Source organism: Actinia tenebrosa, unplaced genomic scaffold (assembly GCF_029948245.1).
Source record: "Actinia tenebrosa isolate PJP-AT-01 unplaced genomic scaffold, QUT_ActTen_1.0 PGA_scaffold2__45_contigs__length_23673736, whole genome shotgun sequence".
Taxonomy (NCBI): Eukaryota; Metazoa; Cnidaria; class Anthozoa; order Actiniaria; family Actiniidae; genus Actinia; species Actinia tenebrosa.
In genome coordinates, this window is record NW_028292579.1 from 2,880,616 (window position 1) to 3,002,146 (window position 121,531).

Below are 121,531 nucleotides of genomic sequence, written 5' to 3' on the forward strand. Positions count from 1 at the left end.
ATAGTTTCAGTCCAAACCAAAGGGCATGGTTGGTCAGCGACGTTTTTCTCATAGATAAATAGAGGAGATTACCTAAGCGCGCGGAGACTACGACATTTAGTCTTCGAGTGTTGAAAGAATCTCTCACAACGTGAAGCGCAGCGAACGAGATGAGAGATTTTTCAACACGAGAAGAGAACTGTTCGTATCTCCAGCGCCCATGTACTATTCTGTTTATTATATAATTATCAATGACGTATGTGTATTTGGCTTTTCTGCAATTCTTTCCGTGTTTTTTTGAATAGCACATCGCAATGGTGGGTTATTTTCACACGTGAAAATAACAGTTAATGTTCACACGTGTGGAAGATATCATTTGTTCGAAATAGAGAAACAGATATTTCATTGTTTATTTATATAATAAATACATATACAATATCTACTAGCATGTGTAAGAAGTTTTTATGCTGTTCTTCAAAACTTTTTCCCCCTTGTTTAGGATCTTTATTTCGAATAAACGAGAATGTCCCACAATGCCCTTTGGTCTTTGAATGCACTAATTCAGAGTAATGCAGCACCTTTTTTGAAATAGCTGTAAATTACTGCAAAAAACCCTCCTCAGAACTCAGACAACTTGGCCCAAATGTTGCGAAATTTATCTCTATATAGACAGATTTTACTTCATACAGAGCAGTTAAATTTACTTGGCACAGATATGAAAAAATAGCATAAACTACATAAAATAGTGGGAAATCTGTAATTTCAAGGGGCGTGTTAGCAGTTCAAACCTTTCATATCACCCATTTCACTGTATCAATTTTTAAAGAAACAGGGTTATCATTATTAGCCTGCACTGGGGAGGATTTTGTTTTATGAATCATACCAGTAGGCTATTGGGCTGATACAAATGCTTCGTGTCTCGATATTGGCAAAAATCGCATGCATGCCAGATAGTTACTATTCTTAGATCTTACTCCGATCTAGTAGCTAACAAAATAGTTATAAATTGTTGGAGGTTGTGGGAAATTAGGACTGCAGATAAAGGAGAGTGGGAACTCATGTTATAACAATAATTATACACATCTTACACCAACCACTCCCCCGTGCCCCCAATGATATCCAATACAATAACAAATTCCTTATACCCCTGATATTTGTGCTTGGTGGAAAATCAGTAAACACCCCCCCTCTTCTTGATCACTTTTTTTGCCTAACCGCCTCTTTTTGTTTGTTAATCATAATGGCATGTCTGCCATCTCCCCCCCAATATGGAATGCTAAGGGCCTCCCTACTGAAATTTAAACTAGTAAGGTTAGTTTTAATGATTTTTATAATGGACCTAGAGTCCTTATTTAAATTGTGCATTATTGTATAATCTTTAGTTAATTTTTTTTTTCAATATGATTTAAAAACTGATTACAGAACAAAAAATGAATACAAAGAAATGAATACAAACAAAAAATGAATAAAAAAATAATGACTATAAATGTTAACGAATAGAAAACAAAACAAAGATGGATTACAAATTTGCTAATAGTATTAAACCAGACTGGGGGTGATCATATCAACCACCATATGTACCATGTTTTTCCTTTATGGTAAATGCGGGTCTTCTTGGTCTTGAGCCAACATACACAATAGGGTTTGGCCATCCTTGTCAGTTTTCAACTCACGTGTTGTGATTAGAGGTCATCTGCCAATCTTTGCAGCTTCCTCTGCATTGGCTTTGTATAAGAATACACTGTGAATAAGAGGGCAAGTTGGGTTAAATCAACAGTTTGGTTGTAGTAACGAAAAAATATTTGAAATCTTGATGTTGACGAGACAAGAAAGGAGTGTTTGATATCAGGTAAGGAGCTTTCGATGGTGTTTATTCGAGAACACAGGTAAACAACTGTAAGGGATTTTCACCTTCTTACATCGCGTTCACGGTAATTAATTTGTCATTCAACTAACTTCACTACATCAAGGAATGATGTAACTGTGTACCAAACTGCACCACGTTATATAGTTTACATACGTTCGCAGGACAATGTGTCCCAGAATGTCTTGAGTGCGAGACTGATCAGTTCCTGGTTGTTGATTGAAATCCCTACAGACAATACTTCCACTTTACACTTTCCAAGAGACTTTGGTTGTAATTTTGCTTACACTTGCACTGGTCGGCGCATCTCCGCAAGTTTGGCCTTGACTCTCCAACATCCTTACTGCTTTGAATGGACATCCGTCCTTAAAGGATGGACAGCCCTTCCCAAGACCTTTCAGCTCAGCCACATTGTAAGGACAAGCCTTGCCCTTGTCAAAGGCTGGGCAGTATCCTTTGACGTAATCCATGGTGATTACATCAGGAATCTGTCAACAAAAATATACTTAGTCCTTGCTCAGACTTACAGAATGTTTTGCAATAAAAAACTGCCCTTTTTCACGAGGGTGGCACTTAATAGCCAGTGGCTAACAAACCTGTGGCCCTCATTCCGTGGTTGAATTGGAATTTAGGAGTTGATTTTAGCGGAGGGAAGAAAACCGGAGAACCCGGAAAACCCTCGAACACAGGAGAGAACCAATAAACAGCTCTACTCATATACAACACTGAACCCGGGCGGCGGGACTCAAGCTTGGGTGCATTGTTGAGAGGCGAGCGCTCACACTGCTACGTTGCCTGTGCTGTCCCATAAAGGAAGGATCTAGGAGGACCTAATGCTCAGACATTGCCACATTCATGTTAATATGCAATAACAGATTACGTAGTTACGTATGTGATCAGTGCTCTGTTAAAGAGCATTCGTCAAAGAAGTTGAAAAAGACGTAGACTCCTGAGGTTCGATTTACCTTGGATCTCTACCACCGAAAGCCACAAACTAACCAACTGAGGCTAAGCCACTGAATGTCTTCAATTAGATGACATCACTGAAATATAAGCATGCTCTATGCATTACACACAGGGATGCAGTGTAATACTTACAATGAACCTTCCATTGGTGTCCGGTCTTGAGAAAGCAAACCACCCTTGAAGAAAGGACAATGACCTTGCTTTGCAAACTGCTTCACCATTAGCTGCGTATGCAAGCTGTAAGACAAAACAATTTAACATGAAGGCAAACTAAGGGCTTAAAAGGGGTGCAGATAATGAGTAGTATTGAATGAAGCTGGTTTAATTCATCACACAAACAGCTCTCAGCACAATCCTTACATCCATAGCCTTGGTGTAGTTCTCTTTGCCCTTGCAATTATCCCTCATTTCTCCCATTTTGGCTTGAACTCTCCACATCCTTGACATTCTTGAATGGACATCCATCCTTGATTCTGGGCAGCCTTTCCCGAGTCCTTTCAGTTCGGGGACATTGTAAGGACAAGCTTTGCCTTTGTTGAAGACTGGACAATGGTCTCCACGTATTGCATGGTGACCAGCTCAGGAACCTAAAACAGACAGTTTATAAAGGAAGGATAAATATCTTAGGGAAGTTACTTCATGTATTTTTTTCGTCATACAAAAAAAGTTTCAGTAGTTTTCTAGACTGGTAAACATATGATCCTGACTTACCGGTACATATTTATACCTCGTAGCACTGAAAGAATGATTATCGTACGAGCAGAAAAAATATGGTGATGTCTCAGGGACTGCACGTACACATAGCAACATAGAATAGTGTAATCAATCACTTTGCTTAATTGCGCCTTACTGTAAAAACTCTAAAATTACAGAAAAACAACAAAGTTGCCATATATTTTTCACCAAGATAATCACTATTTATATCTGTACTCACAATTGGCTTTCCCTCGCGGTCGGTCTTGATATGGACAGTCAAACTTGAAGAATGGGCAATGGCCAATCTTTGCAGCTTGCTGACCATTGACGCCATAGACAACCTAAATAGACATTTTGATAAAACCTTGATTAAATTATTTCTCTATGATTTATGGTTCCATCTCTAGAAAATCTACTCTCAACTTCCCTCCCACCGACCTGCAGTTTTCTCTTCAAAAGCGTTCAACAATTTGAATCTAAAAAACATTTCCAAGAGCAATAAGTTATTCATGATTCCATCCGTCTCTTTCCTCTTATTATTACACCCTTTTCCCCTCTCAGCCCCCTCTCAAAAGTATCGAAAAACGTCTTGAGCGTTTGGAATAAATACTAGAGTTAAAATTTGGACATGAATACCTTCAGGGCCTTCTCGTAGTTGGCCTTCCCTTTACACAGGTCCCTCATCTCCCCCAGCTTTCCCTCAAACTCGCCAACATCCTTGACTCCTTTGAAAGGACATCCATCTTTAAAGGCAGGGCAGCCTTTTGCAAGTCCTTTTAGTTCAGGCACATTGTACGGGCAGAACTTTCCTTTTTGGAATGCTGGGCAATGTTCTTTGATGTAGTCCATAGTGAACAACTCAGGCACCTATCATTGGAATTAATAAATATTGTTTATTGTTGAACTTTAGTCATCGTTGATTATGTCAAAGGAACTTTTCATTAGTATTCTTGACTCAAATTTCCTTGAATCAATTTTTCCCCTTTGAACTGCAAAAAGAAGGCTCATAAGAACTTTTTAAAAATTATCCACCCCCCCCCCCCCCCCACTTTTTAAATGCTGTATCCACCCCTGTGGTTGTGCTATGCACCCAAAGAAGAAGTCAAATGAAAATACCCCAATAATTGAGATTTGTGCTATACAAATTCAATAAATTATTATTATTATTAAGTCACCGAAAGAATCATTTTCCGATATGGAACAATTCATTTAAATTACCCCATCTAACCTCGACTAGAAATGAGAATTTAACCAAAAATGGATTTTTAAAAATAATCATTTTTCGACAATTTGTAGCATTCCAGTAATAGACCTCTTCGGCTCTGGCGTAATATTTTCCCATTTCAGATCTCATGTCATTCCCTAGGGTATCATTTCTTTGTTTAAGGTTTGCGCTAGGTTGCACACGAGAAGACACATGAATATAGATACAGCTCAAACAAAGAATCTTATTCTCAAGAGAATGACACGTGACACTCGACGAAATAATGGATTTGGTCATCATATGTCCACTTGGCAAATGTTGTGCAAATATGGTGCTCTATATTTGCCCATACATTTGCCTATGCAGGCAAAGGTCGGGGTAAATTTCTAATAAATTTGCCATTGCTTTGCCATACATCTGAACACATGGGTAAATATGTTATATATTTGCCCTTAGTTTAGACGCATTTACCCAGTGGGGATATATGATAACCGTTTTTGCCCTATATTTGCCCTATTGTCAAATGAAGGGCACATATGAAATCAACTTTGCACTAGGCTTTGCCCCATATTTACCTGGGGAGCAAATACAATACCCCAAACTGAGTATATCCGATGTGAGGTTTCCGTTTCAATTCATTGCAATCAAAACTTTTCAAAACAAATCAATAATTTTTCAACTGAATTATAATGGATGTTGGCTTGTTTTTACGACTTACGAGGGGGGAGTGCATGCAGGTCCATCTCAGTCATATGTGTCAATTTTTTCTCCTAACGCATGACATCAATGTTGCGACCACATTAATTCAATCATTGTTTTGCTTTGATGTCATGAAGGAGAGGTTATATGCGTTGATACACACAGGAAAATACGCGGACGATGTATTTATAATATGCGTAAGTCGTATATGCGTTTTTTCCAGTGACAATAAGAAAACTCATTAACCCATTAACCTCATGAGCTGCATTTCAAACCGCTAACATCTGTAATATTATTTGAAGCATCAATTTTGTTTAGTCTAAACATATGAATTCATCTTTTTTATTGGCAATATATGCAATTTCATTCATAATTATTTTAATTCATCTAATTTTAAAGTCATCAAATAATTCATTCAATTTTCATTTTGACTATCTAGTTACTGATGCACAGTTCAAACAGTTTATTTTTGATAGCTTTGAATATTTTTCCTGGATGATACTTTACTGTCATCTCCATCATCCGTACAATTTACGTTGTAAAGGACAAACAATTAATACTCTTTCTTTGTCAATAACATCGTAAGCAGCAACAAACTGGCTGTGTATCCTTTGTATGGGTATGAATGTAGAGGGCCCTTCCATTTCAAACAAGTTTCTGCACCAAATTTCATGTGGTCTGCCAATCCTGTGTCTTTCTGGATGTCGCTGATACCATCGAACCTTTGCCATACACAATGATTCCTGCTTGCCATCAATTATAATGGTTTGTTTAAGAAAGAAATCGACAACACCGGGGCGCAAGTCAAATGAATCGGTCTCAATACTGCCACTATATTGGCCACACCAACTTGCAAGAATGAAGGAAGAACGTTCCAGTCTAGAGTCAGAGGACCCTAGCTTTGTCCCCGAATATCCAATGGTACTAATTCTCTCAAACGTATCGGTAACACATTCAATGACCGAGTGTTGAGGTAAAATTGTTTCATAAGCTTTAAAGAGATATTCTGTATAGTCATCATCAAGAACATCAATGGATCGAGGTGAAAAACATGAGTATGCATTCATATTGCTCCACTCTAAGCAACGTAGTACTTGACCAACTGAAAGATTAAGTGTTGATGGTATTGATGGGATGCTTTCGCCAAGTGTTCCTACTTGTTGTGCCTCCTGAAGAAGTTGAAATACTGGTTGGAAAGTTTCTCGAAATCTCTCTGGTAAAGGGATATCTCTTAGTTCATGCTTTTGGAGAAATTTTCTCATGATTTGTATTTCAACAGATCTATTGTTAGTTCGAAACGCTCCTAAAATCCCATTGAAACGTTCGAAGCTGAAAAGCCAAAATGAATATACAGGCCCGTAATCTAAAATACATTGTTTGAGGTGCAGGTGTAGATGCATGTTTGGCGTAACACGTTCCTTTCCATATCTTTTTTCAAACGATTTACAAAATTCCACTAGGTAATCATGTCCTTCTTGTAGCTCTTCAGTTGTAATAAGTGGAGAGCAAAGGTGAAAGCAGGACAATACGAATAACCTCCACAGCTCCAAATCATCTGTTGGAACGATATTCCAAATGCAGAATACAGAATACAAGAGAGTCCATGTTTTCCACTGATCAGCAGTAAATCCTCCAAACGATGTTGATATCTTTTTCGGGAGACGCCCAATAAATGATGGTGCTTTGACGTCATCTACCTTTTCCTGGATTTTATTCAAATTTTCTTTAGAAACAATTGGCGTTTCAGCATTTAGCCATACATTTTTCATTAAATGTTTTGCCGTCCCTAAAAACAAATTGTGCATAGGATCAACAACATGGTAACGAGTACAATCGAAGTAAGGCAACTGTAAGAGTTCAGAATATCTTGTTCCAGTGGAAGTTTCAATTTGGTTTCGTTCATCAGCGGTTGTTGCATTGAGTATTTTCTGAGCCTCTCTTCGGTGCTCTTCATTTGTCCTTGGTGTATCGTCATCTTCGAAACCTGAAAAATTCATGCTACTAAAATCTCCGGGAAAAAATCTTGTGCACTTTGAGCACCCTCGGTGAGCAGTACATCCTAAGAAACCGCAAACTTTTCTTAGTGCAGGAATGTCACAAGCAATACAAAGGAGGGCAGCTCGAAAACATCTTGCTGTTCTACTCCCATGAGGCCGAACTTGGATGCCTTCGTGCCACAATAAGTTCAATTCGGCTACAAGTGGTTGTAAGTACGTATTGATATTCAATTTGGGCTCGTGTGGACCAGGTATTATCCCAACTATTATTACGTTTTCCTCTTTGTACCTTTCTTTTCTCGGAAGATTTAGGAGGACCATATATATGACTCCAACGCTATAGACACTGTGCTTAAAAGGCTGAAACCAGTCAACATTCAGCATAAAAGCATAATTATTAGGCTGGGCAAGGAAAGGAGTGCTGTTAAAATATTGCCAATCTTTCCACACTTGGCCATCGTAAATATCAACTAAAATATCATCCGGTACATTCCGATTTCTCCAAATCTCACATTTTTGTACAAAGTCTGGTCGCTTAATAAAGTGAGTTAGAGTCTCTCTGATGCTTTTATAACAATAAACTTTACGTGGGTACAATTTCGTCTGTCCATTTTTCAAACGAATTTCCTTAAGCAATTCCGCTCCACAAGGTGTGCGGCGAAACAATTGACGGTGATTCGGAAAAGCAATGTGAGAACATGGTTTAGCAATGACACGCCCGAATCTTGTTGTTATGCAGTCTTGAAAACGGTATAGGGTGTCGCATTTCGGACAAACAACATACTTTGAATGCTTATCTTTAAAAGAAAGATAATTTTTCAAGAGTTTGAAGGAGCTCGGGAAAACCAATACTGCGGTTGGGAAAATGATTGGCGAAAGCTCACACAAAACCTGAAAAATCGTTTTAAAAAAGGCGAGGAGAATATCAATGCCTCGGTCTGGTACAGAAAAGTATGCAGACCAAAAGCACACAAACAAGGCAATCTAGTTAATAAGGGTCACTCGGGAACTTGCTTCGACGGCAACGCTTATTTCTGCACTAGATTGTTCAAAATCTCTTTCTAGGTCTTCGATATCAATATCCCAAGTTTCAACCAATCTCCTTCTTTCATTTCCTCTTATCTCTTCATGGTCAGATTCACTGTCCGACTTGTCATCCCAAAACACTTGATCTTCTTCCTCAAAGTTATATATTCCGTCTCCTTTAAACATAAGCAAATACGATGTATTTTATTCATTCGGCATTGTATAACTGCAACATAGTATAAGATAAAGTCTGAAACCATTATAATACTAGAAAAAAAAATGTCAGTAAAAAAAACCTCATGGGCTAAGGGACCGGTCATTATTTAAGTTGGGGGGGGGGGGGGGGAGGGGGGAAAGAAAAAATTGGGGGGGGGGGGGCCTGAAATTTTTGCTAGTGAAAAATGGGGGGTCTTGAAATTTAAAAATGACTTTTAGGGAAAATTTTTAATTTTTTACTACAATCCATGGGGGGTTTTCAATAAACTTGGATGCCTTCAAAGGGGGGGCCTTGAAATTTTTTTGCCTCACTGACAATTTCTCCTCCACCCCCCCTCCCCCCCCCCCTCCAACTTAAATAATGACCGGTCCCTAAATGCATAATTTTGACCCAAATTTTGCTCTGAAAATAAATGATTTCCATTGAAAATAAAATATAAATTTCTAAGTCAGCAAAACAACAATTTATAATTCGTGAAAGAAAAATGATAAATCGAAAATAAAAAACCCAAGAGACATATTAAATAAATTACTTATAATTGTATTTCTCTAACTTGACAAACATGTTTTGCCGGATACCATGCTATCTCAGGATGACCACAGTCATGAATTGATTTGGAGACGAAAATGTACAGCAATATCCATTTGAACATAGTAAATTCTTTTTGGCGTTTTAAATGAGTTATCTCTAGCTATGATTTTATAAACTCTTTGAATGAACCTTTCTGAATGAACACTGAGGTTTTGATGGCAACCATAAGCCGATTACTTAATAATGCACCCTTCTTAAAAGTAACGGTGAAAACGAGGCTAAGATAGAAATAGAAAAGAATCATTTGTACCTTTAACTTAATCTCGCTTCAATAACACTAATGCTTGGTAGTAAATCCAATAGGGGAGCTATATCATGTGCAAATCAGCCGCTTGTTAAAGATTCAGTCTTTTATCTATATGCAGTTTGACTTTAACATTTAAAGATTATATAATCTAATCATCAAATAAACGTATAACATCAATACCTTTTTGTGAAGTAGCTGGTAAGAATTCGTCACTTGATGGTTGGTTTGTATTTGGCACATCAGAGGAGTCTTGATCAGTTTGTTCCAAAACGTTTATCTCGCTGTAGTCATTAGAAGAAGTATCGTTCTGGCCGTCAATCTCGTGAGTGAAAATACTATCATTTGAGTCTTCGTCGTCATTCCGCTGTAATTGCCATTGAATTGTTAAAGGATCATAAAATTCTTCTTTGTGACGGCAAAATACTCTGTAATGTAGATCTTCGTTACAATGAAAGCAATGATAACGCTTTGACATCGCAGAAGACATTTTGTTTTCCAGAACTATATAATTAAAAAGACGGTGTGTATCATTGGGATAATTACTCAAAATCCAAGCATTTTGAATGGCTAAAAGCCATATTCCAGCGTAATAAAGTTCCACGTCCATCAACCACATGCCATTGGACAAAAGCACGCCGGATCTTTATTACCGCACCCTTTTCCTTAGAGCTGTCACTGTTGGCGGCAGATAATGGTACGATGGTTTTAGAGCTAGAAGCTAATCAAGTTTATTGCAATGATATTTCGTGAATCTAGGCTTTAGAAAAAATTTCATAACTTTATAAAATGGAGCAAATAGCTTTAAGATAATAGATATATTACTTAACATGAATCCTGGATACAACTTCAGCATTTTTATAAGACAGTTATTCCTTTTTTTATTATTAGACTTCATTATATGAACGTATATGTCATCACAAGTCACGTGATACGCTGTGATAGATAGGGGGTAGATTTGTTCAGTGGGTGTACTTATTCGTTCATTCGCCTTTTGGTCACAAACAGGTAACAAACTCTGTCGGTCATCTAGTTTCCCGCACATTCTATGTCTTTGCTTATAAATTGCGTTCATTCGTCGCGATCAAAAAATGGGAAGAACATCTACACCTTTACCAGGACGCCCAATGCCAATCCATTCTGTTACTGCAACTACCAGTACAAGCAGTACGAGTAGACATACTGAAAATGGCGCCAATTCTCAAAGGCTTAATATACTTATTCCCTCTGTCCCTGGTGGTAACGAGGATGTGCTAAGAGAACACAGAAATCGCCTATTGCAAGCAACAAGCGAGAATGAGAACGTTGACCCCGACAGCGAAAAAGAAGAAATTTCTTCAAATTTCGAAACGATTGTAAAACAGTTTAAAGAACTGCAAGAACAAAACCGCCAAATACTAGCGGCCTTAAAAGAAAGCCAGCAGAACAAGGACAACAGCAAGACCAAGATTACTGTCTCAAAGGCTGTTGCAGTAAGTAAAGTGGCAATATTTAAAAAAGCAAGCTATTTTTATTGATAATTTTACTGGGAATTCTTGGCGCGAAGAGTAGTTGGTATAATTATGTAGCGGTATAATTTATGCAATACTAAAATTGGCGGGAAACCCGCCATGGCAGTGGTTAATGCTACCAAACTTTACTATTGATTTCCAATAACAAGACACTGAATGATAATGATAATTTCCTTTTTTGTAAAGGAATTGATTTGATTTCGATTTTTTCCCCAATATTATACAATCACAGCCATAAAAATAATGAAAACATTATTACTATGTCTAAGAATAACTTAAGGTACATCTTATGATCTTAATGAATTATATTATGTTATTACAGTCTGAAGTACGCTTGGTAGCAAAGAAATTACGGGACAGGGAAGAAAATCCTCTTATATGGGATTTTACTAAAGCGTAAGTATGAAAATTTAATAAAAATGATATTGTCTGAATCATCCATAGTTACTTTCCATATTAAGTTTCCACTTACCACTCAAATATGGTATTTCCTAATTAGTTTCAGAGATGACGTCAACGAACAGATTAATAACGCAATAAGGGATAGAGTTCTGAATGTTCATAAGGATGTCTCTGCCGTCGAGTTAGAAGGTATTTATGTATTTTATATTACGAAGTGCGAAAGGCCTTATGCACCTATCAAAGTTAACCCGGGGGGGAGGGGTGAGGACAAAGGGTGGGGGTGGTGGTCGGGGGGGGGAGGGGGTAACGAAATCCTTTTAGAAATATTCAAATGCCGAAGGGAGGGGAAGCAGTTTGAAATAAAATAACATGGGGAAAAAAAAACAAAAAAAAAAAACGAAACAAAACAAAACAAAGCAAAAAAATATGGATGCTAAAGGAGTAATTGTCGGCCAAATGCCAACATTTCTAACAAATTTTGTCTCAAGTTTTAATATATGGGTACTTGATATAATTTCAGCTGCCCTTAAAAGTCACTTTCTGACGAGGAGAAAGAGAAACAAAAGAGAGCGTTCAGGGGCCCTTGGAAGGCATCAAAAGATGCAGCGGAAAACACAAAGAAAACAAAATGTGAGTAAACTGAATTTGCAACGATTATGACTTTGTTTAATAAGAAACTTTGACTGACGGTGTTGTTTTTTTTCTTTTTTCTTTTAGCTCCTAAAATCCAGATCCAAGGCAGCGGACTTGTCAACCTCGCTATCACCAGGGGACAAAGAGAAAGTCAAGGCAATTATGAAACTGGAGTATATGTCATCAGAGGAGTCGATGTCAGAGGCGGATGACCAGGCTGATGACGATACAGCGGACAGTGGCTCTGATAACGAAGGGGGCCCTACTAAGCAGAGTAAAGTTTTAATAAAACACCCTCTGGCATGGAGAAGCCCCCTAGCTAACCAGTTCATGGAAAGCATGGACCGAAAAGCAAAAAGGAGGCTGTCAGAGCGCAGTCTCACCATGCTTTTGAAGTGGAAAATCGGAGAGCCGTCAAGACGCCCAAGGCCATCTGGAGGTCCCGAATGGGCATTGAGAGCCTAAAGGTTTTTATCAAATCAAGGGCACTGGGACACCGAACGTGGTTGGGGTTTCTACGAGTTTTATGAATTAAATCTTGTGTCACTGTTCCTCCGTTCCTTTGGCCTGATTTATAGGGTTTTCGTTCTTCTTTCGATTACTTGAACGTTATACTCGTTTACTTGAAGAAATCCAAAGGTCAAACGGTATAGCAGCGGCTATTTAAGCCTATTGACCTTTGGATTTCTTCAAGTAAACAAGTATAATGTTCAAATAATCGAAAGAAGAACGAAAACCCTAGAAATCAGGCCAAAGGAACGGAGGAACAGTGACACAAGATTTAATTCATAAAACTCGTAGAAACCCAACCACGTTCGGTGTCCTTAATTAAATTTTTGCAGTTATAAATGAAGTGTACTACTACAGAATATCTAAAAAGAATCGTACATAAGCCAAAGATCGATTGACAACTAAATATATTATGATCTTCTTTCACAAATTCTGTCACAAGATGAATCAAACACCTATAATTAATTTACAGAACTAGCATTTTCAATTAGTTGTAGTTAACAAATTGTTCATAGTTAATCAGTCGTCAAGAAAAGGAAATTCACAATAAAAATGTTTCAGTATGATTTATGTCTTTTTTCCTGCTTCTTAACATAGGTTAGCTATGTTTAAAGTATGAGGTGGTTGTCACGGCATATATCGTTTCTATTTTTTTTGGCCTGCCATAAGTGACAATAGCTGAAGACTGATAACATAGTTAAATTTAGCAAATATGATGAGCATAATTCAACTGAGCAAATATGGCTAAGACGCGCTGGTACATCTAAGGCATTAAGGGGGCATTAATCACATATACGGTCAGAGCATATCGCATGGTATATGTAAGGCATAAATCACATATACGGCCTGGAAAAATACAGGGTATATGTAAGGCATTAATCACATATACGACCTGGGCAAAGACAGGGTATACGTAAGGCATTAATCACATATACGGCCTGGGCAAACACAGGTTATATGTAAGGCATAAATCACATATACGACCTTGGAAAATACAGGGTATATGTAAGGCATAAATCACATATACGGCCTGGGGAAACACAGGGTATATGTAAGGCATAAATCACATATACGGCCTGGGCAAAGACAGGGTATATGTAAGGCATTAATCACATATACGGCCTGGGCAAACACAGGGTATATGTAAGGCATAAATCACATATACGGCCTGGGAAAATACAGGGTATATGTAAGGCATTAATCACATATACGGCCTGGGCAAAGACAGGGTATATGTAAGGCATTAATCACATATACGGCCTGGGCAAAGACAGGGTATATGTAAGGCATGAATCACATATACGGCCTGGGCAAAGACAGGGTATATGTAAGGCATGAATCACATATACGGCCTGGGAAAATACAGGGTATATGTAAGGCATGAATCACATATACGACCTGGGAAAATACAGGGTATATGTAAGGCATGAATCACATATACGGCCTGGGGAAACACAGGGTATACGTAAGGCATGAAACACATATACGGGCTGGGCAAATACGTGCACATATCAAATGAGCATTCACATTTACTACCGGGTAAATGTATGGATGATATGATATCTGCTATATATTTGCCGTTTGGGATTTTACTGGGCCATACGGACTTTGCCATCTGTGCCCATGGGATAAATGTGTAGGTACATATCATATACAGTCATTGGGCAAATATTGTCTACTATTAGTCAAATATGATATTTGCCCATATATTTGTCTATATGTTTGCCTACATGACAAATCCATTTTTTCGTCGAGTGTGATCTGAAATGGGAAAACATTACCCTAAGCCGAAGAGGTCTATTAGTCGTATTAATTATCATCTGAGAATTTTTTCCAGTCTGCTTAAAAAGTTACATGTATACGTTACTCACAATTGGCTTGCCGCTTGGGTCGGTCTTAAACATACATCCAAACTTGAAGAAAGGACAATGTCCAAATTTGGCCATTTGCACGCCATTGGCACCAGCAAACATCTGAATAAAAAAAGTTATAAAGAGAGTTAGAAGATGATCTAGATTTCATTTATTTTTGATTCTAGATAGATTTACCCTTCATTAAGACTGCTTGTGACCCTTGTTCTATAATCGAATTAGGATTAAAAAGTTGATTTTTGCGTAGTGAGAAAAACAGAAGAAAAACAGAAAAAAAACCCAAAGTCACAGGAGAAAAAACAAGCAACTTTCATGACTCACATAAGACACCAAGACCTGGGGATCGAACCCGAGTCACGACAATAAAGCTAGATCATCAAATTAAGTCGTTAAAAAGTCCTTTTTGAATCCTTAAGATCATGTGAAGCTAGCGCTTCCGACTTCCCGCCTTTTTAGTAAATCAAATTCAGTAATTCAAATGGCAGTTCGTTGCGTTCAAATTGAGAATTTACCAAGTACGACAGAACCTTTATAAAAATCTCTGACGTTACATTACTTAAATCAATGCTAATACCTAATTTTCATATACAATTGCTCAAATATAAATCAAACAAAAGCGAAGATTCTGACAATGGTTTTTTTATGCTGGAACTGACTATTAGACTTAGTAATTATACTTACATCAAGTGCCTTGTCGTAATTAGCCTTGCCTTTGCATTTATCTCTCATCTCCCCCAACTTTGCTTTGAATTCTCCAATGGTCTTGACATCCTTGAAGGGACAGCCATTCTTGAACTCAGGACAGCCTTTTCCCAACCCTTTCAAGCAAGGAAGGTTGTAGGGGCAAAAGCGACCGTTCTGAAAAAACTGGGCATTTGGTCTTGATTGTATCCATGTCAACAAAGTCATTGGTCTAAGACAGTGAAAAGTCTGGATTAAAAACCACGGTCGCCAGATTGAAAATTGAAAAAATGTTGAGCCCTTAACCAGAGTACGCAGGCTAGTTTGAAATAACTCATTGAGACGTGTACAATGATATGTATACAATTGTTCAAGTTTGAAAATTCCGCTTATTTTTAATTTATTTTTTTATCTCTTTTGCTTTCTAAATTGCAGTGAGAATCGAAAAACTGTGGGCACCTAGAAATATTTCAAGAATGTTTCCCTAATTAATCAGAAGCGTAATATTGTTATCTTTTCATTATCTTGCGGTTAGAAAGTCAAATTTTTTATTGGCTAAAAAACAATGAAACATCCTTTGAATATTTCGAGGTTCCCACGGTTTCTCGCTTAGCACTGCCCATGATAATTCATGTTCCTTTCGTGCTTATAAAAATTGTCCATGTTCCTTAATTTCGAATTTCCCCAAAATTGGTGACGTCATTTTACCGCAAAAAATCGTAACATTAGTAAAAACTAAAGGACGAATACTATTTACATGTAAAATTGGAAGTTGATCGGACGATATCATAAGTTGTTAAAATTCACGCTAAGAAACATGGGTATCAGTACTTTTCTGGCAAAGAAATGTGCTCATAATCTAATCAGATGACGGCATCCTAAAGGTACTGACACACGGTGCAACATTGCACGCAACATTGCAAGCAACAAATTCGAATCGGGGTGACACACATTGCAACAAAATCATGCAACATCGCATGGACAGAAGTTATAAATTTGGTGCAAGCTGATTGGCTGGAAATTTCACAATGTTGCAGGTTATGTTGAAGCCATGTTCATATGATGAAATTTGTTGCGCGCAATGTTGCAAGAGTAGAGCGCGATTCAACTTAAGATTTGTTGCGTGCAACGTTGCATGCAACAAGATTGGGGTAGACACACGGTGCAACAGTCCGCTTTCGTTCAATGTTGCACCGTGTGTCAGCACATTAATAGCATTTGCAATGAAACTTACAATTGGCTTGCCATTTAGGTCTTCACTGAGCTGGCAACCATTCTTGTGGAAGGGACAGTGACCTAGTTTAGCCACTTGCTCACCATTTGCCTTGTTGATGAGCTAAAAGAATGAAACAAAAACGCATTAGTGCTTGAAAATAATGCTTGATCGCAGTAAAAAGAAACACTGACAGGCGCGCTCTTTTTTTCTACTCAGGTGTAGATAGCGTAGCTTCATCAAAGCTTTTAATTCTGAATAAATTTGCGTTTCCGAGAAATGACAATATGTCAAAGTATATTTTCCTAAATAGGCCCTTTGAAGTTAACGGTCACGTGTTTGTGCTGGTGAGCAAAATTTTTTTATTGATTTTAAATTGGTGATTCTTTTTAGCTATTTGTAAAGAACTGAATGAAACGATGTGTAACCAGTGTGTCACAAAATGCAGTTTTATTAAGATCTCTCGAAAAAGGTTGTAGAAAGTTTGTTTGCTCACCAGTATATTTCACCCATGGGAATCAAGATGTTCATTCATTTGCTCTCAGTGAATTAATCAGCACGTGATTACTGAGCTGCAAAGGGCCTATTAGTTATTTTTTGATTCCTATCGATTTTCGATATGAATACCTCAAATGCTTTATCATAGTTTTCCTTTCCTTTGCAGTTGTCTCTCAACTCCCCTAGCTTTTGTTTGAACTCGCCTACATCTTTGACTCCTTTGAATGGACAACCATTTTTGAACTCTGGGCAGCCCTTGCCAAGTCCTTTCAGCTCAGGTACGTTGTAAGGGCAAGCTTTTCCCTTCTCGAAAGCTGGGCACTTGTCTTTGACGGTATCCATGGTGACTTTAACCGAATCCTGTTGAATCGAATCGTTAGAATGAATATTACAGTAAACCTTAATTATATTTTGTTTCGCATCTGCCTTACATTTACAATTGATTAAATCTAAGGCCGGAAGGCTAATAAGTAAATAATAATAATAATAATAATAATAATAATAATAATAATAATAATAATAGAGAGTTTTAGATTTACGTTCACGGCAAACGTGAAACGTCAGTTGACCAGTAAAAAATTCGTTTAAATTACTGAAAAAGAATCGCAAAAAAGTCCAAGTAGTAGAAAAACAAAAGAGTATTTGCGTATGGTGAGAAGGTTTGTAAAAGGTAAAGTAAAACAAAGGAAAACTATGAAAACGTGGTCACGTTTGCCGTTTGCGGGGAGAAAAAAAAGTCAATCTAAAACTCTCAAGTACCTCGAATAAGCGCCCCCTTAAGGGGCAAGGCACTTATTCGGGGGAGGCGCTTATACGAGTAAATACGGCAAGTCACAAGTTTTACATCAGGGCTGACATTGAAATCAATCTGTCGCTCGGATTTCAATCGGTTGTTAATTTGGTCGACGGAAGCCAAAACCCGTGCTTGGGCTGGCGCCAAATTTGTTGAGGTCGCGTTTATTACGCATGCTCGACAAAATAATGCAAGTAAGAAATAAGGGCTAATCCGGATTTATTTTCCTGTGTTATCAGGATGTTCCAGCATTCTTATCATTTTCGCTTTGAGAACGTTCATCAAATATCATCTTACAAATGCAGACTTCTGTCAAACCAGGCTGTCAACTATATCCTGCTATTATTGTCATGCGCCGTTCAGTAAGTAGTATCCCATAGGGACAAATAGAGCTATTACGGACTTTGCGAAAATCTAAAGGCATCGGTGACTTGAACACAAACGTGTTGAAAGTAGCAGATTTTTGAGGAGGGAGGTAATCCGGACGAGGAGACTAAAGGACAAAACTAATAAGCAACTCAACTTCTTGCATACGAAGCCGAGTCCGGGAATAGAACCAGGGTCGCCTTTTGTTTTAGGGCGCAAAGAATTCAAATAAGCATCAAAAAGCATAAAAGTTCTATGATAAAAATGATGTTACTGCACAAGAAAAACCAATAATTAAACTATACAAAGTCAAAAAATATATATATTTGCATGTATGAGGCTAAAGAATGGCATAAGGCTAAATATTTGTTTTAATAACCTGCGTAGCGGCCCCGGCTCAATACTCGTGGGATTTGGTCTCTCCATCCGAAACCCAACCTCACGAGTACTGAGGGCCGCTACGCAAGCTAATGAGCTATTACTTAAGTTCATTTTGATCGTCAAAAGTTAAAAATACTACTTAGGTTTCTGGTTAGGTTGAAAATATTAAGATAGTGTGAGCTATTGCATAATTATCATACAACATTTACACCTAGCACCTGATCGAAAAACGTGAATAGGAGGCTTCTGGATCGAGAGTGTGAGCAAACTATTATGTAACCTGCGAGCAAAGGTTTCTTTATTCTGACCCTCCGTGGGCTGGCTGGTCGGGGAGGGTCAGAAAAAAACTTGACTCGCAGGGTAGCTATTATGTAACACTGATTTGCATTTAGGTTTTGAACAACAAAAGTACATAATGAATTTAAGAATATAATACAAGATTTCTTGGTTGAAAAAAGAGTGCACGCCATATATCCGTGAAACAAAACCAAAACTGTATTGCCTATATTCAACTATTTTGGTGTTTTTTTTACTAAATACTACTTATACTAATGACTTGTCGAGCAGAACATTGGGAACGAAAGCAAATACCTCATACCTCAAAAAACAAGTGAACAACTGATCGTTCTATCTAGGTTTCCATTTCAAACATTTTAGTAAAATACTTACTTGAGCCATCTTCGCTATCAGTAGAAGTCGAGCAATCGCTGTTGCTGCAACTGAATGTTTGGAAATGATAAGCGCTACGTTGGTTTTATATGTGTCGATTGTATTACGTAATTATTTGTACATTGGTGCATTACATAATAATCGTAACTCAATACACACATATGCAAACGCGTAACTTAATACCGTAATAAATTCAAATTCAAATACGTACAAGCCTCTAACACTAAACATTGCTGAAGAGAGCGGGAAAAGTGGATTACTACAATCTGAAGTCCAGGTTTTCCGAAAAGTTCCAATTTGAATTACACATTCCAGTTCTTTATCTAACCGGATTTCCTGTGTTTTTTTGTTTTGTTTTTTGTTTGTTTGTTTGTTTGTTTGTTTTGTTTCCTGGTTAAATGAAAAGCGCCCTTTGACTCACAGGAAAAAAAATCGATTTATTTATTTTTAGCAGAAATAAATGTCAAGAACTGGCTTAAATACGACACCGGAAATAAGGCAAAGTTAAACTACTTAGCAAGATGGCTCAAGTTGTCCTACCAAATAAATGGGCCAATCACAGTGTTATTCTTGAAAGGTGGGCGTCGGATTAAAAAAACTCCAGGAATTTTACGCAATTTAAAATATCTAGTTAAAGCACACTTATCACTATGCCTGGTCTATACCAATCATTCGGACACTTCTAGCCCCTTACCCCTATGTATGTATATATCGCGGTGACCGTGTCGTTTACTCTCTTTTTCCTATAGACCCCTATAGAAATAACAACACTGATTTCCAATACTTATGAGATTAAAAATATTTTGTTTTGTCCTCATCCAAGTTGAGCTGCTTTGACGTCACATGCAATGGATTCTAATTTCACTTACAGTGATCTTTGCCCGGGGGGGTACTCGCTTGTTCCGGCTCAAAAGTCAATTACGTAACATAACTCCGTACCTTTTGGGATCATTTATTATGCGCGTTATCCATACTATGCCGCTGTTTACTTTACAATGATGCACTAAATATTTCTTTAATATGATCATCGTTATGATCTTATTATACGCTGTCCTGTTATTCGTTAACCCAGCGTTGATAGCCGGGGTTAATAGTAAATTAATGAAATAAAGCTGTACCTTTTAGGGTTTGAAATCAGGTTGTTTTTAAGAGACTTTTTAATTTATGCGTACCTTTTAGGGGCCATTTTAAAAATCGACCGCCGATCACCCCTACCACCTGAACAAATGGAGTACCCCCCCCCCCCGGATCTGTGCCTTGTCACTTCCTGGCACTGGTACTATTCTCACTGAATAAATTAGCGCGGTGCAGTATAAATTAACCCGAAACACGTGCTTCGTCGCATTACCTCGCAAGACATCGGAAGGGCAAGTTCGCCTACCCCCCTCCCCTGGTGACGGTGGCGCACCTCTTTCCCCTTGCTGTTTACCTCATCACGTCGCGGATCTTGCCCCATAACTTAATTACTGCGACGTGACAATGGTATTCAGTGAGGATATAGTACTAGACATTATCTTATTATTGAAAAAAAAAAGAAAAAAGAAAAAAAAAAAAAAAAAAAAAGATTTTTTTTCCGATTTTAATTTTATCTTCAACATTCATTCAAATTGGGATCCCTGTGACTTGCGTATCGGGAGCCCCGCTTTTAGGCAGTGCCTAAATATATTTAATAATTTACGAACATTATACAGCTTTTCTAAGAGTGTCTTACTTTTTTACGACAGGATTTGTTCAAAGATCTAGTTATTCTAGGTGGATAAATCATCGCATCACAGATTTTCGCTTATCTTACTAGTTTTTGTGCGCAGTAAGACCAGGAAATACGTCACAACTTGATCGCTCTATTATACAACAGCAGTATCAACATATTAACAATAACAGCAACCATAACAACAGCAACAATGATAAAGTCACCACAGGTAAACAACAATGGGACGGGCAGCACCAGCGATAGTGTTAACAATAATACCACCATACAAACAACAATGGGAAGGGCAGCACCAGCAGTAGTGTTAACAATAATGACAACAACACAAAAAACGAGAGGGCCAGCACCAGCAGTAGTGTTAACAATAATGACAACAACACAAACAACAATGGGAAGACCAGCACCAGCAGTAGTGTTAACAATAATGACAACAACACAAAAAACGAGAGGGCCAGCACCAGCAGTAGTGTTAACAATAATGACAACAACACAAACAACAATGGGAAGACCAGCACCAGCAGTAGTTTTAACAATAATGACAACAACACAAACAACGAGAGGGCCAGCACCAGCAGTAGTGTTAACAATAATGACAACAACACAAACAACAATGGGAAGCATAGCAGCAATATGATCAACAATTGATTTGCAAGAAAAAAGCTCTGCCAACCAGTATGCTCAAATTTTAAAAATTAGTTTAATTTTTCATTAAATAAGAGTTTAAAAAAAATCTTTTTTTTAAAATTTAAATTTCCATTAATATATTAATTTTACCTTGGATATAAATAACATTTTCAAAACGTTCTGTACACACTAGGGTTGAATTGGAGTAATACAGTGAAATGTTTTGGGTCTTTGTCCCAGTTTTTTGTTTATTTGATTTTCAGATTTGTACTCTTTCTCTTTGCGTCTTTTGTAGCTGTTGCCTTTTCGTGTTGACTGATTTTTTTATCATCAGAATTATATACAGTCTGTGTTTATCATCTGTTGGTTGGTTTTCTCTTACAGTGTTTATCATATCTTGGTTGTTGTCTATTGTTCTTGTTGTGTTGGTTGGTTTTCTCTTACAGTGTTTATCATATCTTGGTTGTTGTCTATTGTTCTTGTTGTGTTGGTTGGTTTTCTCTTACAGTGTTTATCATATCTTGGTTGTTGTCTATTGTTCTTGTTGTGTTGGTTGGTTTTCTCTTACAGTGTTTATCATATCTTGGTTGTTGTCTATTGTTCTTGTTGTGCTGGGTGGTTTTCTCTTACAGTGTTTATCATATCTTGGTTGTTGTCTATTGTTCTTGTTGTGCTGGTTGGTTTTCTCTTACAGTGTTTATCATATCTTGGTTGTTGTCTATTGTTCTTGTTGTGTTGGTTGGTTTTCTCTTACAGTGTTTATCATATCTTGGTTGTTGTCTATTGTTCTTGTTGTGCTGGGTGGTTTTCTCTTACAGTGTTTATCATATCTTGGTTGTTGTCTATTGTTCTTGTTGTGCTGGGTGGTTTTCTCTTACAGTGTTTATCATATCTTGGTTGTTGTCTATTGTTCTTGTTTCGTTGGGTGGTTTTCTCTTACAGTGTTTATCATATCTTGGTTGTTGTCTATTGTTGTTGTTGTGTTGGTTGGTTTTCTCTTACAGTGTTTATCATATCTTGGTTGTTTTCTATTGTTCTTGTTGTGTTGGTTGGTTTTCTCTTACAGTGTTTATCATCTGTTGGTTGTCCTGGTCGGCCTTCTTCCATACCATATCGAGTTGTTGGTCAAAAATCCTAGAAAATATTACAGCATTAACTCAATAAATGAAATTACAAATGCCCGATATTCCAGGGCCCTTCATCATTTATAGATCTATTCACTGTCAAATCAATATTCCTTAGCATCAATATGTAAAAAAAATTTTCGTTTGACAGTTAAAACTGGCGGCAAAATAATCATACAATCAAATCTATAGGATCTTATGGTAAGATTGACTGTTGGCATCGGTTTGGAGTTTTCCTAAGCAAAATCTTAGAGAACTTTTGATTTTTCTGTAACTTGGACAACTTCTAGATGCCTAGGTTTTAATCAGGCTACCCTAACCGGTCACATGACCCAACCCTCTTAAAATGAGCAGTTGTACCAAAATAAACACCAGAAATAAAAACAGTACCCCGTTGCTAGCGAGAGGGTGGAATGTAAGCTCATTATGTTGACTATGGGAGAAATTACTACCTAACCGGTCACATGACCCAACCCTCTTAAAATGAGCAGTTGTACCAAAATAAACACCAGAAATAAAAACAGTACCCCGTTGCTAGCGAGAGGGTGGAATGTAAGCTCATTATGTTGACTATGGGAGAAATTCTATTAAATATAAAATAAAATATCTTATAAGAATTTCTAAAAGGAAAATTGGATTGACAGCAGGAGGTATTAGCGACCATAAGCTTTTCAAAATCTATGACGGCGACGTCAACCGAAAGTGTAAATAACTTCACTTTAGAGTTTAGTGCCCTCAATGTCTGTTGTCCCTGTGGATGAGTTTAGTTTTGCTGACAATGTTTTGAATGAAATCTCGAATGAACAGAACCCCAAAGAGAAAATTATTTACACTTCCGGTTGACGTGGCCGTCGTAGATTTTGAAAAGCTTAAGGTCGCTATTACTAAACTTAGACCGTCGAAAGTTTTAATGAAAACAAGCCGACACGAGTGAACAAAAAACATGAAAAGTGCTCCATACAGACCTTCTTTCACCCATTATTGTCTCGATTCGACTTTGCTTCTCGCGAACCAAATGTCGAAGCCTATTAATTTCATGCTCGTAATCTTCTTTCATTTTGTTAACTTCTTTTTCCTTGTCATTCAACCTTTTTAAAAAGAAATAATAAGTGTGTTAGGAGGAAAAACCCCAGCCCATTGAAATAAGTGGGAAAAACTAAATAAGGCACTAAAAGACTAACAGCAGATGATTGAGGTGTCAACCAAAAGAATAGTTTTGTTATTTAAACTGTTACAATTTATTATGTAATATGGCTGTGTATATTTGTGTATGTGGTGTTTTTCCCTTCTTTTTCTTGCTGTAAAAATTGTTACATAGAGGATATTACATGGGCGCGCAGAGATACGAAATTTATCTTCGAGTGTTGAAAAGATCTCTCACGAGTGCAGCGAACGAGTGAGAGATTTTCAAGACGAGAAGAAAAAATTGTATCTCCAAGCGCCTATGTAATATTCTGTTTATTATATAATTATCCATAAAATCAACTTAACAAGCTTTTTATTATTAGAAAAAGTTTTTATTTATAAACTAATAGCTTAAATACACATGGAAACGATATTTTCACATTTCACATGTGAAAATATCAGTTTTTCGAAAAGGAGAAATATAGGTATTTTATGGATAATTATATGATAATATATTATATATCCAGAAAAATGTTAAATGCCTGTAATACTTAGTTTATTTTTCAATAACGATGTTTAAAAAAATAGAATGTATTAATCAACAATTTTGAATGGATCGAAGCGGCACCACTCACGTACCCAAAACTCCTTCGGTTTCGGTCCTCAACCTGTTCGGGGAAGAAACAAAACCGAGGAGCTCTGGCTATGAGAAAGAAGGCGCGACAATTTCCACTAAGAGAGCATAAATAAGAGAGGAAAATTTCTTAATATCGAGCGCGCCATGTTAATTCCCGATTGGGCTATTTTTAGAAACCTTATGCAGTTTAAATTTAACCCTACCCTTCTCCTATACCCCAACTAGCACGCGCGCGCTCTGTCCTTTTGTTGTTTTGATAACAGGAAGCGAGAAGTTTTTATCGTTTTTAGTGATCAAAGCGACAACGTAAAGAGCGTGCGTACGCTAGATGACGCACGGGATAAGCGTAAGGTGAAATGTTTTTAAAAATAGCCCAACCGGCAAATCACATGGAATTCTGGTGCAAAAAGAGGGATTGACTGAAAGTAGTTGAGATCGATAACCATCTACCTACCTCCCCGTCATGGATGCCACTTTGTGATTAAGTTTTTTCTTGTTGTGCTGAAGACGAAATTAAATATCTGAAAGTTACAGTCAAGCTATATGTCTGGAATGTTAAACATAGTATTCTATGTTCACATCCCCAGTGCTCTATTCCACCTGTAGAATCTTGCTTTTATTATAGAGGAAAACATATAAACATCACTATCACTGGCTATAGCCGAAACGTCATGTTCTCAAAAAATCTTACATTTAATCATAGTTAACTATGATTTAATACAAAAACACTTTGTTTCTATTTCTTCATTTTAGTTTATTCATTCTTGTAGGAGCATTGAGACTTTGTAGAATGCTCCTAATAAAGTATTTTATCATGATTATTATCAAGTATCATTATCATTAAAAAGGTCGAAGCAATAAAAGCTCGAGGCCGTAGGCTGAGTGCTTTCACCTGTTTCTCGGTGTTTGGATGCCCTGATCAAACACTCGCACTCGTTTTTTTGGCTACTGCCTCATAGAGACGCGAAGGCACTATGCTATCGAGTCGTGTAAGTAAGTCCGTCAGTAACACCACAGGAAGCCCAAACTGATGAATGGATAAACTTCGGAACCAATCATGAAACTTCGGAGCCAATCAGGGATAAGCGACTCACGTTCTTCAATATCGATAAACTACGGAACCAATCATAGCTTGAATAACAAAATCTCGGTATTTCCGAATTGTAACCGATGTAGGGATGACGCATTTTTAACTCGTGGATACGCGAAGAGTAGAAACGAGTTATTGTGAGGGGTCTGAATATGCAAATGTGTCACTCACTCACTCACTCACTAAGATGTTAGCAGATCGATAATTAAACGTTTGTCGATCGTCTTACGTCATCCGATTACGAATGTTACACGACACTAACAAGCACAAAGCTCTTATACCGTATAGATTACTTTGATATTTATATGAGGAAACGAGATGCTGATGTTCCATGTGGGATCAGTTTCTATCACTTGTAGACGCCGTGGGGGCCCACTGTGCATGCGCACACTCGCACATAGTTTTATCTTCGAATTATTCATATTAAAAGAATCAAAGAAAGATGCAAGTTGAAGTAAAATTATACAATTAACGCCTGAAATAAAATTTCAATGAGTTAGACCTTTTTTTCTGATGTATTTTAAAAAAGTAAACAAAAACGCTTATTAGGTACAGCGTCAACATTTCGATTTCAGACTGAGACTCGTAGATCGAGCCGGTTATCGAAAAAATTAATTAGAACTCAAGAAGAGAGTCTGATTTCAAGCTCTGGAGGACTTTATTCTCCATAGGGACATCTCTTCGGAGGATGATCGAGCCTCTTCGGAGGATAATTAACCCTCTTTTGAGCATAATTGTGCCCTATTGTGGGATTAGTCAGCCCGTTGAAGAAGTCCTTCGGGTAAATGAAAACTCAGCTGTTTTACAGAGATCACATGTTTGTTGTGACACTGAGTCTTTCTTTATCCAAGAAACTATTATGGAAGCTGTGGTAAATGACTATGGAAGTTGTCTTAAAACTATTCTCGGTCAGTGTGACTTACATCTCGATAATGTCAGTAGTCCAACGTACAACGTTAACCTTTATAGATTTTCTGTTAGAACTATTAAAATCAGGGTGTTTTCATCTAAGTGCCCCTTTAAACAATCCGTTTCTAAATTGGCAGTAGACACATGCGGTTTACGACCGCCTATTTTTGATCTATTACGTGAAAAGGATGGTTAAACACAAACGATTCACAAAAAAGTTTGGTAAATCCTACTTAACAATGAAATTATAGAAGTGACAAGTTCCTCATTTAGTTCCTTCAAATTTTCTGATTATATTACTATACATTTTAAAACTGAGAACAAGGGAGTAGCGAAGATGTGAGAGGAAGGGGGCGACCGCTCCCCTAAAAAAATTGACTGAGAATTGTAAGCATTCCTTTTTACGATATTATTATTGCTTTTAGAGCACGAGTCATCATTCTTTTGAGAATAAGTTGTATTACAAAGAAATGATATTCTACGGCATGTGGTCTGTAATGGGAAAACATCACATAGAATGCGGAACTGTAGAAATTATCTGTTATGGTATTTACCTTTAGTTTTTCCTGTAAGCCTAGGATATCGAGGTCTCCTTGATGGATCAGTGATTTGGACTTTTTTCGTTGGAGTTCTTGCGACTTGGCCTGAAATTTGAAAACAACTTAAAATATCTATATTTTATAACCCCTAACTCAATATTTTCAGTACTGATTGTACATGAAGTGAATAGTTGAATGGTGAAATATTTGTGTACATATTATTTGAGTGATGCATATTGGAGACTATCAAGGTTTATACTTTCAATACGTGAATGAGATTGATGTCATTATTGACATATAAAAATATTTTACCATTCAACTACAGTATTTACTTGATGAAGTAGAATCGATACTGAAAATATAGGGGTTGTAGGCACTTCAAATTATGATCCAGAATTCGGAATTCACACAAGCAAAACTGCTAAATGCTAGCCTCCTCTGCAGGCATCTCCTTGGCTCTTTTTGCTCTTGGGCTTCCTGGCAAGGACAAGAAAGACGAAGGGAGAGGGGAGGGGAGGGAGAAAGAAGAAGAGGAGATGCCTACTCCTCTCGCTTTTTCTCTCCCTCCCTCGTCCCCACCCGTCCTTCTCTCTCGTCCCTAGCTCTTCTCTGCCATAAAATTTAACACAGGGATCCCAATAGGCTAGCTAAATGCTTGTTGATTTGCCTTTTCATTTGCGGGGAGAAAATGTATCGGGTGATAGCATTTTTTTGCGAGTTGACCTTATCTCTGACAACTTTCTTCTGACATGCTTTTCTGTTCTCAATTAGTTTTGTTTTTCCCTACCTCGTCATGTCTATCGCAGTTTACCAACAAAAGGAGGAAACGAGATATTTTTATCGTAACCTTCAAACTCACAAGCGTTTTTAGCTGATTTTAAAACGATTTTTTTACTCTTAAAAATGAGTGGGACAATACTTTTTTCATCACCATCCCACCTTTGTCTTATTTTATTGTTATTATTATCATTATTATTATTAGTTGCTGTCAATAGATTGATACTTATTATTATTATTATTATTATCATTATTATTATTAGTTGCTGTCAATAGATTGATACTTATTATTGTTATTATTATCATTATTATTATGAGTTGCTGTCAATAGATTGATACTTATTATTATTATTATTATTATCATTATTATTATGAGTTGCTGTCAATAGATTGATACTTATTATTATTATTATCATTATTATTATGAGTTGCTGTCAATAGATTGATACTTATTATTATTATTATTATTATCATTATGAGTTGCTGTCAATAGATTGATACTTATTATTATTATTATTATTATCATTATGAGTTGCTGTCAATAGATTGATACTTATTATTATTATTATTATCATTATGAGTTGCTGTCAATAGATTGATACTTATTATTATTATTATTATTATCATTATTAGTTGCTGTCAATAGATTGATACTTATTATTATTATTATTATTATCATTATTAGTTGCTGTCAATAGATTGATACTTATTATTATTATTATTATTATTATCATTATGAGTTGCTGTCAATAGATTGATACTTATTATTATTATTATTATTATCATTATGAGTTGCTGTCAATAGATTGATACTTATTATTATTTTTACTATTATTATCATTATGAGTTGCTGTCAATAGATTGATACTTATTATTATTATTATTATCATTATGAGTTGCTGTCAATAGATTGATACTTATTATTATTATTATTATTATTATCATTATGAGTTGCTGTCAATAGATTGATACTTATTATTATTATTATTATTATCATTATTAGTTGCTGTCAATAGATTGATACTTACGAACTCTTCAAAGCTGTCTCTTTCTTCAGCGGTTTTCTCTGCCTAAAAAGTATACGTACCACACAATAAGTCATATAGCTCAATCTAATTAACGGAACTTACATATTTGCGAATTTTGCAATTTTCTTTAACAGTACTAATTAAAAAAAGTTCGCAATTTTATCAACTTTCATAATTTGCGAATTTTCGAACCGTATCATATTATATACTAGTAAAAAAAAGGTCGCAATTTTATCAACTTTCATAATTTGCGAACTCTGATGCCGTATCATATTATATACTAGTATATGACAGCATAGCATTTGTCCAAAAAAAACGCCGATGCTTGAGATATATTTATGATTGGCTACGTCCAATCCCGGGGGGGTTACTACCACCCCAACTTGGGTAGGGGTGTGCCGCCTGGACCTCAAAACCCTGACCCTATCCCAGACCTAAAAATTTGATTTTACATACCCTACCCCAGACTAAAACTAAGAATTATACACCCTATCCCAGACTAAAAGACGGAAAATACGGTTTTACAATCGATTGCAATCAATATTCACTAACGTGCTTATTGTTTTTGTGTCGTCAGAAAGCGTAGCCTATTCGCCAGACAAGAACGACCAAATCGTAACCCTATCTCAGACAAAAATGATACCCTATCCCAGACTAAATGTCAAAAAATGATACCCTACCCCAGACCCAAAAGCCAAAAAACCATACCCTATGGGGCGGCACATACCCGTATAGCAAATATAGGGGAGTACCCCCCCTCCCCCGGGCGACCAATGAGTAATTTCCGCAGAAAATCGTAATTTGCATAGGTGTTAGAACTAAGACATGACAACTGATATCCATTTCCTTTGTTTGAAGATTTGACACTCATACATCTCATAGTGCAGCACAAAGCAGGGAAATGATATGATACGGCATCAGAATTCGCAAATTATGAAAGTTGATAAAATTGCGAACTTTTTTTACTAGTATATGATATAATTTTAAATCAATTTAATACGGTATCAAGAAAATTGCGAACTTTTTTTTATTAGTACTGTTAAAGAAAATTGCAAAATTCGCGAGATAGGATCAGGTACCTAGCCCCCACCCCCCTCTCTCTCCATTGGGAGCTTTAGAAATAAGGATAAAAAATGCAAAATCTAAATACTGTAGCATGCTATATGATACCTTTCTAGGTAACAGACACTCCCCGAAACCCTCCTGGATCCATCGGTGTTATAGTATGAAGACTAATAGATCTTCTTGGTGCAGTGTTTTTCCATTATAGACCACTTGTCATTCTCTAGAGAATAAGATTCTTTGTTCGAGTTTTAACCATATTCATGTGTCTTCATATGCAAAACCATCAAACAAAGAAATGACACTCTTGGGTATGACACATGGTCTGTAATGGGGAAGCATTGCACCCTAGCTAAACAAAGAAATGACTACTCTAGGGAATGACACATGTCTGTAATGGGGAAGCATTGCACCCTAGCTAAACAAAGAAATGATACTCTAGGGAATGACACATGGTGTGTAATGGGAAAGCATTACACCCTAGCTAAACAAAGAAATGACACTCTAGGGAATGACACATGGTCTGTAATGGGGAAGCATTGCACCCTAGCTAAACAAAGAAATGACACTCTTGGGTATGACACATGGTCTGTAATGGGGAAGCATTGCACCCTAGCTAAACAAAGAAATGACACTCTTGGGTATGACACATGGTCTGTAATGGGGAAGCATTGCACCACAACGAATATCTTCTATGCTTACCACTTTTAATACTTCAGATAAGGTTTGCTGAGCTGTCACTTCTCTTTCTAGAATGTGTTCTAGTTTTTTTTCTAAAAACAAAGTCTTTCGCTCCAATTTCCTGCAGAAGATAAGCAAAACATATCAGACAATATTTTGATCAGACTTGGGCTGTTTAACTAACCCTTAACACCTAAAAAATAATAACGAATGGTCATGACAATGGTGATGATAATAGCGATAATAGTGGTGGTGTTAATGATTGTGATGATCATGATGCCATTGATGATGATAATTAAGGATTATTCGCCGAAGGTGAAGTGAATATTGGGGAATGATAACCGAAACGAAGTTGAGGTTATTATTCCGGATATTCACTGAGCCTGAGGTGAATAATTGTTTTAGTATAAATACACAGGTGATTCTTTCAAAAGGAGGGGGAAAGAAGATAAAAGACACATTTTTTCCTGGTAACAGCAACAAAGCGGCTGTCTGCCATTTTGGATTATCGCTGGAGGTGATTGTTGTGTGTTTATACTAATATTGTATATTATAATGTTTTAGCAGTGTTTCAACGGACTTGCATTTAATCAAATGAACTTAATTGTCTTTTTTTCTGTGTTACCATTAAATAAGCAATAGACCCTTTTCGAATTCCAAATTACCGCTGTGTTTCTTGATTACAGACTCATTTGCACAGGGTTAGCCTCGAGTTTGTGCAGAATATTCATGTGTTCCAGTCAAGGTCCGTTGAGTTTCAAAGTGTTCGTATTGTTGAAGTTGTGCATTCTTTACTTTACCGTTGGTATTTGTGAATATTTAAACACTGGCTGAGGCTAACCCTGTGCAAATGAATCTGTAATCAAGGAACACAGCGGTAATTTGGAATTCGAAACTGGTCTATTAATACCCAAGCAGGGGGGTTTATAGACCTTGTTAACTTGGGGGAATGTTTTCCCTTTTCAGACCACTTCATCTCAGTGTTGTACGCATATTCATGTGTCTTCTCATGTGCACCCGCTACACAAAGTACAACCCACTTTCAATAATATACATGTGCTTTGCTTGTCACACACAAAGGTTTCAATGAGGAGAAAAGAATACTTTTCATTTAAAACCTAGCCGGGTACTTAAACCTTTCTACTTGGCAAGCAAAGATTGGGCTATCTCGGAATTGGGATATTGATACTGTAGGGAATGACACGTGGTCTGAAATGGGAAAGCAGTATACCTAAGGTGATAGGATTTAATTATTAGCATGGAAAAGGGGACAAACAAAATCACCTTTGATTCTTTTTATACACATCCAATTCCTTGGTTAACTGGGTGATCTGTGCATTAGAATCTTGAAAAACACAAAGAAATAGATTGAAAATCCATACTTCAATCATAAGCTTTTAAATTAACAATTCATTTAACCTTTACTCACACTGAATTCAATAACTTGTGCAGGTTACACAAGAATTGGCTTTGATGGAATAATAAGTCCAGATGCAAGCACATTCTTTACTGTGGTTTTCGATATTCTGCAAACTCGGTAGTCACAAGCTGCAAGCTGAAATTCCTTTTTTCACTGCCGTCAATCAAAAATAATCAGTCAGTACCTTCTATTCTTTTGACTGGCAGCAGTGAAAAACCCATTTCACAACAAACCATTGAAATGTATGAGCTCGCAGAATATGGAAAATTGCAGTAACTGCTCTGTTTTTTTTATTGGATGACAATTCTGGACTGAGCTGGAATGCATTGCTATGGTTGTATCAGCCACTGCTGTGAAGTTCATGTCTAAGATCAAGGGTTCAATTCTGGACTGAACTGTTTATTTTTTTGTTCTCTCCCTCAGCTCTGTGCCACAAGGTTTTTATTCTGGGTTCTGGTTTTTCTCCCTCCTACCTGTGTGTCATAGTATGCTGGTCAGTGCAGAGGTTCCCTCTGGGTTTATCACTATATTATTTTTATTTTGATAAAAATGTTTGGCTTAGTTTTTTATGATCAACATACCAGCAAGACTTGAAGCAAGGTTCTGTTTTTCTTCTTGAACAACCTAAAACCATGTTTGTAAATTGCATAAAAAGCAATCTGACATTCACAATGTAAAGTGCCTTTGATTATATTTACATAGAAAGGGTGCTATATAAATCATAAATCATTATCATTATAAAACAATGAAATGAGCATTAAAATTAAGGCATAATTAGATTCGCACGTTTTACTAATAAGACGAACTTGCTAACTCACTCAGGATATAAGCACAATTTGTGGCTATGCAAGCTACTTAGAAACTAAAATTTGCAAAAGTCTAGTGTGACCCGAAATGTTAGTAATGAAATGAGATCTCATAAATCTGCTTATCAATATTTTCCAACATATAAGTGTACTTACATTTAATCTTGACTCAAGATCTTCTATCTCTGACTTTTTCTTTGAACTTAGATCTTCCATCACGCTGTTTGCATAAAAGTAAAACAATTAATGATTAATAAAGCTTAAATTATATCTTTATTTGTTAGAATATGAAACAGCTTTAGTGATAGTAGTGGTGGTGATGAGTGGTGGTGATGGTGATGGTATTGATACTAGTGGTGATGAGTGTGATTATAGTGGTGGTGATGGTTGACAGATGTTAGTGGTGATCTGATATTAGTTACTGTATGATGACTTAAGATAATGTCTTACCTTCTACATTCATCAATCATAGAAAGATGTGCCTCAACATTTATCTTTGTTTCTTCCTCATCTATCATTTCTTTATATTTTTGACTCATGTTAGCGCAGTTGTGTCGAGATTCCTCCAGCTCAGTCTCGAGATTTCTCTTTTCTGATTCCAGTGTAGCAATGCGCATAGAAAGTTTGGACACTAAGAAAATAAAGACACTGACGTCATTGGCCTAATTTCATCTTCTGGGCCCAGCTATACTGAGCTAACATTACACATAGTCCATGTATGACCCCTGAGCACAGCTCTAACCAGTTTGAATTAGTTAAGGTTGGTTGGAGAGGAGGGAGGAAAAACACCCTCAGAGTCAGAAAGAGAACCAACCAACTCGGAATGGAACCCTGGATGGCAGAGATGACTACCCAAAGGGGTATAAAACATGGCTTAGGGCTGTTTACCATAAGTGAAGAACCAACCTGAAGAACCAAGTGAAAACCTGCCCTTTAAAAAAATATGCAGACTTCTTCAATTCAGTTCAATTCATACCATCTTGTCCGTGAGATCGTTGCAGTTCTTTCAGTTTTTTGTGTTGTTGGTCCTGCTGTTTCATCAACAGCTCATTTTCTTCCACAACAAGCTTGGCTTGTACCTGCAGCTGTTGCCTGAAAACAAGGGAAGGGAGGTTGATCAAGACCAATATTCTACAAGCAGCTTTGCATTTTTACTTGTCACTTGTATTTCGGCTTGCTTAAAGGCTCGTTAAAATACTCCATGACTCCTAAAAATACACAGTTGTATCAGATGCTTAGCCGACTGATAACTTCTATGTACTGTATATGGTGTAAAAACAGCATTTTAAGTACGAATTTAGTGAATTCAAATCTAGACCTATATACCATAGCACCACATAGCATTCTGAGCCTTTTTTTCTCAAAATATTGAATCTGACATCTATTGGGCCCAAAAATAAGCGACTCATCAATGAAGATCTCATCAGTACTTACCATTCATCTAAATCTAATGCATCTGGCTTGGAATGTGTTAGTCTCTGTATACACCAGAACAACAATTAAGTCATGATAGATTTTAGTAGGAACATTATTATAGTGCACTTTTGAAAATCGTGTACTATATACCCTTTCAACTTGAGAGCAATGCTTTTCCATCTTAGAACGCATGTCATTTCCTGGAGTATCATTTCTTTATTTATCAGTTGGCATTTATTCAGAAGACACATGAATGGAGATACAACTCAAACAAAGAATCTCATTCTCAAGAGAATGACACTAGGTTTGAAATGGGATTCAAACATTAAGCCTTTACTATTAAATCTACTGAAAATTTACAACAAGGCGAAGACAAACGCCATTTTATTAAACCCTAAGACATGTTGATAAAGTTCAAGACACAACCAACAAACAGATCAATCATCTAATCAAGGGAGACATAGAAAATGCTCCTCACATGGGATGATAAGTCCAGGAATCAAACTCCAGATCCCACATATGCACTATTCTTGACACCCCATATGCCATCAAGAGAGAATCTACAGTACAGTACTCTTCTCCCTCTCCCTCAGTCTGTAGAGTGTTTCTTACCATGTGAAGGTCTTGGTTTTCCTTGACTATCTCCATTAATCTTGCTTTGAATGAAGCAAGCTCTTCCTTTGATTTGAACAAAACGATAGACTTTTTAAATATTCATTATAATTAATTAAATAATTCTAATATCATTATGTTCCTTGAGTACAGACTTATTTAACAAACTCATTGGCTGTGCATGAAAGGACATCCAATAACAATTATACTATTACAATGCTTCGTGATATGTCTCCGTTTTTACTAAGCACTTGGTTGTATGTTCGTTTATCAGAACAAAATTCATTTATTTATTAAAAAAACAATAGTAATCTGCTAAAGAAGGTTATCAGAAATTAATTTCAAATAAAGCACTTAATGTTATATCATATAGGCTGACTGCACGCGGCATTGACTTGGCCATTATTGTTTATATTGTTTTTGAAACTCATGATCTTTGTCATGACCAACCCTCCCTAATTATTTGTTATGGTGGGGTGGCCTTATTTAACTGATAAAAAGTAACTCTAGTATATGGTACAGTGTATAATATTAAAGTTACGCATCTAGTATGGTGGTTCTGATTTCTGTCAAGACCACCCCTCCCTAAAAACTCTTCTGACCTTTGTGATCTTCCCTCCCCTCCCCTAACAATTTTGCCATATTGGGGTAAACAGAAATTAAAAACTTGTGGAAGTTTTTAAGGTACAGCACATAAAACAGTAAGTGTAAAACACAATAATGATAATGATAATGATATTTAAATAATAATAATATGTACTTATTGACTGAGCACGTGGGAGGACCATACAGAAAACTATTTGGCTCGAGGTGATGCCGTATACCAAGAGCCAAATATTTTCCCATACAGCCCAACCTAACTCAGTCAACAAGCATTTTATAGTATGACCCTCACGAAAAGAAAAATAATTAAATAAACATGCTTGCAGGGCTGTATGGATTCGTACGGCCCTGCTCGCTCAAAGCTGTATGGCCCTGCTGACGTCATTTTCCCGAAGGTTTTTTTAAAGAGTGCGCACCCGGGCAGATACGGGTCATATGATAAGAATAATAATAATTTATTCATTATTTTTTAAATAAATTTTAAAAAGAAATATTCCTAATAATAGTTCGTCTGAATGTTCGTCTTTAGTTAATAATATTCTAAAGTAATAATCTAAAAAAAATCTTATTAATAATTATAATTATAATATTTACATCATATGTCTTGATGACGTCCTCTCTTTCTTTCAACCTGTCATCATAGGCCAGAAACAAAGGTGCCAGGAATTTTGTATTGACCTAATATTTGTTTCAAATAAAAATTGATTAATGATTTTGTTATATGTCAGCAATAATCTCCAAAACCCTTAAATTTTATTGATGCCCTGAAATATCTTCTTGAGTGATCCCTGCTAACTCACAGTTTAAATTGCAAACAGAGAGACCTAAGAAACTTTACTTACATGTGATGGTGAGTCCAGGAATCAAACCTGAGACCCCACAGGTGCTAGGTGAGTGCACTATTTGGGCAGAGAGATAAATGGTAACCTTGATTGAGTGAACTACAATTACTCAACCATTGCTCTACCATTAATTTTCTCAACCATTTCTCAACTGTTTCTCAACCATTTCTCAACCATTTCTCAACCGTTTCTCAACCGTTTCTTGACCATTTCTCAACCATTTCTCAACCATTTCTCAACCATTTCTCAACCATTTCTCAACCATTTCTCAACCTTTTTTCGACCATGGGAGTATAGGGTGGCATAGCGATAGTGCACTTGTCTCTCGATCACCTCTGCAATCCCAGGTTCAATTCCAAGACTAAATGGAATAACATGTGAATTTATTTTAATACAATGGCTCTCTGGTTATCTCCCTCCAGCAAACCCAACATGCTAAATTCCAATTTGATCTGTGAATTAGCTGTGCCCTTAGGGCTTGGACATTGTGTGAGCCAGCAAGCCATATGGTTGCAAATCATGCAAGGCATGGAAGCCATTACATGTAGTATGTGTCATAGGAGCCAAACAAAACGAAACAGTAAAGTACTGTGTTCACAGTTTGAGTGTCGTCACTGTCCAGTAATCCTTTAATAAAGCAGCAGAAGACAAAAAAGGGATTTTTGGAAATGCACTGGTAATAATTAAAAGAAAATATGCAAACACACTGCATGGGGTTGCAAAGGGATTTTGACACCATATAAAATGTTATTTCTCTTTTGCCCTTGTTTGTGCCCTGACTTTGATCAGCCAGAAGGTTATTTCCTGAAGGGTATCAATAAAATTTGAATTTTCAATTTTAAAAATATATCTAAACATCTGTGATAGATGTAAAGAGTTTTTATATGGGTCACCATGGTAATAGAATGACAGAAATCATGGTACATGACTTACCAGCCATGGAGATGGTTCTTTAGCTTTGGTTTTGGACAGCATAACTGGAAAATCCTTTCAAGAAAAAAAAAAAAAAAAAAGATTAAATGCTTCAGTGTATGACAATGAACATAAGTAGGTACAACGAATTGCGTATTTAGGCAAAATGATCTGAAGTTGATCATTAGTTCCTCAATCAAGACAATCTACTGACTGAAGTACAATTATGCATTAAAAATGTTGAGTACATTAATTAAATTTTACTGTACATGTAGGTGGAGCACCATCAGGTAACTAAACACCTCTTATGATGTAGAGAGAATAAGAGAAAAATATCAATATTCTCTCTACTTCATTATATACACACCGAACGCATAATTTATTACCTCTTATGATGGTTTGTTTTAAAAATACATACTCGATAAGTACATGTGTCTACTGCTGATAGATACACAGCAACATTTTTGAATCATGTATATGTAGAATATTCACTTGTAGGTATTCAGGGCCTAATATTCTGGTTACGGAGCTGATCAGTTATCCCTTTAACGGGCTCAATTATTGTCACTTTAAAAATCTGAGTCAGTTTCACATCACATCGGTTTTGTAAGGATCATCCATGAAGCAACATTATTAAAACATGCTTCGTGTAGCATACCTGAAAGCAATTTAATTAAACAACACTTGACACATTCGATGAAACCTGTGTGCCTAGCTTGTTCCAAAAAATAAAAAATAAAAAATAAAATAAAATTCACTACAAAAATGGCTGCGATTACCTTGTAGGAATCACTGAATCATACCAAATCATGTTTGAAACGTTGGTCAAACGTTTTCCAGTCGATAAAAAATCGTACTAAGCAGTTGCAAACAGAGCAACCAAGTTGACCAGCCAGTATGCGGTCCTCGGATAACATTGGCTATCCTCGTCATGCGCCGCTGGCTGTGCACGTCAGGGATCCGAAAGTAATCCGAAGTTTTAAAACCCTTACACCGGGATGAGCTTTATGTCAGTAATTTCATATGCCATTTAGGATATGAAGTATATCTGGGTAAACTCGATGGCATAGTGTCTACCGCTTATTAATATGCAGTAGACACAAAAATAGGTCCTTTGTAAATTACAATGGTATCCCTTGAATTATTAATTTAATAAAATCTTACCTCTGCTGTGGCTTGTCGATACTTGGTCTGGTATCTACTTAATTCAACATTTACTCTGTGGACTGTTAAATCAACCATGTTAATAATAATCAATAAACTTTCCATTCCAGTCTTGCACAGTCAAAGATACGCTCTCCCCATTCCCTAACCTGGCTATTGTGAGCAATCTGCACAGTATGGTAGTGTCGGTAAGTGGTCGCTGAGTGGTTGGTAAGTGGTAAGTAAGTGGTCCATAACTTAACAGTAAGGTGTTGGTAAGCATTGTCAGCCAACAACTTACCTACAACTTACTGTACAGTGTGGATTGATCACAAAAGATGCCCCCCCTCCCCCCAACTCACCAAGGCAACCATTCCCTCTTGGCAATGGTTTAGAAAAATTCCATGACTGGATGACTGGCTGTTGGGCATGGGGATGCTCGTTGTGCCTTTTATGGTACCAAATCTGCAATTTGGTACCCCTTAGGTGGGTTCACAAATCTAAAAGGATCCCTGGAGAGTAATCCTGTACCTATAAGAGGGTGTTTCTGAGGCAGTAAGATACCTGAGATTTTATGATGAAAGTCAGAATGGCAGTTGTCAGTGATTCAGGATACTTATTTTTGGTTCATTATGAATCTGACTACTGTCACTCACATCATAGATTATTATTCACTTTTGTTAACTTTTAGGGATAAAAATCCTTAGTTGCCACGCCCAACTGAAAAGAGCTCAGGTACTTCTTAGGGGTCATTTTCAAAAATTGCAAAGATCATCCCCGCCTTTCTATTTATAGAATTCCCCCCCCCCCCCAACCAGGCAGGGACGGCGGAACTGGGGGGCTTTAGCCCCCCCACTTTTTGTGAAAATTCAATACATTTTCACTAAACTCAGCCCCCCCACCTTGCCATACAATGTTACTATTGAGCCCCACCAATCAAAAAACTGCTCCGACGTCCCTGCCAGGATCAAATAAGAATTATATTAATTCTTATTTTATGTACCAGTCTCTCGAAGCACTTTGTTTTCTTCCTGTAATTCTTTGATTTGCTGCTGCATGATCAAGGATGACCCACCTATAGAAAATCAAAATATCATAAGACATGATCTTCACCCGTGTACCCAATACTTACTGTTGAAGAAATAGAAAATGCGTGTACGCTGTGTGCCGTTTTAAAGCACGCAGGGATTGGCAGAACATGAGAGAAGTGTTAGGAGAAGAATGATGTGTAGCGGATGCTTCTCCACACTTCTCGAGTGTTCTGCCAATCCCCAAGTGCTTTATAACTCCACACAGCACAGCAAGCAAGTTTTTTATTTCTTTTATTAAATGCAAAGGGTGCATGCATTCTGCTCTCATAAAGCACACGCTCCCATACAATCAGAATGCGAGATTTATAACAGTTATTTTATAATTATATTTAGAAATAAATTACAGCATTTTCTGTGCTTTGTTCTGCAGTAAAACTCCTTGCAGGAAGCGATGAAAGCATTCAAGAAGTGTGAAAAGAAGCATGAGCCATAAGGGGGTTATTTTCAAACTTCAAAAATGTGCTTACAGTGAAAACGGCATAAGCTTACCCTCCTAGAATACATTTTAATGATTTCATTATTCAAATATTTAAATTTATTATTCTTTTTAAGAATAGGGATACTCTGACAGGGTTCAGAATATTTATATAAGAGAAATATACTGTATACTAGAAAGATATAACTAGCTAAAAACTAGTGTGAGCTGCGTCGGTGTTTCTAATGAAACAGTAATGATGAAAAGGTAAATTATACACCGTGAAAAGATGAAAAAACTTACTGACGTTTCGGACGCTAGTCCTTCGTCGGAGTAAAAGAGAAAGAAGTGGTAGAAAGGAGTGTATATATGATAGAATAAGACAAAAGAAACCAATGAGAGCAAGGTAGGCAAGGAAACAAAAACAAACAATCAAAATATACTAGAAAGTAAATTCCTGTTGTCAGTAGTAATGCTGTGTTTTACACTTCTTTGCAAAGTGCTCTTATTTCACTATTTACAGCACAGTTGCCAACCAATCAAAGTGTGGATAATATTCTAAGCTATCTTTAAGCATTATTACTACATGATTTCACTGAATGTGTAGTTCCAGAAATGATCCATACCCGCCCCACAGAGGAAATTGGAATTTCTGAAGAGTAGGAGGTCAGAGAAAGAACAAAAATTACAGAGTTTGTATGGAAGAAAATTGGAATTTCCTGGGGGTAGGGAGTGTCTTAAAATAATTCCTCCATGAGGGGGGTATGGATAATTTTTGGAACTACACAATGTCAAATTATATGAGATAAGGGGGGTTTTATTTATTAGCATATCAGGGAGGGGGCCAGCAACGTTATCTTGAGAAAGTGGTTCAGGGGGGGGGGGGGGTGATCACATATTGAGGAGGTTGAGAGATATTGCAGGGTGATGAAAGGGGATTATGCAAATGTTAGTAAAGCTTTCCTTGTGATTTTGCTGACCCCCCCCCCCATGCACTAATAAATGAAAGCCCCCTAAACCAGTGGCATGCTACTGAATTGAAGATCACAGTGGTTGAACAAAGATCATAGATTATAGCACAGCATATTCAATATACAGTGTTTGGTTATAGTTTTTTCATTGGGTTGAGACTATCTTCAATAAAGACTTATTTCAGCCTTACTTACCAGTAGATCCCTTCTGTAATGCTTCAGAATACTGCTTCAATACAGCATTTTCCTGCTGCAGAGATGCATTCACCTCTAATAACCTCGAGTTATCTGTTAGCACATCATGGATCCATTTTTTGGTTTTGCTTGATTTTTTGGCCTCCTTTCTTGGTAATGGAACTGCATCGACTTCATCATGGTATCGTTCAGTATGTACCACTTGAGATCTCTTAGAATCCTTAGACTTCTCATGTCTTTTTTCTTTGGAAGAAACATTATGTAACTCTTTCTCTAATATTTTGCTTTTTTCCTCTTGTTCTATCATCTTTGATTTCAAGAAATCTTGTTGAACTTGCAAAGCCTAGAATATAAAATAGAATGCAATGATGCTACTTTAGGAAACCAACCATTACATGTACATGTATACAAACTTAGGTGCATGAAGACAAGGAAAGACTAGATTTTACTTGTTTTGCAGGGGAGGCATTTATACATTTCAATTAGTGATGGGCTAACAAACCTGTGACCTTCATTCCTTAAGAAATTGGAATTTAGAAGGTAATTTTTTGCAAAGGGAGGAAAGCAGAGAAACGGGCTAAGAAAAACCCTCAAAATAGCACTGTACAAGCCAAGGGCACAAATCTTTTGATCTTTAAAAAACGTTGAATATTATATTGTTTTTGTTATTTAAAAAAAACCAAATTGAAATCATTTTTAATGTCTTATTGACGATAAATTGTGTCATCACATTGTTAGAGTAGTGTGGATGCACGAGGCGAAAAAAATGGTGTCAATTTGTTAAACTTACAACAGCTGCAAACTAATGTTTTCTACACGCAACAAAATTACTCGACTCTGATTGGTCGAGAGGAGTACAATTATAGCGTTAATTGTACTCCGTAGGAGTACCGAATTAAGTGGCTATGGCAACACGGCCAAAACAATGTCAAAACAATAATTTTCTATCATTTTGTACTTAAAAGCATAAATAAAATTTTAAAGCCATAAGAACTAATCTTTTTTATGCATTTCAGTTGCACGATGGACTGGAAATCGGCCGTCAAATAGACAAAGATGGACGGCGTCGCTTCGCATTTTTTACTGAAATTTTGTTGAGTGAACTATAAACGAAAAAATCGCACGATCTTCTCGTACAATTTGGAATTAATAGACACTCTTAATGTTTTGAAAGTTCTTTAATTGTACTCCCCTAAAGACTCGTGCAATTTCAAGAACTTTCAAAACATTACTCGTGTCTATTAATTTCCAAATTGTACTCGAGATCATGCGATTTCCTATACTAATTTCAAAATATTTGATTGATAACTGTTAAATACATGAATTTGTATATATCCGCACCTACAGTTAAAATGCACTTATTATATGGAATGTTCTTCTCTCACTGGAAGAGTGTTGTGAAAAACCTTTAATACATGTATGGGATCTCAAACACCAGGCCCTTTACATTATAGTCAAAACCACTTCCAACATCGTTTGCTTACTTTAATTTCTTAGACTAAAGTACATGTACATGCTCTTTTACTCCGACGAAGGACTAGCGTCCGAAACATCAGTAAGTTTTTTCATCTTTTCACAGTGTATAATTTACCTTTTCATCATTACTGTTTCATTAGAAACACCGATGCAGCTCACACTAGTTTTTAGCTAGTTATATCTTTTTACATGTACAGTTGGTTGCTATTTTCATCAGGGGAATTAAATATAAAATAAGTGAAGCATTTTCATTATTATATCGTAGAAATTAAATATGATTCAAATAATGCAAAAGGTCTTTTTAGTAAGTAAGGGAAGGGATGTTTTTTTGTTTTTTTTTATTGGGTGTAGTGCTGCCGGGGCTTCTGAGGGGGGGTCATCAATAAAAATTTAGATTTTAGTGGTGTCAAACCTTTTAATAGACCTATCCTGAATTCACTTGACTGACCACGAAACAATGGTTTGGAGTTGAGGCTGAACTTGATTCTTTTATTCATCAAGTTCAACCTCGACTTGAAACCATCATTTCATGATCAGTCAAACGAATTTGGGATAGGTCTATCGTGATGAAAGCTAGTTTCTTTTTGACTTAATAGGATGGTCATGAATTTCTTATCGAATGAATAAGGGCTACAGCTATCTGAAAACAATTACTGCAAATTCCCCCAACCCCTTCCCCCCAAAAGAAAAGTCCCTTCCCTTTACATCAACCCTACTACTGTAGCTAGCCTCTTTTGGATAAATAAAACCAATTTTAATACCAAGATACCTGTCTTTCTTGGATAAACTTCAGTTCTTTGTCTTGCATTTGCTGTAGCTGCTGTTTGTGTAGCTGTTCATATTGTTGTTGATGGTGTTTCTGTTCATTTAGCAGTCTAATGATCTCCTGTTCCTGCCATCTGATTTCTGCCAAGTCTTTGTCTTTGGGAGTCAACGAACTGATGTTGGATTTCACATCCCTCATTTGAAGTTCTAAAGAGTACAAATAAAATAATAAAAATATAGCCTTTGGTTTGTTGGATCATAATATCATCATCATCACTTCTCACAGCACCATTAATTATGCATAAGGCATAAGGTGTTGCATAATTATAAATAAAACCTTTAGTCTAACTAACTCAATTTATATATCTGTAATATATAAATCCAAGCTTTCATTAACACTTTGTCCATCATGAGGGTAATGAAGTGTGTGAAATGAGCAACTGAGTCATGTGACTTATGATAAAAATAAACAAACAGCAAAACAACAAGTTGTGTCATAATAAACATTGAAGATGTTAGAGCATTTTTAAATTAGCAAGTAGAACTAAAATGTCAGCTTATATTATATCAAATTGAAACTTTATACTAAGGGTTTGTATAAAAAAATACACTAGACTGCAAAGAAAGCTAGATGGTAGGGTCAGTAGAGTCACATGCACTATTGCAGTTGGTGTAATGGAGCTATAATCAAGTGAAGTATATTTGGTTGGTATTGTTCTATCAATATATCTGTGTTGTTCAATGCTGTTCCCTGCAATGAAACAAGTTTTTTCTGTTTCCATCTAAGTTCAATGAAGAGGAATTAAGTCTGATTCCACAAAATGCTGTTCCCTGTTTCAGTCAATATGATGGATGCAGTGTCTAACATCGATCCCAGTCTATATTATAGAGGAGTTCTGTCATCTCAACCCTCCTGAGGATCTGGGAAAAGGTTCAAAATAAAGGGCTTTGGGATACACAGGTTAAAATAATTATAGTTATGCAAGTTCACATGACTTGGCCTAAGGAAATGGGAAATTCAAGATAACAGACTCCATTGTTTTCATAACCATAGATAAAACAATATTATATAAATTAAAAACTGTTTAAATGTTGCATTATTATTTAGGGGTCGTTTACATGATACTGGAATGGGTTTCATTCCGGAAGGACTGAAACCAGAGCAGGGCCAACACAAACCTAGTTGTCTTATTTGACTGCAAAGATTCTCCTGTTGTTGTAAGATCCTTTCTTGGTGTTGTTCATAGTGTACTTGCTGTTTCTGCTGTGATCTGAGAAACTGCTCCTGCTGTTCAACTATCTCCTTCTGTATTCTAACATCATGATCACTTACAGCTGAAGACAAACCCTGTACTCTATCATACTGAATCTCCTCCAGCAACTTCAACTGTCCTTGCAGTTCTTGTTGTTGTTGAACAAGCCTGTCAGTCTGTTTTTGTTGTTCTTTCTGCTGCTGTGCTTGCTGTTCGTAGACATTTTCTTGCTGTCTTATCAACTCCTCCAGATGTTTTTGTTGCTGTATGAATATCTTTTCATTTGATTCTCTTTTGTCACCATTCTGGTCTGGACTCTCTGGATTCCTCCTATAACTTTTCCCATTTCCTTTATGTAAACTACCAGTACTCTGTTGTAAAGATACAGGACTAGCTTCTGTCAAATCAAAATTATTGCTCTCAATATTTTGCGGCTCTTCAACAAGATTAGTATCAAAACTATCGGTAAGTGTTTCATTAAAGTTTTCCTTCTCAAATTCAGTTCTTTGGTGCTCAAACTTGGACTGAGAAAGTCTTAATAAGTAGCTTTCCTCATCCTCAGATATATCAGAAAGACCAACATTCTGTGATATCCCTTCAAAACCAAGTCTATCTGTCTGCCTGGATTCCTTGTCTGGCCTCCCATTTCCATTACTACTTAAAGGTTTTATAGTGTGACTAGAGGTATTATCATCAAGTCTTGCCTCTTCTGTTGAAATTTGTGCTTTTTTCTTTTGGCTGGACTTCCTAGAACTTCTCTTTTTATTTATCAGATTACTTTCTGACTCCCCTGATGTCTTATTTTCTGTCATTTCTATACTATGATCATCTTTGGTTCTAGCTTCATGTGGGGCATTCAAGATATTACTTTTATCAAGTTGGATTTCAGATTTTTTCAAGTTTTTATCACTTGATTTCCTGGGCTTTTTTCCTTGTCCTTCCATCAACTTTTCATGTTTTGCTATCAAAGAATCTATATTTTTGCTGCTGCTTTCCTCTGAAGTATCATCATCCTTGTTCCTTCTCCTTGTCTTATGAAGTTTAGTGTTTTGATTTTGTTCTTTTTGGATATCAATATTTGTGTTCACTTGTTTAGGTCTTGTCTTAGATGAAAATGAGCTATCTTCATCATTAGTTGTTACATCTGTCAAATCTTCATCACTGCTTGAAACTTCAATCCCTGAACCTTCATAATCATCATCCTAAATAGGACAGAACAGAGGATAACATATTTTATCAATACTCCAGTTTTGAATTCTCTGTTGCCCAGGGTTAGCCTAGATTTAATTTTAGAAATTCTGATGGTGGGCAATTGAATTTCAAAGCCGTTGTTCATTAGTGTACAATTACAATTACAATTTATTTATTTCAAAGGCCACTGTATACAATTTGTACATTGGCACATGGCCAAAGAAAATACATTCAATCAAAATCTTATAAGTCAAGATATTATTATATATGATAAATAGTTATATTATTGTTCTCTTAATTGAAAGCAATTGTGTATATATTTGCAAACAAGGCTTTGGATTTTTTCTGGAGGGTTAAACAGATTCTGGACAAAATAATTTTCACTCTTTTTTTTTAATTCATTAAATTTCTGCTTTTCATGACATCAAACAAATTCTTTCTCAGACTCTCATAGCATGGACATTTCACCAGGTGTGTATTGTTGAACAGGGAAATAACCCCCCCACCCCCCTCCAAAAAAATGCACACTTTTATTGGACCATACAGAGCTCTCTGAAATTACTAATTGATACATTGTCTTTCTTGTAATAAAAATATATTTTTGAAATCATTGTTTCTGGTGCTCATTCCCAATCTTACACTCTTTTTTATATGGTCTATAAGTTTAATTTCTATGGATTTGATTGTTTTTCTTTGGATAAGATTGCAAATTACTGTATTGTACCTCATAACTCAGCACTGAGATGCTATTAATTCATGCTAGAAACTGCAAACGTGAAATGCATATGAGGACTCCATGCTGTCCAATTAAGAAATAATTGGACAAGGAAAATTCCGAGGACTGAGAAAATTATATTGGATGAGGTCGTAGTCCGAGTCCAATTTGGCAGCCAGAGGAATTTTTCGAATCTAATTATTTCTTGATTGGGGAGCATGAAATCCCATTACCTATTAATTATATAGCTGCCTAATATTAATCCCATATCAACAAGACCTGTCCAATTAAGAAAATAATTGGACAGTTACCAATATGGGATTAATGAGAAGCTGTATAATTAACCGGAAAATGGTACACTGCTCCCCAAGTGGTCAAGACCTCACTAAACCACTTTTGTTGAGATTGTTCTTCCTTTATTTTGACTCTTAAATAAGGGTTAACCCCTGAGTAAATGATACCGTAATCAAGAAACGCAGTAAAAGTTAGGAATAGAGGACTCAAAATTTTAAGATTCAGATGAACTTTGTGGTAACTAAGGTTTGTTATAAGAGTGGACCATTATAAATGACATATATCTTTATAAATACCAGCTTTTCTGGACAAAAACTAGCAAGCTGCGATAGTTAAATTTATATTGTGCACAGTGAAAATATATCTCTAATGGGAACCAGCAGATAAGTACTTACTTTTGGATGATCTGATCCCTGAATTTGCGATAGAACAGACGTTTTCTTTGTTTTATCTACTTTAGCATAAACAGGCTCTCCCACCGAATTATCGTTTTGCCAGTCTTCAACGACGTCATCATAAACATGATCGTCTCCGTTTTGTCCATTGCCAGTCTTCGCGACTTCATGGCTTTCATTCTCAGTCTTAGCATCATTCCTCATATGATAAAATTTCGTTGTTTTATCATAGCCGTCAGACCTACTTGTCCCAGCAACTTCTACAGCTTCATACGTAGGATCATCCTCGCCTGGTTGTCGTTGACTGGTGGAGGGCAATACTACATGTGGTCCTTCGAGGTTCCCTGTAATTTCCCCTTGGTTTCTTTCGAGCTCGGCTTGCGATGAAGAACGGTTGATGTTTCCCACGAATGCAAAACCAACGTTTCCTGCTTCTCCAACAGCTCGAGCAACAGGAGAAGAAGCTGAAGATCTTGGCCATGTTGACGACAATGGAGCACTTGCACTGCGAGGTACAGCAGCAAATATCGCACTGGGAACCAATTGAGACGCTATGTGGGACTGAAACGAGGATAAGAGAACACACAAATTAGATATAGCAACAATTTACTCTTGTGGTATATGAGAATAATCCTACCAAAGATCCAGACAAGTTTTTCTTGTCTTTCTTTTTCTTTTTCTTGCCCGCCATTTTCAGTCAACGCATGCGTAGTTGTCCCCACGACGCTAAAAAATTTGCTATGGCGACCAATCCACAGGAAGCCCAACTACTATATTTACTTCAGCCACAAAATACCATTTTGTGAATTTCTTCAGTGATATCTTTATTTTTTCATTCAGGGCTGCTGCTTTTACTTTTTTACGGGGTAAATGAGTAACAATTTTAAAAAGATAACAGCTCGCGTCGCGATTAGCCTGTGTACAGCCCCTTCACAGCCCTCCTCCTTCGGGGTGGTTTTGAGTTCAATCCAAAGTCCTTCTAGTAGTATAGTTGAATTAAACTGTCACTGATGTAGATGACGGCTAGTTTTTGGAACTAGTTTGGGCTGCGTCGGTGTTTTTTAGTTGAATCAAATGTGTCGTAGTGGATAATTTTATCACCGTAAATACGAAAGATAATAGACTGACGTTACGGACGTTACTGTCCTTCGTCGGAGTCAACGTCCGAAACGTAAATCTTCTATTTTCGTACTTATGGTGATAAAATTATCTACTACGACACATTTGATTCAACTGTCAATCATCATTTCCACCCATGGACTAGCCGCTACCCATTGAAGGTTGTCGCATAAAACGTTAGCCGTGGTATGTTTGCATTTTGCCGTTCCTCAGTAGGGTTCTGTTGTGAAAGCCGAAATGAACGGCCAACATACTTCACGTCAAAACAATAAAGTAATCCTGTGGGATAATAATTTACTGCATGGCATAGTACCAACCCACACTGACTGGACATCCGGTGACGATTGATTTTCCAAACTCATCCTTCAAGGGGCTTTTTTGTATCATAGTTTGCTTTCCGCTATAAAAGCGAAAACTTGCTCTAGAGAAGGCAGGAATGTAGCGACCCCCCGCCCTCCCCTCCAAAAGAAAAGTTTGACTAAATGAATTAAAATCGTACACTTTTTCTTGTCGTGAAAGATAATACCGTAAACAAATTAAACATAACGGTGCATTGCCTCCCACCGCCACCCCGGTCAAGATTGGGTATTCTGGTTTACTTCCATCTCTAATAAACAACATGTGAGTTGAGGGGCGTGTAAATCGAACATTGAATAGTACTATATCCTCACTGAATACCATTGTCACGTCGCAGTAATTAAGTTATGGGGCAAGATCCGCTCCTCTACTTCTTCTCCAGTAAGGAAGAAAGGTCCCTGGCCATAGACCCCTCGATTGATCATTCCAACACTCAAACCTCGTCTATCAACAACTGTCCTTTATTGCCGAAACAGGCCTAATTGTGCCGGTGAATCCTTACTAATCCATCACTCAACACTCGTACACTCTAAACATGAACAGACAAAGTGAAGGCAGTGCTAAGCCCCGCGGAATAAACCTGGCTAACCTGTCAGACATAACTGCAATACCGGGATACCGACCGCAACAACTGCAACTGCCGCGTATCTACTCCACGTGTTGTGTGGTTCACTTTGTCGCTAACGCTAGAGGTTTCTAATGTGAGGGCGAACAAAACTGTATGAAAAGAAACCGCTAACAGGGTGTAGTATTGAAAAGCTAAAGAAATTAAAGGGGGGGGGGGGGGGGGAGAGAAAATAATGGTCCAAGTGATATCACGATCAGGTATTGTTTGTGTAAATGTAACTTGGAAATTAAGTGTCAAAACTTTGGAGATTGTCTGGGTTTGCGATCTGTGGTTGACTCTGAAGGCCGGTCGAGGTAAGTTTGGAGGCCATACTCTCAAATAGTGAAAGCACTTTAGGCGTCTCAGCCATTCGAGAGTAATGTTCCGCCATAGAGGTACTATGCCAGCCGACATATCGAGCCAGTTCATCTGAGGAACATCCCATGTGTTTTAGAGTGTTCGAAAGACCCACGCGGAAACTGTGCGATGTTTCTCCGTAAATTCCTGCGTCTTGTAGGTGTTTATGCAGACGATTGGCAACGGCTGAAGCGACGAAGGGCTGATCACTGATGATGGATTTTGACTGTGAGACTCTTAAGAAATAACCCGAAGCTAGTGGGACTTCCAGGGCCTTGCACGCTTTGATATAATAGCGGATCCAAAGCACTGGACAGACGTCACGATGAGGTACGGGGACGACAACAAAGGGTCGGGGACGTCCCGCGGACCTGGTCTTACCAATCGTAAAATTGAGGAGGTACCCTTGTCTGTCCTTAAGTTTGAATACTTGGTCAGAACGAAGGCGTCCAAGATCGGATGCTCTATCACCCGTAAAAACGTCTATGACGAAAAAGGTGGCGTCTCGAGCTAATATATACTTGTCCACCAGACTGAGTTCTGAGCCGTTGGCAATGAGGTGTCGGAGGTGAGACGTCAAGCGTTGAAACTTGGTGAAAAAGATGGGCACAGCTTGGCTTGGGACGATGGCTTTACTCGCTTGTTCTTCTCGAACAAATTTCAAGTAGTCCTTCACCCTTGGATGAGAGATCGGGTTAGAGTCATTCGTTCGCCCAGCGTTATTAAAGATGGCTCGAATCTTTCCTATTGTGGAGTCTACTGTACCGGCTGCTAAACGCCTTGGGCAGGTACAGTTGTCCTTCGGACACGAGGGCTCGTGAACAACAGTTCTACCACCTCTGTCCCGACTAATCAAAAACTTGATAACATCATCCGCTGTGCAGGAGGTAATTGTCTTCGGGGGCGCCAATGTCAACAGAAACTCGGCCAAATGGTCTCGTAAACGTTGTTTTTGACGCTGATAAGGCTTGGCGAGAAGGGAAGTGGTAAATTCGTCGAAACGGCGCTCGATGGCAGATTGGTCGACACCTGTTGCTTCCCTGGCAGCAAGAGGTGTGTGCTGAGGCGAGCCACAGGCTTGACAAAAATTGGCGTCCCAATCGTTTGGATATAAACAGGCGCTACAACGCCGGACGGCTTTCCAGGGGCGCGAAATCTAGGACAAATAACGCGAAATGTCTGAAGGTTAATGACAAATGCAGCGGAACGCCCATAAGTCCCACTGTAGAGGCTTGGGGTGAAACCCGGGTGAATTCCGCGATGGGAAGAGTAGAGTCCGTGCACAACCTCGCAGCCGAAGGCGGTGTTGATCGACGGAGATGGACTGGAGTAATGCCCACCAGTAGCGCCGAGGCCGAAGATCAGGTACAATCACTGTAAAGGCGATATGCCTTGGCTGATCAATGAGAAAGCGCAGTAAAGGACCCATTAATAGGAAGGGCGGAAAGACGTAAATGTTGTGGTCGACCGGTGTTGGTTGAGCAAAAGCGTTCACGCCACTCGACAGGGGTGTTGGCCATGGGGAAAAGTGAGGTAACGGGACATCATTCGGGTCCCGGCGGCAATTACTATCCAAGGCCATCAAGTCAAAATTGTGGGGACCGTATAGACGCTCGACTAGTGCCCAGGTTGACTTCGACAGAGTACAATCCAAGTCCGAGCATTCTCTGGAAGGATGATCTGCAAGGTTGTTCCCCGAAGGAATATGGTTCATTTGAAGGGTAAAATTCCACGCCCTTGAGCAATTCAAGATTTCTTTAAGAACGTTGTTAATTTGGGAGTTCCGACATCCGTCTTTCAACCATGAGGACAGGAGGACCCGACTATCTGTGATGATATCTACTCGGGAATTCTGGAGGCGCTCTTTGAAGGAGTCCAATACGTGCCATAAGGCTTGCGCTTCAAGAACGTTGATATCGGTGCTTGGGTCGACAAAGTAGTCGCGGATTTCTTGCGGGGGTCCCTTACCAACTAAGAGACCTCCCCAAGCCCTTTTGGATGCGTCACAGAACAAAGTAACTGCGAGGTGTTGTTCTGGTCTCCACGGTAAACAACCCGGCCATTGGTCTCAGTAGAAAGCGCCAGTAAATGATCTCGTCGTAAAGTGGACCTCTCACCGGAGCGTAGGACTGGGAATTCTTAGTAAGGACGGACACGGCTTTAAAAATTTCGCGCACATGTAGTCGACACCCTGGAATCGCGAGGCTGAACGAAATGGCTTTACCTGCGAACCGCTGCAATGTTCGAAGGCTCACTTGCTCAGACTTGAGAATTTCTTCGCGTAGATTTGCAAACTTATGCTTTTTGTCGTCAGGTACTAGAAACGCCTGCTGGACGGAGTTGCAGACAAAACCCAAAAATCGTACAGAGGTCGCCGGCACGGGTTGACTTTTTACTAAACCAAGATAATAGCCTGCTTCAATCAGAAGGTAGCATAAAATATAAGCAGCGGCCTCGGCATGTTGAGGACTCGGGAGGAAGCCGTCTCCGGGACAGGCGAGGAGTTGTCCTACATGGCGGTCATCTATATATTGTGACACGGGCACCCCGAAAGATCTGGCAGCGCTGGATATGACAAGACCCAAATTGTGGTAAATAAAAGCGCTGGTCTTCCACCCGAATGGTAAGACGCGGAACGTGAAAAAACAATCTTCCCAGCACAAACCAAAATAGGTTTCCGAGTCTGGATGGAGTCTAACATGTTGGTACCCATTCTTGTCATCGAAGACTGTCTGGAAGTGTCCCGCGAACACGTACCGTGGGAGGTCAGGCAAATGATCTAATTTGAAAGGGAGATCTCTTATCCAGAGATTAAGGAAGCGTTCATCGTGACAGAGTCTAGGTTTTGAAGGTTCAACTGTGAGCGGAAGGACTAGATGAGGAGGTATGCATTCGCCCAAGCGGCCATGAAAATTGAGAACGCCCGTTGCAACCCAATCCAGAAAGGTAGCTGAGACGAAATGATAAAATGCGAGACACGACAGGGAATTGCTGATGATTAAGGCTGGCGGCGTGGGGGAATCGTAATTCTTTCCCTTACAACTGCCCTTGAAGTTGAAACTCGGCTCCCTGAGCCACACGCTAATTCGTATCTAGCTCCCAGAGCTCACGTTTTCTCACGTATAAACTCGGCTCCCTGAGCCACACGCTAATTCGTATCTAGCTCCCAGAGCTCATGTGTTTTCTCTCGTATAAACTCGGCTCCCTGAGCCACGCTACTGATTCGTATCTAGCTCCCAGAGCTCATGTGTTTTCTCTCGTATAAACTCGGCTCCCTGAGCCACGCTGCTAATTCGTATCTAGCTCCCAGAGCTCACGTTTTCTCGCGTATGAACTCGGCTCCCTGAGCCACACGCTAATTCGTATCTAGCTCCCAGAGCTCACATGTTTCTCGTGTATAAACTCGGCTCCCTGAGCCACGCTACTTCGGTTTGGCTCAAGTTCGTTCTAACTGTATAAGCTAACTAGCCCAACCCCGGCTGTAGCGGCAAGAGTTGCAAAACTACACGTGAACCCGACGTTCTAAAGGACTGATAGAATGAAATTAAAGACTATACGTCTCCTGGCGGGTTTTAACCATCACCTTCGTTGTACGCGGCGGGAATTTGACCAGGAATTTGATCAGGAATTGGACCAGGAACAGGCGCATGGACCGAGGTAATGCGACGAAGCACGTGTTTCGGGTTAATTTATACTGCTCCGCGCTAATTTATTCAGTGAGAATAGTCACATTTACCCACTTATATGATTTTTAGCACAACTCACCCCCCCCCCCCGTCTTATTCAACTTTCCTTTGAGTGTTTAGGAATTGAAAAAAGAGGATATTTGATGATTTATGTAAGTTTTGCAGAACGTTTCCGAATATGCTTACTTGTTTTCTCAAAAAAAATGTCAAATATTTGAAGTCTTGAAGATGAAAAAAAAGATTTCTAAAAAAACATGTTTTTATTTTTTAAAGATCAAAAGTAATCTTTGTTATTTATATTTCTTTCCTGTTTTGTAAATAGAATATTGTTTTATAAACCGGTTTTTCATAAAAACAAACGAGTTCTTCGCTTCGTGCATTTTTTCCAACACGTCTTTTTTCTATCTAATTTAGGTTCGAAATTTTTGCATCTATAGTATTAACAAGAAATCGCATGGTATTCTCGTGCACTTTGGAATAAATTTGCACTCACGTGTTTTCAAAAAGCTCAAATAGCACTCGCCCTATAGGGCTCGTGCAATTTTGAACTTTTTGAAAACCCGCCAAACACATTGGCCCATAGCGAACAAAGAAAGGCAGTGTTCATTAATATCATTAATTTGTAGCCGCCCCACGCGGTACATGGTTTTTTACCAATCACTTCAGTTTTTCCCAACCTGATCATCGGAGTCTATTTTTAGAAAATGCTTGGTAAATACAAAATGAAAAGTTCTTAAAAACTCGTCAGAAACTGATTTTCTTGTCGCATCAAACGGCACATCTTTAATCAGAACACATTTAAGACATTAAACTTGAAGGCAGATTATCTTAGTGAAAGCGAGCAGCCCTCACGCGTTGAATAGATGGACTATACAGTGCCATCACGGATCCACATATCAAGTAATGAATTTGTCACTATTAATAGTTGTTGTTCAAATACAGTTTCATGTTGAACAGTTTAGTCAGGGTCTTTAAATACCCCCTTTGACGAGATTCTGGTGTGAGTTGTTGGTTTCTATTCCGCCTTGATTCACGTAACATCCTTCCGCGGAGTACTTGTTGGTTGCCTTCTGTACACAAGACAAGTATTCAAATCAAGCCGACAAATTAATTACAAAGAGGAAGAAAGTAAATAAAGATCCCCAATCCAACATCATTCCTCTAATACCATGTTTGATTATGGCGGGACTTCAAAGAACTGACACACAGCATACAGATTAAAAGGCAGTAAACTCGCCAGGCCAGACTAAATGTCTGTATTCTGTCAAAGCATGAGTCGTTTCAAAGAGGTCATTTAATAAAGGCATACCTAAGAACTGCAATACTCATTAGGAGAAAAGGGTTCACGTGCGAGTCAACAGCAAGGACATAGCGGATCTTATGAACAGATACTAACAAGAAGTGTTGTGGACTTACTCGACTGACAATGAAGAACTTTGTGTGGCTTAATGCTGTGATGTTGTGGCTGGCCGTGATCAGCACGAAGAGGGCAACAGCACTTTTGGTGAGTATAATCTAGCTTTACAGCTTACAACACAAACTCATGCTGACAGATATCAAAATAAGAACGTCGAACTGAAGAGCTGTACAATACTGATGAGATGTAAGTCCTGTGTTTGTTGTTTGAGTCTTTTAGCAAACAAGGTGCTAGAAAACTACAAAATATTATTAGAAATAGAACATTGGTACGATTAACTCTATCTTTTGTAAATTGCGCCAAAAGGGGCAAAAAAAAGATGAAAATATAATCTTGCTTCAATTAATTTGTTTTCCAAAAATCAATTGGATTTTTCAGATGACTTTAGTGTTGTAATATGTGTGTTTATCTTTATTCTTTTTATGTGGATTCAGTATCTCTTCTCTGTAGAAAGAATCTCGTACAAATATCAGCTTGGTTAGGATACAGCGGAAACTTTTTTTTAACTGAAGCACACTTTAATGTAAATAAAAAAATGCGAAAAAAAACTGATGGTGAAAATATCAATTGGTAGTAAAGAGCCAAGACAGTAGAATGTTGAGTAATGTTTGTCAGTCGTAAGTTTTCTTTTACAGAGATTTACTTTATTTGACGCAGCAGAAAGCTACGCGAATGAATTGAAAAAATGTCCCAGACAGAAGGCGTGGTTAGGTAGTCTATAAATGTAATGAGGTAGATATCGGTGCAATCTATCGATCGTGCTCATAATAAGGATATTAAGCAACGGATCCTTGCACGCGATCCTAGATTTCTTCATCATCTCACAATGAGTTATGGCTGCAAATTCAAACATTTTGACAGAAATCAACGTAATCTCAAAGCAAATCAAAATTCCACTCAAAGAACTTTGAACTTGGAGAGAGTGAAATGCTCAACACTGAGTAAACTAAAACGTTTCTATTGGCTCGTTTGACACAGGCGAGAGTTATTATTATGAACACATCTCATCTTGATAAGAGTCTATTTATTCTCTGTGATATTTGTAAAAGTTCATCAAGTCTGCTGTGTCTTAGTACTAATTCGTTCAACAAGTGCAGTGTACCTCATCCACCAGAGGAAATACGACTGCAGCATTACTCAAAGAAATTGTGTTATATTCTTGAAGCCTTAAAGCTGATCGTGAATGGATCTTATGACTTTTCTTGCTGGAGAATTAATATTATAATTTTGTAGCAAAGGTCTATGACGAAGGTTGCAAACACGTGACTAGTCTATTAATAGCTCGCCAGACAGGACACATGACTGAAAATGTGTTTGCACATGCTCGTAATGTGTATGTAGATTACATACGGGATACAGTCACATGCAGATCAATTGTTTTCCATCCTTGTTCATATTCTTGAACCGAGTACTCGATTCGTCCTTTGTTCGTATGCTAAAAACAAACTAAACAAATACAATCAAATGAATATGCTGATGTGTCTATGGTGACATGAGATGGTCGATACTCCATTCAGCACTGATGTCTTGAATGGGGTTCCATGTTGGACTTTACTTGTTAAACTGTATTGTCGTATCAAAGAGGTCCTTCACTTGAAAATCAGATTGGAATTCTTTCCGCTGCCATCATCACGGGCATCGCCAATGCAAAAGTAACGCCTAACAAACTTAGTACATATTAATATATTTTTCTTTCCTTGAACAGGCCAAGAAGTGCAAAAAAGATGTGGACTGCAATGCCATCTCTCAAACATGTCATCCTTTGCTCAAGATATGCGTAGCAAAACAAGGCTCCTTGACTGTCCCGGGAAGACGAAGTCCAAAGCCAATCTGCAAGAAATGCATGGCTAATGAAACCTGTCATTCAATATTCAAAATTTGTCTGAAGACTATCACCCCTCCATCAACAAGAAATAACAAGAAACCCACAGCACCAGACTGTAAGCACGACGGTGACTGCACAAACAATAAATACTGCCACAAAACCTTTCACAAGTGTCTGGATATTCCAGTCATACCAACCATGTCTACTGCAAGACGCTCTACTCAATCCTGCAGAAATGACTCAACCTGTGGCAAGAATCGCTACTGCCATGATTTCTTCAAAATATGTTTAGAAAGACTGACAGTATTTCAGAACGTAACAACACCACCAGTAAAGTATAACTGCACCAGAGATATTGACTGTCTTCCTGGACAATACTGTCGAAATATGACCAAAACTTGTTTACAAGTTAAAAACCTGTCTGGTAGTGGTTTGCCTTCACCTCCACCCAAACACGGCAGGTGCAGCAAAGATTCTGACTGCAATATGAATGAATTCTGTCATCAGCATGTTTCTGTGGCTGCAACTAAAAAACGAAGACGAAAATGCAGCAGTGGACGTCGCTGTTCTCCAACAAGAAGACAACAGACAGGTCTGGGAGTGTGCACCACATCAATGGTAGCACTACATCCACCCAGTGGAAACTGTAGTCGCGATGGTGACTGTGGACCCGGCATGTGTTGCTTAACCAAGCTTGGCATATGTAAGCATATTTCTACAAGAGGAGATCCATGTGTTACGCAGGTAGGCTGGCTTAATCAACAACACAACTGACCACAGGGAACCCAGGGCTTCTGTTTAAATTTAAAAGAAGATGGAAAACGTGACAGAACTTGGGCTGCCTGTGGTAAAGTAGATTTAGTTTGATGCGGATTTGTACTAAATTAGATGTTCATTTTAGAGTTTATCTTCTCTTTATTTACACATCATCAGAGAGCACTAAGTCACGTGACTATTTCAATCATTCAATCAGAGTTCATCTTTATCTTTGACATAAAGTTTTCACCAATAAAGGCTCGATGTTTATGAGCAAGTGAACTAAACCCTGATTCTGTTGTTTCAGCCGGCAGATTTCACTTGCCCCTGCTCGACAAATCTTTTCTGTAAAGCGAACTCAAAGAAGAGAAAGCTGAAAGGAAGGCGACTGGAAAGAAGACTGAACCTGTCGACACACATCCGTAGAGAACTGAAGAAACGAGGCCTGCTCATCCACAAAAAGCACATGTATGGTAAATGCCACAAAATTGCAAACTAAACAATATGACATTGGTAAGAATAAAGTTCTGCTTAAAGTTGACATTGACTGCAACGAGTAGACGCTTGAATATTCGATATTACATGAATATTAGATTTGATTTTAGCAGTCACCAATATGATTTCAGTACATTGTAATCAGATTATTCACTGTCAAGGCAGATGTATCTCATGTGGCATGGCGTCCTGGTTAATGATCGATCTGAAGATTGAATGGATACGCGCTATTTTGTAGGCTCATAACGTGATTCTTCAAATGTCCTGAACAGTAATATTACTTGATTGCATGCAGAAGATTACTGAACTTTCGATGCATGTTTAGTTTATACTTGGTTAACGCATTGCATTCAAGCAACAAGATTGCAACCATTTCATAAAGATGGCAGCACGCGCGCTTATGACTATAAATAGGATGAGAGATGGCTTCAAGAACGTTCTATTGCTGTACCATAGAAGTAGTTGTAGTAATAACACAGGTAGCCCAATGCTTGTGCACAGTAATATCACAGGTAACCCAATGTGTGTGTTCTGTGCATTTCAGATTGTATTGTGTAGCACAGTAAGACCACAGGTAACCCAATGTGTGTGTTCTGTGCAATTCAGATTGTATTAGGTGTAGCACAGCAAGACCACAGGTAACCCAATGTGTGTGTTCTGTGCAATTCAGATTGTATTATGTGTAGCACAGCAAGACCACAGGTAACCCAATGTGTGTGTTCTGTGCAATTCAGATTGTATTAGGTATAGCACAGCAAGACCACAGGTAACCCAATGTGTGTGTTCTGTACATTTCAGAGTGTATCAAGTGTAGCACAGTAGAACCAAGCTTTGAAAGTATACTATGTTTTAGAAAGGCTATATTATAAAGCTACATGATGTGAATACACACAAAATATTGGTGCTGCCTGACTTTGTTAAAAATATTATACTTACACTTTATTTACTATGGTATATTTCGATAAAATTAAAAGAACTTTGTTAAAACACATTTAACAAGAAAAAAGTAAACAAAAGAATCGAATATAATACAATGTTGCCTAGGTAAAACAGCTGGAATAAAAAAATGATTGTCTTATTGGTTTGTCTTTTAGACCATCAAATTCAACGTCAGATATTATGTACTTTGGAAGACAGCATGCCGTAATGAATCAATGCTATTGGATTCCTGTGGTGATCTATTTCTAGCTTGTCACGTGTTCTCTAGATATCATAATTCAAGGAGTAGCATGAAGAGATTAATAGAAACCTCATTGTAATAATTAGCCCTCGTGACCTTATGTTGACAGCAGAGCGCATTCTCACTGCTTTTGATTTTCCCGCTAAACAAATAAAGCAGAGTATATCAAAGATTGTAGCATAAAAACTATTAACTGTCACAATACATTTCTCTCGAGTATTGTTACTTTCTTATTAAAACAAGAAGATAAACTGATGTGAATATAACTGAAACAAAACCCGGGCCTAGTTTGAAAACTCCAGGATATTAATGATGCATATAGACACAGCACATGTCGTCTACCCTGAAGGCTTGTAGCAAAGATATGACCACACATGAAGTCTGCAAGCATTACCAGATGATCTTACCGAACCCAGATAGCGATGCGTTTATTTTCAGCCTGCACGTACTTGGCGCTCAGAAAACCAAATTGAGCCATGTCCCATCGGGCTTGTTGACCGTTCATTATCGCGTAGTGACTCTTCAGCATGATTTCGTTTTCGTTGTTGTCAAGGAGACATGGTTTGTGACCGCTGGCCGGTGAACCAAAGTGAAGACCATGATCATAATATCGATAGGATGTCATGACGTCATTTCCCCAGCAAATCAACTTGCCGTTAAATTTCAAATTTCTTCTGCTGTGTTTGATTATGTTCCAAGTGTAGTCCATGTTGGAGAGATTGTAAGCAGCCCACGAGCCGTCCACGAATACTGTGTTGCTTCGTCCAGGATGAAAGACGGCATAAGCGTCTTCCGAGGGGCTCCAGCCATCTTCATTGGTTACAAAAGTGAATCGAATCGACTGGCGGCCATTTTTAAACAACATTCGAATCAAAGAGTTGTTCAGGTGGACTCCAGCATCGATGTCGTGAGTAATGGACAGATCAATGCTGTCTCGTTGATGAATATTGTGGAACAGGCTGCCATACTTGGGATTGGAGCTGGACTTCAGACAAATAGAACCTTCACGTGATGGACACACCCAACTGTAGTCGTCAGTTATTTTAGCAACTAGGTTCCAACCTCCCCCGGCAGTGGTCATGTCGCAGTACACTCGAAAAGCATTTTTCTTGCTGTCACCTCCCAGAGGGTTGATCCAGTACATCCCATCACCATGACTTTCACCATGGAACAGAATATCAAGACATGATTTCCGTTGATGAGGATCGTTACTGATTTGGACGCGGGGAATCTGAAGTCTTTCCCACTGACCACGGGAACAAATCTGTACATGTGCTGTCCTCCTGTTGTATCTAATGACACCCTCTAAACCACTAGTACATGGCACGGATGGGTTTTTGGCGAAACCACTCTGCATACAACTGTCGCCTTTCTCGCCCTGACAACACAAATAAATCATGAATTGAAAATGTTAATTTGAGTATACCGTTTTGGCATATAAATGATAACCAAAAGTCCGCCGCCTTACGTGTATTTACACTGGGTTGCTCGCTCACTGCGTTTTATAAGTTCTCGCTTCGCTCAAATAAAAACCTATCGCAGGAGGCAAGAGAGATCGACTTGGAGTAAGTCTACCAGTCAACATACTTGAATTGTCGTTTTTTACTTAATATTTCTAATTGGTCGTTGATGATTCAGCATAAAATCACAATTAAAATGTAAAAAAAAATTCCTGCCAGTGAAATGAAGTTCAAATTATCACTTCCTTTGATAAGATGAATCTCCACTACACACAGCAGAAACCGAGTATAGAGGTAAGTTAGCGTTAAAAATACTTATTCTTATAAAATTCTGCGATCACAACCTCGGCTCCAAAAACATAAAATGAAAAAAAAAAAAAGGTCATTGAGATTAGCACGGGTTGCGTGCCTGTAAGAAGCATGTAACTACAAAATGCGAACGAATACCTAACCTTACGTACACTCGTAAAATGAAAATAAATGAAAATGGAATATTCCCATTTCGAGTCCTTGATAATGAGTATTGTTTCCCATGTACCGTTAAACAAAGGTATATCAATCAAGGTAATGGCAATAAGTGAAAATGAAAAATATTACGCACAAAATGAATCGGTCTGATAGTAATAAAAACAAAAAGACTTCTAGCTATGCGAATGTCCATCAATCAGACTTGACATTTCTGTTGCATTCCGGATACGTTGTAGATCGATTCGATCTGAACATATATTTACATCGCTGTAAGCTCCTCAAGACTGGATTATCCTCTAGATTATCGAGTTCATATATTTCCTTCCGCTCAGGATCCACTGGCAGAAGACCATGCAAAGTGTGAAGAAACATGATGAATTGAAATAATTTCCAATTATTGAGATAACAGTGAGGAAAACACGAATTCAATTGAAAGCTTTTGATAACAAGGCGCAATGGTTAGGACACCAACATGAATCATCACGTGACATCGCTCAAGAAAAACATTTCACTGACATGAACTTTCTCCAGAAATAACCTCAGAACGTGTATTGGATCATGTCTAAGGAAATCACGGCTTTATAAAGAGGTTTTTAGATTCTTAATCCTTCAAATACGCTTTTTTTTTACACTTTTTTGTAGGAGTATTTTTATCTTTGGAGAAAAAGGGTAGCCTTTAGGTAACCTTGTTAATTAGAGATCAAAGGCAAAGAGAGCTTGTGGTAAAAAATGTCAAATCTACAGCAGAATATTAATAGTGTCATTTTTCATGGCTGACCCTGACGGCCTTTGATGGTACGGCTAGTAACGTCGCAACATTTAAATTTTTATCATCGCTGTAATGGATAGTGTTGTCATGTCGCCGAAATCCTGGTGTATCAGACCAAAATACTATGAGTGATGCGTCATTTCTAATCGGGTTACGGGATTGCGAGTGGGGAGGAATGAATGATACTCCAATAATACTGAGATTTGTGGAAGACGATTGTATGTTTGATGTGAGACAGACATCACGTACCTTGCTTCCAGGAATCCCTCGAGGTCCACGTCGACCAGGTAGTCCTCTATTTCCCTAGGGAAAAGAAGACGAGTCATAGATGGAATCCTTAGTATTCCAAGGTGTACTTTTAGTACATTATTTATTGCAACACGTGTCTCAGCATGATAACCAAGGATACTCGAGTCCACAGGAAACAACACGACACGATCCTGTCCAATCTAGACGTTGACAGCAATTGAACCAGCCTGATTTGCAAGTCACTTATTACCTCGCCGCCGCATGCATGTTCTTCTGAAATTCTTCTATCGATCATTTTGTATCCAGTCAGCTTGGGCTCTAATGCTCCCTCTTAATACCAATCATTTCAATGCAACACAAACTCGTCGACAACAAAAGATTATCACATACTTCATATATTTTTCTTGGGAATAAAAACTAAACATAAACACAACGATATCAGTTTACGCTAAAACGAAGTTTCTCGTAAGAATCAATCCCAGTAAAACAGTTCGATAATAAAAACTTCATTCCAACGTCCTGTATAATGAACCAAATATCGTTCATTGGATGCACGTGCAAGATACGAGACGATAAAGCCAAATAGCACTGATAATGATTGATTAATTGTATAATGACTGGTGTCTTACCTTTTCTCCTCGAAGTCCATCCAAACCCGACAGATAAACTTCCCCGAGTTTGATTTTTTTGCTGGAGTCCAACATTAATTGTGCCTTGTGTCTTGTTTTGAGGGACAACCTCGCCTCCTTGCCAGACCTGAAGTACAAACAACATCAAGCAGTCGAGGGCTGGTTAACCATTACGTATTAAAATAGCCTTGATTAATTGTACAAAAGCAAGACCTTACCTTTTGAGAGTCGATACTGAACATGTTGAAGAGAACACAGTTAGAACAAGCAAGATGATTGTGTAGACATCCATCGCTTAACCCTCAATAGTGAACAACAGACAAGTGGTGTGACCAGTTGAACGAGGCTAAACGCTGAATGGTGGACAGTGTGATTGGATGCTGGTCATGACCGAATCAATACTTCAAAGCTTAGATGACACGCTAATACATAAGATTGTTTGTGCAAATCATTAACAGCAAATAAACACCGGAAATCGATTAGAACAACGATGACTGAAGTGCAGCAATACTTATTATCTCTTCTTTCGGAACAGCTCTTCTCTAGGGTTCAGTGTTTATGATACGAAACTTGTGACTTTTTTAATGTAGTAAAGTTATATGGGCTATTAGAGGATTATATTACTAAGTCGCGAGTGTAGTGATGAAAGATTTTAATTTAAAAAATAAGCATTACAGTTTTTTTTAACTGAAATTGAGATGGATGGATGGATATTATTATATATTATACCTTATATATTTGTATCGTTGATTGAGGGACGTGTTCTTGAAAAACTCATGATAAGCTAAAGAAAATAAGAACTTTGCGAAGCTCAATTACCGACTGACAAAGAAAGTTATCGCTACGTTTCACATTGATAAATTTGTTTCTTGTTCTTTGAAGTTGAACTTTATAGGCTTATATTATCCAACTATTCAAATAATGTAGGAGAAAGACTGGAGCGAGTACGACGTTATCCTGCGATATTTGTTGCCACGTTCTTTGTACAATAAAAAACCCGTTTCAAAACCTTTTTTTAAGATACATGTTTTGAAGCCTTCTTTTGAAGAAAAAGTAAGCTCAGTGGGATAATAAATAATATATTAGACACATGAGAGTGGAATACGAGTGGACATTTTTTCTCGTCTTTGTATTTTTAAATAAATACAGCAAACAGACTCGATCGAAAAAAATATCAACCCGTACTACATCTTAGAATGTCTGATAATATATATATGTATATTTGGACACTTTTGCCTGTAGTCCGTCGACTGAAAAAAAAAATTCTTTTATATATTGCACACAGTTTCCTAGCTGGAATTCCTGAATTACAAGAAAATTCCCATCAAATACGTCTTTTTAAGTTCGAATTAGAGACTAATCGCGGAACTTCATATACTTACTTAAAGAAAAATGGATAACCCATACAGCGAATCGAAATATGGCGACATAAATTTGATTAACACTGACTAGCGACTGACTAGCCTCTCATACGTGTGAAAACGCTTTTATGTTTCCAAGTGAACACGAGGCTAGTCAGTCGCTTGTCAGCGCAGAACAATAGTTATTTAAATTGGTCGTCATATTTCGATTCGGTGTATAGAGTTATTTTTTGTGGGCTTGATTACGTCACTTCCGTCCGTACGCTCGTGCGTCCGTGTACACACTCGAGGGTTCCCAGTTGAATTCAATGCAAAACTACTTGCGGAATTGCAAGCAACATATGCATCATCTGCCTTTCTTTTGATAACGCAAGCGTGTCCTTTGATAAACAAATTAGTAATTGCCTTCCTTTCTCCTCTTAGGTATATTCAATTATATCAGTTAGATATAAACGACGGAACTCGAAATAGCTCAAATAGCACATTAGGGCGCTATGAATTGCGTTAAGCTAAAGACTATGTGAAAGTATAATTTAAAAAATCAAAAACAAATATGGAGATGAATACAATGTCCTAACAGAGCTAATTTAAATAATAATGGTCAAAAAAGGTCAATTAATAAAGCAAAATAGTAAAATATACAAAAGCATGACTAAAAATAGCTCTGCCGGTGTGTCTGACGGGTAGTAAAAACGCAAACGCAACTTTCCCACGTCATGATCTTAAAGTGACGCGCGATGTGCAGCCTGCTGTTTGACAGAAATGCCTTTTGCATCTTGAGAAGCACATCTTTGCTCCTTGTTCCTTCCAACATTCGGACAGTGTTCTCGAGGTCTTTGGAGTAGCCGCCCGACACATCTATGATGAGGTTATGCTATTTTACTTGAAATCCGTAGGAACTGCTTCTTGAGCTCCAACCTCAAAGGGGCGTACTTTTCTGTCTAGGTACGATGGCTCAGCTTTTGACATTACATACAGCTATTTCAGAAAAGGTTGGTGAAGCAGTTTTATTGCATGTTGCATGTTGCATGTTGCATGTTGCATGTTGCATGTTGCATGTTGCATGTTGCATGTTGCACGTTGCATGATGCTTGATAAGCTTGAAATGTAGTATATCTATATGCAAATAATGCAGCACAGAAGAAAGTATACCATAACAGCGTGCAAACTTCTCACCCATTTACATTGCACATAGTGTATTTACGGCTTGGTATGCAGCACAGGCATACAACGTGCAACAAAACGTTCACCAACCTTTTTAAAAAGCTGTATGTGTTTTACATTACCTCAAACAAACAATAGACCTCAAGCATGATGATTTTTTATACCTACACTTCTAGAATCTTTTTCAGAAGCTCTGTTTCTTAGGTTAAAGTGTACACATGAACCCTTTGACAATACTTTCAGTAATGAGGCTTCAAGTGTATAATTGAATGGTAAAATATTTCTTGATTTGAGTGATGTGTTTTTATAAGTTATGATGGTCTATACTTCCAATATGAGTGTGACGTCTATTATGGCTTCACAAAATTGAACTGGTTCACACAAATAGTATTTAAAAAGCATCATTATTTTATTGATGGTCTACCTTAAGGTAATTTTAAATTTGTTTTCTCATAATGACCAGCATTTAGCATTACGAGCCCAGAACAATATACACTTAAATACCTTACCTGACGTCACACTTAAAATAGACAGGGGGTCTCGCAATAAAAGGGCAGTATTATCGGGCGGGGTGATTTGAAGCAAAAAAAATTGTAATGTAACCTGTACAGCCCCTTAGCGTGGTTCGAAATTCTCTAAAGCAAGAAAAAATTTGCTACAGGTAATGTTCACTATGTTGTAGTTCTTAGAAACTTGACTAAAAAGCAGTCTAATTTGGATGGGTCAGAGTAACTAAAGGTCATATATGCGTGGGTGAGGGATTTTGGGGTAATAACATGATTACTTAGAGTAAACACCAAAACATAGCGTTAGTTGTATATCAGTTCACAAAGAGTCAAGAGAAGAGCTGTTCCGAAAGAAGAGATAATAAGTATTGCTGCACTTCAGTCATCGTTGTTCTAATCGATTTCCGGTGTTTATTTGCTGTTAATGATTTGCACAAACAATCTTATGTATTAGCGTGTCATCTAAGCTTTGAAGTATTGATTCGGTCATGACCAGCATCCAATCACACTGTCCACCATTCAGCGTTTAGCCTCGTACAACTGGTCACACCACTTGTCTGTTGTTCACTATTGAGGGTTAAGCGATGGATGTCTACACAATCATCTTGCTTGTTCTAACTGTGTTCTCTTCAACATGTTCAGTATCGACTCTCAAAAGGTAAGGTCTTGCTTTTGTACAATTAATCAAGGCTATTTTAATACGTAATGGTTAACCAGCCCTCGACTGCTTGATGTTGTTTGTACTTCAGGTCTGGCAAGGAGGCGAGGTTGTCCCTCAAAACAAGACACAAGGCACAATTAATGTTGGACTCCAGCAAAAAAATCAAACTCGGGGAAGTTTATCTGTCGGGTTTGGATGGACTTCGAGGAGAAAAGGTAAGACACCAGTCATTATACAATTAATCAATCATTATCAGTGCTATTTGGCTTTATCGTCTCGTATCTTGCACGTGCATCCAATGAACGATATTTGGTTCATTATACAGGACGTTGGAATGAAGTTTTTATTATCGAACTGTTTTACTGGGATTGATTCTTACGAGAAACTTCGTTTTAGCGTAAACTGATATCGTTGTGTTTATGTTTAGTTTTTATTCCCAAGAAAAATATATGAAGTATGTGATAATCTTTTGTTGTCGACGAGTTTGTGTTGCATTGAAATGATTGATATTAAGAGGGAAAATTAAAACCCAAGCCGAGATGAATACAAAATGATCGATAGAAGAATTTCAGAAGAACATGCATGCGGCGGCGAGGTAATAAGTGACTTGCAAATCAGGTTGGTTCAATTGCTGTCAACGTCTAGATTGGACAGGATCGTGTCGTGTTGTTTCCTGTGGTCTCGAGTATCCTTGGTTATCATGCTGAGACACGTGTTGCAATAAATAATGTACTAAAAGTACACCTTGGAATACTAAGGATTCCATCTATGACTCGTCTTCTTTTCCCTAGGGAAATAGAGGACTACCTGGTCGACGTGGACCTCGTGGGATTCCTGGAAGCAAGGTACTGTCTCACAGCAAACATACAATCGTCTTCCACAAATCCCAGTATTATTGGAGTATCATTCATTCCTCCCCACTCGCAATCCCGTAACCCGATTAGAAATGACGCATCACTCATAGTATTTTGGTCTGATACACCAGGATTTCGGCGACATGACAACACTATCCATTACAGCGATGATAAAAATTTAAATGTTGCGACGTTACTAGCCGTACAACCAAAGGCCGTCAGGGTCAGCCATGAAAAACAACGCCACTATTAATAATCTGCTGTAGATTTGACATTTTTTACCACAAGCTCTCTTTGCCTTTGATCTCTAATTAACAGGTTACCTAAAGGCTACCCTTTTTCTCCAAAGATAAAAATACGCCGACAAAGAAAGTGTAAAAAAAAAAAGCGTATTTGAAGGATTAAGAATCTAAAAACCTCTTTATAAAGCCGTGATTTCCTTAGACATGATCCAATACACGTTCTGAGGTTATTTCTGGAGAAAGTTCATGTCAGTGAAATGTTTTTCTTGAGCGATGTCACGTGATGATTCATGTTGGTGTCCTAACCATTGCGCCTTGTTATCAAAAGCTTTCAATTGAATTCGTGTTTTCCTCACTGTTATCTCAATAATAGGAAATCATTTCAATTCATCATGTTTCTTCACACTTTGCATGGTCTTCTGCCAGTGGATCCTGAGCGGAAGGAAATATATGAACTCGATAATCTAGAGGATAATCCAGTCTTGAGGAGCTTACAGCGATGTAAATATATGTTCAGATCGAATCGATCTACAACGTATCCGGAATGCAACAGAAATGTCAAGTCTGATTGATGGACATTCGCATAGCTAGAAGTCTTTTTGTTTTTATTACTATCCAATCGACTCATTTTGCGCGTAAGATATTTCATTTTCGCTGATCGTCATTCGCCTGAATTGATATATCTTTGTTTAACGGTACATGCGAAGCAATACTCATTATCAAGGTCTTGAAATGGGAACATTGCATTGAATGTAATTTGATTATATTCGTTCATTTTACGAGTGTACGTAAGGTTAAGTATTCGTTCGCATTTTTTAGTTCTTAGGACAGAGAAACTTTCCACGTGTACAATTCACTGTTCACCGCACTTGCGTACGACGGGCATGTGACCCGTGATCATCTCAATAGCCTTGTTTTTTCCATTTCATGGTTTTAAAGGCTCTGACCGAGTGTTTTATTTGAATAAGTATTTTTGGCGCTAACTAACTTCTGGCTTGTGTAGAGGAGAGGAAGCTGTGACAATTTGAACCATATTTCACTGACAGGAAATTTGTTTTATTTATTTACTTATGAAATTTTATGTCATTTTACTCTGAATCATCAGCGGCTTATTAAAAACAGTCAGTAAAAAACGACAATCGAAGTACGTCAGTTGGCTGGTAGACTTGCTCCAAGTCTATCTCTCTTGTCTCCTTCGATAGGTTTTTATTTGAGCGAAGCAAGAATTTATAACGCGCAGTGAGCGATCCACCCATTAAATACACATAGGGCGAGTTTTCGTCATCATTTTTACACTAAAACTGTATTATAGCCAAATTAATATTTTCAAATGTTTATTTGCGTTTTCAGGGCGAGAAAGGCGACAGTTGCATGCAGAGTGGTTTCGCCAGAAACCCATCCGTGCCATGTACTAGAGGCTTAGAGGGTGTCATTAGATACAACAGGAGGGCAGCACATGTACAGATTTGTTCCCGTGGTCAGTGGGAAAGACTTCAGATTCCCCGCGTCCAAATCAGTAACGATCCTCATCAACGGAAATCATGTCTTGATATTCTGTTCCATGGTGAAAGTCATGGTGATGGGATGTACTGGATCAATCCTCTGGGAGGTGACAGCAAGAAAAATGCTTTTCGAGTGTACTGCGACATGACCACTGCCGGGGGAGGTTGGAACCTAGTTGCTAAAATAACTGACGACTACAGCTGGGTGTGTCCATCACGTGAAGGTTCTATTTGTCTGAAGTCCAGCTCCAATCCCAAGTATGGCAGCCTGTTCCACAATATTCATCAACGAGACAGCATTGATCTATCCATTACTCACGACATCGATGCTGGAGTCCACCTGAACAACTCTTTGATTCGAATGTTGTTTAAAAATGGCCGCCAGTCGGTTCGATTCACTTTTGTAACCAATGACGATGGCTGGAGCCCCTCGGAAGACGCTTATGCCGTCTTTCATCCTGGACGAAGCAACACGGTATTCGTGGACGGCTCGTGGGCTGCTTACAATCTCTCCAACATGGACTACACTTGGAACATAATCAAACACAGCAGAAGAAATTTGAAATTTAACGGCAAGTTGATTTGCTGGGGAAATGACGTCATGACATCCTATCGATATTATGATCATGGTCTTCACTTTGGTTCACCGGCCAGCGGTCACAAACCATGTCTCCTTGACAACAACGAAAACGAAATCATGCTGAAGAGTCACTACGCGATAATGAACGGTCAACAAGCCCGATGGGACATGGCTCAATTTGGTTTTCTGAGCGCCAAGTACGTGCAGGCTGAAAATAAACGCATCGCTATCTGGGTTCGGTAAGATCATCTGGTAATGCTTGCAGACTTCATGTGTGGTCATATCTTTGCTACAAGCCTTCAGGGTAGACGACATGTGCTGTGTCTATATGCATCATTAATATCCTGGAGTTTTCAAACTAGGCCCGGGTTTTGTTTCAGTTATATTCACATCAGTTTATCTTCTTGTTTTAAAAAGAAAGTAACAATACTCAAGAGAAAGGTATTGTGACAATTAATAGTTTTTATGCTACAGTCTTTGATAGCCTCTGCTTTATTGTTTAGCGGGAAAATCAAAAGCAGTGAGAATGCGATCTGCTGTCAACATAAGGTCACGAGGGCTAATTATTATAATGAGGTTTCTATTAATCTCTTCATGTTACTTCTTGAATTACGATATGTAAAAAAACACGCGACAAGCTATAAATAGATCACCACAGGAATCCCACAGCACTGATCCCATTACCGCATGGACCTTTCTCCGGTACATAATATCTGACGTTGAATTTGATGGTCTAAAAGACAATCCAATGAGACAGTCAATTGTTTCTGTTCCAGGATGTTTTACGTAGGCAACATGCGATTATATTTGATCCTTTTGTTTACTTACTTCTTATTGAATTTTTTTTCTGATACAGTTCCTCCCGTATCCGATATATTCTATAGTAAATAAAGTGTAAGCAAATTATTTTTAACAAAGTCAGACAGCACCAACATTTGTATGTAGTTCACATCATGTAACTTTATAACATAGCCTTTCTAATACATAGTATACAGGTAATTCAACAGCTTGTCTTCGTGGTCTACGAAGTCATTCAAGGTCACTGCTCACGACTTAGGCGTTAGTTACATTTGAAAAAAATATTTGTTTTATGTCATTTTATTGGTATACGATATATTAAAGTGGATATGTGACACGTTCAGATTGATTCCAATTTTACTTCACAAAAACTGGCAGCATTTTTTGAAAACTACACAAAATATTTGTTACTTTTGGTCTTACTTTGTTACAATTTATACAATCTAGTGTACAGAGCACACACATTGGGTTGCCTGTGGTCTTACTGCGCTACACCTAATACAATCTGAAATGCACAGAACACACACATTGGGTTACCTGTGGTCGTACTTTTCTACAATCGATACAATCTAATGTACAGAACACACACATTGGGTTACCGGTGGTGTTACTGTGCTACACTAAATATAATTTGAAGTGTACAGAACACACATAGTGGGTTACCTGTGGTTTTACTGGGCCACAAACCTTTTCATAGTTCAAGAATCGATTCCACTGCGCATGCGATTTTATCCCGAATTTCTGACCTTCTTTTGTCTAAACCTTCTTTTGTTCTAATTAATCTTACTGTGCTTAATATAATTTGAAGCGTACAGAACACACACATTGTGGTATTACTTTGCACAAGCATTGGGTTACCTGTGTTATTACTACAACATTATTTTTTAAGTTCATAAAGCCAATAGAACTCAGTTTCCTTCGCAATGAAATTTAAAATCGACAAAGGCCACACAGTTGAGGATGCAGAAATGTATTTAGGTGTCAATCATGTCCATAGAAGTGTCAATCAATATACATGACAGTTGAGTAACTGAGTAATTGAAAGGGATCACACTATTGTCTCTTGATTATAAAGTCTATTTGAGTCAGGTGAAGAATAGTACAACAGTATAGCCTTGTTAAAGCCATTATTTATCCTGGTTAGTTTTACTGACGAGCGCGCTTGCTGCCATCTTTATGAAATGGCTGCAATCTTGTTGGTTGAATGCAATGCGACAATCATGCATAAACTAAACATCAGGAAATCACTAGTCGTCTCGTGCAAACAAGTTAATTTTACTGTTCGTAGTGTTCAGTACATTTTAAACGTTATTAGGCTACACAATGGCGCGCAACCATTTCATTTACAGATTATTAAACAGGTCACCATGCCACAAAAGAAAAGAAACAATTGCCTTGATAGTGAATAATCTGATTACAATGTACTGAAATCATATTGGTGACTGCTAAAATCAAATCTAATAGTCATATATTGAATATTCAAGCGTCTATTGAGCTTTGTGTAATAATGTTGCTGGAGTCAATGTCTCATAATGACAATAGGGTCTCTAACTTAAAGCAGTACTTTATTCTTACCAACTTCATATTGTTTAGTTTGCAATTTTGTGGCATTTACCATACACGTACTTTTTGTGGATGAGCAGGCCTCTTTTCTTCAGTTCTCTGTGAATGTGTGTCGACAGGTTCAGTCTTCTTTCCAGTCGCCTTCCTTTCAGCTTTCTCTTCTTTGAGTTCGCTTTACAGAAAAGATTCGTCGAGCAGGGACAAGTGAAATCTGCCGGCTGAAACAACAGAAAAGGGGTTGATTTTACATCCGTAGAAACATCGGGCCTTTTTTTTGGTGAAAACGTTATGGCAAACTGTAAAGGGAACTCCTTGACTGAGTGATTGAGTTGGTCACGTGACGTCTTTCTTGCATACAAATATTGATTTGATGGTTAGGTGTAAAGAGAGTAGGAAAAAGAAAAACGTTTCGAAAACTAAATCTACTTTACCACAGGCAGCCCAAGTTCTGTCACGTCGAAAAGAAGCCTTGGGCTCCCTGTGGTCAGTTGTGTTGTTGGTCAAGCCAGCCTACCTGCGTAACACATGGATCTCCTCTTGTAGAAATATGCTTACATATGCCAAGCTTGGTTAAGCAACACATGCCGGGTCCACAGTCACCATCGCGACTACAGTTTCCACTGGGTGGATGTAGTGCTACCATTGATATTGTGCACACTCCCAGACCTGTCTGTTGTCTTCTTGTTGGAGAACAGCGACGTCCACTGCTGCATTTTCGTCTTCGTTTTTTAGTTGCAGCCACAGAAACATGCTGATGACAGAATTCATTTATATTGCAGTCAGAATCTTTGCTGCACCTGCCGTGTTTGGGTGGAGGTGAAGGCAAACCACTACCAGACAGGTTTTTAACTTGTAAACAAGTGTTGGTCATATTTCGACAGTATTGTCCAGGAAGGCAGTCAATATCTCTGGTGCAGTTATACTTTACTGGTGGTGTTGTTACGTTCTGAAATACTGTCAGTCTTTCTAAACATATTTTGAAGAAATCATGGCAGTAGCGATTCTTGCCACAGGTTGAGTCATTTCTGCAGGATTGAGTAGAGCGTCTTGCAGTAGACATGGTTGGTATGACTGGAATATCCAGACACTTGTGAAAGGTTTTGTGGCAGTATTTATTGTTTGTGCAGTCACCGTCGTGCTTACAGTCTGATGCTGTGGGTTTCTTGTTATTTCTTGTTGATGGAGGGGTAAGAGTCTTCAGACAAATTTTGAATATTGAATGACAGTATTCATTAGCCATGCATTTCTTGCAGATTGGTTTTGAACTTCGTCTTCCCGGGACAGTCAAGGAGCCTTGTTTTGCTACGCATATCTTGAGCAAAGGATGACATGTTTGAGAGATGACATTGCAGTCCAAGTCTTTATTGCATTTCTTTGCCTGTTCAAGGAAAGAAGAACATATCAATATAGAATAAGTTTAGTGATCCGTTACTTTTCCATTGGCGATGCTCGTTATGATGCAAGCTGAAGGGATCCAAATCTGATACTCAGCTGAAAACCTCTTTACAGACTCTTATCAAGATAAGGTATCGTTCATAATGATAACTCTCGCGTGTTTTAAACGAGCCAATAGAAACGTTTTAGTTTACTCAGTGTTGAGCATTTCACTCTCTCCAAGTTCAAAGTTCTTTGAGTGGAATTTTGATTTGCTTTGAGATTACGTTAATTTCTGTCAAAATGTTTGAATTTGCAGCCATAACTCAATGTGAGATGATGAAGAAATCTAGGATCGCGTGCGAGGATCCGTTGCTTAATATCCTTATTATGAGCACGATCGATAGATTGCACCGATATCTACCTCATTACATTTATAGACTACCTAACCACGCCTTCTGTCTGGGACATTTTTTCAATAGTCATTCGCGTAGCTTTCTGCTGCGTCAAATAAAATAAATCTCTGTAAAAGAAAACTTACGACTGACAAACATTACTCAACATTCTACTGTCTTGGCTCTTTACTACCAATTGATATTTTCACCATCAGTTTTTTTTTTCGTATTTTTTTTATCAACGTCAAAGTGTGCTTTAAAAAAGTTTCTACTGTATTCTAACCAAGCTGATATTGTACGAGATTCTTTCTACAGAGAAGAGATACTGAAACCATGTAAAAAAAAAAAAAAAAAAAGATAAACACGCTTATTTGAACACTAGAGTCATCTGAATAAGCTAATTAATTTTTGAAAGAAAAAAAAATTAATCGGAGATTTTCATCTTTTTTTGCGCATGATATTCTGGCGAAACATACAAAAGATAGAGTCAATCGTCCCAATGTTCTATTTCTAATAATATTTTTGTAGTTTTCTAGCACCTTGTTTGCTAAGACTCAAACAGGCAACAAACACACGACTTACATCTCATCAGTATTGTACAGCTCTTCAGTTCGACGTTCTTATTTTGATATCTGTCAGCATGAGTTAGATTTGTAAGCTGTAAAGCTAGATTATACTCACCAAAAGTGCTGTTGCCCTTTTCGTGCTGATCACGGCCAGCCACAACATCACAGCATTAAACCACACAACGTACTTCATTGTCAGTCGAGTAAGTCCACAACACTTCTTGTTAGTATCTGTTCATAAGATCCGCTATGTCCTTGCTGTTGACTCGCACGTGAACCCTTTTCTCCTAATGAGTATTGCAGTTCTTAGGTATGCCGTTATTAAATGACCTCTTTGAAACGACTCATGCTTTGACAGAATACAGACATTTAGTCTGGCCTGGCGAGTTTACTGCCTTTTAATCTGTATGCTGTGTGTCAGTTCTTTGAAGTCCCGCCATAATCAAACATGGTATTAGAGGAATGATGTTGGATTGGGGATCTTTATTTACTTTCTTCCTCTTTGTAATTAATTTGTCGGCTTGATTTGAATACTTGTCTTGTGTACAGAAGACAACCAACAAGTACTCCGCGGAAGGATGTTACGTGAATCAAGGCGGAATAGAAACCAACAACTCACACCAGAATCTCGTCAAAGGGGGTATTTAAAGACCCTGACTAAACTGTTCAACATGAAACTGTATTTGAACAACAACTATTAATAGTGACAAATTCATTACTTGATATGTGGATCCGTGATGGCACTGTATAGTCCATCTATTCAACGCGTGAGGGCTGCTCGCTTTCACTAAGATAATCTGCCTTCAAGTGTAATGTCTTAAATGTGTTCTGATTAAAGATTATCCGTGTGATGCGACAAGAAAGTCAGTTTCTGACGAGGTTTTGAGAACTTTTCAATTTTGTATTTGCAAAGCATTTGTTTTAGATATAGACCTCCGATGGTCAGATTGGAAAAAAAACTACTTGGTATAATATACTTAGAGTCGTGCCCTGCCCTAGTTTTTCTCTAGTTTTCTCTGGAGTTTAATAAGCAGGCCTTTCTCTAATAACTCACTGCAGAGTAACATGCAGTGGCCAGTTGCATGTACTTCTAGAAATCCACGTACGATAAGGCACCGGAGGTGCTTACATGAAAAAATACGGTCTTTACCCGAAACCGCTGTTTTAACCTTAACCCTTAAATATTTTATTGACAAAACAATTTGACTGACCCCTTTGCTATCATGCCTTCTATTGATGAATCGGGGGGGGCGTTTGGGGGGTTAATTACGGCAATCCAATGATCCAAAAGCTTGAATAGAAATAATGATTTTTAACATAGCTTCCATAGGTTTCTTGTTGCAATTGCGGACATAGGACGATTTCGAGAGGGTGACTGTTATCTAGAAAGGCATCACACAGCATTCTTCTTAGGGTTTACCTTATCCTTTATTCTTATTATTTTTTCAAATTCAAAGGAAGGGGCTGGGGGGTGGGTGGGGGGGGGGGGGGAGGGGGGAGTAGGGAAGGGGTGGATTTTTATTTCTTTTTTCTCTTTTGCGCTTAAAGAATATAGCAATTCTTCTAAGTTCAATTGTCTGTCAGTGTAATAACAGGGGTGATACCAGCCACCAAGATCTTCATATCATTTCTAATGCTGCTTGCTTGATTGCAGCTGATGGTAATGTATCCTTCACAGGAAGTGGAGGTTAAGATGGTGCCTCGTTGTCAACCATAAGTTAGCCCTCTTGCGATAAATTTTCATTACAAATTTCTTATCATTGTAGTGGACGTGATGTATAGTACGAGATATCTCGGGTATATTTAGTGATCAGATGAATAATAAAATATAAATAGATTGTATTTTAGTGGGTAAAACAAAACTCTAGTCCGGATTCGTAACAAAATTACACTTTTAAACCTTAGACTTAATTTTGGGATGGGTAAGTTTGTTTCCATATCAAATTCGATGACTTAAAAATCAAGATAGAGTATAACAAAAGAGTTGATGTTCGCGGGCGTAAAGAAGAGTCTCGGGCTAAAATGAGCCGCTGCAAGGGCCCAAAACACATTTACCCCCAAGAACATCCAATCTAACACTATTATAAAAACTGAATTGGGCTTTAACAAAAGGAATAAAAGGCAATATCTTTTTTTGTTGTTGTTGAAAAAACCGATTTTACTCGGTGTTTATTTATATCCTATAACATCAAAATTACATTTTGAGTAGCTTATACAGATGTAGCATTAGTGATCCCGAGGGGGAAGGGGTGGGCTATGGTAGTACGAAATATCCCGGATGCTAACAACAAGTTGTTGGAATGTCACATTAGAGATGAAGGAAAACATGCGATCCCTAGGGGACCCCCCGTTTAATTTCTTCAATCTTTGTAAGGAGTTTATAAATATTAGGTTATGTAACACTGTCATTGAAGAACTGTTGGAGTCACATTATCAATATCCAAATTGACTGAGTAGCTTGATTGTGAGATCTAAGCCGAATGAACGATGAAACGACAATAAGCCAAGGCCTGACGGCATCTTTTAGAGACCCTGTGGGCTCCTCTTGTGAAGATGTTCCTTTTCTTGATGAAAATGGCTTGCGTTTCCTTGAAGAAGTAAAACAAACTAGATAATTAACTTAAACTTAAAGTCCCAGTGTCTTTTATAGAATGTACACAGGAATCCCAAAACTTCTTCTCAGTCACTCACCATGATATCAGTGGATTTCTGCTCAATAGCATTACTTTTAAGATCCTCAATCAGCCTAGAATAAAATGTAAACAAGAAATATTATTCTGTACGGAAGAAGTTAGGAATATTTCAACTTAATCTCGAACAGTAAATGTTTCCAAGAAACCTCTGAATTTCTAGTACCATGAACACTGAAGGAATTGCGTGACGTTTGCTGATACAATCCGTAGTCGATCAACGTAGTTCAAAGCGGGTGGGGCGGGAAAGTGGAATAAAGCACACAGCATCACAATTTTGATTGGGCCCCCTGTGTTCCAGAATCCGATCATAGTAAGGATGAGGGGTAAGCTATTGAGAGGTTTCATTTAATCAAACAGGGCTTTTCTGTTACCCGACATACAACAATATGAAACTTCTCAAACACTTTGAATTTTCTCCACAATTACACGTAGAAGAACAAACTTGAGGTTAGGCTTTCCAAGAGAGGTCAACTTAGAGCAAGTCGATCAAACTTGAGGTTGGTACCCCATCTCAGTTTTTGTGTACGTATAAAAAGATAATACATACGAGAAAAGTGTGCAGATAAACGCGGTATTTATAAACGGTAAACGTCAATAGATATTGATGGTTTGCAAGCATTTCCGAGAGAGTAAATAACGAGGGCATGGCGGCCATGTTGGCGGTATTGAAAACGAAAGCTAATGAGGAATCTTTTGCTAGATGACCTCCAACATGGCCACGATAACCTAATTGATGTAAAATGTTTAAGAAAATCTGCTTACATTTCCTTTCTTTCTTGTTTCTGGGCTTTTTCTGAAAGCAGCTCCTGAAACAGAAATTAAAATGATAGATCCCCAAGCTGATAAAATATGCAATTATTAATTAGATAAGTATGTAAAAACACCTAGTTTGAAGCCAGTAAAAATCGCAGTATAAAATCTCGGCTTTACTTACCTGACAATGCTTGACTTGCTCTTGCATCTCCTGAATTCTCTGATCTTTTCTATTAGGATTATCAAATCAAGTATCTTAGTGTCTTAGCACATATTTGTACATGTCGTACAATCTTATAGACTATGTACCTTATATTGTCTTCCTTCAGCCTTTGAATCTGGATTTTCAAAAGCTGGAATATAAATATTGATAATCATTTACCGGCGTTTGCATTGCTACGCGGCCACCCCAGACAAAAATCGCGACGTGCACTTTGCAATAGACTGCCGTCAATCAAACAAGTTGACGTCATTTACACGCGCTTGGATTGGCCCGGATAGGCCCGGTGAGTGTTGCTCATAATACTTGTAAACAATCGAACGAAGTTTTGGCGCCTCTTGAATCACACACGCGTGTAAATGACGTCAACGTGTTTGATTGACGGCAGTCTATTGCAAATGCACGTCGCGATTTTTGTCTAGGGTGGCCGCGTAGCAATGCAAACGCCGGTAAAGTAAATATTTTTTTGTTAATAACGATTTTTTAAAATAAGATGTGTGTAAATTCTGTGTAAGAGTTAAGCGGCTTAATATTCGAACTATAACTTAGTTTTAATTAAATGCCATTTTTGTTTTGTTCCTTCACCCGACCCCTCCCCCATGATTATTATTATGATAATTAATTATCCCCTGCCTTTACCTCGTTTTCTTCATTCAAGGAATTCCATTTCGAACTGTTATCGTCAGCTTCCTTCAAGCAGGAATCAAGATACTTGGTGGGAGGAGAGATAGGGTGTTTGTCGATACTGTTGATTTCTTCCTCAAGAATCTGATTGGGCAAAATGTATTGAATGATTAAAACTAAAATTAATTTGAACGACATTCTTAATCAGAACTAAATCAATTCTGAAACTGAATATAGCACAACTACTGAAGTAACACACGAAAAAAATAGACTCCACGAGAGAATCTGAACGCTCAGCATTTATTAAGGTGGCTGACTACTTTGGGGAAAAATAAACAGAAAATTGAAACTTTTTTAACCTGAAATTTAATGCTGATTCCAAATATGAAAAGAAAAATGGGGTGTCCCGTGCTTGTTCTCATGATGTCATTTGTTTATCGTTTGATATATTTGTTTATCGTTGTTTATTTAAACATAAGAAAATACTGTAGGTCCTGTGTACCTAAAGCAGTAGCAGTAGCAGTGGCAGTATTACCTAAACGCTCTACTTACTTTCTTAGTGTCAAGACACTCAAAAAGCTGGTTTTTTAGGAAAGCCACGGCCCTGAAAATAAACCAAACATAACCATATCACCATAAATCTTAAGCAATTAAAGAAAAGAGCGAAAAACAAGCAATTATGGTATTTCATTTTGTTGGATGGTTGAAGATTAGATCCAAAACGCAATGCAATATGGTCATAGGAAAATGTGAAGGAATGATGGGCAGATTTAACCAAGTATTATCGGTAAAATAATATGAAAAGGGCGTTAATACAGTACTGTAGTTCCCGTGAAAGAAATCCCAAAACAATAGTATTCTACCTTTCTGGGCTGATTCCATAAAAGGGGCATGATGTAACCGGAAAGGAAGTTTTTGGAAAGTAGACGATACAGAAAGAAAATGAGAAACCTATAAATATTTGAATTACTTACTCCAATGAGTTTCTCTTCATGAGAAAAATATGTTCCTCTAACTCCTGCAATCATTCAATTGATTAAATGGTCAGAAAAATATTGATAAGAAAAGGTAACAAACTTAAATAGGATTGGTAATGTTGAACAATTTCCACTTACTTTCACCCTGTGCTCCATTTCCACAAACGCCAAACCATCTATAAATGAAAACGCAAACAGTCCCGAAAATAAATCATTTTAGCAACCTCTTTTTATTCAATACAAATAGGGAATTTTTCTATATGCTTTAGTATCTCAGTGAAAGTAATACCTTAACCATATTACTTAACTACACAATTTTTTAACAGTGAAGAAACTTCGAGAATGCTTTTTAAAGGCGAGCGAAAAACTATGAAAAGGGTTATAAAAAACGATCAAAAGACGCTAAAGCAAATTCAAAAATAAATCGCCCATTCTTAAAGTCAGTTTTTTGTTACCTGTCATGGTTGAGTCCATAATTATTGATGTAATTTCTTTAATTCACAATTGATACGAGTAGCATAAACAAGCGCAAAAGTTCAAATGTTGAATATGTGACAAGAGATTGACATCCTTTATGACGTCAATCAAAGCGCGCGCTAGTTGTTTGGGAAGCCGCTGGTTAACAGTGTTGCGCGCGCTACATATTAGACAGGCAACCCAAGGTTAACAGTTCTTTATTTAGTTAAATTGCAAGAATTCTCACGTAAGCCTCACATAAGCAGAAAATAAAATAAATGAATGAATGAATCATCATGTAAGGAAATGAATAATGAATGTATAAAAGAATTAATGAATTAAGGTGGCTGACTAATTTTGAACGTTGAATTCGAGCCTACGATGTGCGCGTGCTCAAAAACCGCTGATTAATCTTCACGATTTCATTGAAAAACCATAAACTTCAAGAGGTCAAAGACCTCAAATTTTGCACGGGACTCTATACTTTTTCTGAGCTTATTAGAAAAAAACTCTTAAAAATTTAGGTAATATATATTAATTTTTTAAGAAAAAATTGATTTTTCTAACACATGAAAAAATAAATTTTTGTTGGGACTTTAGTATGACTTTATCAGAGAGCTTCTGAGAGCAATGAAAGGACAAAATATGACAAATCGATGTGTTTCTTTGTCGTTTTGTCAAAAAATTCCACGTATTATTGTATAGTACTATATCCTCACTGAATACCATTGTCACGTCGCAGTAATTAAGTTATGGGGCAAGATCAGAATTGAGGCACTGAGAAGGCCCCCCTAGAGTCAACCAGGAGCGAGAATAAAGCGCGAGACACTAGAGATCCAACCGTCGCTATATAAAGTCCTAAACAAAGATCAACGTGTTGCGATCAATTCTATTAATAAGAGACCCTCGAAAACAAAGACGAAATTTAAAAGGAATCGGACAAAGAAAGGTGTGATATAACAGGCCCGCAATTAAGTGTATTGTGAAAATATGCGCCAAAATGTGGAAAGGCATTTGCATTTTATACACCGTGTAGACTACCGAAATTAGTATATACCATACTATATTGGTCAGACATAGAAAGTGAATACGAGATAGAAACGGCACAATAAAGTTGCAATCAAAGGGAACCCTAAAGCGCTTAAAATCAACTATAGAAATGGGAGTATCGCCTATCGAGAACGTAAATGAAATTTTAAAACTTTGGAGAATTAGACCACGTATGCGCCCGGGTTCATATTCATTACCTTCTTTACTCGGCTTCCCGAGCCACGTTATTAATTCGTATCTAACTCTCAGAGTTTACGTCTTTTCTCGCGTATAAACTCGGCTCCCTGAGCCACGCTACTTCGGTTTTGCTCAAGTTCGTTCTAACTGTATAAGCTAACTAGCCCAACCCCGGCTGCAGCGGCAAGAGTTGCAAAACTACACGTGAACCCGACGTTCTAAAAGACTGATAGAATGAAATTAAAGACTATACCTCTCCTGGCGGGTTTTGACCATCACCTTCGTTGTGCGCGGCGGGAATTTGACCAGGAATTGGATCAGGAATTGGACCAGGAACATGGCCAGGAACTTGCACAGGGGCTTGACCAGCTGGGCCGACGGGTGCTGGAGGGTCTAAGGCTGGTGGTAAATCATCTCGGGCGGCCATAACTGTCTCGCAAGCTGGTGACGGTGGCGAAATAATTCCGAACTTGCCCTTCCGATGTCTTGCGAGGTAATGCGACGAAGCACGTGTTTCGGGTTAATTTATACTGCTCCGTGCTAATTTATTCAGTGAGAATAGTCACATTTACCCGAGAGGTGTTTTACATAACAGGAACAAGGAAATAACATTGGGCCTTCATTGACGTTCAAATTAACAGTTCGACTATACTACGATTCTAAACTTCTGCTGGTTGACAGGCAAAACCAGAAGTTATGGAAATGTTCAGTGGGCCAGAAAAGAAACGTTTATTTCCATCCAATATTTGGTTTCATCTAGTAAGACCCCTTACACGTTCGTAAACAAACCCTAATGATGATTGATGATGGTAAGTTTATCACATACGAGTAAATTGAAAAAAACATTGATATATATAATTCTTCTAAAAATAAAAATGCTGTTGAAAATACAAGAGAAAATCAACCATAATGTCAAGGCGTTTCATTGTAGCCTTTTGTCATTTGGTCACCAGGCCCTGACTAAACGCGAGAAAACATGTTTCCTTAAATGATTCCAAAGATGACAAACCTGTTAGGAAACATCGGGAAACACGTTTACTCAACATCAGTTATCGATGCGCACTTTCAATAATAATAATAATAATAATAATAATAATAATAATAATAATAATAATAATAATAATAATAATATATATGTATGTAATTAATGACCAAAAGATTTATTGAAAAAAATCGGAATTTATAATTCCTTTATTTCCTAGATAAATGCTAAAATAGCGAACGTTCAGCTAAGTTACGAACGTTTAGAATATTGATTTTCGTGGCTAAATGAGGAACTGTCGGAAAACATTGTTTCCATGCGTCTGGAAGCATGAGTTGTTTCTGACGAACAGCATGTTTCCTCGTTTAGCCAGGGCCCAAAATTAACTTGAACCTATTCTCACTGCATACATAATTAGCGTGCCAAGTAGGAATTTAGCAGCCCCCCATATATGGACATTGGAGTTTGCACAGTGTAGGTGTAATGCAAACTGCACCGACATTTGTCTCAATCAGCGCGTAGCAATGAAAACAGTGGCAAGGAAATGTTGTACAGTAATTTCTCAATTGGTGCCTGTCAATTCATTGAGGGAGCTTGAGGCGGTAGTTAGTGCGGCTAAGACTTCATCCATGGATGGGCGTTGTGTGGGGTCCTGTTGAAGACAACGTCGTATCAGTGTCCTCAGTTCTCCATCCTCTACCAAGCAAATAAGCTCATCTCTATCATCAAGACATGATGGCTCTTTTCTGAGGCACATTTCCAGCTGAAGAACACCAAAGCTGTACACATCACTCTGGGGAAAAAGTAATAGTCAATTGAGATAACTTTTAATCCTCCACTGATTGCAAAATGAATCTCTCAGTAAAACATCCAATCCTCTACTAATAAAATGAAGCTTTTTATTGCCAAAGATGATAAATGACATGTAAAACCGCAAGCAATGTTTAGGAACTTGCACTTTCTTTTGCACTTTGTTTTTCACTGTTTTAGTGAAAAAATTCCTAAATGCAATAAACGTCAAATTACAACTTTTGTATGATATGCAAAGGTGACAATAATTATTCAGTAGTCAACAAACGACAGTGATGTATTCTGGTCTATCTTTCATACTAACATTTTTTGGTTCGTTAAGCCTAGATAGTATGCACAAACGTTCTTTACTGAGGTAAGCTTCACTAATATTTTACCTTTGGTGAAAATCTTTTGTTGCTCATTTCAGGCGCCAAGTACGAAATAGCACCACCACTTCCTGTCTTGGCATAGTTCATCAGTACAGCATTCCCATAGTCTGAAATCTTCCCTCGCCATGACTGACCATGTTTCCATAGCAACACGTTACCACTGCTGATGTCACGGTGAACGATAGGATGTGGACGGGTGAGATGTAAGTAGTTTAACCCTTTAGCAACATCCCGTGCAATAGTTATAATCTCAAACAGATCTAATGCACGCTCAAGTAAGACCATTTTTAAACTGTTGTCCAACAGTTCAGTCAACAATAATGGACTTTGATCATCGCTTGTTGCACCAATGAATAGTAACATGCAAGGATGGCGACATCTGGAAGCCATTTTCATTTCCCTTCTAAACTTTCCTATGTTGTACTCTGTAATCTTTGGCTTTACTGAGACTTGTTTTACAGCAACTTGTGTGCCACGAAACATTCCTTTGTACACAGTTCCAAACGTTCCGCTTCCGAGTTTTTCTTCAGTAATCTGAATCTCTTCTCGATTCAAAGTCCACTCGCACTCATTTTCAGGTTCTTGTTTCTTTTTTACAAGTTTTTGCGTCGCGGCAAGCGTTGTTTCGAGCTCTTTTGATTTTTCTTGGCAGATTTCAAGTCGTTTCTCTGTTTCCTTTTTAGCTTTCTGTTCACAAGCTAATTTCCTTTGAAGCTCATTTGATTTATCGACGGTCCTCTCGTGATGCTTTTCTACCTCTTTTGTTGTTTGTTCTTCAAAGGCAGTTGATATCTGTCTGATTCTAATGAGCTCGTTTTCCTTCTCTTCAAGGGCCTTTAGTGTAGTTGCTAGATTTATATCAAGCTCATGTATTTTTTCGCTACTTAGCTTTAGATTCCGCTTCTTAGTTTGTTCATGAGCATTCCGCTCCTCTGCTAGAGTGACTTCAAGCTCTTCTACTCTCTGCTCACTATGTTCAAACCGATGCTCGGCGACCTTCATATCCTCTTGTTTCCTTGCTAGTTTTCTTTGAAGCTCATTTAATTTTAACTCCAGCTCTTTATTTATTTCTTGTTCTATCATCAATTCTTTCTCAAATCCATCTGATATCTGTTCGCTGTTGACGAGATTTGCCTCTTTCTCTTGTATTTCCAGTTGTGCTAAGTTTAGAAATTTGTTCGCCTTTTTCAAAGCTTGGAGTTGCGCAGCTAGTTTTTTCTCTAACGATCTTACAAGGTGTTCAAGGGAATTCGCATTCCTTCTTTGTTCGCTGCCGAATTCGATGCAACTCACGGGATGAGTGGGAAATGAATGCCCAACATGGTAATGTACTAACCTGTCTTCCAATACTGGTGGATTTCTTCTTGATTCGTAGCGAAGACGCAACTTATCAAAAGAAACCGTCACAACAGTATTGCCATTTGAAGAATGGCGCAGCATGGTTCTTCCAGAAGTCATAATGGTACTACTGTACTCCTCTATCTCCACCTGGTATTTGATGAGAAATACATAATAGTCATAAAATAATAGTTTTTTCATTTGTGGAGCAAGTAAATTAGGAATGCAAAAGGAAAAATAAGAAAAAAGTAGAGATGTGAACAAATGTAGCATTAAAACTGTTTTTTTTCGCCGTTTAATTCATGACGAAGTGAAAAGCAGAAATAAAAGTCGGAAGTTTGGTTCAAAAAAATGTTTTTCGGGGGGAATGGGGGCAGGCCCCCGTGCCCCCTCGCTACGCTATTGTTTGGATGGAAATGCAACAGTTAAACCGGTTTCACTCTTTCACTTGCGCGTGATGGAGTTGGAATCGTGGAGTTTGAGCAGCTTATGTTCTCCCCCCCCCCCCCCCCCCAAGTGGTCGAACTTTTAAAAAAATATTTCTCGTAGAAGCCTAAACGAAAGGTAATTAATCTGAGAATCGGACATCAATCTTAGATTACCAATCGGTTTAGTAATTTGTGAAAGAGGGAGAATCAAGAATAAAAAATCAAAAGTCAAGGGGGAAGAAATACAATAGAAATGAGTGATTTTCTATAAAAAAAGATCGAAGGAGTATTGCTTTAAGGAGGCTCTGGGTAGTTTTGGTCTGGCACACTTATAAAAATAAGTACGCTCACAACTATTTTCGCTTACGGCTGCTTGTTGATTATTCACGCTCGACTTATGTTAGACAGTGTCTATATCCATACCTATATTCTAACTACTAAAAATATTGAATCCACTAAACTAAAGTCCCGATTTTGAGGGTATAAAGTTGACATGCTGGAAATAATAGTAAAAGTCCATGAAAATACTCATCGTGTAATATTTCGAAAACGCTCTCATACATTTTTTTCATATTGCAATATGTTGGGTGCCTTGATTAATACTGTCGACTAGTGCAAGTCGCTTTGATGTCATCATTACGTCATAATGAAAAAGCCGCTTTAAACTAATTTATCATTTTTGAAACCTCTAATCCTTTCCTAACATTGTGTGAAAAGTGCTTGCAGATCGAGTTGTTCAAGACGAAGTTGTAGCCGTTTCAATGCGGCTAGGTGTGCCAGACCAAAACTACCCGGAGCCTCCTTAAAGGGGCACTTGGATGAAAATGGATAAAAATTGGAAATAACTTTATTGTTATGCTTCATTATCGAGCAATATATTATCTGTAGAACAGAAATGTGTTAGGCCAAGTCAAAAAAAACAAAAACAAAAACAAAAACAAAAACAAAAAAACAAAAACAACAACAAAAAAAGCACACACACAAATGTTTCTCGTCCGGATTTCTATTAAAAAAAGAGTGCGCGGGCGCATTTTTTTATTTTTTATTTTCTGACTTTTAGTTGAATAAAAATTTACCCAATTAAGAAGAACTAGGTACGAAACGAAACTGACGCCCGTAACCTTTTGTTTGTTCCGATTTTTCCTATTACAAATAATAAAAATAGGCAGCCCACAAAAATGAAGCAGTCAAGCACGAGAAACATTGAATTTTTTTCACTTGGCCTACACAATAGATTCTATAAATATGGATTGAGTGAGAGCTAAATGTTGATGAGCTTTATCAAAAGAGTTAATACAACTTTTTGTCCATGATAGAGTACAAACACATAAGTGTGTAACATAAATACCTCTAAATACTGCTAAATTATGCTAATCCTATTGTTTTCTATTGTTTAATTAGCACTATTTACTACTAAATAGCGCAAAGTGTTGCACACTTTTAGTGTTTGTACTCTATTCCCTCAGATCTGTGTAGTATATACAGTGTAAAATGTGATATAGATGAGGGTTTGATTCCTGCTAGTTTCTACGTCCATTTTATCAAAGCAAATTTATATCTATGTTGGAGCTTAAAAAGGAACTATATTTTGTTGTTATTATAAAATTTTGATTATCGTGAACCATATGGGATTCCTGTGGTGCGCCACATGGTGGCTTGGGAGCGAGGCGAGGTCACACTCGAAGGGAAAAAAGCACATGGGTTTCGTTGTAAAAAAAAGGGAAAAATAAAGTGGAATATGGCTCAAGTCTCTCCAATCTATATAAATTAAAGTTAATGCCTCAACCATAAGCCACATAGATTGACCTTACAATTTAAGGAATGACTGCAATTGTAATTAGAATCAAACAAAGCAGCTTTGTGACAAGTTTAAACAGACTGTAATGTTATATTCTTTAAGGACAATACATGGTTGAAATGTTTATGTTTATGGACCATCACATTGTTTACGTGTGACAGCTTATCAAAGCCTTATATGTTCTTGGCGTGGGTTTAGGCAGATCATTCTGGTTCAAAGAGCTATCTCTACACCAGAAATTCCCTCCCACCCATCCCTTTTGTCCTTTTAAAGTATACCATTGAAAAGAAAATATATTCAGTTAGCAGGTGAACAATGTAAATTTAAAAGTTTTAGTTTAAGCTGGTTTACACCCATATTCGAGAGTTACAATAAAGCAAGGGTTGGGATTAAGTGCTCCCATACTAGTGGATGATAACTAGTAGAGAAGTAGTGTAGACTGCGTTGGTGCTTCTGAATAAAACAGTAGGAATTTATGGATATATTGAATCACTGTAAGAAGCTTTGTTAAACTGACGTTTCGGGCATTAGTCCTTCATCGGAGTAAGTACAAAAGGACAAAAGGGATGGGTGGGAGGGAATTTTTGGTGTAGAGATAGCTCTTTGAACCGGAATGATCTGTTACTCCGATGAAGGACTAATGTCCAAAACGTCAGTTTAACAAAGCTTCTTACGGTGATTCAAATTATCCACTGGTCACTCTTTGCCCATAGACTCATGGTTGACTGTGTTTTTGGGGATTAAAACCCCTATTTATCCGTCACTATGGAAACTAAGGCTAATTTTGGAAATAATTACCCTGGGGGGATTATGGTGCCCTGCAGCTTAGGGGATCTTTACCCCTAGATTGAGAGAGGATTACCTCTCTTTGCCATGCATGGCCAGTATGCTAATTGCTGTGATTGCAATTGGAGCCACTTAATTCATTAAGTGCTTCCATACTGGTCACTTTCGGGTATTATTACCCAGGAGGGGATTATGACCCATTTGCGGCCTAGGGGATCTTTACCCCTAGATTGAGAGAGGATTACCTTTCTTTGCCATGCATGGCCAGTATGCTAATTGTGGTGATTGTGATTGGAGCAACTTGATTCCAATACCCCATTACCCCGAAAACTATCTTGTTGTGATTGTTATTTATACTCTAATGGGTTGGAAGCATTAAAATATTGTTTTTTTTTCAAACTCTGCGTACTGACTTCTTGCAAGATGGCGGTGCCTTTTGAGTCTCCCGCCAAATTTAGAAATGCTTGGTTAATACTACTTATTTTATTCATTGTAATGTCCTATAAAAGTCCTTTGGATATAACTGAAGAATCTTCATTACTTTTGGATGGCCCAGAATTTATTCGTGACAAGATATTTACACCAAAGTCTCGTCCGTTACTCCAAGAGCTATCGAGTAGCAATACAAGAAAGAAGAAGTATTTTGGAGTGAAGATAAGTCGTTATTGCAATAGTGATTCATGCTTTCAGCTCTTAAGAATCACTAAAAGCGGTGATGTAGCCTTAAATCCTGGTCCACCTAAGAAGAATATTCAAACTGAGGGATTACGTAAACCAAAATGTCAGCATTGCACAAGAACAATTGCTAAGAATCATAGAACTGTCCAATGTAAAACGTGCGAGCTTTGGTTTCACATGAAGTGTGCAAGTATACTACCGAAGGACTATAAACTGTCCTTATCTTGGATGTGCTCTAAATGTTTACTGAATGCTTTGCCATTTAACCTTAGTATAGCTTCTGATGATCCTGAAGATGATGTCCGGGTCTCGTCCAGTCACTCTAGTCCATCGAGACAAGTACCAAGTATCCTATTAGAACGAACGAAGAATCAAAGTGACCTTCTACTTGTGCATTTGAATATTAACAGCATTCAAAACAAGTTTGAAGAGCTGAAACTTCTTAACAAAGAGCTAAAATCACAAATTATATTCCTTACTGAAACCAAGATAGATTCCACCTATTCCGACGATCAATTTGCTCTTCAAGGATATAACATCTACAGGAAGGATAGAAAGAAGGGAGGTGGTGGTATCATGGCATACGTATCATTGTCAATAACACCTCAGTCTAGAGTCAAGATTCCGGGAAAATTCAACCTTATAGAAACTCTAGCAATAAAAATAAAAACATCAAGCAATAGGGACATTCTGGTTGTTGACATCTATCGCCCTCCAAAAGTGGTAGGTAAAGATTACTACAATAAGCTGGAAGAAGAATTGAACACAATTGGTATGTGGGCTACTATGAATTGTAGCTCTGTTGTCATTACTGGTGATCTTAACCTTGATAGACTCAAACCTTTGGAGAAAGGGGGTAAAATTCTCATTGATATAGAAGATGTATTTAACTTAAATTGTCTCATTAGTGAACCAACTTGAGTTACAAATACTACAGCATCGTTATTGGACGTCATCCTAACTAATGATAATGAACTTTTTAAGGATAGTGGGGTTTTAAAACCAGAGATAAGCGATCATCATATGGTTTACGGCTTAATGAACGAAAAAGTTTATTATAGAAGAAAAGTTGTCACCTTTAGAAGTACAAAGAATGTGAATATAAATGAGTTTCAAGAAGAGCTGAAAAATGCCCCGTGGGATGTTATGGATACCTTTGACACCCTTGATGATGCATCTGATTATTGGAAGGTTTTGTTTAACTCGATAGTTGACAAACATATGCCATTGAAGAAAATGAGATTTAGAGAAAAGGACGTACCATATATGACACCTGAATGGAAACAAGCTATTAAGCTTAAAAGAACTTATGCACAAAAGTATGCTGCTGACCGCTCTCAGGAAAATTGGGATCTGAAGAAGAAATGGAGGAATAATGCAACGAAATTAAGACGCAAAGCCATTAAACAATATTGGCTACAGAAATCTGAAGAATTGAAAACCAAACCTCGCAAGTTCTTCCAAACGTTTAAGCCATTTATGAACAACAAAGGCAAAAGTCAAGGACAAAGCGCGATTTGTATTAAAAATGATGCAGACGGATCCATTGAATCTGATAAAACCAATGTAGCGAACATCTTGGCAGATTATTTTTCAACTATGGCCAACAACATAGGAAGTCCAAATGCTAACGATCTTACGGGACAAGACCTTACTAATCATCCAAGTATTGGAAGTATAGTACTCTCAAGTAAAGCTACCTGGAGTGAATTCCAATTTGAGACAGTAAACACCAATGAAGTCAAGTCTATCATTGGGAAGTTGAACACAAGGAAAGCGTGTGGCAACGATGACATAACTTCTATGATACTGAAATCCGCAGTTACAGAATAGCAGCACCGTTGACCAAACTTTATAATAAAAGCATACAGCAAGGGATATGGCCTGATTCATGGAAAAAAGGAATATGGTGTCCTGTCTTTAAAAAGGATGATCCGCTAGACAAGAAGAATTATCGCCCCATTACATTACTTAATACGGTAGACAAAATCTACGAGAGTTTGTTAAGTAGTCAAGTCAACAAACACTTTGAGTCTGTATTGGATCCATCTCTATCTGCGTATCGCAAGCGGCATAGTTGTGAAACTACACTAATTAGACTAACAGAAGAATGGAGAATGGCGCTTGATAGAAAGGAATGTATAGGTCTATTGTCAACAGATATGACAAAAGCCTTTGACTCTCTTCATCCATCACTGATGCTCAATAAGTTGAAAGCCTACAAGTTCTCTGATAGATCCTTGGAATTGATAAGATCCCATTTTCAAAATAGACGGAACAGAGTCAAACTGCAAGATACCTACAGTGAGTGGAAAACATCAATCAGAGGCAGTCCTCAGGGATCTTCCTTTGGCCCGCTATTATGGAACTTATTTCAAAACGACATGGCATATATAGTTAAAAGAGCCAACCTTTCAAGCTATGCGGATGATCACCAAATATATACCTCAGGAAATTCTATTGACAATATACAAAGAACACTTAATGAAGAAGGACAAATTATATCTAAATGGTATAATGAGAACTTGCTGCAAGGAAATTATGAAAAGTATAATGCTATGCTAATTGGGGATAAAACTAAAACTAACTTAACATTAAATATAGATGGGGTTGATATCAATTCCATAAGGGAATTGAAGTTATTAGGTGTCACTCTAGATGACGGTCTAAATTTTAGTGCTCATATAAGCATTACTTGTAAGAAGGCGGGAATGAAGATTGGAATACTTTTACGATTAAGAAATCTAATACCAACACAAACCAAGCTATCACTATATTTATCTGCCATTTTACCTCACTTAACATATTGTCATGTTGTTTGGCATTTTGGGAAGGCTACAGACTGTAAGAAATTAGAGCAGGTACAAGAAAGGGCGTTGAGAGCAGTCTTTAATGATCATAGTGCAAATTATAATGAACTACTTAAATGGGCCAAATTGCCAACTTTGCTTAATAGGCGTCTACAGGACATTTTAATTTTAATGTACAAGGTGAAGAACAAATATGTTCCTGATTATGTAGATAATATTTTTCGAGTCAATCAAATAAGTATAATTTACGTCATTCTGATTTTTCTATTCCAAGTTTTAGTACAGTTAGATATGGTAAGCATTCAATCAGATATTTAGGTCCATATTTATGGAGTAAGATTAGTAAGGACTTACAGAACAAACCCAGCATAAATGCCTTTCGAACTGCTATAAGAACAGTTGATGTCTCGGGATTGTTGGATGGATCCTGTAAGTGTATAGCATGCTCAACCTAGAGACTTATGGTTGAGCACGTTGTTCACTTGGTTGTTCAGTTTCATCCTATCCATCCAGAAATCTATCGAGAGATCGTCTGTTCTCTACTGAAGTTATATTTTAATTAGAATTGGGGTTGGGCTTGGATCTGGGGATATGAGTAGGGTAGGGAAAATTTTAGATAGTACTTAGTGTTAATCACTATTTACATATTTATATATCTTAGAATACATATATTCTTAAATATTTGTATATTTCTATTTATTTGTTTAGTTTTTGTATTAATTTATTTGGTTCTTTTATAGTGTCCCCAATTAGCTTATATCTTAGCTAAATAACTTGACGCTTTTAATAAAGTTTATCTATCTATCTATCTATCTTTTTAAGTTTACATTAGAAACTTTCTCTAAAGAGAAGTCTAATTGCCAATCTCATTACACATTCAAGGGCAACATACATTAGTATTCAAGGGAATTATCTAGATAATTCCCGAGGATAGTGGGCTTTTATCTAGATTAAGCCCTTGAATTCGTAACGAGCAGGGCAATATGGGGTATAAAACTCTATGAATAACAAAGAAAATCGTGTCAATAATAATATAAGGTAAAATGTATAGATCAGGATAAATTACCCGAAACCCAAATATATAATGCTTCAAGTTACATACCTGGAACATAGGCTCAGGATAACCAAGAGAAGATGGCAAGACGGCTGTAACTACACCAGGAACTTCTCTACCATTCACTGTCACTAACACTTCACTCCCAGCTTTGAATTTAGGTGTGTTTCTAAAACGACTCCCTTCTTTGAAAGCTTTATATCTTTTCTCTAAGGAGGCTATTCTCATAAGATATTCAGCATCTGCCTCACTTAATCTTGCAGCATATCCAGCAGGACATTGAAACTTTAGTCCCCTGCTTTCATCGTAAAGAGCTATAAAACCACTTGGTAAATTAACTTCTGAAGCATGTAAATCTTCGACAAATATTTGACCTCTTTCACATTGCATTTCCAGACCCAACATCTTATGTCTCAACAGAATATATTTAGTTGATTCACTTCCTAACCGACTCATAATGAAGGCTTTACACTCGGCAGTAAAAACAGCTTTCAAAATGGCGCCTCTAAATGTTTCGCTTCTGAAATATAAATTAGGGTATTCCCCAGCCAGCCTCGATTTTGTGCTTCCGCCTTCAATTTGTTATACCACAGGAAGCCCTTCATCTTTTTCAAGCTATTTTCTCTCAAAAATAAGTGAGTATAAAAACTTTAAAAACTACATTAATCTACTGGGATATATATATATATATTCTTTGTTTAATAATGTATACCTTTATGCCAGACATGATTCAAATAAAACCAAGCGCTGAATTCTTTGTCAGTATTCGGCACTTTAAGTAGCACATGATCTCAGTTTCATGTCATGGACAAATTGCTGTTTAATATTATTGAGGACTTTAAAGAATGTATGTTAGAAATTTATCTTATTAGAGCTGGGCTTTACAAACCACAGGAAGCCCATAGTAGCTTACCGCTACATCCTTGTTAGGGGTTGTGTATGGGGGTACCCGTTTGTCTGTTATAATTAGTAGTTTTTAGGCTATCCATGTTTCAGTTAGTCGCGTTAAACCCAACCACAACCCCTTATTATCATCGTTTTGCTGGTTCTTAGGAACCCTTCATTATTTATCAGAGGGGGGTTTGGGGTGTGTGCAAGAAAGATATTATTTTTCCTATCTTTACTTTGTTAAACAATGTATACCTATTTAAAAAAACGTTGTCTGAGAGCGAAACTAATTGTGGATTGTAAGCTAGGAATTATTTTTGTGATTTCAATTAGTAGTTTGCAACAAGTATCTAAACTTTGGGGTGGGGGGAAGGGATGGTCGGGGAGGTCGGTTATGCGCACGAAACTCTAATTATAGTATGCCCACTGGTTTTTGGGGTCCCCTCTAACTACATATAACTCATCAATTATTTCAAGACCTCACTTTGCAGGGTCACTAAAATTTCAAGTTCCCCTATTTTCTCAGTCATACACGCAGTTGTTGCAGTTGTTTGTGGGAGGTGCGGTAATGAGTGGGGGATATGAAAGCCTGTTGCCTCATTTCTCCCCCATCTTGGAGCAATGATTTATGATTTCGTTTTCTCAGAATGAGTCTTTCGTCTGGAGTTAAACTTAGACAGTCTTTCTTTCCTCGCCCTCTTCCCCCAAAGCGCCGCTACGCAGGCCGGCACAACGATGTTTGTATTTACAAAACGAGAGCTATGGATACCAAGTCTTGCAAACTTTTTAAAACTGTTTGTTTATTGGCACGATTACACGCACCAATTTTCTCACCAACTTGTCTCGCAACTGATTTTCTCAAATTACGCTGTAGGCTATAGTGTAGACGATGCAATGTTCCAGTTGCAGAGAAAATTGCTTCCTGTAAATGCGCCTTGATTATTTGCAAAAGTTTCAAAGTTCTGGCTGACTTTTGAGTCTTCAATTTTGTTTTGTCAAATAACAGTTTGAATTATTTTGGAGGTCAATGTGATAAATGCAATTACCACTGTTTGCATTGGTATGCACTCATCGAAATAAAAAAGGTAAACAGGTAATAGACTACTGTCATTTAAAATTGTACCGGTTAGAGTACGTAAACGTACATGGCGGAACGTAGAACGGTAAATGGGAAGGAATTATTTAGTTGACGGTAATCTATTGCCTAGTTAACTGCACCGACGTTTGCCTCGACCAGCGCGTAGCAATACAAACAGAGGCAAATAAATGTTATATAATAATTACTTAATTGGTCAGTTAATACATCTAAGACTTTATCCATGGATGGGCGTTGTGTTGGTTCCTGTTGAAGACAACTTCGTATCAGGGACCTCAGTTCTCCATCCTCTACCAAGCAAATAAGCTCATCTCTATCATCAAGACATGATGGCTCTTCTCTGAGGCACATTTCCAGCAGAAGAACACCAAAGCTGTACACATCACTCTGGGGAAAAATAATATACAGTAGAGAGACTTTTATCCTCCAATATCGATTTTGAAAAAGATAAAATCTAAATCGGTTAGGAGATCAGATTACTCACTACTAATAAAGGATACGATAGAACCGCAGGCAATGTTTAGGATTATGCACTTGTAATTTTGTGTTGCACTTGTTATTTTATTCCATCATTAAAGCTTCGTTCTTATGCTAGTCGAGCCAAATTAATTCTTTTCAACAAATTATGTGGAGGGCACACAAAAAAAAAAAAGCAAAAAAAACCCCGCAAATATACAACTTTTGTATGATCTATATGCAAAAATGACAATAATTATTCAGTAGTCAACAAACGACAGTGATGTATTCTGGTCTATCTTTCTTACTAACATTTTTTGTTCGTTAACCCTAGATAGTATGCACAAACGTTCTTTATTGAAGTAAGCTTCACTAATGTTTTACCTTTGGTGAAAATCTTTTGTTGTTCATTTCAGGCGCCAAGTACGAAATAGCACCCCCACTGCCTGTCTTGGCATAGTTCATCAGCACAGCATTTCCATAGTCTGAAATCTTCCCTCGCCATGACTGACCATGTTTCCATAGCAACACGTTGCCGCTACTAATGTCACGGTGAACAATAGGATGTGGACGGGTGAGATGTAAGTAGTTTAACCCTTTAGCAACATCCATTGCAATAGTTATAATCTCAACAAGGTTTAATGCACGATCAAGTAAGACAGCTTTTAAACTAGTGTCCAACAGTTCAGTCAGCAGTAATAGACTTTGATCATCACTTGTTGCACCAATGAACTGTAACATGCAAGGATGGCGACATCTGGACGCCATTTTCATTTCCCTTCTAAAGTTTTCTATGTTGTACTCTGTAATCCTTGGCTTTACTGAGACTTGTTTTACAGCAACTGGTGTACCACGAAAAATTCCTTTGCACACAGTTCCAAACGTTCCGCTTCCGAGTTTTTCTTCAGTCAATTGAATCTCTTCTCGATTCAAAATCCATTCGCACTCGTTGTCAGGTTCTTGTCTTTTTTTTACAAGTTTTTGTGTTTCGGCAAGCGTTGTCTCAAGCTCTTTTGATGTTTTTTGGCAGATTTCAAGTCGTTTGTCTGCTTCTTCTCTAGCTTTCTGTTCATAAGCTAATTTTCTTTGAAGCTCATTTGATTTATCTTCGTTTCTCTGGTGATGCTTTTCTACCTCTTTTGCTGTTTCCTGTTCTGTCACCAGTTTTTTTTCAAAGGCTGCTGATATCTGTCTGATTCTGATGAGGTGCTTTTCCTTCTCCTCAAGGGCCTTTACAGTAGATGTTAGGTTTATATTAAGCTTATCTATTTTTTCGCTGCTTTCCTTTACATTTTTCTTGGTTTGTTCGTGACCATGCCGCTCCTCAGCTAGAGTGACTTCAAGCTCTTGTACTCTCTGCTTACTAAGTTCAAATCGATGATCGGCTTCTTTTTTGGCCTCTTGTTCGCTTGCTAATTTTCTTTGAAGCTCATTTAATTTTAATTCCAGCTCTTTGTTTATCTTTTGTTCTATTGTCAATTCTTTTTCAAATTCATCTGATATCTGTTCACTGTTGGCGAGATCTTTCTCTTTCTCTTTAAGGTCTAGTTGTGTTAAGACTCTAAGACATTCTCTCACGTTTTCATAAGCTTGGTGTTGTACGGCGAGTGTTTCCTCTAAGGATATCAAACGCTTTTCAAGGGAATGTGCATTATATTTTTGTTCCACGAGTGCTTCTAGTAACCTTTCTTCCCATGCTGGTGGATTTCTTCTTGATTCGTAGCGAGAACGCAATTTATCAAACGAAACATTCACAACAATATTACCATTTGAAGATTGGCGCAGCATGGTTCTTTCAGAAGTCATAACGATACTGCTGTACTCCTCTATCTCCACCTAATAATTGATGAGAAATACATCTTAGTCATAAAATAAGACATCATAGTCATAAATAAAATCATGGGATTTTTAATTTGTAGAGCAAGCATATTAGGAATCTAATGAAGGACACCGGGGGGACTGGAGAAAAAAAAAAAAAAAACGAAAAAAAGTGAAACAAATGCAGTAATGCTGTGTCACTTGCGGCAGAGTCCGAATTGGATTTTAAAGCAGCTTGTGACGCAGTTAACACTAGTAGTCGTGGTGGAAAGCGCTTCAGAAGCAGAATAGGAAAGATGGAAGGTTTCTGTCCTTTAGTTTGACGAGCGGTTTTGACTTGGAATTTCACATATGGACTTCTTGCAACTCCCGATTCCGTTTACGACTATTCCGTCGCAAGTGAAATTAATAGACCCTTTGCTAAAATGGCGACCAAAAATTGAAATGAGTTACATTAAAAAACCAATACCAGCACTAAGAAGAGCACCTTTACTTTAGTAACCCTACAAAGACTCATTATGTCAGGTGCTATATCGGCTGAGAAAACCTTAGCTGAAAATGACAAATTTACGGACATTTTTATGCTTGGGATATTTTTTTGTCTGGGGGTATACGCTATACCCTCAGACATACAAACGTCTGTTAATTTGAAAATTTTCATCTTGAGGTTTCTTGGCCGATATAGTATAGCCAATTTCACATGATCTGGTTCAACTCAATCTTTTAAAAAAAAAAACACTGAAAGACCTCAAATACTTCTATTAATAAAAATGGAAAACATAACATTCTTACAGTATAATTGGACGCTTTTTATTCGATATGATTTTGCAAGCATGAAAATTTCTTTACCTGAAAACGATCAATGATGGGCAAACAAACTAATAGTTAGCGAGGAACATTACGAGGAAAAACCTTTCTGGTCCAAGATAGGAGATAAATATACGCCTGCCGTTTCTGAAGATGTTCAAGTTTCATAGTTGTTGGATGTAAACAAAACCAAACACGGAAAGTCTTGAACTCGTTATAACTGCCAACTGGTTAGCGCAGTTGTTGGTAAGAGCGTCGGTTCAAGCCTCGCGCGGTTCAATAGTCTTGCAATTTTGTGTCATATTAGTTTAAGTTCTAATTTGTATCCTGACGTAGTTTTGAGACAAATTATCAACGAATTTTAGAATGTTGGAAGATCTTGTAAGATTGACTAGAACACTGCGATGAAAAGTGCGCATGAAATGTTTACCCCGTCTTATGTATTATACGTTTTCACAAAATCGCATACGTCGATTACCTTCAAAATGTTCCGTTTAAGACTAGATACAGAGTAAAACTAAATGAGCAATGACTTTTGTGAATATATAGCTCTGAAATATTAATTTCGGCCGTATGAAATCCATTGTTTGGTTTTGAAGTAAATTATGCTCTCTATTTAAAGAATCTCAAATATCTCATAATTAGCTAGATAGATTTTTTTCAAAAATCCCTACAAATGGAGGCATCTAGTATATAATTATGTGGTACGAAGCATTTTAGTGTTGAACGCTCTGCAAGGCTAAAATTGTTCTCTAAACAAAAACAAATATTTCATCATAATCACGTGTTATGACGTCCGATTTCATTAAAAACTGCATCAAACATTAATTCAATCTTTATGTGACTTATGTGCAAAAAAGATTTACAATCGGATAAAACACGTTTATGCCCCAGCGTTCCAAACGTGGAAGGTAGCGGTCAAGCGTGAGGGGGTCCAGCCACCTTAAATACATTTCATTGAAACGCTGAACAAATTAAACCATACATACCTTGAAAACCCTTCATTTAAACGCTCAACAATCCACAGAGCTCTAATACATTTTACACTTCACTGAAACGCTAAACAATCCACAGAGCTTGAAAACACTTTAATCACTGAAACGCTCGACAAACCATGGAGCTTGAAAACACTTTATTTAAACGCTCAACAAACCACGGAGCTTGAAAACACTTCATTTAAACGCTCAACAAACCACTGAGCTTGAAAACACTTAACTTCGCTTAAACAAACGACAGAGCTGAAAACAATTCATTTAGACGCGCAACAAACCACGCGGCTTGAATGCAGTCAATTCAAAAAACGTTGTCGTCGACCGGCTCAAGCCTACGCGACTGGACCGAAAGGAATATGGGTAAAAATCAATGAAGCGGTTAAATATATTCGTTATGAATTAATTATTCCACTAGTAATAAGATAATAATGGCGAGAAACAATCCCTCAAATGCATGTCTTTGGGTTTAGGGAAAGAAAAAACAAAGTAGTTATGATTCAGTTCACAATTCCGAAAATATGAAGGCAGTAAAAAAAAGCGTCTCCTTCTACACTTCCCGCTCGCCTACGAAGGTTCGTACTGTAAACCAGGCATAACTCGGCTTCAATGATTACTACCCAGAGTTCCTTTCGGTCCAGTCGCGTAGGCTTGAGTTGGTCGACGACAACATTTTTTGAATTGACTGTACACCTCATTAAAACGCTCAACAATCCGCAGAGCTTGAAAACACTTCATTTAAACGCTTCAGGAGAAGACAGAGCTGAAAACCATTCATTTGAACGCTCAACGAACCCCAGAACTTTAACTGTGCAAATTAATAAAACTAAACTATAGGAAAAACACCAAGTTCTGAAACTTCTGAACTCCGAAGAATGAAATAACAAGATGGTCTTTCAACAAGAATCTAACTAGACCAGAACTTGGTCACACGAGGAATAAGATTACTATCGTTCACCTCTTCAGCAACAGGAAGAACTGCCTGTCTTACATCTCCTGGCGGTAACCCAAGGCGAACCTGTTCTTGACCTTCCAAGAAATGGGCGAGCAAGCGGGATCGGTAGTTCAATCAAAGACGTCTGTACTCTTCCCGTTAATTTGAATGAAGTAGCACCAGAGGGACCACGCTTCCCTTTATATATACTCTATTTGCATATTACAATTCCCTAGGGTATTCATCATAATATTCACACTGACTGTGAATAGTTGTAAGCATAATGCGCCCTAGCATACCTAGCCTTTTGCCAGCTTTGGATAAAATACACTGGATATGGCAGTTCCATGAAAGGTGTTCGTCAAAAGTAATTCCTATATAATTAAATTCAAATACACGCTTAATGGGGGGACCAATGAAAAATATATTGTAATCAGAAACCTGTGAAAGCTTAGCACGAGTTCCAAATAACATAGGCTAGTCCACAAACATTTATGGATATCTAATGAACTGACGAATAAGAAATAAAGAAAAATACTGTATACAAGAGGTAGACATCAGTACAATTTTCACTGAAGGTTAAATTTTGTAATTGAGGCAACTCTCAATGCAATGCATAGCGACCTGAGATTCGCGATTCGTGTATAAACGAAATTAAGCAGCAACTACGTCACAGAGTACAAATAAAGATTTATAGATTGTAACTTTTATTATGATAAAACGAAAAAAAAAAACAAAACGATTTTTTCGATAGCGTGACTTCACAGTGAAAAACAAAAACATAATGCTCTTGAAATTACATACCTCGACCATAGGCTCAGAATAGATACACGATTGTGAGACGACCTTAACTACTCCAGGGAATTCTCTACCATTCACCTCCACAAACACTTTACTTCCAGCTTCCAGGTTTTTAAAACGACTTCCTTCTTTAAAAGCTTTATATCTGTTCTCTAAGGAGACTATTCTCATAAGATTTTCAGCATCTTCATATGTTAGTCTAGCAGTATCTTCAGCAGGACATTGAAACTTTACTCCACGACTTTTGTCGTTAAGAGTTATAAAACCACTTGGTGAATAAGGAACATCTAAATCTTCGACAAATATTTGACCTCTTTGAAAAACTTCGCATTGCATTTCCAAATTAAACATCTTATGTTTCAAAAGAATATATTTAGTTGATTCACTTCCTAACCGACTCATAATAAAGGCTTTATACTCGGCAGTAAAAACAAGCTTCCAAAATGGCGTCTCTAAATGTTTCACTCCTGAAATATAAATTAGGGTATTCCCCTGCCAGCCTCGATTTTGTGCTTCCGCTTTCTATTTGTTATAGCACAGGAAGCCCATTTACGATTTTCAAGCTATTTTTCTCTAAAAAAAAAAGTAAGTAGAAAGATTAAGTAATCTACTGGGATATATATATATATTTATTTTTGCTTTGTTTAGCAATGTGCGCTGCGAATTATTTTTGTGATTTCAATTAGTAATTTGCAACAAGTTTGTATCTAAATATGTCAACTTTGAGCTATAACCTGGCGAATTGTCTGGCTAACAAACAAGCACTCATCCCCCACAATTCGAATCGGTAAATTTCGTAAAATTAGTAATGCATTTTATCGAAATAATTTTATGAACATTTATATATACAGAATATATATGTACGTATGACGTGTATGTGTGGAATATGTGAATATAGATATTATGCACATACATAAACATACGTATATATTCGTAACTTATTTGGATCTAAGTTGATGTGCAACTTTGTACAAAACGCCAAATAAAATATGTCTGTCTGTCTGTCTGTCTGTCTATATACCCTTTTCGAGAAAGTTAGTCACCCGTGTAGAGTGAAAGCAGTAAGCTAGCGGCGCGGAGGTTCATGGTTACCCTTTAAAAATCACGTGCTTTAAGTCCACTTTTCCACGCACGAGGCGGGATTTTCAAAACATTTAACAAGATGTACACCGGAACGGCACGTGTGAATATTATGCTGAAAGTTTTAAAATTGGAAAACAAAAAACAGTCTTCTTTGTTTTCCTTGAGAGAGGTGCCAATATTTAAAGATGTTGAGATGTTTAAAAGATATTTATTAGAGAAACATGCCGCTGAAATAAGCCCGGCCAAAGAAGTGAATGGCTTCGAACTAGGTTATTATGGACCAAGAGGGAGAAAGCTTTCCATACGTACGAACGAACACCTGAAAGAGGCATGCTTGAAAGAGAGTTTGAACTACGTGACATTTTGGTTGGATCCCTTTCCTTCATCTACTCCAAAAGGAAAGGCAATTCTAGGAAAACGAGGGTCGGCTGACGACGACGAGCTCATCTGCCTTGACTTTAGGCCGACGGGAAACAAGAAAACAAGTGAGTGACAGTCAAACTAAAAGGTCTGTAAAGGAACTAGCTATCGTTTTTTCAATACTGCAGCTATCTGTTTTTTAATAGAAAGAAAGAACTAAAATTAAAAAAGGATTTACGGTCTGTAAAAATATTAATTGGGCTACGCATTGAGCGCACGTGAAAATTTCGGCATATTGATACGTGCGCTCTAAAAACTATTTTAAATCGAATAAATTATGCGAACTTTCTCGCTACTTTAATTCAAAAAATGACTTTGCTACAACGAAAAACTATTAGTACTGAAGTTCAGCTCACGGGAAAAGAAGAAGAGGAATGTAGAATTATTATTTTGTAGAAACAGATGTCAAGAAAGAAGATGATAGTCGCTTCAACAGCTATTTGTCAAAACTACGCGCCAAACTGAACATGGCTCAAAAATGGACGATTTTAAATTAAAGTGTTGGGCAAGAATGTTGGTAAGAAAATGTTATTTTTACTCATTATCTGTACACAAATTTTACGAGTTAATTAAGTAAATTATTATCATACTTATTTTCAGGTAAATGGAAGTCATGATGACGAGACAGTGCCACCAAATGTTTCGTCTTTTGCGACAGAGCCTAAATGTGTAGTTAAGTCATCAACATCGACTTCTACCTGTTCTACCTCAGCACAACCCAGCAAACGAGAAATGGATGCCACGGGAGTAAACGAAGCGCAGGTTTGAACTGCCCTTGTAATCTTTTTTGCTGGTGTTACTTCATTTAAAAAAAATCTTGTTCTACATTTTTTGATAAATGAAACGCGGCTTTCTCTGTTTTCACTATTATAGATCAAAGCACGAGGACTAATTCTTGGCCAATGTCATAGCAACGAGGAGTTTCAAGAGCAGAAAAAGATGTTGGAGGACCTCAAAAAACCTAATTGCACCGAGCAATGATGTAATGATGTAAGGTTTTATTCGCATAGTATTATGAGGACTGACTTGTAGTCAAGCTAAGTATGAACATAAATGTTTTTTTCTACAACCATCATAATATAAGTATTACAAATTAATTACAGTGTATCACCTATTGCAAAAATTCATCATTAAAAGGCTTTACACTTTGAGATATCTTGTGTCGTAGTCTATAGCATATTGGGAAAATTGTCAAGATAACACCCCAAGTTAGAATGGATTTTATAAATACCCAATAAATCGTAAATAGTTTCTGATGTCTACATCAGAAACTTGCATAAAGGCCTTAAAAAGCATTTCCAGTTCTGGATCATGACACACTTGCCACACAACATCATTAGCTCGAATCCAACTCTTTGCTTGAGAAAAAATGTTTTCACACGGGTTAAAATCTGGACTATAAGCTGGAAGGAACACGATTAGATCACCAGTGGTATTGATAGCTTCAACAACGCGACGGCAGCAATGAATCGCAGCATTATCTGTTATAAGAGCAAAAACCTTGCTTAACATGATAAGATGAAATAAAAGTCTGCCGGTATGAAGTCGTGATAAAAATCATTACCCATAAAAACCACAACCAAACCGCTGTAGATCAGGGATGAGCTTCTCATTTACAAATGCCAGGAAGCTCTCTTCATCAGAAGTTCCTCGACGAATGTTCAATTCAATGATCCCTTCTGAGCATATGACAGAAATCGCTGTAATTCGTGGACCCCAAATGCCATACCACCTTTGACTTTGAGCTGGGCAGCCACGAAAGCTGTAACCAAAGCTTCTCATAATTCGTTTACCTGAAAAAAGAAAGAAAGAAAAAAAAACCCTAATTTATTAATACTCGATAAATATTTATACTTGCTACTCTCGTTAGGCTTACTGACCTAAAGTGCAAAAGGTCAACGACAACGGTTTATTTTAATATTTACTATTAACGAATTATTCATTTAGATAAATGGAAATCATGGTCAAAAGGAAAAAAAGGACTTTGCACAGTACTTACAAATCCACACTCGTCAAGAAATACAAGCATTGCTGGATGAAATAGAGAGACCACCGACCAATAATTCAAACGGTCATCTTCACATCTTTGAGAAGCAGTTCTTCTTAGCTGTAATTGCCAAATATGAAATTTGTATGGAAGTTTTTTTTTTCATTTATCCTAGTATTTCACGCATTCTCTGCTTACCGGATTTTAATTATCAAAATAATCACTCACATAAATCACTCAAATAATCATTTTACGCGTAATGCCATTTCTGTTGAAATAGTCGTACAATGTGGAAACTGCGACCCTAGTACCGTTAATTCGCCTTACGTGCTCACAAAGCTCGCCAAGAGTTCTTTCTGGGTGCCCTAGTATCTCTCGTATGAGAATGGCTTCGTCTCGAGGTAAAAGGGCATATGAACCTGCTGATCTTTCTTGCTTGTCAGCTTGAACCTTTCCCGTTTCGTCATACCGTCTGGCGAATCTTAGTACGGATCTTGATGACATTCCAAGACGAACGGGAATTTCTTCTTTCGAATAATTCATGCCATAAGGCAAGACGCTTCATCATCACTGAACGCTCGAGGCATGACCGTATTTGACTTCTTCCAGTACACACGAATACACTGAATCAAAATCACGATTTACATACTAAGCTGTACCATGGTCCTTCGCGCAACTTCGTGTGTGTATATATATATATATATATATATATATACAGCGCTTTTCAAAAATTCTGTAAATAAAATGAATATCGATATATCGATAGACCGGGTGCATTATGGGTAATTTTCAATTTAAAAAAACGTTTTAATAAAGGGTTAAATACAATGTTTTCGGATAAATATAATCATAGTGTACATTGTGAGCATTAATACTAGATATTTGGCTAACATTTGGTTGAAAGTCGTTATAATTAAAAAATCTGGAAATTAGTTTATGTATGAATATATAGATATACTTCTCTTTTGCAGAATTTTTGCAAAACGCTGTGTATATATATATACAAAGCTACAATCAAAATACTGTACCAATTTCTCTCTTTCTCACTTTTTACTTCCTCACTAAAATAGCCAGGAAGTAGTGTTTACAAGGCTACTATCAAAATAATGTACGAATTTCTCTCTTTTTCACTTTTTACTTCTTCACTAAAATAGCCAGGAAGTAGTGTTTACAAGGCTACTATCAAAATAATGTACGAATTTCTCTCTTTTTCACTTTTAACTTCCTCACTAGAATAGCCAGGAAGTAGTGTTTACAAGGCTCCTATCAAAATACTGTTCGAATTTCTCTCTTTTTCACTTTTAACCTCCTCACTAAAATAGCCAGGAAGTAGTGTTTACAAGGCTCCTATCAAAATACTGTTCGAATTTCTCTCTTTTTCACTTTTAACCTCCTCACTAAAATAGCCAGGAAGTAGTGTTTACAAGGCTACTATCAAAATACTGTACGAATTTCTCTCTTTTTCACTTTTAACCTCCTCACTAAAATAGCCAGGAAGTAGTGTTTACAAGGCTCCTATCAAAATAATGTACGAATTTCTCTCTTTTTCACTTTTTACTTCTTCACTAGAATAGCCAGGAAGTAGTGTTTACAAGGCTCCTATCAAAATAATGTACGAATTTCTCTCTTTTTCACTTTTTACTTCTTCACTAGAATAGCCAGGAAGTAGTGTTTACAAGGCTACTATCAAAATAATGTACGAATTTCTCTCTTTTTCACTTTTTACTTCTTCACTAGAATAGCCAGGAAGTAGTGTTTACAAGGCTACTATCAAAATAATGTACGAATTTCTCTCTTTTTCACTTTTAACCTCCTCACTAAAATAGCCAGGAAGTAGTGTTTACAAGGCTACTATCAAAATAATGTACGAATTTCTCTCTTTTTCACTTTTTACTTCCTCACTAAAATAGCCAGGAAGTAGTGTTTACAAGGCTACTATCAAAATAATGTACGAATTTCTCTCTTTTTCACTTTTTACTTCCTCACTAAAATAGCCAGGAAGTAGTGTTTACAAGGCTACTATCAAAATAATGTACGAATTTCTCTCTTTTTCACTTTTAACTTCCTCACTAAAATAGCCAGGACGTAGTGTTTACAAGGCTCCTATCAAAATACTGTACCAATTTCTCTCTTTTTCACTTTTTACTTCCTCACTAAAATAGCCAGGAAGTAGTGTTTACAAGGCTACTATCAAAATAATGTACGAATTTCTCTCTTTTTCACTTTTTACTTCTTCACTAGAATAGCCAGGAAGTAGTGTTTACAAGGCTAGTGACCACAGTAAATCCGTGAAATAGTAATTACTAAATAGAACAAAATAGTGCTAATTAAACAATAGAAAACAATGGAATTTGCATGAAATTGTGCTATTTAGTATTAGCAAAGTTTCACGGATTTACTGTGGTCACTACTCTACTATCAAAATACTGTATGAATTAATCTCTTTTTACTTCCTCACTAAAATAGCCAGGAAGTAGTGTTTACAAGGCTCCTATCAAAATAATGTACGAATTTCTCTCTTTTTCACTTTTTACTTCCTCACTAAAATAGCCAGGAAGTAGTGTTTACAAGGCTCCTATCAAAATAATGTACGAATTTCTCTCTTTTTCACTTTAACTTCCTCACTAAAATAGCCAGGACGTAGTGTTTACAAGGCTACTATCAAAATAATGTACGAATTTCTCTCTTTTTCACTTTTAACTTCCTCACTAAAATAGCCAGGAAGTAGTGTTTACAAGGCTCCTATCAAAATAATGTACGAATTTCTCTCTTTTTCACTTTTTATTTCTTCACTAAAATAGCCAGGAAGTAGTGTTTACAAGGCTACTATCAAAATAATGTACGAATTTCTCTCTTTTTCACTTTTTACTTCCTCACTAAAATAGCCAGGAAGTAGTGTTTACAAGGCTACTATCAAAATAATGTACGAATTTCTCTCTTTTTCGCTTTTAACCTCCTCACTAAAATAGCCAGGAAGTAGTGTTTACAAGGCTCCTATCAAAATACTGTATCAATTTCTCTCTTTTTCACTTTTTACTTCCTCACTAAAATAGCCAGGAAGTAGTGTTTACAAGGCTACTATCAAAATAATGTACGAATTTCTCTCTTTTTCACTTTTAACCTCCTCACTAAAATAGCCAGGAAGTAGTGTTTACAAGGCTACTATCAAAATAATGTACGAATTTCTCTCTTTTTCACTTTTTACTTCCTCACTAGAATAGCCAGGAAGTAGTGTTTACAAGGCTACTATCAAAATAATGTACGAATTTCTCTCTTTTTCACTTTTAACTTCCGCACTAAAATAGCCAGGAAGTAGTGTTTACAAGGCTACTATCAAAATAATGTACGAATTTCTCTCTTTTTCACTTTTTACTTCTTCACTAGAATAGCCAGGAAGTAGTGTTTACAAGGCTAGTGACCACAGTAAATCCGTGAAACAGTAATTACTAAATAGAACAAAATAGTGCTAATTAAACAATAGAAAACAATGGAATTTGCATGAAATTGTGCTATTTAGTATTAGCAAAGTTTCACGGATTTACTGTGGTCACTACTCTACTATCAAAATACTGTATGAATTAATCTCTTTTTACTTCCTCACTAGAATAGCCAGGAAGTAGTTTACAAGGCTGTTCACGAGAAGACAAATGATATGAATATAATTCAAACAAAGAATCTTATTCTCAAGGGAATGACACGTTTACCGAAATGGAAAAACGTTACGCCCGAGCCGAGCAGGTCTATAGCCAGAAAGTAACGTGTTTGCAAGGGTAGTGTTAAAGGGACCGCTCTCAGTAGGCTGTACCAGGATTTATACTTTATTTCTCTTTATCTAATAACTGATAGTTACACTGGAATACGGCTAGTTATATTAATAATGGTTTCATGACAGTTGTCAATCAAAGATATCGTGTAGAATCTCTAAACTAAGATTGGTTAATCAAATATGTGCATTCTTAGGCTCAATATTCAGATTGGTATATTGGTACATAAATCTAATGAATACACATAGCTAGAGCTAAATATAATGAATAACAGTAACACGACTGATATATAATAAAGATTATAAAGCATGTTCGTGTCATAAGACTTTATAGGATACTCCTTAAATGAATGAACTAAGGAATGAAAATACTAGAGGGGTGACGAAAAGGTACGAGTATTTGCCAGAGGATTAGCACATTATTTGCAATTCAGCGCGCGTAAAAGAGAAGGGCAGGACGGGTACGTTTTCCCCGTCCCGCTCACGTCAGCCCCTCCGGCCTCTATATCGCGTGAATTTTCCCAAAGGGTTTACTATGGCGCGCGAGCATGGCCGTACGGGTCATATGATAATAGGAAATCCTCACTAATAGGTCTACTAGATTGCATAAAAAACATGTTTTCAGCAATAAATGACGTCAAACGAAGTTTTTACAATGACTTACAAATTTTTGTGCTCTGATTGTCTACTTTTTGACGTCTGTAATAGCTGTAATGTTGTATTATACGCCGATATGACACAGAGATCCACGCTAGCTCTAAAGATGCTAAAATTGCTGAACTGCGTATCAATGATAATCTTGAAGAAGTTAGTGCTTGGCTCAACACCAATGGTCTCATCAGTAATCATAAGAAGTCTAAAGCAATGCTGATGTGAACACTTTAAGTACCTAGGTGTCTATATAGATAACTGCCTCAGTTGGAATAAGCATATTTCATACTTAGCATCTAGAATATATCCTAAGCTGAAGATGTTAAATAGAATTGCACCTTTTTTGAGCCAAAAAGTGCTTTAAACTATCTATAAGCAAACAATATTACCTATTGTAGATTACGGTTGCATTATATGGGGAGATTGTGGAAAGAACAATTCTCAGCGCTTAGAAAGGTTACAAAATCAAGCAATGCGTATCATTTTATTTGCAAACCGTAAGACATGTTCCCAAGAGATGCGTAGTAGGCTTTCTCTATTGTCTCTAGAGAGTAGACGTAGATTTTTAAGACTCCAGCTTGTATTTAAGATTGTACATAATATAAATTGCCCACAGCAGTTAGAGGGCTATCTCTTTAAGAGGTCATCCTTTCATAATAGGAACTTTAGAGATTCCACATTATTAGATATCATTGCGACTAAGTCCAAAATGGGTCAAACGACTTTTAAATGTGCTGCTGCTAGGGACTGGAATCTTTTACCAAGGGACATTCGTGAAATACGATCATTATCTAAGTTCAAGTCTAGTGTTTTTGAATATTTTCTTGATCATGACGAGTCTAGCCATTCATGTAGTTTAAGATAAGTATAGTATTTTATTATTTAGTCTAGTTTTATATATATGTGTCTTAGATATATTTATATTTATATTTATTTATTATTTTTTTATATAGATTTTTTTAGATATTGTATTGTAGTTTAGACTTTAGATTTTATTATTATATATTTATTATGCTGATCACCAGTTAATACCAGCTAATCTTTTTAGATAGCTGATTGGTCTTATCAGTTGAAATAAAGTTTATTATTATTATTATTATCATTATTATTATTATTATTAAAAAAAATTGATGTCTATTTGTTATGCGGACAACAATGAATGAGGCTGCAGTAAGACAATTCCTTAATTACTGTGGCGAGTTTTCAAGTGCCTCTATGATCTCTGCCATGGAGGGACGTTTTTCTGGATTCTGCTGTAAACATCTTCTGATCAGGTTCCTGAAAATACTGTTGGTCACCATGGCAACTTGTTCGTTTCTGTGGTCCACGTCAGGCATTTCACGAACGTTCATCTCGCACAGCAGAACTCCAAAGCTGTACACATCAAGCTGTAGAAAATAAGAGAAATTATATATATCATTTACTTTAATGTGGTTCAAGTGTATATCGGCACAGCTCGACATGCAGGTTCTACCTTTGGTGATTGTCTGGACGTCTGTGCCTCAGGAGCAGAGTAGATCACAGCACCAGGACTAGCCGTCATGGACTGCTGCAGGTAGTTGGCCGTACCATAATCAGAGACTTTAGCTCGCCAAATTGTGACGTGTTTCCATAACAACACATTAGCACTGCTGATGTCTCGATGAATGATTGGAGCAGGGTGGCTGAGATGTAAGTAATTTAACGCTTTAGCAACATCCTGTGCAATCGTCGTGATCTCCGAAGGTTCCAATGGGCGTTCATGTAAAACTGCTCTTAGACTCGTGTCCAGTAGTTCAGTCACAAATAGAGGACTTTGGTCATCGTTGGTTGCACCAATGAATTGAAGAAGACAAGGATGACGACACCTTGAAGCCATATTCATCTCCCGTTCAAACAGCCTTCTGTTGTGATCAGATAGAATAAGCTGATGAATTTTTTTCACAGCAACTTTACATCCACGAAATGTTCCTTCTTTCACTTCGCCCCATGCACCGATACCAATTACTTTATCAGACAGTATTACTTCATCCCGACGTAAGACCCAATCCCGTGTCGACTCTCTTGATCTGCGGTAGGCTTCATAAGTTTGTCGTAATGTGGTCAGCGTAGTTTCAAGTTCTTGTGATCTTTCCTCGCTGCTTTGGAGGCGACTTTCTGTTTCTTGGTGTGCTTGTGTTTCTTCAACTAAAGATGTCTCAAGTTCTTCTAATCTCTGCTGATTTATACGAAGACATCTCACAGTTTCCTCATGTGCTTCTCTTTCTGTAGCCAAGGATGTCTCTAATTCATGTGATGTCTGCTCTAAGCTACAAAAGCGTCTCTCTGTTTCTTGATGTGCTTGTGTTTTTTGATCTAAAGATGTCTCAGATTCTTCTAATCTCTGCTCGCTGCTGCGAAGGCGTCTCTTTGTTTCCTCGTGTGCTTGTCTTTCCGTATCCAAGGACGTCTCCAATTCATGTGATGTCTGCTCGTTGCTGCGAAGGCGTTTCTTTGTTTCCTCGTGTGCTCGTCTCTCTGTAGCCAAGGATGTCTCCAATTCATGTGATCTCTGCTCTAAGCTACGAAGGCGTGTCTCTGTTTCTACTTTTTCTCGTCTTTCTGTAGCCAAAGACAACTCGAATTCATGTGATCTTTGCTCGCTACCATGAATGCGCCTCTCTGCTTCTTCGCGTATATTTCTTTTTTCATCTAAAGCTTTCGCCAGTTCAGCAGACTTCCCATCTCTTTCCTGATCACTATAATCGTCTGCTTGGACAAAAAATATAAGTAGCTTAGTTAATACAATAAAATACAATACAATGAAATGAAATTCATTAAAGAGGGTGACGTATAAACCCATTGACTTATCTAACTTTCGGCCCTCACTGTAATCATCATACCACGAAGTTCCCACGAAGTTCAATATCTCGCTTGGCGACTACAGTGCATTTCAACGACCACCAATCAAATAACTGGAATAAAAAAAGCAATATCTTGAGGGAAATTTTAGACTCAATTAAAGATTTTAATAGAGTGGAGGATTAAAATCTTTAATTCACTCTAAAATCTCCCTCAAGATATCGCTTTTTTTTATTTCAATTCTTGATTGACGATCGTTGAAATGCTATTCAACCAATAAGACACTGAATTTCGTGGTTTGCACTTCAATGATAATGGTAGTAATAGTTCTAAAACATTTTACTTTGTTATATAGTTACGAAATTTTCCGATAAAACGAACACTCTCATTTGTTGAAAGATGACCACGTGACACTAGTTAAATCTAAATGTATCCCGACCGCGTTCGGTAAATAAATTGCAAGTGACAATAATCGTGAAAAATAAACAAGTGAACGTGATCGCCAGAACGTGAAAAACGCTGGTGGCGTGATATTTTGCACCAATCACAAACAACAAAGCCTGAGCAAATATTTTGCTGGCGCTTTCAATCTGAATGGAGCTCGAAGGAAAAAAGCAGAGACGAAATACAGACTTTCATCGAGAAAAAGGATTCAGAAAATACGAAAAAAGATGCTAAAAATACTATTGTTCCTCTCCCCGCTATTTGGTAGCGAAATACGAGACCGTATGTGAGTTGTATTTGTAAAATCATTTGTCAGTCTCATGCATTTTTTATTTAGAAATAGCTTTGCTAAATAAAGGTCTTATTTCTTATTTCATCAACTGACTTCTCAATATTTGTTGAGTGCTATATGACAAAACACTTAATGTCTGCTTCCTCGGGAAATTAGTTAGTTTTGTTTTCCCTCGAGTCTCGATGTTTCCCTCGTCTTCGCCTCGTGACTGTCGGGAAAACAAAACTAACTATTTGCCTCGCGACAAGACATTAAGCGTATAATGTATACGCTATAAACGCTATATATAAATGAAACAGTACTATATGCAATTTGCACTGTGCTGATTAAAATTAGTGAACATTTTACCATATGAATATACTAGTATACATGAATATACTGGGTTTATCTTTCATTTTCCAATAGGCCACTTGCACGAGCCGTCATTGACCTCTACTTCCAGACTCCCTTGCACACTTTCTTTTGTTTAGTTAATTAGCAACAATTGTCTTACTATTCTCATGAGGAAATACAAATTTGAATAAGAAAGAAAATTCGCCAAGTACTTTGGTAGAGTGCAAATAATATACCCGTGAAATAGATAGCTAGCTAACTAATTACTAACTTTGTGCTATTGGTTGCTTAAGTCTAATTAGCTTAAGAAATAGGCCAGCCGTGACGGGTAAACTAATGCACGTGTGCTACTCAAGGGCGCGCATTTTAAAATATTTTTAAACACACTTACAAAAACTGAAACAATATTTTATTGTCCATGCTTTTCCTTCGTATAGTTTTACATGTTCGCATTTTCGTATTTATTCATTTGCGTATCGAGTTGTCACTCCGACGCCCGTGCCCTTGTCATGCCTCACTGAATTCCTATGTCTTGTCTAATTAAGAGCTAACTATCTCCTATTTCATCCTAACTATTTCAAGGGTATAATATATATATTTAGGCACTGCCTAAAAGCGGAGCTCCCGATACGGAAGTCACAGGGAGAATAATTTGAATGAAACTGAAAGGTAAAAATAAGATCGGGGAAAAAATCTTCAATTATTTTTTATTCGAGATTATTTCTCCCATAATAAAAACCATGCAGTGAAATCGAATCGAAATGCACTACATTGTTTGTTTGTTTGATTGTTTGTTTGTTTTTTTTGTTTTTTTTTTTGCACGAGTATACTCTCCTGGCACACTTAGAAATTTTGTGCACAACTCACCACCTCCCCCAAAGGCTAGTTTTGTTCTTGGAAGATTTTCTTCGACAAAATTTTCCAAGGCCGACAGTTTTAGGCTTTGAATCTCTTTCACTTAAAGAAAAACGAAAGATAACTACAAATAATCCAATACAATGTCAAGTTTAGTGAAATTTACCTCGGATGTCTTTCATTAAAATCGAAAATCTGGAGATTTAGAACAAATCAAGTCTAAAAAACAGGCATGAAAACTCGTTAAGGTGAGCCAGAAAATAAAATAAGTCTTTTACAGAACGAGACGAAGTTTTCATTCAGATAAACTTGACAAGAACTGAGACAAAATAGAAAATAATGCAAAAGGCAATGCAAAATACAAAATGACGAATTTCTTGTCAGGAAATTGGCGTTTGTAAATGTTTTTGAATATTTTTTAGCTTTTTAAAGAGAAAGACAAGGTCTTTATATAATAATATCTCTCAACAACAAAAATTTTAGATCATTTTTATAATCATACTTGTTCGAACAGCTTATTAAACAGTTGAATATTTGGTGTAAATTTATAGCTCATTCAATAATTAAATAAATTATCCGTGGAAAGGTATAAAATTATTGAATGAATGTCTTCTTTGTTTTGCCGATGGGACCCCCGCGATAGGAGGCGAACAAAGCTGCATTTTTCTTGAACGAAAAGCATACGATAGTTGGTTTAAAGACAACCGAATTGTTAAACATTTACAAAACTAAATAAAGGACGAATATTTGTTGTCGTGATTTACTCTCCGTGTTATATTTCCTCCAGCATTAAAATCAATTTAGCTTATCTATAGAAATATAAAAAGGTTTGAGAGAAAGTCTTTGACTTGTCGATTTGTCGAGAAAAATGCTTATCAAAAAAAAAAAAAAAACAAAAAAAACAAACAAAAAAAAACAAAACGATTGTTTGCTTAAAAACACACACCTGAATTCTTGAAGAACACTTCTTGATCCATCTTTGACTTACATGAATATTTTTTAAAACTTGTTTTTGGTCTACAACTTGTCCTAAAGCGATTTTTTCTGTGCATTTGAGAGCCGCATTAGTGAGTAGTTTTGCTTTGACATCAAGCGGGATTCCTGTGTTGTGTACACGGACGGACGGACGGAAGTGACGTCAGCCAAGCCATGAAAAATCAATTCGATGGTTTACCATTTTTTCTTAGGTATGGTGCTCCACTCGCACAGGCCTTTGGCCCGCGCGGGAGCTGCGCTATTATTTGCACCGCTATTGGTAGTACTTGTAAAATGACGCCATCATGCAAAGGGCATATAAGCAATACTTTCTACTTCACTGAGCATCGGAGGAATCAATATATCAAACAATAAATATTGAGCTATTTTGTACTATTTTGTGCAAATCAACTTAGTACTATTCATGTGATTAAGTGAGAGCCCTCTAGTAAATGATTTTGATTGGCTCAAACATTTTCGTTATTGAAAATGATTGAAAAAGGGTTGCCTAAATCTCCCCCTCGTCCCCATTTTCCTCGAGCTCCATCGCCCGGCTTTGGTACTTCCAACATGTCAAGTAAGGGTTTAACTTTTGATTTCACGAGTGTCAACGTTCTCTGTGACATAGGGATCACATCTTCCAGATTTAATAAGCGAACAAGATGCTCTAAACATCTGGTGAAAATGCACTATCGAAGTGCACACATGAACGCTAATCACTGCTAGTGTTAGGGCGTCGACGAACAGATTTGGACAGCGCAACCATGAAGTGAGACACAATGCTTTAACTTCTAATCCGTTCACGTGTACTCAGAGTAACAAAAAGTTTTTCTTTCGAAAACACTGACGATAGAAATCAATTAATTCTAAGGCCGGAACGTTTTATACTAATTTATTGTGTGCGTGGCTGAAGTAGACGTACCGGTATTTTCTATAGATGAACCAAGACCATCTGCTTCACTTGACGAGGATTCTTGAGAATTCTCTGTTCTTGCACCATCAAAATCCTCCTCAGGGATGACAGAAGTCACCGGTACAAAAAATGCATACCCTTCTCTACAAACAAATCGTTGTCTTTCTTTGAACTCTCCAGTTCCCTTTCCTTTTTTACGATCCTTTATGAAACAATAAAAACAATATCAAGCAAGGCCGGTGAAAGCTTTGAGTAGAATGCGGATTATTTTATTATTATTGTTCAAATCAAAATCAAAATGATCATGAGTAAAATCACACTTACAAGTTCTATTCCAACAGGACAATCACCATGACTGTCTACTCGTTTAGATATGTACCGCACGGTCCCCCTCAGTGGCACTTTATCATCATCAATCTCTGGAAATACGACAACTCTCTGGTCAATTTTTAACTTATGTCCTATTGCCATGTTTCTAACTGCAGAAGTATCTTTGCTTGAAAATGATGGTATCATATACTTTAAGGTAGAGAATATTGTTGTTTCTTTCTGAGGAGGCTTATCTTGTTCTTGCCGAGGACGTAGTGCATCTACTGCAACAAAAACACCACGGTCTGCCGGGCAGTCGAAAATTTTTTTGTTTCTAAATGTACCATCACATGTGCCCTGTCCTTCAGATTCCTAAGAGATACGAACAGTTAAAAGAAATTATTTAAGAGATATAGTTGATGTGGTTTGAAGAGGAGTAAACATACGATACATCTCTAAGATCTTTATTTGTTACAATGTGCGTTAGGGATTGAATTAAAAAAAAACATCCAGAACTCTTTTGTTCTCGTTCCTTTGTGGAATAGAAGCGACAGTGCCTCAAAATTCGTGCGTTATGTGCAGGGTTTCGATCGTGCAAGCGCTAAATATAGTTGGAGACTTCAAAAAATTACACTGGGATTTTGTTATATAGAGTTTTTTAAATATTCTCCTTCAAATCCAGCGGCGTAAGACACTTAATTTATTGGGTAAGTTTTACAGCTCTGTCGTTTGAAGGACTGTTTAGGAACCTTTCTTTTTTTAATTGATAGCAGTTTTTTGTAGCCATAGGTTTCACCACTTTTAAAACTCTGTTGGCTTAGGGAAAATGTAGGGACTTCATCTAGCTTTTTGTAGTATATTTTCTCCTGATTTTTACTGTCATACGTCTTTTTAGAACACCATTCTAGTTGAAAATTGTTTAATTTGAATATGACTAATAATCTTATATCACAAGATTTGATAGAAAGTTTTTATTCATAACAAAATGTTCACTTGTTTGTAAATATTGACCAAAACATTACACGGCATGATATGTAGCAGGTCCTGCTTTACCTCGGCCAAAATTTCTTTCAAAAGAAAGCCAAATTTCACTCATTATTTCAAACCAATTATTGAAAATTCCTCTTTAATAAAGGAAAGTGAATATTTCTTCTTTGTCATCTTTAATTATAGTTTGCTCTTTAAGAGTAAAGTTATGTAGCACAAGTGAACTGCGTGACACAACATCCTAAATGACCCTGTAAATCTTCTGTTCTTCGCGAACTACTGTACTAGCGTGTTTTCGAGGCTACGAAACCTAAGAAACCATAAGAGACGAATGTATAGGCCAACAGATAGTATGAGCTTATAAAATCAGCAAAAATACGGTTCTAAATTTTAACAAGTGCCTATGAATTATATACCAAAATGTTCAGGAAAGCCCGGGGTTTTCAAATCCACTTCTGTTTTGTTTGATAGGTTGTGTTTTAATTTAAGGAGAGACGATTTTCTAGCTTGACCCCGGTTATGTCATGCATTTTCTCTTGTAAAATACATCCAAAAGCGTACATTCAACTCAAAACAAGTACGGTGGGTTTTTTCAATAGAATTCAACCTAAACCATATAATACAGTCCGTGAATAGTTTCTAAATCGACATAACAGTGGAGATATCGGCTTCTAGATTTACCTCACATTCTAAACCTGTTTACAAAGGCTCATAATATCTATGCATATGTGAGTCGTTTGATAAACGTTGAAATAATTCCCAGGTTTTACTATATATAAAGAAAGAGTATAAATCAGGGTTCATTTTGATACCAAGATCTTTTACAAACCATGAATAGTTTATTTTATTTCATTTTATTTTTTCTAGCGCCACCAAGTGCTTGAACGTTGTCGTAACCAGCTAACCACGGACCCAAAACAACCCCTCCCCCCCCCCCCCCCATCCCCTCACGTCGTGAAAAAAAATTTGGGCAAAATTGTATCCATTTCGTATTTAGGACTCCAAACCAAGTTTATATACCAAATTTGAGCAAAACCTGTGAGGTAGCTTGGCCAGACTATGTTTGACTCTTACAGAGTATGACTCTTAAAAACACTCCATACATTGCCTTATAAATATGTGAGATGCATAGCTTGGGCTACCTGTGGTCTTATTATTCACCATTTTCCATACATTGGTTCACTGGTCAAACACAAAGCATTCAGTCGAGGTTGCAAAGTACCCTGGCGCCTCGCTTGAGCGCTTTGTGTTTGACCAGTGAACCAATGTATGGAAAATGGTGAATCAGTGAACAGGAATGAGAATCTACGAGTAAAAATGAATTGAAACTCCGTGAAAGCCTACTACGGGGAATTGAAGGTCCCCAACTTTATTATTTAAACACGGAAGAACCCCGAGTAAGCTGCACTGCGGGCGTCTAGTTGCAAATAATATTACGGCCGGTGTATTTTCGGTCACACAATGTCTTACCTTTCCCAACAGCTCTACACCAAACCAAGTACCATTATGTCCATGTAAACGTCCCTTGTACCAAATAATTCCATCAAGTTCTCGTGTAGTGCCTATTCGGACAAAAACTTTATGACCAACATCTAAATTGGACTGCTGTAGAAGATTCCTCTCGTTTAGATAAACACGAAACCTTTCCTTTAATGAAGAGACAGCAAGAAGCAAGTCAGCTTCGCTGTCTGTTAGCTTTGAAACACCCAGCAAAGGGCATTCTAGTTCGATGTTTATGTTTAAGTCCATTGAACTTAGAGCGATCTTTTTAGGGTCTTTTGGTTGCTCTGATTCAGGTAAACACTCCAATATATCACCTCGAAAAAGTTGAATAGGTATTGTTTTCTTCGAACAGCAGACTTTTTCCACGTGCTCTCCAACTCTGTCATTCCATAATATATATTTCTGTAGGCCGTTCTCCATGTTTCATACATAATGAGACTACTCACTACATGGATTGAAGCTTGTGAGTACAAGTAATGGCGGAAGTAAGCAAGCCTCGATTCTGTGGTTCACCACAGGAAGCCCAGTTTAACTTATAAACTTAGCCCAAAGTTTTAAAATAGTAGAGTGCTCACACTAAATCCGTGAAACAAATACTCATTTTTAGCAATAAATAGTGATAATTAAACAATAGAAAATAAATGATTCTGTATGAAATAGTACAAATTAGTACTATTTAATGTTCACGGTTTTAGTGCGTGCACTCTAATAAAATTAAATATAATTACATGGTTATGAGCTCGAGAATACAGGCTAGTGAAGGTATGGTTCACAGTTCCGAAAGAGAATAGGAAACACAGCATATTGAAGGAACTGTTACGTATTTTCCAGTACTGCAAGCCTGGCGAGCAGGGATACTAATCTTGACAAGTTCCTGTGCGGGATCCCTATGTGGTAGGTGCGAGAAATATCTTGATATGTGTTTGTCTTTCACAATGATTTTGGGAACCTGCAGTGTGCTTATGTCCAGCGGGAATCACTTACGTTCAATCGACGTTTCTGTTTGATAGACTGTTTATATATCTCCTCAAGCAAGCAAGCAGAGTCTTCATTTTCACAATCATATCAAGCTTAATTTATCATTAGAAATATTCACAAATAACAACCACAAATAATCAAATGCTGTTAATTATGCCTTCTCGCATCACTTATTATGTAACAACAACATATAGTATAATAATCCACATCTGATGATTACTCACAAGATTTTTCAGCATTGACTTATATTTTCTATCATTCTGAACAGCTCATTGATTTTAGCTTCAATGCTGTGACTGGCGACCCGTTGCATCATCCACTGTTCTTTAATACGCGTTTGGCATTCTAAACCGACTGCATGGATAGCGCAAATGAATAAATTATAATATAATTATGTCATTTCCCAACTGCCATTTCGGTCTCAGCTTTTATGGTCTATGTTTTTAAACCCGACAACGATTCTTCAATTGAGTGTATATGTTTTTTTAAATGAATCTTTCAGTAGGGTAATTATCATAAGAATAGCTTGGTTGCAAACCATTGAACTCCGAAGGGCTTCCAACAGATTTGGCACTGGGGTAGAACGAAAGATCAAACATCTTATGCAAATGTAAAGCCTACTAAACTTATGGTGTAAGCAAGCTGGAACAGACAAGCATTTAAGAGATAATTCTTTAGGGAGGAGGGGAGGGGAGGGGAGGGGAGGGGAGGGGATGGGAGTACATATTAGAAATTCAGTGTTTTCTTTGACGTGTGTAAACTCAACTGGATGGGAATCATGCTTGATGCACTATGTTGCCCATTTAAAGTTCCCAGGAATGTGATCTCGTAAATACTGCTGTTTGGCAACTTTTTTAATAAGGTCTCTATTTTAGTTTTTACAATGTCATGACATAACTGATTAGAGTGATTTTGTATAACCCGTGAAGAAAACGTTACTCGTTAATCGATGTATAATTTTAAAATCGCCACCAAAGAAAGCAATATCTATGAAACATGATCTACTGACCTCTATTAGTCTACTATTTAACTAATTCACGATTTAGACAATTGAATTTTACAGAAACCTATTTGGGAATCAAATTTTAAAATGTCTGTTAATATTGAATATTGAAAATTCGAAGCTATTGGTGCAATAAACAAATGCCAAGGTGTCTTGTTGTGCATTAGTCAATGAACTACTTCGATGATACGACGGCCATCTTGCTAGGGGGCAAATTATATCGAAAATGACGGAAAAGTATGTAAAGTTTCGTGTGTTTGTGCATGTGTGTTTTTATGGCTAGGGTGATTGATGTGCCGTCTTAAATTGTCTTTTCTGTTAATATCAATCGACGCCATTACTGTAACAAATCTTTATTTCCCCGGACGCCCCATAATAATTTGCAAACTAAGATGGCCGCGGGACAGGGCTGGGAATTGAACATTCTTGTTCACACTAGTAGTGTTGGATTTAGCACTTTTCCCGGTTCCCCGTGGAAAAAATTATTGTTCAAATTAATGAAGTTGTTATGCTGTTAAAATTGTTAGACTGTTGAACGACGTGTTTAATTCCCCGTATACCCGTGCATTAACGTTATAAGTAACTGTGCGTTAAATCCCCGGTCTCGCCAAGTTAATTCCCCACCCTGTCCCGTGGGTCGGGGTTTTTAATTGACTAGTGCATTGCACCACTAAAATTTAAAAAGCTGTAAAACAAAAATATCTCTGAGGGAGTGCTCGCTCTACCTATAACTTAAAATCGAGCAAGCGCAGTACTAACAATGGCCCCCATCGAGATCCCCGCGTCGCCCAACAAATCTCCAATCTACACATGCTACACCTCATCCAATCACAGCCATCCTTCTTCAGAAGAATAATCTCGCATTGCGGACATTTCATGGCATCGCCTTTAGTGATCATGTTCTAGAATTAACAAGTTGTCTTCATAGATACACCATCCAGGACAATTAGGTGTTTTGCAGTGGAAGCTGTTTGCAATTTGACTTTCTGCTGTTGCTAGGCTACGGTTGAGAAATTTATCGAAGTCTTCAGGAGATAAAAGCTACGGAAATGAAAATTAGATATTAAAAAAATTGATTTAACAAAGTGTAACTTAAGGAGATCAATAAACGGTACATGGATCTTTACAAGGTAAGGAAAATAAAAAAGGAATCGGCTGAAGTGCATTATATTTGATTTTTTGGCAAAAGGCAAAAAAAAAAAGTATATTTAATGGGCAGAAGATCTATGTTTGTTATGTTTTATAAAGAGTATTCAAAGCTGAATCTGCACTGATTAGACGCGGAGAACCTGATGAGCAAACCTTGGACCGCTCGTTCCAAAAACCGCGATAGCCAACAGAGCTTCGACTGCTATTAAAAGCGTTAGGGTTTCCCATTTCGTACCATTTTTGAAATTGTATTTAATGGGTCGATTAGGTTGTAAAGACCTTCAAATTAAGCATGGCGAAATTACTCTAGCTAGCACCGCTTACACAACAAATTCAATGGTTAAATAAAATCTCTCTAATACGATTGTCTATTACTTTATTTGATAGTTTAATACTTACAGATTTAATCTTCTGAGCTGTAATAAGAGAGTGGCAAGCAAATCTGTCATCCTGGCATGGACACTGGACCTCTGGATCGGTACAGTTACGTATGTGTTCCCTTAGACATTCCCCCAGAGATAAACACAATAATAAATTAGACAAGCACAACGAATAGGATGAGATACTATCCATTTTCCCTTCCGATTCTTGAAAGGTTTCGAAAGGTAGGCAACTTGAAGGTCATAAACACTATGCGGCATCTCGATCGAGGGATTCCCGCGGGAAACTTGAAAACGCAGATTAAAACAACCTGGTGTAAGGGTCTAATAATCTTCTTCAGTCTTCTCCTTTATCATCCTTTGGTTTTCATGTCTATCTATTGTATTTATTCATTCGGTCGGTCCTAAAGTCCGCTGCTGGTTGGTCGGTCGTCGGGTCAGAGACCTTTAGCACAACGTTCTTGCCAGATCCCGCAAACTTCAAACTGCAGTTCGACATCAGGCGTTTTCCGTCAAATTTACGGGAATTAGCAAGGCGTCACAACGAAGTTGTTGCTGGAGGAACCGCCATATTGAATTTTATTGATGCTGATTGTTTCTCCGTGTTTGTCAAGGGAATGACACGTGGTCTGAAATGGAAAAACATTGCGCCCGAGCCGGGGAGGTCTATAGCCAGAAAGAAGTGTTTACAAGGGTACTGTTAAGGGACCGCTCTCGATAGGCTGTACAAGGATTTATACTTTATTTCTCAATTTTTTCTTCTAATAACTGATTACGCTGGAATACGGCTAGTTATATTCATAATGGTTTCATGACAGTTGTCAATCAAAGATATCTTGTACAGAATCTCTAAACTATGATTAGTTAATCAAATATGTGCATTCTTAGGCTCAATATTCATATTGGTATATTGGTATATAAATCTAATGATTACACATAGCTAGAGCTAAATTTAATGAATAACAGTAACACGACTGATATATAATAAAGATTATAATGCGTGTTCGTGTCATAAGACTTTATAGGATACTCCTTAAATGAATGAACTAAAGAATCAAAATACAAAAGGGGTGACCAAGGGGTACGAGTATTTATCACAGGATTAGCACATTACTTGCAATC

At 37.5% G+C, this 121,531-nt stretch overlaps 11 protein-coding genes across 11 annotated transcripts; 3 read left to right on the top strand and 8 right to left on the bottom strand.

The window, feature by feature from the left end:
- Window positions 1-8,315: 8,315 nt before the first annotated feature.
- Window positions 8,316-10,312, bottom strand: LOC148909010 (uncharacterized). Its single transcript, XM_089034347.1, has 2 exons — window positions 9,667-10,312; window positions 8,316-8,607 (listed from the first exon to the last, which is right to left on the bottom strand). The coding sequence occupies exons 1-2, from the start codon at window positions 10,100-10,102 to the stop codon at window positions 8,390-8,392; spliced, it is 654 nt and encodes a 217-aa protein (XP_088890473.1). The 5' UTR covers window positions 10,103-10,312; the 3' UTR covers window positions 8,316-8,389.
- A 12-nt stretch (window positions 10,313-10,324) lies between these two features.
- On the top strand, window positions 10,325-12,615 carry LOC148909011 (uncharacterized). Its single transcript, XM_089034346.1, has 5 exons — window positions 10,325-10,955; window positions 11,317-11,390; window positions 11,494-11,585; window positions 11,917-12,026; window positions 12,114-12,615. Exons 1-5 carry the CDS (start codon window positions 10,575-10,577, stop codon window positions 12,492-12,494), a joined length of 1,038 nt encoding a protein of 345 aa, XP_088890472.1. The 5' UTR covers window positions 10,325-10,574; the 3' UTR covers window positions 12,495-12,615.
- An 8,782-nt stretch (window positions 12,616-21,397) lies between these two features.
- On the bottom strand, window positions 21,398-47,527 carry LOC116304697 (uncharacterized). Its single transcript, XM_089034352.1, has 22 exons — window positions 47,468-47,527; window positions 46,831-47,391; window positions 44,162-45,437; window positions 42,987-43,189; window positions 40,742-41,084; window positions 39,073-39,144; window positions 38,091-38,152; window positions 36,948-37,001; window positions 35,767-35,850; window positions 34,570-34,635; window positions 33,976-34,019; window positions 33,518-33,633; window positions 32,992-33,172; window positions 32,698-32,761; window positions 32,317-32,359; window positions 31,600-31,660; window positions 30,337-30,436; window positions 28,573-28,614; window positions 26,783-26,872; window positions 24,684-24,730; window positions 23,433-23,555; window positions 21,398-22,477 (listed from the first exon to the last, which is right to left on the bottom strand). Exons 1-22 carry the CDS (start codon window positions 47,519-47,521, stop codon window positions 22,372-22,374), a joined length of 3,792 nt encoding a protein of 1,263 aa, XP_088890478.1. The 5' UTR covers window positions 47,522-47,527; the 3' UTR covers window positions 21,398-22,371.
- Window positions 47,528-54,207: 6,680 nt separating this feature from the next.
- On the top strand, window positions 54,208-58,880 carry LOC116304696 (uncharacterized). The gene is made up of 3 exons (XM_031714470.2): window positions 54,208-54,460; window positions 56,079-56,942; window positions 57,262-58,880. Exons 1-3 carry the CDS (start codon window positions 54,383-54,385, stop codon window positions 57,451-57,453), a joined length of 1,134 nt encoding a protein of 377 aa, XP_031570330.2. The 5' UTR covers window positions 54,208-54,382; the 3' UTR covers window positions 57,454-58,880.
- On the bottom strand, window positions 58,387-62,771 carry LOC116304695 (uncharacterized). Its single transcript, XM_089033960.1, has 4 exons — window positions 62,423-62,771; window positions 62,205-62,331; window positions 61,576-61,629; window positions 58,387-60,007 (listed from the first exon to the last, which is right to left on the bottom strand). The coding sequence occupies exons 1-4, from the start codon at window positions 62,494-62,496 to the stop codon at window positions 59,033-59,035; spliced, it is 1,230 nt and encodes a 409-aa protein (XP_088890086.1). The 5' UTR covers window positions 62,497-62,771; the 3' UTR covers window positions 58,387-59,032.
- Window positions 62,772-65,546: 2,775 nt separating this feature from the next.
- LOC116304689 (uncharacterized) lies at window positions 65,547-70,215 on the top strand. Its single transcript, XM_089033947.1, has 4 exons — window positions 65,547-65,893; window positions 65,985-66,111; window positions 66,688-66,741; window positions 68,343-70,215. Exons 1-4 carry the CDS (start codon window positions 65,820-65,822, stop codon window positions 69,315-69,317), a joined length of 1,230 nt encoding a protein of 409 aa, XP_088890073.1. The 5' UTR covers window positions 65,547-65,819; the 3' UTR covers window positions 69,318-70,215.
- A 913-nt stretch (window positions 70,216-71,128) lies between these two features.
- LOC116304698 (uncharacterized) lies at window positions 71,129-74,070 on the bottom strand. The gene is made up of 3 exons (XM_031714472.2): window positions 73,886-74,070; window positions 71,950-72,813; window positions 71,129-71,653 (listed from the first exon to the last, which is right to left on the bottom strand). The coding sequence occupies exons 1-3, from the start codon at window positions 73,961-73,963 to the stop codon at window positions 71,462-71,464; spliced, it is 1,134 nt and encodes a 377-aa protein (XP_031570332.2). The 5' UTR covers window positions 73,964-74,070; the 3' UTR covers window positions 71,129-71,461.
- A 1,829-nt stretch (window positions 74,071-75,899) lies between these two features.
- On the bottom strand, window positions 75,900-81,113 carry LOC116304687 (uncharacterized). Its single transcript, XM_089033883.1, has 10 exons — window positions 80,974-81,113; window positions 79,176-79,213; window positions 79,035-79,078; window positions 78,613-78,664; window positions 78,076-78,204; window positions 77,526-77,569; window positions 77,398-77,446; window positions 77,226-77,269; window positions 76,462-76,516; window positions 75,900-76,358 (listed from the first exon to the last, which is right to left on the bottom strand). Exons 2-10 carry the CDS (start codon window positions 79,191-79,193, stop codon window positions 76,242-76,244), a joined length of 552 nt encoding a protein of 183 aa, XP_088890009.1. The 5' UTR covers window positions 79,194-79,213; window positions 80,974-81,113; the 3' UTR covers window positions 75,900-76,241.
- A 320-nt stretch (window positions 81,114-81,433) lies between these two features.
- Window positions 81,434-92,357, bottom strand: LOC116304686 (uncharacterized). Its single transcript, XM_089033882.1, has 3 exons — window positions 91,824-92,357; window positions 82,890-84,371; window positions 81,434-82,495 (listed from the first exon to the last, which is right to left on the bottom strand). Exons 1-3 carry the CDS (start codon window positions 92,229-92,231, stop codon window positions 82,265-82,267), a joined length of 2,121 nt encoding a protein of 706 aa, XP_088890008.1. The 5' UTR covers window positions 92,232-92,357; the 3' UTR covers window positions 81,434-82,264.
- Window positions 92,358-92,443: 86 nt separating this feature from the next.
- LOC116304685 (uncharacterized) lies at window positions 92,444-100,021 on the bottom strand. The gene is made up of 3 exons (XM_031714456.2): window positions 99,568-100,021; window positions 94,600-96,051; window positions 92,444-94,146 (listed from the first exon to the last, which is right to left on the bottom strand). The coding sequence occupies exons 1-3, from the start codon at window positions 99,964-99,966 to the stop codon at window positions 93,868-93,870; spliced, it is 2,130 nt and encodes a 709-aa protein (XP_031570316.2). The 5' UTR covers window positions 99,967-100,021; the 3' UTR covers window positions 92,444-93,867.
- A 7,912-nt stretch (window positions 100,022-107,933) lies between these two features.
- Window positions 107,934-117,389, bottom strand: LOC116304694 (uncharacterized). The gene is made up of 5 exons (XM_089034374.1): window positions 116,867-117,389; window positions 114,425-114,781; window positions 114,110-114,302; window positions 108,943-110,195; window positions 107,934-108,856 (listed from the first exon to the last, which is right to left on the bottom strand). Exons 1-5 carry the CDS (start codon window positions 117,317-117,319, stop codon window positions 108,656-108,658), a joined length of 2,457 nt encoding a protein of 818 aa, XP_088890500.1. The 5' UTR covers window positions 117,320-117,389; the 3' UTR covers window positions 107,934-108,655.
- Between the last annotated feature and the right edge of the window lie 4,142 nt (window positions 117,390-121,531).

Excerpts from the sequence above, each read along its gene's own strand:
- LOC116304698 (XM_031714472.2), bottom strand. The coding sequence starts at position 73,963 with ATGAAGTACGTTGTGTGGTTTAATGCTGTGATGTTGTGGCTGGCCGTG. Across the intron at positions 72,814-73,885 it reads AAAGGGCAACAGCACTTTTG|GCAAAGAAATGCAATAAAGA; the intron begins GTGAGTATAATC and ends TTCCTTGAACAG. Across the intron at positions 71,654-71,949 it reads GAGATCCATGTGTTACGCAG|CCGGCAGATTTCACTTGTCC; the intron begins GTAGGCTGGCTT and ends CTGTTGTTTCAG.
- LOC116304687 (XM_089033883.1), bottom strand. Across the intron at positions 78,665-79,034 it reads ATGAAGAGAAACTCATTGGA|GGCCGTGGCTTTCCTAAAAA; the intron begins GTAAGTAATTCA and ends GTTTATTTTCAG. Across the intron at positions 77,570-78,075 it reads CCTTGAATGAAGAAAACGAG|CTTTTGAAAATCCAGATTCA; the intron begins GTAAAGGCAGGG and ends TTTATATTCCAG.
- LOC116304697 (XM_089034352.1), bottom strand. The coding sequence starts at position 47,521 with ATGGCGGGCAAGAAAAAGAAAAAGAAAGACAAGAAAAACTTGTCTGGA. Across the intron at positions 35,851-36,947 it reads AAGAACCATCTCCATGGCTG|GTCAATACAAAATTCCTGGC; the intron begins GTAAGTCATGTA and ends AACAAATATTAG. Across the intron at positions 34,020-34,569 it reads AAAACCAAGACCTTCACATG|AGACTAACACATTCCAAGCC; the intron begins GTAAGAAACACT and ends TGGTGTATACAG.
- LOC116304686 (XM_089033882.1), bottom strand. The coding sequence starts at position 92,231 with ATGAGTCGGTTAGGAAGTGAATCAACTAAATATATTCTGTTGAGACAT. Across the intron at positions 84,372-91,823 it reads ATCCTGAGCCTATGTTCCAG|GTGGAGATAGAGGAGTACAG; the intron begins GTATGTAACTTG and ends ATCAAATACCAG. Across the intron at positions 82,496-82,889 it reads ACAAAAGATTTTCACCAAAG|AGTGATGTGTACAGCTTTGG; the intron begins GTAAAATATTAG and ends CTTTTTCCCCAG.
- LOC116304689 (XM_089033947.1), top strand. The coding sequence starts at position 65,820 with ATGGATGTCTACACAATCATCTTGCTTGTTCTAACTGTGTTCTCTTCA. Across the intron at positions 66,112-66,687 it reads ATGGACTTCGAGGAGAAAAG|GGAAATAGAGGACTACCTGG; the intron begins GTAAGACACCAG and ends TCTTTTCCCTAG. Across the intron at positions 66,742-68,342 it reads GTGGGATTCCTGGAAGCAAG|GGCGAGAAAGGCGACAGTTG; the intron begins GTACTGTCTCAC and ends TTGCGTTTTCAG.
- LOC148909011 (XM_089034346.1), top strand. The coding sequence starts at position 10,575 with ATGGGAAGAACATCTACACCTTTACCAGGACGCCCAATGCCAATCCAT. Across the intron at positions 10,956-11,316 it reads CTGTCTCAAAGGCTGTTGCA|TCTGAAGTACGCTTGGTAGC; the intron begins GTAAGTAAAGTG and ends ATGTTATTACAG. Across the intron at positions 11,391-11,493 it reads ATATGGGATTTTACTAAAGC|TTTCAGAGATGACGTCAACG; the intron begins GTAAGTATGAAA and ends TTTCCTAATTAG.
- LOC148909010 (XM_089034347.1), bottom strand. The coding sequence starts at position 10,102 with ATGTGGTTGATGGACGTGGAACTTTATTACGCTGGAATATGGCTTTTA. Across the intron at positions 8,608-9,666 it reads ACCAGCTACTTCACAAAAAG|GAGACGGAATATATAACTTT; the intron begins GTATTGATGTTA and ends TTATGTTTAAAG.
- LOC116304695 (XM_089033960.1), bottom strand. The coding sequence starts at position 62,496 with ATGGATGTCTACACAATCATCTTGCTTGTTCTAACTGTGTTCTCTTCA. Across the intron at positions 62,332-62,422 it reads TCAGTATCGACTCTCAAAAG|GTCTGGCAAGGAGGCGAGGT; the intron begins GTAAGGTCTTGC and ends TTTGTACTTCAG. Across the intron at positions 61,630-62,204 it reads ATGGACTTCGAGGAGAAAAG|GGAAATAGAGGACTACCTGG; the intron begins GTAAGACACCAG and ends TCTTTTCCCTAG.
- LOC116304694 (XM_089034374.1), bottom strand. The coding sequence starts at position 117,319 with ATGGAGAACGGCCTACAGAAATATATATTATGGAATGACAGAGTTGGA. Across the intron at positions 114,782-116,866 it reads GTGTAGAGCTGTTGGGAAAG|GAATCTGAAGGACAGGGCAC; the intron begins GTAAGACATTGT and ends CGTATCTCTTAG. Across the intron at positions 114,303-114,424 it reads GTCCTGTTGGAATAGAACTT|GATCGTAAAAAAGGAAAGGG; the intron begins GTAAGTGTGATT and ends TGTTTCATAAAG.
- LOC116304696 (XM_031714470.2), top strand. The coding sequence starts at position 54,383 with ATGAAGAACTTTGTGTGGCTTAATGCTGTGATGTTGTGGCTGGCCGTG. Across the intron at positions 54,461-56,078 it reads AGAGGGCAACAGCACTTTTG|GCCAAGAAGTGCAAAAAAGA; the intron begins GTGAGTATAATC and ends TTCCTTGAACAG. Across the intron at positions 56,943-57,261 it reads GAGATCCATGTGTTACGCAG|CCGGCAGATTTCACTTGCCC; the intron begins GTAGGCTGGCTT and ends CTGTTGTTTCAG.
- LOC116304685 (XM_031714456.2), bottom strand. The coding sequence starts at position 99,966 with ATGAGTCGGTTAGGAAGTGAATCAACTAAATATATTCTTTTGAAACAT. Across the intron at positions 96,052-99,567 it reads ATTCTGAGCCTATGGTCGAG|GTGGAGATAGAGGAGTACAG; the intron begins GTATGTAATTTC and ends ATCAATTATTAG. Across the intron at positions 94,147-94,599 it reads ACAAAAGATTTTCACCAAAG|AGTGATGTGTACAGCTTTGG; the intron begins GTAAAACATTAG and ends ATTTTTCCCCAG.